This window comes from Rhamphochromis sp. 'chilingali' (assembly GCF_963969265.1).
Source record: "Rhamphochromis sp. 'chilingali' genome assembly, chromosome: 1".
NCBI classification, from domain to species: domain Eukaryota; kingdom Metazoa; phylum Chordata; class Actinopteri; order Cichliformes; family Cichlidae; genus Rhamphochromis; species Rhamphochromis sp. 'chilingali'.
In genome coordinates, this window is record NC_137929.1 from 45,550,739 (window position 1) to 45,694,917 (window position 144,179).

Below are 144,179 nucleotides of genomic sequence, written 5' to 3' on the forward strand. Positions count from 1 at the left end.
CCCCTGAACATATTTCAACTGCCATATTTGACATCAGCGACAGCGCCACCCAGTGGGAACAGGAAATGTCATGTTTTACACTTTGGGGTACAGTATTGTGATGGGTGACATCTGCAGCCTCAAATTTCTCCAGGAAAGGCGTAAGGAGTTGGTCTTGGGGTACAGTGAAAACTGTGACTTTTCACGAAAGGGTGTGACCTCAGCAGCATGGCGAACTTTGATATCTCGCCATGAAGAAACAAATTAGTATAACTCAATGAAATCCAGTCTGATCAGTACCAGACTTTACAGGCATGTTGTCAGACCCGCCCTGAACAGATTGATGTGCCCATTGTCAGGAATATGAAGAGCGCCACCTAGTGGGAACAGGAAATGTCATGTCTTACACTTTGTTGTACTGATTTTCACAGGTTCATAGTGGCCACCTCAAAAGCGGTGAATATCACCATCAGTCCTTGATGATGCTTTAGTGCAAAAATTGTGACTTTAAACTGAACGGCGCACCCTGGTGGCAACGCTTTTCACCATGAAAAATGAAGTGGCTTTTGAGGGGCTTGGAAAGTTTATAGAGGCTTTAAATTTAGCACACCCCTCCAAATGGACGAAGGCTTTGTTGTCATGTGATCATTTTCATTGAATATCCCAAAATGGCTCCACAGCGCCCCCTACAAAATTTCAAAACCACAGCCCCAGCTCTGTGTTTTATGTATGAATCTGAAACCTGGTAAGCTTATAGGAGATATCAAGATGTACAAAAAAGTCTCTTGGAGCAATATCCCAAATCCAACAGGAAGTCAGCCATTTTAAAATTAATGTGCAATTTTGGCAACATTTTCCTCTCTTTTCAGGCACCGTGCTTTGACGTACTCCTCCAAGGGATTTCATCACATTGATGCAATCTCCTGTGTGTGGAATCTTAAGACCTTTATGATGTTAAATTGCGAAGCCTTTTACATTCAGGGAAATGGGGTGGTCATGGCGGCACTTGGAGTTTCAATCACTGGCCAAAAAGCAGTAATCTGCTGTCACTCAAAATCAAAATATTCAATCTCTCCCAAAGGTCGCAGGCGTGATGAGACTCCAGCTCGGAAATATTTGTTATGCCATTTGTACATAATGGTTAGAGCGCCACCTAGTGGAACGACTAACTAATCATGAATGAATGAGTTGAAATGTTAGCTGGTGGTTAAATGCATGAATTCCATCAATGTGACATCAGATCGGAGGTGCTGGTTTTAGGTGTTGGGCGTGGCTCGACGTGCCGGGGGTGCGAGGGCCCTCATAACGCTGCTTGCAGCTTTAATTATTATTATTATTGTTGTTGTTGTTATTATTATGACAAAATAACGAAATTGAGGCAATAATTCCTCACATGGTACAAAAAACTTTAACACAAAAATACTGATATGAATATAAATATAAATTACAATATTTAGATATAATTTACTGTGTATGAGAAAGTAAAATGTTTAATACGTGTATATGCTTCATTACATTCACAAATTTACAAATACCCAGTAAGAAATAGATATAAGAAAAAAAATCATGTGCATGGACTGAACATGAGGTATTTGCAGGCCATGTGTATACATATTTTATGTATATCCTGAGGGTTTTAGTTGTTTGGAGTTGAGGAGTACAAAGTGAACTTTATTTACATATTATAAACTGTAGTAGTTACGTGGGCAAGGGATAGGATGTGGGATTGGGCAGATGACTGTTGCACATGAGGGTGGTACATAGGTGCTGCGGTGTCAGGTTCAGGGGTGCTACAGTCCTAGGGAACAAGTTGTGTTTCAGTCCGTTTGTGTGTGTTTGGCTAGTTTTTAAAAATTCACAAAAGTGGTGTAAAGATGACCCAGAGATGCCAGCTGTTAGCTGACTGTGTTTTGTCCTGTTTCCACAACACTCTGGGGGGCCTTTTTGTCACTTTTGGTGCGACTACCATACCGGACAGTCATGAAGGTTGTTAGGATGCTCTGTAAAGTTGACCTCCAGGAACCTGAAGCTGAAGTGAATGTACGAATATTGGTTTTAATTCTCATCAGCATGCAGCAGCACAGAGGACTTATTTTTAGATACATGTATTAAATCACATTCAGGATATTTTCGCCTTTTCCCTTTTTTAACAATAAAACAATAAATCAAAGAAACACAAAGAGTGATGCATTGTAGTGATGATGTGTCAGAACAGGGACTCAAACTAGCAGCCTTCAGCCTCTTCTGTAGGCTTGCTCATTCACACCTATTCACACCTAGCTGCCCATAACATCCCTGTTTACAGTCAGTCCTGCATTTTACTCCATTAGCTGCAAATGAGTTGAAGTAACACTTAAACAAGTTTCTCTTCTGATGGACTTTGCTTTGTATCACAAAGTGGCTTGTTATAGTGTCACTACTGGTGAAGTTTTCTACTCAGCTTCACTTTTAAAAGGTAGAAATTTGTTGTGTGGATCAAGTGCTGTTCATCTTCTTTCGCTGTAGGGGTCGCCACAGCTCATCATATGCTTCCTTTCACGCTATCATTGGCATCACACCTCTGCGTTGGGGTATGAGTCTCGCTACGGCTGGGTCTCAGGTTCAAATCCCGTACGAGCCCTGGCAATCTTGCGTCAGGGTTTCTTCATGTAGTCTGTTCATGTTATCAAGTTATGTCATGTTATCATGTTGTGTTTAACACAAATGTGCACGTCTGTGTGCCCCCAGTACAGGTGCAAATGTGCGGGCGAAATTCCAGTTTTATTTTGCATAAATGAAATGTGCAAAACACAATTTTAAAAATCTGAGCAAACAGAGGTCTCCTGTTTTCCAACGTTTTCCTGGCGAACAGGCAACGTGAGGTTCACACACAAGGGTACAGATGAAATTATGTCGCTGCTAATTAATTAAAAAAATATTGAGGCCAGACAGAGTTCGTCATGCGGAATATTTGTGACACTTTTATTGGATTTGTTACATTTGGTGCCCGGCTGGCAGCATGGTCTCTGTGGCGCAATCGGTTAGCGCGTTCGGCTGTTAACCGAAAGGTTGGTGGTTCGAGCCCACCCAGGGACGACAATTTTTGCTAGAAATGTTAGATAGGGGTTAAAAGCAAGCCAAACAGCTTTGCGATAACACAGATACGTCCTGTTTGGTTGGGAATTAATAGCTGGCACAAAAGTTGTCTAATGTTGTGTTTTCTCTGAGGTCATCTGATTAACTAAGTAAAACTCTTAGATCATCTAATTTAGCTTTCTGTGAGAATACCATGAGTAAGTAACAGATCACTACTAATCACTAATTCAAAGCCACTTCTTGACATAACAGGTTTATCCAGGATTTGATTCTTACAAAGTGAGAATCAAATCCTGGACATAGAGTCACAAAGGCCTACCGTAACTTTCAGCTGTCTAAAGAAACATTCTTAAACAGAAGGAAAGTCAAGCATACACAGTGGGTCAGCTGCTCCATTTTCCAATCAAAATGTAACTACATCTTTTTATGTTATACATGATTCATTATGTAAACAAATAACAATGTGGGAGAAACTCTAATTATGTCAGCCTCTCTGGAGAGAGGACCATTTATAGGACCAATATCTTCTAATTAAAGTGATTGAAGATGTTGGGTGATACACACAGTGTCGTTAACAGATTAGAAACATCCACAGCAGTACACACACGCATACACACACAAATTATTTTTGTCCCTGCTCCCTCAAGTCAGCATGTTTCCCGTAAGCTCTCTACATGCTTGCCCTAAATGTGTAGATGACTGCAGCGCAGTGGGTAAAACTATAAATAGAAGATAAACAAAATCCCCCCATGTCTGTTTGCAGCTTGACCCCATTACTGAACATATGCAGGATTTTTTTCATATAGTTGTATTATTTACTACATTATATATAAGCTTCTGCTGAAGGTTTAGTTAGTAGAAGAGAAGCAAATTCCAATAAGTCACGAGTTCAAATTCCTTTGCTGCCTTCTCTCATTTGTGAGTTGGTAAAACTTTAGTCATGCGAGGCAGAGACTGGAATGAAGCCAGTCACATGAAGAGTCTTAATGTCTAGATTGCATTGTGATTCTGTTCACTGAGTCGAATAATATTTAGTGTTTGACTCTGATAATTTATGCATGGTGTAAAGTATCACACTCATTCTTAGTCTGACTTTATTTGGAATTTAAAAGTGTATTCATCTAATCCCAATATCTTCATCACTCATTCCGAACACCTTGGTGTCCCCTTAGAAGAAGGTCTGGTCATGTTTTCTTACACTGCTACCCCCAAGACCCAGACAAGCAGAACCTAGGAAATTGATTGACTGATTTTTCTTAATTGCATTTCTGCATTAAAACGTAAGTGGAAACATAATTTTGCATGGTTATTTTCTGAAATATTCAGAAAAATTCTCTCTCTCTCTCTCTCTCTCTCTCTCTCTCTCTCTCTATATATATATATATATATATATGAACATGAATAGGATGAGGGACCTATGGATTCTTCGATACCCAACATCCACAATGACGGCAAAACAACTAGTAGCTCAGTGTTCCAACATTCGAAAGAAGGGACTGCTCTCACAGCTAGAGATTGACGAGGTACAACACAAATGCTACGGCAAGGAGGAGTCAGCACGCCAGGTCAGGGGGGAGATATCATCACCCCCACCCGAGATTGGGTACATAGCCCCAAGTGCGATAGGAGAAGGATCGTTGAGTGCGAGAGGAACTGACTTGAAAAATAGGATCATAGCCAAGCTTGAAACCTGGATCCCCCGTAGCCGGTTACCAAGATTACGTGAAGTACCCTCAGAAGGTCTGCTAGATGATGTTAATGCAGCACTACGGGCAATACTTACCGACACTAACAAGCTGATCTACAATACGGCAGCAGTGATCAGTGAGATGCTTGGCTACAAGTTGAACAGCCACAAGGGGCAGTACCCTCCATGGAGAAGGAGGCTAGAGGGCAAGATCAAAGTAGCACGGAGGGAGGTTAGCCAACTAACGGAGTTGCAGCAAGGTGCGACAAATAAGGTGCCTAAGAAATACAGCAAGCTGTCCATACCTGAGGCCTTGGAAACTGCCAAGCAAAGACTCAGCCTTGGCCAGCCACTTGAGGAGGTACACCAGAGAGATAGAAGGCAGGAGAATAAACCAGCTGTTCTCCACAGAACCAGCAAAGGTGTACTCTCAGTGGCAAGGGAACAATAAGAGAACAGCACCACCAAGGCTGGAGACGGAGCAATACTGGAAGAGCATATGGGAGAAGGATGCAACCCATAACGGCAATGCTCAGTGGCTAGAGGATCTGAGGGCAGACCACAGCGACCTCCCTGAACAGGGTCCAGTAACCATCACAGTGGCAGATATCCAAGAAAGGGTCTCCAGTATGAAGAGTTGGACAGCACCAGGGCCCGACATGGTTCACGCCTACTGGCTGAAGAAGCTGACTGCACTCCACGAGCGTCTGGCAGCACAAATGAACCAGCTGCTAGTTAACGAGAGACACCCGGAATGGCTAACTGAAGGCCGGACGGTCCTGATCCCCAAGGACCCCAAGAAGGGACCGGTCCCCTCCAACTACCGACCAATAACCTGCCTCAGTGCTACATGGAAGCTCCTGTCAGGCATCATATCGGCTAAGATGAACAGGCACATGGGTCAATACATGAGCGGGACACAGAAAGGAATTGGCAAGAATACCAGAGGCGCAAAACACCAGCTACTGGTAGACAGAACAATCAGCCGAGACTGCAAGACCAGACTGACCAACCTGTGCACTGCCTGGATTGATTACAAGAAGGCCTATGACTCAATGCCCCACAGCTGGATACTGGAATGCCTAGAATTGTACAAGATCAATGGGACCCTAAGAGCCTTCATCAGGAACTCAATGGGAATGTGGCGTACAACAGTAGAGGCCAACTCCAAGCCCATAGCACAAGTCACCATCAAGTGCGGGATCTACCAAGGAGATGCTCTGTCCCCACTGCTGTTCTGCATAGGCCTGAACCCCCTCAGTGAGATCATTAACAAGACTGGCTACGGATACCGACTACGGAACGGAGCAGTTGTCAGCCACCTCCTGTACATGGATGACATCAAGCTGTATGCCAAGAGTGAACGAGACATCGATTCACTGATCCACACTACCAGGCTATACAGCAATGACATTGGAATGTCGTTCGGACTGGAGAAGTGTAGTCGGATGGTAACAAAGAGAGGGAAGGTAGTCAGAACTGAGGGGATTGAACTACCAGAAAGCAACATTGCAGACATAAAGGACAGTTACAAGTACTTGGGGATCCCGCAGGCGAATGGGAACCATGAAGAGGCCGCTAGAAAAGCTGCAACCACCAAGTACCTGCAGAGGGTCAGGCAAGTCCTGAGGAGTCAGCTGAATGGTAAGAACAAGATCCGGGCCATCAACACGTACGCCCTGCCCGTGATCAGGTACCCTGCTGGGGTAGGCTGGCCAAAGGAGGAGACAGAAGCCACTGACATAAAGACAAGAAAGCTCCTTACCATGCATGGAGGGTTTCACCCCAAGTCCAGCACCCTGAGGCTGTACGCTAAGCGGAAGGAAGGGGGCCGGGGACTGGTGAGTGTCAGCACCACAGTCCAGGATGAGACAAGGAACATCCAAGAATACATTGGGAAGATGGCCCCAACTGACCGAGTGCTCAGTGAATACCTCAGGCAGCAGAAACCCAAGAAAGAGGAGGGAGACGAGGAACCATCATGGAAGGACAGGCCCCTGCACGGTATGTACCACCGGCAGATAGAGGAGGTGGCTGATATCCAGAAATCCTACCAGTGGCTGGACAAAGCTGGACTGAAAGACAGCACAGAGGCACTAATCATGGCAGCACAAGAACAAGCTCTGAGCACAAGATCCATAGAGGCTGGGGTCTATCACACCAGGCAAGACCCCAGGTGCAGGCTGTGTAAAGATGCCCCAGAGACAATCCAGCACATAACAGCAGGGTGCAAGATGCTAGCAGGCAAGGCATACATGGAACGCCATGTGCTGGGTGTTTTTATATATATATATATATTAGGGGTGCAACGATATTCGTATCGATATTGAACCGTTCGATAACGTGCTTTCGGTTCGGTACGCGTATGTATCGAACAATACAACATTTGTAATTTATTTTATCAACTTTCCTTCTGACGATGCTGTCTGTGTGGAGCGCTCAGTGAATCTGCGTTCGACTACTCCGCCTAGGCTGCACTGTCGAGCGCAGATCCACTGAGCGCTCCACACAGACAGCATAGACAGAAGGAAGAGCGCAGGGCACCTCCCCCACCCTCATTCAGATCTGGCGTTTGGAATTATTTTGGTTTTCATGTGACGTATGACCCTGAAGGTAAGTGAGTCATGGACTAAAGTAAAACAGTATGTTGGATGTGCCATGCAATGCTCAATTACATGGGTGGGAACTAGTGTGTTAGCGCAGTTAGCTCGTTAACGTGTTGGCCGTCTAGCCCCATGCACGGGGCGATCGGCGGTAGCTCGTTAACGGAGATTTGCCATGTTGTGGTGTTAAGGTCATTTCAACGAGATTAACCTGAAAGCACTAGTGGGAACACAACGAATATGACTGCACATTTACGCCGACATCATCCTAGTGCAAAGACAAAAACAACAAGCATGCTACTAACTTTAGCCGAGTCATTTAGACAGCTGTTAGCACATGATTCTCCTTATGCTGCTGAGAATATAACCCAGAAGAAGCGGATAGTATAGCTTTTATTTTGGAAAGAGACATTTCTCTGTAATAAACTCTCTTTTCCAAAGATGAGTGATTCCTCAATCAGATACAGGGCTTGCAATATCGCTAGCCTGACGTCCTGGGGCTAGCGATTTTTTCAGTCGGGCTACCAAAATCTATCTCTTCCCTGCCCGTCGGGCTATTGTAAGAAGGAAAAATATATGTCAATGCTTTTGCATTCTTTCAGAAATGTAGCTGGGTAATTATGTCATTGGCATCGGTGAGCCACTGTCAATATGTGACATATTGAAATCGCGTTTGAATTTGCGCTTGTTTTTTTGCTTTCACTTTGCAATCGTGCGAACTGCAGATAGAGAGCGACAGCACTGATCTGTGAGTGATGATAATTTGTGCACCAATTCCTCTGACATCGTCTTATTAATCGTTAGCTTACTATGCAAACATGACAAGTGAAATCTCCCGCAGCTTAAACATGTGAGAGGTTGATCGCGCAGAGAATCGCTGAGCTTATGTGAGTCCGTGTGTAAAAGCAGCAGGATATATATTTTAGTTCTGCTGCCAAATAAGACAGGTCAGGGTGAAGAAGTGACAGCCAAAGAAAAGCTTACCACAAAACGGAGAAGTTATGACAAATCAGACTATAAGGCAAAAAGAAAGTGCAGCTTTATGGTTTCATGGACAAAAGAATTTCTGTGGCTGCGATATGACGAGCTAAAAAACAACACGCACAAGGGTTAGGGTTAAATTTAAAAACTGTACTTTTGAGTTAAAATATATATTTATAATTTTAATAAATGACAAATTAAAAAGGCATGAACATTTTTTTTGTATCGAAAAAATATCGAACCGTGACACCAAAGTATCGAACCGAACCGAACCGTGAATTTTGTGTATCGTTGCACCCCTAATATATATATATATATATATATATATATATATATATATATATATATATATATATATATATATATATATATATATATATATATATATATATATATACACACACACACATTTGAAATTCCTGATGATATGAACCAAAGCGTTCTAATTTGGACTTATTACTCAATAAGGTCAGATGGTTTTTCGAGTTGGTTTTGAAGTTGGTTCAATTGAGTAATTTGGCACACCTCAGCCTTATTCTCAGTTTCTCTTCCTTAAAAATGACATGCCAATCTTTGGCTAACTGCATTTTAGGAATCACCTTGTTGGCACAGCGCTGTTGTTTTATGCTTGTCAAACTGTGCTATTTTTGACATTTACCTTAGATTCAACTAAAGAAACAAATTTTTTTGTTTGTTTTGTTTTTTGTAATTTATTTTGCAACACTTTGTGTTGACTCAACACTGGCTCATTCACTTTCTCTGAAAATTGTCAGGAACAAGGAATGGGCTTAAAATGAGTGAAACAGCAGTTAATCTTCTGTCCCTTGAAGTGGACAGAAGGTCTAGTTTAGGATGGTTGAGTGAGACAGAAAGGATTTTCCTCAGAACTGTGGAGGTGGAGCCATGCTTAGAGCTGTTAGGAGATGAGGTGGAGGTGGAGGAAGGTCAGACATGACATTCCAGGTTTTGAGGAGCCAGGGAAGAAGCAAATTAATGACCCTCAAACTTCATTATGGATAAGAAGTATTGTGTGAGCCAGGACTCTGAAGTTGTGGGATTTGGTTTCTCAGCTGCCATATAGAAAGGGAGCCATCGTTCCATGACAGCCTTGTTGCACTCTGTTTAAGACAGTTCTCTCTTTCCAGTAGCCTTTATTAAAGTCTATTCAATTCAACTCCTTATTTATATAGGGACAAATCTACACAGTCTCTTCAAGGCACTTTATATAAAACCAGAGCAATCAGGCCATCCCCAAGTATAAGCACTTGACGACAGTGGGAAGGAAAAACTTCCTGGGCCTTAGGACATAAATAGAAACAGTTTACTTCAAAACTACAAGTGCATATTAATTTCTTTTAGGGGTGGGGTTGGAAGAGGTTAAGCCAAGTTGTATTTAGCATTGTCCTTGTTATTCAAGGCTTTTTTGTGATATTGCTGCCTTCTGCTGGACAGTTGGGTGTCCCAATAACTTTCATTCTGAATTAACTTGACTACACAGAAGGTCTCTTTAGTGTACTTCAACTCCTGGAGCGATTGGTGGGGGGAGGGGGGGGGGGGGATAATTCATGAGAAATCCACAGATTGTGACAGTGAACCCAGCAACTATAGTTGCTCTACACCACCTTTAAAGATCATCTTTGATTGTACTACACCTTGCTCTGGTTGCATCTGCATCGACTGGCACATTTTCTAGCCGCCCATGTGTTGGTTTAAGTTGGCAGTGTTTGAATGCTGATTCTGTTGAGTTAAAAAAAAAAAACTAAAGGCCATTGTGTTTGTGTGTGTGTGTGTGCATGAGTATGTGTGTTTGTGTGCCTTACTGGCCCTTTAAGCCAGCTGTGATTGAAAGGACAGTGTGTGTGTGTGTGTGTGTGTGTGTGTGTGTGTGTGTGTATGAGTCAGCTATAGTGCACTATGGTCTGTGCTACGTTTGTCTCGCGTCTGTGGGGAGTGAGGGAGACAGCTGAGAGCTGCAGATAGACCACTCGCTCTCTCAGTTCTGACTCGTGTCTCTTATTCTCATTTCGCCCTTTCTCTTTCACTGCCATGGATCTCTTTTTATTTTAAGGATACGTTTTCTATATTGTCACCCTCATATGGATCACAGTGTGCTTCTTGCTCGGATTTGACAGCTGTGTGTGTGTGAGCCATGCTACGCGTGTTCATTCTGTGTGCAGAGCGGTTGCAAACGCCGGACGATGACATCAGTGATGCCTACTGCAGCGTCACCTATGAAGGTACGGACGGCTTGTTCATGGGGCCTGAAGGGAAAAAAAACAGCTGAGAAGTTGTTATTTGAAAGTGACCTCTGATTATCTTTCATGGGGTGGGGCAGAGAAAGAAGAGCTTACAGGAAAAAGAGACAGACCTAGAGGAAGAGGGAGAGAGAGGAGATGAGGATGTGAGCAACATGAAGAGTTAAAGCAGTCCAGAAAGTATGCCGACTGTGTTTCCAGTAAAGCACCTCTGTGTTTATAGATACCTGCAGTCTTTCAGCAGAGTTTATCTTATGAGGCACTTCCTCGCTCGGCTTCAATTGCAGCTTCAGTTTACACTTCAATTTAAAGTAACATCCAGGTTCTTATATTTAGGTGACCTGATAAAAAAAAGAAATCTTGTTAAATGAACTGAGATTTCACACAGTCATGGTCTACATAAAACAAAGAAGTTATTCTTGTACATGACAAATGTCTGACTGTCTCTTTTGTGCTCCCATGAAATTGCCATTTGTGGTTATGAGTGATCTGTCGTGATAGCCGTTGGCCTGATAGTCTTGAAATTTAATCCACTCATTCACTTCCCCCCTTAGAATGAATTATAATAGATCACTGCAACATTTCAACTGTCCAATAAATTGGTTTAATTTATTGAGCAAATTCTAGCTTACCTTCTAACAAGTTTAAAAACTTTGGTAAACATTATACCTACTAAAGACTTGTATGCTAATGTTGTTACTGTTAGCTGTTATCTTTAAGTAGAGGAACTGAACCCTGAGCCTGAAACCTGAACAGAAATCTGAAACTTCAATTTTAAGTTAAAGTAGAGTGCATTTAATTCCACAGGCCTCAGGTTTATAACCAAATACCAGCAACATTTCGTCCAAAACTAAACGTTGTTTAGTTGTGATTAGCAGATGCTAAGTAGCATGCTAAGGTTTGGAATTGGTAACCATTGCCATAATTATTATTCTGTCCTATTATTCTGAAACATTTGTATTATTTGAAAATTAATTAATGTAGATTCAAGATGTGTAGAGTTTTCCATGGATCTCTTTTGGATCACACTTTTCTATGTGCCTACAGGTCATTTCAAAGAGCTTGATGTTTAGCTGCAGAGCATTCAGATGTAACCTGACTTCAAATCTGTTAGTGCATTTCTGTACTTTGTGCCAAAATGGTGTGGAGTACAGAAGTTTCGATCTAATTTCAGGACACTGGAGGCACACTTAAAAATAATAAAACCAGTTCATGAAGGATTCATTTAAAGCCCCAAAAAGCAAATACAAAACTCAAATCCAGAAATAACCAAGGCACAACACACACTTTGCCCAAGACTGAAGGGACAGCAGGGCTATTTATACACCGAGGGCTGTTAGGCACTAAAACGATTGTAATGACTGAAGTCCGTATTCACTCCTGTTAACAGGACTGCAACACATAAAACATAGAAATACCAAGGACCACAGCATTTTGTCATTCTGCTCGAGTGTTCAGCAAAAAAAGACTTTTGGACTTTTATGGACAAAAATATTTTATGTCTCAGCCGATGTAAAGCTTGGATAACTTGTTACTCTGAGCAAATTTTAAGTATCTGGAACGTTTGTCTATGTTCAAATTAACAGTAAACACACTGGTACTAATCTTGTATCCCAGCTGAGGGAAGTATTTTATTCATTTATTTATTCATCATTTGTTTGCTTTTAACATTTGGTTTGTTTTTTGAAAAGACTGTTTTGTCTTAAATGTGTCATGAACTCTTGACACTATGACTATGCACAAATGTTTCCCTGTGTGATATAGGCCACACACACACACACACACACACACACACACACACACACACACACACACACACACACACACACACACACACACAAGCCTGTTCAGCTAACTTAGTGAGGACCTTCATTGACATAATGATTTCCCTAGCCCCCCTTACCCTAAACCTAACCATAACCTAATTGTAACCCTGACACTTCTGCAAGTCCTCTTTGCAATCTGTTTCAGGACAAACAAGTGTGTCATCCATCCATCATCTTCCAGTTATCCATAGAGGATCCCAAGGCATTCCTAGGCTTACGGGTTCTTTATTTACAATGGGATATTCCAGCTGAATGTCTGGAAACCACCCTGAACAGATGGATGAGGAACCTCAACGGTCTCCTTTTAACATGGAGGAGCACTGGTTTCATCATACAAAACTGCAGGCTTCTATGCACACTTAAAAATGGCATGATGACTTCCTGAAAGCAAAAAGATGAAATGCTTGGTTCTATGTCTTTGGCTTGAACAAATGAAAATATTCTAATATTCTAATATGGATCACAAAAAAGAGTTAAATTTTCCAGCATGCAGATAGTTTATCCTGTCTTGAGGTCGGCAACATTTGCAGGTGAAATTCATGTCTAGTTAACCCTTGGAGACGAGAGATTTTGCAGTAAGTGGTCAATCAGAAATTCATATTTTCTATAGATGTGGATCTGATGTTGTGCTGTATAAAATGTTGCCTTACATAAAAGCTGCAATATAGTTTTATTGGAGAAAAACAAGTGATGCTCTTAGGATCAAGCAGTTCTTGCACAATCTTTAATGCATCACTGAAATCACTGTCTTTAAAATGTGACCATTTGGCAGATTTAAATGCCTGAATCATAGTAATGGTGAAACAACATAATCAGACTTTGTGTAATTATCAAAATTTGCAATACGATATAGTCTCCTGCATGCAAATGAAAAAGTGGTCATTACTGTGGTGGGTTAGGACAAAAACTCTGTGGCTGCTCAGTGAAAACATTGACGAACAGCTGAACACTCAGGTTGTTGTTGAGCTTCTCCTCCTCACTGATACAGTGGAACCCCGACTTACGAAATTAATTCATTCCCGAGGCTCTTTCGTAAGTTGAAAATTTTCGTAAGTCGAAGCACCCATCGCGTCTTTTGAGTGAACGATAGGCTATAGGCTAATTGCTAACTGCAACAACAATACGTCGTTCAAGTGTAACAGCAAAGCGCAAGTATGAAAGCCAAGGGGGTTGTCACATGATTCGGAAGGCATTGTGAGCATTGTAGGCATTCTGGGCTCAGCCAATCAGAGCCAGCAGATTTTCGTTAGGTGGGCATTTTGCCGTAACACGGGAAGAAATATTGCCGTTAAGTGCCTTTGTAACTTGAATTTTCCGTTAAATGGGGTATTCGTAAGTCGGGGTTCCACTGTATCTGACACTTGTTCTGCTTTAACTCATCTGCTCCCCCTGATAGCTGAATGCTGTCTCTGCTGTGTCTGCTGCATCTGCTCCTAAAAACTGCTGCATCATTTCTTTGAATCAGTAAGGCCTCAAATGCTACTGAAGAAGAAAGGATAGTAACAGATACCCTGGTTTGGAAAGTGGAAGCTCATTAGATTATTTCGATCGTTTCTGTCCTAGCATCATCTGGTTTCTCTGCAGTGAGTCTAGGATTGTGTAAAGGCAGGAGACTGGACCTCAGAAATAAAAAAAAATGCAGAGACTTTCATCTGGGAATGAATAAGGGGAATTTTATTGCACTAAATCAGATCCTACGTTAACACAAAAATCAACTGACAAGCATACCACATTCACTGTGTTGTAAAGTCAGGATGGCTAACATGGTACGAGAGCTAATCGCACATCAGGCTGATAAAGAGCATTGTAGTTTAATGGCTCTATAGTGTAGCTGGTTTAGTTCAGCACTTAAACGTGAAACCACAACCTCTGAACCTAATGCAGCAGTGCGGGTTTGATTCCATCATGAGGTCCTTTGTCTTTGTTTTCAGCCAGTTACTTCCAGTTTTAGTTTGATTCTTTGTTGTCTCGTGTGCCTTTAGTTTCACTTCCCCTTGTCATCTTGAATAGTTTCAGCTGTCTCATAGTGGAAATGCATGAACGTGCCTGCATTCCTTTGTTGTGTCATACTGTGTTCCTCCCATGTTAGTTCAGTTAGTATTTTTTCCCTGCTGGTGTCGGCTGTATTTTTGATCTTCATTATGTTGTATTCTAGGTTATCATCTCCCTTTTCGTTCTCTTTAAGTAGTGATGTCAAAGGCAGGTCTGAAGCTATTTTGCTGGAATTTTACAAGGTTAATTTTATATACGCATAAAATAAACTGAAACTGTGTTTTTTTCAGTTAATCATATAATCAAGTGTAATTAGATCTGCTGACTGCCTCAGAAGAACAAGATGTGTGAGCACAGGGCAGATGAGAGGATGCTGCAGGAAAAGAGAGGAACAAACAGACAAGACACAGACTGACATGGCTTAGTTCATCAACACGGTTTACCTACATATGTGAACTTCCTTTAAATTTTATTTAAGATCAGAAAGTTTTCAATTACATTATACTTACGTGTTCAGCTTCCTTACAGTTTGATAATGGTAACAAAGCAGAGTTCAGACAGTTTAATCTATTACTAAATTTACTTTAGATAGTGAGATAGAGTGCATACAATTTAAAAAAGCAGACACCAAGTATGAGAATTTGATGTTACTATGAGAGGACTATTTTGAGAATATGGGTTCAGATGACTGAAAAGCTGTTTAATGTAGATGTTTAAAGGTGATAATTAGTTACACACACAAAAAAGTTTTGGGTCTGTTTTCTTTGAACAGCTGGGTACATTTGTAGGTACCAAAGTTCATATTTACTCAAGTGCTGGTCTCAAAACTCTCAGTAACATTTTATCTTTGCAGGTTGTTGCAGTTTATTTTCTGGCATGGTTCTGGGTCGCAGTGTTTATGAATCTTTTTTGGTTATTGTTGTTGATCTCAAAGAATGGGTTACATTTACTAGTTTAGTTTTCTTGTGCTTTTGAGTTTTCTGATTGTACTATCATCTGTTGTGGTTCAGATGATTTTAGGTTGTTTAGTTTCATGTCCTGTCCTTAGTGTCTCCTGTGGAAGTCAGTCTTGTCTCCATGTTTATTTACATCTCTGTTTCTTTCTCTTTCGCTCTCTCTCTTCTTCGCCTCAGTCATGTCTCTGTGTTCTGTCTCGTTACCTGTTCTCATGTTCGTCTCTTGGGTGTTTCATTCTTTTTCTCTTGAGTCGGTCGTGTGTTTCCATGTTTGTTTAACCTCATCTTAGTGTCAAGTTTGCATGTCCTTGTCTGCGTCTCGGTGTTCGTGCTACTTCCTGTTTTATTTTGACAGTTTTTGTCTCTTGTGTGTTATGTTCAGTTTTGCTTCCTCTGTCTAATTACGACCAATTTGTTCCCGCTGTGTTCAAATGTGTTCCCTGATCTTCCTGATCACTCATCAGTGTATATATTGTCTCTATTTTCCTCTGTTTCTGTCAGTGAGTCTGTTCATCTACAGCTATGATCCTGGCGGTCCAGGGGTCCCAGTGTTTTCCCAGTTCAGTGTTTCTTGATTAGTTCGTCATTCAATCTGATTTTCTTATTTTTATGCTGTTTTGCCTGTCAACCTGAATAAACGGCTCACCTTCTGTTAACTCCAGTCTCCACGCATCTGCATTTGGGTCCTCTCGCTGCTCCACTCAATCTGCTGCTGCAGATCTTGACACTTTCTTGGATGCATGCTGATAAGTATAGTCTTATTTGTTTGTTTAAATTGAATTTTTCTACTTTCCTAAGGGTTCTGACAAAAAGGCCTAGAGACCGGTTGGCAACTGGCATCAACCACACATCCTTAGGGACAAACAAATTGAATGACCGGTTGGTGTGTGGTTGCTGACAGTTGCTAGGTGGTGATGTCTGCAAAAAGGTTAGCAGATTCACACCCATAATTTTCATTTAAAAACAAAAAAAGTACATTTGTCCTGTAATAGACAGCAATGTCAAGCAAACAATCACCAGTAATTTGGGGAATAGACATTTTTCCCTATGGTTGTCAGGGGACCATTGTGTGAACTCTAGGGTCATGTGACTGAAACAAAAGGTTTCATAGCAACCTTAAGCACACGCTTGCCAACTGGTCAGGACATACATATTTTTTTTAGCCTAGTAAGAATTGGCTTAAAGGGGTTGCTGACTGGTCTCTAGGCCTTAAGTACAGATAATAAACACACTGGTGTAACTAGCTGCTCTTGAGTAGTTTGTACTTGAACTTATCAACTTTTAAGATTGCGTATAATCAGCTTCAAAGATCCAAAGTTATCTTAAAGGATCAAAGAGAAATTTACTTCACATGGGACACACTGAGTCGAGACTGAAGGCAGACAGAGATGCCCCAAAGTAAAAGAAATCACAACTGTTACTATTACAATATAAAGAAGAACTGATGTAAGATGAAAACATTTTGGACATAAAGTATAACATTGATACAGCAGCACGGATACACTCCGGCAATTTTCAACATTTAATCAGAGGGTGAAATTTTGTAGGTATCCTGAAAAATCAGATGAAACTCAGCTTTCAGTTACTGAATAAGAAGCATACTGACAGCCTACTTCTGTTAGTACTTCTCATGCAGATGACTAGTTTATTTTCTCACCACTTTTCATAAAATACCATTTTAGAAATCAATTATAAATATATTATTGTAAAGCTTGTGTTAAAAACCTTTCATTAAAAAACAATCCCATGAACTAGTTGCACGACAGCTTGTAGGACCCTTTTATTAACAAGTGACTCATAGATTAACAATATTTCTTATTGTTTTATTGCTCAACACCTCATATTTTTTTCAAAACATTTCAGTATAATGTTTACATTGTGAGGCATAACTTATTGGAAGGTGATTCAGGTTTTCCTGAACCACACTCACTTTATTCCAAATTTTAAAAATTTGGGGTATGTGTGTCCCCCACTTTACATCTGCAGGTGGTGCTATCTCCCTGTGCATCTAGCTGGCACTGGAATTTATGTGTCTTAGAGTTAAGGCTCACAACTCTTCAACTCTGCTGCAGATAGCCTACATTTTTCTGACAGAATGTTTAAATTAACCTTTTATAAATGTTCCACAACTTATCTCAGTGCAACTAAAACTTTTGGATTTTTCGACCTGATTTCGCTGCGAAGGGCACACATAGTCTAGTTGATCATTTCAACCAATTAAGATCGTGTCTTGTACAAGAAAATGCCAATTTTGAATTGATAAATCTAACTAAACAAAAGCCACTGAAACTCCTGGAATCATATACCAGTTAATTTTCTAGGATTTTGAAGGAAATCCAGAACATTGTTCCAAATTCCATAAGAACTGTTGGTTTTAGCAAAGGTGATGGTTTACTGAAAACATGAGAGAGATGGAAGCAAATAAAGGGATTAAGAGAGAGACTGAAGTGAAAGAGGTGTGCAGGAAAATATTTGGGCAAGACAAGGAAATAACCAGAAGACGAGAGGAAAAGAGCACAGGAAATGTTGAGATTTCCTTTGGTTGTTGGGTTCCTGACATATTTGCTCACTGCCCTCTTTCCCTCCGGGAGTGTTACAGTGAGAAGAAAGAGACATCTCCGACTGAGAAGAAGAGCTTTTATTTTGTAGTTACTGAAAGAGGGAGATGTTGTGAGGCAATGTGGAGAAGCTATCTGAGGATATTTTCCTTTCTGATTTTTCTGGATTTTCATTCATCTTTCTGACTATTTTTCTTTCATGTTTTTGGTCATCAGTTTTTGGCAAATAAGGAAATAAGTTACTGATTGATTTATCTCTTCTTTTTGGTCTTTACCTTGTAACTTTTTCGCCGCTACTGCTTTGGTTGTTTTCATTACAAACTCCCTGTAGTCATGTAATCAGCGGTTCATTCGGCACTGGATCCACCTTGTATTAACCCTGTGACAGTGGGATTTGATTTTTTTCATTTCTGAGCGAGTTTTTACAGCCTTTCAGCTTTCAGGATCGTGCTGCGTTCAACATGTTACGCTGTATTATTCAGCGAGCCAACAACTTGAAACACTCTGACCCTCAGGCCAGTGTCATTTTCAGAGGTAAGAGGATTATGGGACGTTCAGGGCATGCATAAAGTCAGGGAATAATAGGATCAACTTGGAAAGTTGGCTGTTAAAAATATCAAGTAACATGTTCAAAATAAAACTGTTTCAGTTCTCTTAGCTTGTTCTTTGGTTTTTGGAAATATCTGTTTCTTTGGCTGCTGAAAGCTCAAGCTGGTGTGTGTGTGTGTGTGTGTGTGTGTGTGTGTGTGTGTGTGTGTGTGTGTGTGTGTGTGTGTGTGTGTGTGTGTGTGTGTGTGTGGTGCTTTTTTAAATTTCATTTGACTTGAAAATTAAGGTGTAATATATGTAATTTGTAAAATTATGTTACTGTAGAAATAACAGACCATTGAGTTGATTGTAGTATTGCTGATGTCCAAGTTGAGTTTCGAATGAAAGACACACAATTCTTGAGTCTGTGTGTCTGGATAAATAAACTAGACATTTCACTGCAGCTATTGTACACCGTTTTTATCCAAGAATATAACTATGCACATATCTGTGAGAGATATCTAAGAAATGTGGGTTGCAAATGCTGGGAGTTGAGGTGAATGCTTTTGAATGGGAAATGTCTTAGCCATTTATGTTCTTCTTTTACATTTTTTTTTTTTTACATACATACACAGACTGCTGGTAACATAATATAACTAAATTGAATTAACTGAGTGTCTTTATTGCATGTGAAATTTCGGATCACCCGTTGTGCTAACAAGTTAGGTTTTTATTCTTAACTGATTCTAGAAAGCCAGGGTAACTAGCTATTTGGCTAATTAGCTTTGAAGCATACTGATATTATTCCCACTAAAAGTTGTTCATGTTATTTATATAATTATGGCACTTTCACTGTACTCACATGTTTACCTTAAATTAAAGAAAAAAAAAGGAGTTCAGCTAGCATAAGCTGTCTCTTTGTCATTCAAAGCCTGTCAGATATGACTTTTGCAGCTTATTTTATAATCTCAGACATTTTTTACTGTGACATTGTTTTTAAATTAGGCAATAACACAAATAAATATACTGATGACGAAAGTCAAATATGGTGGCTAAACAGATGGCTAACAGTGGCACTCAACACTGAACTTACTGGTGTTTAAATTTAATTCTATTACTAATGGTTATTAATCTGTCATTGCTGGAATCTAAAAAAGTACTGCATGAATGAAATTATTGAACTGCACCACTAATGTAGGTGGTCCTATCACTGCAGAAAATCTATGAATGGTAAATGGACTGGTACTTATATAGTGCTTTTCTACTCAGTTTGAGCACTCAAATGTAACGTCTTGATGCATTCTTAATCATCCAGGTAAGTAAATCTCCAAAAGTTGATTAGGTTTATCTGGACGTAGCTCTTTCAGTGGGAGAAACGTTTTGTCACTCATCCAAGTAACTTTTTCAATCTCAGCTGACTGCAGGTTTCCCCAATCTTATAAACAGTAATGCATGAAACTAGCACCACTGAATGAACAATGGGCTGGGAGGTTTCTAAATCATGATTATGCAAATTCTCATGACCATTGATCAACAACCACTGATCAAAGACAGCTGATCAATGGCCATTGATCAATGAATGGGACCTCCCAGCCCATTGTTCATTCAGTGGTGCTAGTTTCATGCATTACTGTTTATAAGATTGGGGAAACCTGCAGTCAGCTGAGATTGAAAAAGTTACTTGGATGAGTGACAAAACGTTTCTCCCACTGAAAGCGCTACGTCCAGATAAACAGAGTCCACTTTTGGACACTATAAGTTGCGTGAAATCACCTTTTATTATTTATTCAGGACTTAAAGCCAGAACTGCAGCCTCCAGTCTAGACTTTGGTGTCTTAAAATCAGAAAAATGCCTAGGACACAACAAAGTAAACCAACAAAGTTTTGGATTGTCATGTCATGATTCTGTTGGTTTTTGCCATGATTTCAATATTGGATAAATGCAGAAGCTCAAAGATTCCCAGTTTATAGAGAGGGAGATGTTGCAACACCTAAAAAGATGGAGAAAACAAACAAAATAAATCTTCTTCTACTCTTGTACCAGCGCTAGATTTCTTTCTGGTTGGCGACACCTATTGTTCAGTAGAATACTGCAGCATGTGGGACACGCCCTCTTCTCCATTATTCATGCTGACAGGGCTGTGGTGATGTCACAATCAGCGACAATAAATGAGCTCTTAGCTACTTTGCCTCAGCGGCATTCCTGTTTTCCGATCTGATTTTCGTGTAGGCCTACTTTCCATGACTCAGTATCTGACTCCTTTATGAAGAGCGCTCTGCTTTCTACTTCCTGCCTTTGTCCTAACAGTTTTCTCGTGCCATCACACAAATACTTGTATCGTCGTCTTACCTCAATCTATTGCTAATTTTAAATTGAGTGCACAGATCAACAGCCCACTTTTAACAAAGACTAGTGTAAGTCTCTTTCACGGTTTAATAAGCGACGTGCCAGCAGATGTTTTTCCTATTTTGTTTACTCATGCATATCTCACTCTCCTCATACACTCTTAAATTAAGTGAATTTGGTGCAGTGACTCTGCATCTTTCCTTTTCCAGCAGAGCCAGACACCTTAAGCATCAAAAATGAATGATATAATCCATTTATATACTTAAAAAAGCATGGAAAATAAATGAGTTGGTGGCTTTTTCCCCAAAAAACTGTTCCAATAACTTGAAGAATTTAGAGTTCGAAAGAAAAATGACAGAAAAATTGAAAGAGAATTTCCTCCCATCAAGAACACAGATACCATGTCCATTTTTAGAAATCAGAGATGTTAGTTGAGCAACTGTTATATGAACTGACTAATCTCAACGGATCCAGAGGGAGGGATATGCATTTTCTGCATTTAATGTATTCAAAACGGTTTGTGGAAATGTATCCCAGAGTTTCCAGAGCAATTCTGGCCTATAATAGTGACCAATACAATAGACATTTTCATGGAAACTCTTTCTGCACAAGGTTATGGTGAGTACTAATGCACAGACAGATGACTGTTTTTTTTCCTACGCTGTGTTTGTGAGCAATGAGTCTATGGGTGCTGTGATTAAATCTGGCAGCGTGTGCTGGTGTTTGTGTCCTAAAGGCAGGATTTCCGGCCAAAGTGTTGTTATTGTCAGTGAGTGTTGTTCTCAATCAAAACAGAAATAAAAGCTGGCAGCACTGTACTATTTATAATGTGGATCCCCCATGTGGGTCAGACTCAGCTGCTGGTACTGTTCTCAATTACTCCACACAGACACTCCTTAACCAAACAGGAGGCAACAATACTAAACCCTTAACACTTCAAGTCTACAAACTGTGACATAGTCTCTATTTCCAAAGTCACTTCTTGAAAATAATTAAAACATAGTAACATTTACACATAAATTGTATATTGTTCAGTTTCATATTACTGCTTTAAATTGTCAGTATCAGTCATCAAAGTATCATTGGCTAAAATACAGAACCATGAGTTACTCCTAAGGAATGAATGAGAGACACTGTAAAAGTGCTCAAGCAGAGTGCAAACGCACACAATAAGAACCTAGAAAACACATCAAATACGTAAACTGAGATATTTCATTATTTCTAATCTCTCCAAATATTATTGGTCCAAATATATCAGGCTCTGAAAACTACATGGGTGATTGGTTGTTCATGTGACCATAACTCCTTAAACTTTGAGCTGACTTTAAAAATTCATGTCCACACACACAGTGAAGGTCTAAATCTAGGTTTCCTATACGTGTCTGAAAACCCAGAGGGCTGCACTATTCTATTCTCAGTTCATAATAGAAATGTGCCAAGCTGAACCGGGAAGTTAATACTGTGCCACTTCCTCTCTGCAGGTTCCAGACTGTGGCACCAGCACTTGGGAGATTTCTAGAGTTGACACGCACAACACATACACATTCACTCATGAATCAAATGTAACCTCTCAACCTTTCTGTGGAAGGGTGGAGATGTTTTTTTGTTTTGTTTTTTTAATATCCCACAAGAACGGAGGCACTCTTACGTAGGTAATTTGTGTGTGTGTGTGTGTGTGCACTTGCTTGGGTGTGTATAGTTGAATTAATGGTTTTATTGCTCTCTGTTTGTGTTTGTGTTCTCAAACTTGGTGATCGCTGTAGGGAAAACAGGAAGGCAAACAACTTTTGTGTGTGTGTGTGTGTGTGTGTGTGTGCATACTGGGAATACATGTATTAAAAATATTAATTGTACTCCAGTTGAAGCCAAAGATATGTGACCAATGACCTTTGGTTTCCAAAAGGGTCTGGAAATTTTTAGACAACCAGACTTGCATGTTTAGAGCGCTAAAAAAAAAGTGTCCACGCAGAAAGAAATTCGCAGAAACGTGGCGACTAGAGACCAGAGAAATTCAACGACATCAGTGACTTCAATCTAATATGCTATCAGGACAATGTGAAGTGGGAAGGTTCCAAATACAGACCGTATGTATAGACGACTGACATAAGTACTGTGACATCACCCACTGGCTTCTGAAGTTCTGTTTTGAAGCCTCGAGATGACTGCTTCCACCCGAACCATGTTGGAAAAGCTAAGATGAGACAAAGAAGTGTCGATCTGACTGTAAAAGCCAACACTCATTGGCTAATGACTCGTGATTGACAAGTCATAAGCGAGCATGTGGTTTTATAACACAGATAATACTATTTTATAACATTGTATGACCAAGACTGATAAAACAGTACCTCATTTTTTATTTAATATAACCCCTAATAAATGACTGAACCCTTCAACTCAGCAGTTTGTCTATGAGATTCAATTCAATATTATTTATTTCATGAAAAATCACAACAACAAAATCACAACAAAAATCAATGCAAAGGCCCTACAATTTTAGAGAGAAACCCCAACTATCAAACCGCCTATGAGCAAGCACTTGGTGACAGTGGAAAAGAAAAACTCCCTTTTAATAGGAAGAAATTTCGGCATAACCTGGCTCAGGGAGGGGCCACCATCTGCTCAAACCATTTGGGGGTGAGGGGAAAAGATGTGATGTTATTTTCCCATGAACTGCTATAGGACAACAAGTCTTTGTTCAACTACAGTTATCACCATAGTGTGGCAGGTTTTTAGGCACAACTGCATTGACTTAATTTTTTTGACCTGGAAGTTATGTCCACGTTTGATACTCCCTGTGGTTCTAAGAAAAACTTGTGTCAACTTTGAGTTGGATGATATGGCAGGGTGATGAATCCAGAAGGTTACCAAGGCAAGCTGAGCCTAGAATGTTGTTGGTGACCAAACCTAAGCAACAAAATGATGTGCAATGAAAAAATAGCTTCCTGTGTGGACACCCTTTTACTTTCATTTTTAGTGTCTCCTATCCTCTTTTTACATTTTTCTGATTCTCTTTTTTGCACATTTTATGCACCAGTTGTTTAAGTTATTCATTCAGCGTTTTTTATTTACTCATGGTTAAAAATCTGTAATTATTCATATTTGACTTTTGTAACCCCCTGACCTTTCTTGTTTTATTTGCACTTGCCTTTAAAATACATCATAATGTAAAAAGCATGTCTGTAAAAGCTCCTCAAGAATAACTTAAGTAATTTTTAAAATAATCTAATCTAATGGGATTATCAGATAAACAACTGCAGTCAATACATGCAAAACTACCGTCATTTGTATCAGCTTCAGCTGTCCTTGGTGACATTTACCAGGAATTAGCATGTCATGGAAATGAAAAGGTAACTTCAAAGATGAAGACAATAGCCATTGACTCTGTTTCCTTTTATCTGGAAGCACCAGTTTAGTCTCTGTCTCAATCAATTCCTGTTTTACCAAAAATAATTGGAAACTGTGATAACTGCCCCCCTGTGTGATAACTCACATTTTCACATATTTGTACACATATTGTTTCATAAGTGGCCTTCAGTATTTGAGTACCTATTCTGGCAGGGTATTAACCTGTCTCACCTCTCACTTCTGGTTAAAGCTGCCCGACAGCGGGCAGGAAATCAGAGCTCCGAACTTCATGTTACAGGAAGCCATGGAAAGATAACACACATATACAAATAAACCTATTGTGTGTCAGTAGTTATTTTAGAGCAGAATATTTATACCACTGTTTATGTGCGAACTTGTTTCTATAGTGCACCTTTTGGAGGAATTACAATAAAATGTATGTCAGTAATCCTCACACAAAATGAGCTGACTAGAATTGATATACTTATATTATTTAATCTTTACAACAACTTAAAATACAGATAATAAAAATTACATAGTAAGTTCAATCTCTGCAATAGTCTTAATTTTGTTTACCAAAAATAGTATATATTTCAACTTTAAACTCTGACTTTAGCAGTTTTTTATGGAGAAGGGTAATTTATTCCAAAGTTTTAAGGTGCAATGTGTAAAGTTTTTTTTTTTGTTCTTATGTTTTAATATTCAGAATAACTTCATGTCTTTGATTAGCATAACCATGAACGAGGGTAACAAAAGTTTCATGTGATGGAGCAGTTCTTCTTATCATTATACAGGTACATGAGTGGTAAAGATAAACAATCCACCCTTACTGGAACATTTAACGATTTTATTCTACACATTTCATTAAAATGTTTGTCAGTGTGGATGGTGTAGGATAGATAGGGGTGACTGCATAGACTTTTCTGAAGGCCTTTACTGAGTTATTATTATGCTTATTCAAAGTTGGAGTAGATCAGGACACATTTTCTTTTCTATTGTTAAAAATATTTTTTTCCACTAATCTGATTTTTAAAATTTGTTTTTTAAGATGGCTATGCTCATAAATGTTGGTCAAAACTTTACTTTGTAAGTAAAGTTTGCACTATTAGTTGAGCTAATAGCAGAGCAAATATATGTGACACACAGGTTTCTAACTTAAGTTGTTGGTTACTGCAAAAAGGAGACTTTCAGGTTTTCCGAGATGGCGTTAAAAATTATTTTTCTCATTTCTGACACAACTTAAGGTCAATATCTGTATTGACAAACAAACATTACATTTTCCATTTTCTATATCTGTTTCAGGGTCCAAGAAGAAGACAAAGGTCATCAAAAACAATCCTAACCCTGTGTGGAATGAGGTAAGTCCTCCATTAAGCCACAAATTCATCAACCCATCATCCGTTAAAGTTCCTAAGTGTGTGATAATGCAATGTCAAATATTAAGTATATTTTAATTATTAATGTGAGAACAAGTTATAACCTAATTTAAAAGTAAGACATTGCTTGGTAAAGAACTCAAAGTGGAAAATGCAGGATGAGTCCTCCTCTTGCATACAGTCCTGGAGTCCTCATCAAAGTGAAGCATCCATAGATTCATATAGAAACTCAAAATACAGACAAAAATAACTGAAAACAAAAAAAGATCTAGTAAAGATATAAAGATAATGTTTTATTTGTTAGAATGGCAGCAGCCTTGCAATTTAGGTAAGTCTGTTGTTATGGTACATTAATCTACCATTGGGTCCTAACAATGCTAGTTTTGACTGCTTCTTTATTCATATCTGGTTGCAACATCAGGCCGCTCAAAGTGAGTAAAATAATTTGCTACCTGAAAGTTAGATCTGACTTGGAAATTTATAATAATTAACATAACTGCTTAAGATAGAAATTTGCTGTATGTAGTCAGCAATTTGCAATTAACGTGAAAGTTAGCATTAGCTAACGTTAGTCAGAAAAAAACCCTGTTTGATTTTACTTACACAAGCCTGTATGAATGATGTTTTGGGAATTGAAATCAACCCTGAATTGGCTTTCCTCTGGGTTAGCTTACCACCTATCTAGCATACCCTAAAAACACATTCAGTGCATTTAGTAAGTTTGCAACATTACGAGCTGGTGAAATTGTGACAACATCTCTGTATGAGCAAAATAACCAGACAAAAAAATTATTTGCAATTTGCAAGTACTTCACAAATATAATGCAATAAAGGTGCAGTAAGGATATTACAAAATATCATAATTAAAATGTTCTGCCTATAAGATCCCATTTTCACTCTTTTTTTAAAACAAAAATTTCTTTCCTTTGTGTCCGTCAGGGTTTTGAGTGGGATCTGAAGGGGATTCCTCTGGACTCTGGAGCTGAGATTCACTGTGTTGTTAAAGATCATGAGAAAATGGGGAGAAACAGGTACTCTGTGCTATGCTAATTATATGCATTCAGATGTGGCATCAAAACACTGAAGAAATATACAAAATGACCCTGAAAAAACTTCTTTAAGTAGTTTTCCTTTTATAGGCAGGCAAGTGTCTCAGATGGTGACAGATCCTATCATTAGAGATTTCCAAAAAAAAAGAGGCATAATTGTTTTAAACAAGAAAAATAGATCAAACCCATAAATACAACTGAAGAGTAAAAGGGAAAGGTCTGTTTTAAACTCCAAACGGGCTATATTTACTTTTAATCTCTCATCACTGGCAGCTGTTTGTAAATCATTTTAAACCTTGTGCTGGCCAACAGACAGATAAAGAGACGATATGTACAAATCACCCCTGGGATAATACATTTAGGATTGTCATACTATGTTTGACTAGATGGAGCTGCACATTGTCACAGTAGAGATGTGGCCAGAGGACCCCTCAGTGGGTTATTTTTGGATTACTTCACTCGATCAAGATGTCACACCAGTCAGTTCTTTCGGAAGGGAAGGGGCAGGAACCAAAGAATCAGGTCTTCCCCTCATTGTGGTATTTATTCTGCCAAATTCCCACCCATTCACTCTCTGTTGTGCTGAAAGATGAATGGATCCATAAATCAGCCACTCAAATTACAGTGGAACTTGACTGTGTCTCAGCTCTCAGCATAAATCCATTATCGTTGGACTAAGTATTTGTTTTCTAAGGAGCTTCAAGAAAAGCGATTGGTCGTCTTTAAGTTTCCTGAAGACGTTTCACCTGTCATCTGAGAAGCTTCTTCAGTTACCCACTACTGATCATGTGCCTCACCACATGAGCCAAAGTGTGAAAAAAGGCATGGGTCATGAGTTTTCCAATGAAACCATTGTGAGACCTTGGTACACCCTATCATGTGACTTATTGAGATCACCTAAAGCAAGATGGGATTGGGGGTTGAGGCACCTGTGGAAGGGATCTCAAAACCGCGTTGTAGGTGGCAGACCACCTCCTCTAATCAAAGATGGTCATTCACAGTGTGGATAGATAGCCTCTTGAGGGACAACTCCCACTAGAGTTTAAATGCCATTTGATTTTAGAACTGAAGGAGTTTCTCAGATGAGACATGAAACATCTTCAAGAAACTTAAAGAAGTTTTTTGTTTCATAACTGGATAGAGTACCATGACCTGGATGACTGAGAACTTACACAGCATTTTTTGTTGTCGGTGATTTTCTGTTCACCTGGACTTAATGTGTGAAGTACAAATTTGTCATTTTGGGGTGTATTTGCTTTTCCATGTTCCTTTGATCTCTCTAGGCATTACAACTTTGCTTGACAATGTTGTACAGTAACAAAAATAACCACCAAGGTTGGGGAATAAATGTTGTAAGATGTCAGAAAATGACTGTGAATGGGGAAACAGGGAAACTAAGAGTTTATCAGAGACTAGGCACAGGTGCAACACCGTTAGGGTCATGTGGTAAGAGCTGTAATTCAGTCCTTGAAGTCTATAACAGATGGATATCACCAAATACTGGGTTTCCTTCTTTGAGAGGCTTTGCCAGATAATGCATCTCATTATTGGAGACTTTGGCAATGGCATGCATGCCTCCTCAAGAGTGTTCGTGCTTTGGCCAGATGTTGGGAAGAGGTTTTTTTGTTTTGTTTTTTTAACAAAGGAATGAATTTTGGGATCATCAGCTTTTCTTGGTTGTTGCTGGGCTGGTTAGTGCATTCCTAATTTTTAAGAATTTACCAGTCCTAAAGTTTTCTCTCTCTTTCTGATATGTTTATTTGATTTTTTCAGCCCAATGGTGGCTGACATATTAGGATGATCTGATATCGTCGTGTTGGTGTTGTTCCTGGAACAACATTTACAACATTGCAAGTGACCAATCACATTGTTGTGACGTTATTCTTTGGCGCGCCAAGCCATTCGTGCATTTATGAAATTCCAATGTTGCAAGGACAATATCAGTTCTGCTTAGCGTTTATTAAAGGGTTAGGGTTAGGGCCCGGGTCCGTTGATCGGCGGACAGAGGCGGTTTCTCGCAGCTTAAGTACAGTTTTTTGTTTTACCGGTTTTTCCCGAAGTCGCAAAAGTATGATGTCACAACATTCTGATTGGTCACTTGCAATGTTGATCCTGGAACAACATTTACTATGTTGATCTGGGAACAACACCAACACGACTATATCAGATCATGCGACATATTAATGTTGTCATTTCTTTGATTCTCATACTGGGACTTCCAGGGAAAATGTACTTGGGATCAACTCCAGCTGTGTCTTTAAAGATGTTATTTTGTAAATAACACAGTTGTTTTTAAGATCCATCTCTGTGTTTCTGGTGTGTGTCTCTTTCAGGTTTCTGGGGGAGTGTCGGCTAGGTCTTAGAGATGTGCTCAACTCTCCCAATTTCGCCGCCACCTTCACCGTCTCCTTGCTGGACACTAAGAGGAACAACACAGGGGTGAGCACACGGAACTGCACTGACTGATTAATCTGCAGCCTAACTGCGTCACAAGTCGATTATAAATGACTCAAAGTTTCCTCTTTTGAGCTTAAAATAAAGTGAGCAACATTTCTGAATCATAGTTGATTTGTTATTTCCTTCTTTGGGATCCTTAATAAAAAAAGAAGAATCAGAAACACAAAAATGTCTCTCCACAACAAATAAAATGAACTATAAATAACTGCAATTGATTTTATTAGATGGGTTTTTTGCTAATCTGCTGACTAAGGCTGATCAGGGCTGTAATGTCAAGAAAAATGGTCGACAGGTGGTTAGTGGGTGGGTCTTGGACTTGATGAGGCACTGATGTGTTCATGTGCTGCTGGGGAAATCCAACATGGATTTTCCGTTTATATTTCTTGTACTTTTTTGTTGGAAAATATGAACTCATGAGTTCAAAATTAGGCAAAGGTCTTGCTGGAAGCAAGAGATGTTCTTTATGTTTTTCATCTTTTTCCGTTTGTTCCAAGTGTGTGAGCACTACTATTTATCTTATATCAGCAAGGTTATGTCAAATTTAATTAACTCTAGTAAGCACTGGTACCACACTGCAAGAAAGTCCTAGCTTGCATGTTCTCTCCGTTCTGCATGTATTCTCTGAGGGTCCTTATGGCAGCCGGGATATTGTATTCTAGGTGTTTTTTTTTTTTTGTTTTTTTTTTATTGTCATTGAAAAGACACCTAGAATACAGTATCTATTACTGACTAGTATTACTGGAGCCTTTTTCTTTTTTAAAATAAAAAAAAATTACTTCTAATGATGAGAAACCTTCAGCAGCTGATGGTTATTCAGTGATGAAATGCTTGATTTTCTTTTTCCTCTAATTATACAACATTGCTCTATGGAGACCCACATTGACATAATACAGGTGTAGCCTAGAAAACCAGTCATCACAGCTACTGGTCTAACCCAACACCAACTAAAATAAAATTGTTCAGTAGTTTTAGTTTCCAAAAAAGCTCAAACTCAAATTGGTCTTTAAGAAGAAGATGCAGAAGTATAAGATCTGGGCACGCACACACATGCACGCACACACCTTGGCAGCCAAACCTATAGCAGCAAATGAAACACTGTTCTCTTCCCCATCCTTGCTTCCTGAAGCCAAAACAAAGTCTTCCTGTCACTGTCAGACTGGACCTGATTGATGCCACATACATGTGCGCACACCCACACACACACTGTATGCTATGTACAATGTGTGATTTATCAGGTTTTTTCTTCATTAGTCATAGAAAGCAAACTCTGTTACAAACAAAAATAAAACTAATATTGTTTCTTCAAAGATTTCTTGATGCATCTGCCCTTACAACTGTTTGCTTCCACAAACAAAATCTTACACAGATTCAGTGAGATAGAGCCAAGAAATCAAGAAAAACATGTCAAGATATTCACATTCTTAACATCTACTCCATAGAAACTGTAGTCTGACCAGAGTTGGACACGCCGAGTCTGATGAGTTTGTTTACAGAAACATAACAGCTTATCACTTAAGCTGCTTTTTCCTGTTGAAGGAAACAGTAGAAGCCACCCCTGCTACCACAGGGTAACTCATCTTGATTACAGTGTGCAGGAAACAGGTCTTTTCTGGTGGTGGTGAGGTTAAATGCCACTTTGAGTTTGGGTAGAGAACCATAAGTGAAGAATGGTGGGCTCGTCCAGGATTTAAACCAGGGACAAATTGCACTTTAAACTTGAACCAGACCAGTGAAACGGTTCTTTCTGCCAGTGTGCAGAAGTTTAACTACATATTTAATCCCTGAGATATCTTATATACAAAAGTGAAGTACTATTTCAACTGAAGGAAAGTCAGCACAACTCTTTGAGCTTAAACTAAACTACAGAAATCTATAATTGAATTACTTTGGTGAAATACAAATGGCTACAGGGGAGGTCTTCATCAGTAGGAAAAGTTGTAGCTTATACAAATAAACTATACAATTACACAATTAAAAGTCCAAATATTATGTTCTCCTTTGCATTTTCCGAAAGCGATCCAGTGTCCCAGACTGGAATCTTTGCCAGGCCAAGTCATGTTTGACACCCCTGCCCTAGACCAATGAGCCACATGTTTTATGCATAATTTGTGCTGAGGTGTATGATGAAGTGAAATTCTCTAAGTTTAATTATCCCAACTTGTAGGGCACAAAAAACCCCAAAACAAATAAAACTGCTAAAAAGTGCTAAAAAAATAATTGCAGTTCCTCAAAAGGCCTGTAGAGGCACTAAATAGAAGTCACGACTTCCTGTCTTAAAAGCTTAAACTTAACAGCATTAATCACAGCCTGGTTTAAATAACTGTTTTGGCCTCGTTGGATAGTTTCCACCACCAAAACAACTGAACACAGAGTGAAATGGTTTTATAACTCAGTCTTGCATCAGTTTTAGTAAATCTGAAGGTGGGGTGGCAAACTCTGTCTCTAAGCCTAACCCGGATGATACAGATGAATAGCATGGGTAGCATAAAGGCCACTGCAGTTAAGTTACTTATTAAGTGCCATCCGCTGACCTGCTCTTCCATCATCTTTTACTGTACTTCTCCAGAGACGTATACAAGTGTCCTATGCATTCACTTCCTCTTTGCCTTCTTATGTATGATTAGTTCCAGCTGAGTGTGCACCTGTTCGCCATCCTCTCGTTATCCTGCCTGTGTATTTAAGTCCTCAGTCCTCAGGCCACAACAACAAATGGTCCTCTGTTTGTTGTTGTGGCTCCCCACATTTGCTGTGTGTTCTTGCATAAGCACCATGTTCTCTAGCCATGTCATGAAATGTTGAGTGCAAGATTTTTAGTTCTAGTTTATCTTTTCTTTGTTTTCTTTCAGCATTCATATACCTAGTTTTAGTTTGTGTACTCCAGCAATAAAGCTGCCACCTTTAGTTAAGCATTTTGTCTCCAAGCCCTGTGTTTGGGTCCTACATTCTGCCTGCCACACAGCCAAACATGACAGATCTTCTACAAGTTGTGTTTTCTGCCTCCCATAGGCCACGCTGACCCTGCAAGTTTCCTACCTTCCTCCTCCGGGATCGGCTCCGATGTTTCAGTCTCCTCCCCAGCTGGACCCTCAGCCTCATAACAATCCCAGTGTGGAGCTGGACACGGTCACAAGTAACCTCAGCGTGTCATATAGTGAAACAATAATTGCAGTGGTGTGAAAAAGTGTTTACCCCTTTCGAGATGCTGTGTTACTTTTACAGCAGATGTAATGACACACATACACACATTGTGGTCAGCTGACCACTCCTGGGGGGGTCACCACTGTTTCAAGTTTTCTCCATTTGTGGGTAATGTCTCTCACTGTGGTTCACTTGAGTCCCAAAGCTATAGAAATGCTTTGTAACCTTTTCCAGACTGAGCGATCTCAATTACTTTGTTTCCCATTTGTTCCTGAATTACCTTGTGTTGTGGCTCCATGTCTGGCTTTTCGTCTACACCACTTTGTCAGGCAGGTCCTATTTAAGTGATATCATCAATCACATTTTCACACAGGTTTTTTCCTCCTTTAATAATAAACACCTTCATTTAGAAACTGAACTGCATTTTGTATTTACTTATTATCTTTATCAAATATTTAAACTTATCTGATGATCTGACACATTTATGTGTAAAACAAAAACATACAAAGACACTGGAAGAGTGCAAACACTTTTTCACACCACTGTATGTTTTTTTCCCCTTCTTCTGTTTCCATTTGCCCAACCCAGTGTCTCCATTTTGTTAGTTTACCCCAAGATTTATTTCCTGGGACTACTTTCTGTGCAGTGATCTCTCTGGATACTTTGGGCGAGGAGGATACAGAGAGTATGATGATGCTTGAGCCCACAGAGGACCAGGGAGCAGACGATGGACGCTCCATGGTGATAATTGGTCCTCAGGGGCCCCCGGGCCAGGAATCCCCCACCGCCCAGACGCCCAAGCGTTCACCGCCATCCTACCACACCCAAGGAGGGCTGAGGAAGAGGAGGAGAGGAGCCAGCAGTCAGCCCAAACAGCTACCCAACAAACCACAGGATCTACAGGTTAGTTACAATACTTAAAAAAGACACATTAAAGGAATACTTACACTCCATACATGTTGCTGTCCACACGTGTCCTCTTCCAGATTCGTGTGCGGGTCATTGAGGGACGACAGTTGCCGGGCATCAACATTAAACCTGTTGTTAAGATAGCAGTTGCCGGGCAGTCCAAGAGGACCCGAATCAGAAAGGGGAACAACCCAGTCTTTGATGAGGTGAGTAAATGTTTTTGCTGCTTTTTATTATAACTTTACATGTTACTTTTTACTCAAACTTCAACTTGCATTTATTTCCCTCCACAGACTTTCTTCCTGAACTTCTTCGAGACACCCTCAGACTTGTTTGACGAACCCATTTTCATCACTGTGAGTGTGACGTTTTTCTCTCTTTTTTTAAAAAATTTGTTTACCTTGAATAAATCCAGCATGTGGGAGAAATTCAACACTATCAGCGTTTCTTATTTTTATCAGAGTTATAATCGTTCTCTTTTTCAGGTATGTGACTCTCGTTCGCTTAGAACTGACGCCGTGATAGGTGAATTCAAGGTAAGAGCTTTAACTTGAGTCTATGATTTCTATGAATATTGGACTGCGGTGTACTGTGATAAATTAGGAGGGGGGGCACGTGTGCTTTGGAAATTAGAAGAACTCAAACATCTGTCTCTGTGTTCTGTTTTCCACAGATGGATGTGGGCACCATCTACAATGAGCACAGTGAGTATATGGTTGTTTGATTTAAACATTTTTAGGTGTATTTGCTTGAAAAAGTTTAAACAAAGATCTAAATGCTAAACTGTAAATTATGTCAGATTGATCAGTCTGATGACATTTTTCATTTACTTAGCTTTTAGCCATTTAGTCAGGCAGCTAGCATTCTCACCTCACCTCACAGCAAAAGGGTTCCTGGGCTTATTCCCTGACTTTTTCCCTTGTGTTAGCTGGGAAAGGCTCCAGCATCCCTATGACCCTGATTTGGATACGTGGTTATGAAAAAGGATGAGTGAAGAGCTGTTCTCACACATTGGCACTGCTGCTGTTCTACACAGCAACCTGGCAAATGAAAACTTGACAAATGTTAAAACGGTCTTTAACCTGCCAGGTCCAAAGACTTTGTGATGTCAGATTGAGTCAGGGTGCAAATGCAGTTAACTGTCCAGTGTATTCAACACTAGCAAGTCAGAGTCTTGTGTGCTGCCTACTACCTGTGTCCATTTAGCTAAACCACATTAGTATTTCCAGGTATGAAAATGTTTCTGAACCATTAGATGATGCCACCCACCGGTTTTCTGAACCACTTTTTGAACCCTCTGTGGTAATTGTTTTTGCTGCTGCCACTTTGTTTTTTGGACCAGAAATAATGATATCTGGATAAGAAGTTGGAGTGCGAAGTTATCAGCTAAAGCTAGCAAGCTTGGATGGACAGCTGTATTCATAGACCTCACAAGCTGTAACATCTCACTTTAAAGGGTCCAGCAAACATTTATACAAGTGTTAAGAGAACAAAAAGCAAAACAAAACATATTTGAATGTATTATCATTGACTGTCAGGGCAGTCAAAATTAAAATATTTGAAGATATATTCATATCAGTGATACTGATGTGTTAAAATCCATTAAGTCTGTCAAACAATGATGCTTACAGCTAAATAGGAATCCAGGGTGATGATTGTATATAATATTTAGAAAATCAAGATCACTTTTTGGTCCATGCCAATCAGAAAGCTAAGGTTTTTTGTCACATGCTCCATGGGTTGCAGCTTGGTGTCATTATGTCTGGCTTTGTGTGAGAAAGGATAACTGTGAAAAGTTTCTCCTGACGTGTGTCAAAGCTGCTTTTGTTTATCCTGAATTTACAAGCTTCTGGCTTTAAACCTCTCTCTTCCTCCCCTCTTTTCAGGGCACTGCTTCTTGAGGAAGTGGCTTCTGCTTTGTGACCCTGACGACCTCTCTGCTGGGGTCAAAGGCTACCTGAAGGTCAGCTTGTTTGTCTTAGCAGCTGGAGATGAGCCACCGGTGAGTTTCATACTCTTTTACAAAATAGTCCTAGAAGGCTATGAGGTCAATCAAGTAACATGAGTTGTTCTATTTTTACATGGTTGTGCTTTTTCTGTGCAACTCATTATCACAAGTGAGTATTTGTACTTTAATGTGATTGCAGGCTGATAAACGTGAGTGTGTGGAGGATAAAGAGGATATAGAATCAAACCTGTTGAGGCCTGCAGGTCTGTCTTTGAGAGGAGCCTCGTTCAACCTGAGGATCTTCAGAGCTGAAGACCTGCCACAGAGTGAGTCTCTGTTGTTATTCTATGCACATTTGATAAGCTTGAAAAAAAAATGTATAAAGATTCCTAATATGCTTCTCTGTCTGAAGTGGACGATGCCTTCATGGATGGGATGAGGCAGATTCTTGGCTTTGATAGCAACAGGAAGAATCTGGTGGATCCTCTGGTGGAGATTCACTTTGCTGGCAAAACGGTGCATATGACTCTATAGAAGTTAATTACATTGATAAAATGATTGTTAGTCAACAACCAAATAAAATAAAACTGGAAAGCAAATACGTTTTTAGTTAATAAAAACAAATGTGGATTGTCTTGTTTTTCGTTGTCAGATTTGCACTAAGACTTTGGAAAAGAATGCCAATCCACAGTGGAACCAGCGCCTGGCCATGCCAGTCAGAGTAAGAAATAAAGACAGACTATTCTTGTGCCAAGAAGTTGTATTTTCATTGTCACTAGAAAGTACATGTTTTTTTTCTTTCTTCTTCCCAGTTTCCTTCCATGTGTGAGAAGATGAGGATCAGAATTCTGGACTGGTGATTTTCAGCTAAAATCTCCCTTTCTCACATTTGTTCATCAAACTTTGCATCATTATCAATATTATTTTGACCTCTTTAAAAGATGGGACTGTTGTGGAGACCCACACCAAAAAATAGGGGTGGGCAGTTAATTTCCCACATGAGGAATTGGGACTGTTGTGCAGTGCCACACCAATAAGCTGAACTCAGTTGTGCTCAGTACTAACTTTATCTCTTTATAAGTCCTAGTATTTCATGTAGAAATAGAAACATTAATTATCCCACCACGCCCTAGTGTATAAGATACATTTTGACCTATGTCATTTTGACCTATGCGCTTTGCATCCTTCTATGGCTTTCTCATTTTAGGGATAGAGCCAGTCACAACGACGTTATCGGCACCACCCACCTCTGTATGTCCAAGATCTCCGCCCCCGGAGGAGAGATAGATGGTGAGTAACAAGTTGCAACCAGTCTGAACTAGACTCTACCAGATCAGATTAGGCTGGTTCAGGCTGGATTTAAACTGCACCAAAGTGTTGAAACTTGCCTGGTTTGATTACTGACATCCAGTGATAATCACACTGTTTGAAGCGTTTAACATCACATTCAGCTCTGCCTGAAAGCAGTTAGCATTAGCTTAGGGAAAATGCCCAACCTGTTTTAGAGATATTTTCAGCGAGGTTTCAGCTGATCATACAGGTCAAAATAAGGTTTTTGTCAACTTTAACTTCAACTTTATTCTTGAGCCACAAAACTATAAAAACCTTAGTTCTGTCTTCTATTTATATAAATATGTGTAATTTGACCGGTTTAAACATGAGTGAAACAGCACTGTCTACACTGACAGCCTGCAGCCTGCTTCATTTTGTTTCATGGATTATCTTTGTGCTAGTTATTACCAAACAGACCTGCAGTGGTTGCTGCGGTAAAGTTTCTGGGCAGGTGTATGACAGACTACAGTGAAGTTCTACACCCTACAGGGTAAAAGTGAACACAGTACTATAGATCAAACACTGAGCTTTATTCGGTTTATTTTTTTTAACACGTCAGCTCAGGAAATGACCCAGTTTGATCGGTGTGGTTGATACTCCCTGCAAACACTTAAGTTATTAACTTAGTACCCTCAGGAGCTGCAGCCTGAATCAGTAGATGCATCTGTTAGACTTTAAACAACTTCTGCCACGGTGTGTGTGTTGTTACACCATTTGCTCACACGTTTACTTGAACAATTAGACGTGATAACTGTTTGTCTCAGGTGCTGCTGTCTGTGTTCACAACAGACTTTTCCACTCTCTCTGATGAAATTTTTGCTAACCTTGTTGACTGTGTGCTTCGACAGCAGTTCTACTGGATAAGTTGTTTTTGAATAAGCAAAACCATCCTTACAAGTGGTGCATATTATAGGATTTCCCTTCCCACTTTGTTGTGCACACAACACAATCAGTATTACTGACACTTTTAAAACTGAGATTTTGACTGTGTTGAAGGAATGCCTTCAAGTGTGTGCAGCTTTGAAATACACCACTTTAACTGAATGCATCACTTTATAGTTTATGGCTTTGCTAGTGTGTTAGTTTTCACCAGGATCTCATAAACATGTCTTTACTGTTGTGGTGACTTCCAAATGTGCACATCTCAGTTAATGTCTTTGTTTTAGCGTTTGAAAACTTGAAGTGTAAAGTTTTGAAACACAGAATGAACCCGTGGTTTGTGCATAAAATGCATGGATGTTTCTTCAGTGGCATGCATGAAGACTAACTCGGTAATGTTTGTGTGGGAAACACTGACACTGCTTGAGTTTTCAGTCTTTGATGCCCCCAGCTGCAAAAAAAGAGAAGGGTGCATGAGCTTTGGTCACTGTCAAAAGTCAAAGTCAACTTTATTGTCAGTTCTGCCACATGTACAGGACATACAGAGAATAGAAACTACGTTACTCTCAATCCCTAGATAAAATAGCAAATGAAATACCACTGCTTGTGGTAAATGTAATTTCTTCTTTGTCTGGAATACGTGAATAATAATGAGCCATTTTAACCAGACCATGATAAGGAAACACCAGAAAAGTAATAGAACATTCCTCACCAACCGGCCTCAATCAGTCCGACTCCCACCTCTCCCCTCCACTGTCACTCAGCATCGGATCACCCCAGGGCTGCTTTCTCAGCCCCCTACTATACGCCTTGTACACATGTGACTGTACACCAACCCACCCAACAAACGTCATCGTCAAGTATGATGATTACACCACTGTTGGTTGGGCTCATCTCTAAAGGAGATGAGACAGTGTACAGAGCAGAGGTAGAGAACTTGTCCTGCTGGGACTGTATGCTTCTCTGAGCCATGGTCTGAGTAACCTTCATCACTCAGGCCACTCACATACAGACTTTATACTCAGATCAAGTATTTTTGCACTACTTCCAAGCACTTTGCAACATGTTCTCTAAAGTGTTTTATATACATTTCTTTTGTCTTGTGTATATATCCCCATATATATTTCTCATCTTTGCTATTAATTCCTGCAGTCTACCATTTATATTTATTATTTAATGTGGCGCACCCACAATTTCATTGTACATGTACATTGACAATAAAGGGCTATTATGTTCTATTCTATTTTATTCTATTGTATCAGTGCAGTAAGCTGTGTCACTGTGCCAGAAGTATTGCAGTACTCAAGAAAACTCTGTTGTATTCTATGGTGCTGCAAAAAAGACCCTTTTTCATCCACTACATCCCTCATTACACCTGGTTTGAAAAAACAAAACAAGTTGGCAAGAGTAAAAATGTTTAACTTTAGGCTTCGAAAGAGGACTTAACGATCCATGGTGGCTGTGTACATCTCTAATAACCACCCATGGTTAAAAGTGATTCACTCACCTTCATGTTTTTCATCAGCTCTTTTCCTCCTTTCTTTAACTTTTGTTGCCAATAACTGTGAGTGATTTCCTGTTTCATGTTGTAAGGCCATCAACCAGATTTCCCTCCAAATCTGACTCACACATAGTGTTGATGCTGCTTCTGGCAGCAAGGGTCTAACTTTATCAGCATTGTTTATGTGGTAAAAATAACAATAATCAGGGACAAAAATATTTAATCTTTCATAGACTTTCTAAAGTTTTTCTAAAAGTATTTTATATTAAGTACCTTTTTCTGCCATTACTCGGTTGCCCACCTTGTTTAAAGTCATGTACTTCAAACAAGCTAAGCTGAAGTGTTTTGCATGTCGTGTTTGGGCTTTGAGTTTGAGTGGCGTTCAAAACACATCTGTTTCCTCTTGTTCTGTGATTCTGAACCATCCTTCCTTTCTACGCATTCAGATGACTTGACTCCACGGAGCGTCCACTCTGGCAGTACGTCCACCATCCTCTCTGTACTGTAACGCTTTTGTGTGCAAGAGTTGGGCAGTCATTTGCACTGTCTCACTTCACTGTTGTGATGTTCTCTTCTCTAAACTCAAATCTCCTTCAATCATGGTTAAATTTTGGAGAAATCTAGAAAATATCTAATCACTGCAATTGTATTTAATCATACCTGCTTGATTCTAATCATAGTTCTGCATCTTAACCCCTCCATAATAAAACATTATGTCCTTTTTGTCCCCACAGTGGATGACAGTCTTGGTTTCCTGCCAACATTTGGTCCATGTTTTGTAAACCTATACGGCAGCCCCAGAGAGTTCACCGCCTTCAATGACCCCCATGAGGCTCTTAACTTGGGAAAAGTAACCTATTTATCTTTGTTAATGCGTTCATGATCTCCATGGCTAGTTTCAAGTCCTTTTGAATTCAATATCATGTTCATTTTGTAAACTATGGACCCATTTGGAGCACAAAAAGGAGAATTAGGCAGAGAATTAGCCTGCTTTTGTGCAGGCCCAGTCTGTATCAGATGAGCACACAGTGTCCTTTGGTTTTAAAATATCAAGATGTTGTTGGATCAGAACATTCAGCTCAAGGCTTCATTAGGAATGGTATCACATGTTTTACAGTACAGTACAGGCTGTGGAGGTGTATTTGTTTAAAGGTTATCCATGGTTATCTACACAGACTGGGTTTGTAATGACAAACTGTGACAGTGCCAGCGTCTGTCCCTTTTTTCTGTCCGTCAGGGGGAGGGCGTGGCATACCGAGGCCGGGTTTTACTGGAACTTACCACGAAACTGGTGGACAAGCCGGAGCAAAAAACTGAAGACATACCCTCAGATGATCTTTTGGTGGTGGAGGTGAGAGATTAGGACCTGATTCCAGATAGAAAGATAGATGGATAATTAGACAGATACACTGATCCCTCTTTTCCCCGCCCCTCGCCATCATGCAGAAGTTTCTCAGGAAGAGGAAGTTCTCGCTCTTCGTTGCATTTTACTCGGCCACGCTCCTCCAGGACGTCGACGACGCCATCCAGTTTGAAGTCAGCATCGGCAACTACGGCAACAAGTTCGACTACACCTGCCTTCCTCTGGCCTCCACTACTCAGTTTAGCAGGGCAGTGTTTGACGGTGAGTCAGAGGTCAAAGGTCAGGCTGGAACCGGTGTGACATTCAGAAGGATAATATTCAAAATATAACTTTATGTACTAATATAAGAAAATTTAAACATTTTCAAGATCCCGACGTGTCAAAAAATGGTTGCCACTACAGACACGTACTAAAGCCTGTGGTGATGCACTTGGCACCCCAGTGTAGTTGGCGTACGTTAACAGTTTTTGCCATCCAGACGAGTGTAGTCAACTTCTCATTTGAAACTTTGTTTTCCTCAGTTTTCACTTGCTGGCTAGGTATAGCCATGAAAAACATCAATGCTAAACATATTACACTTACCCCGTGTGTATAAATATGACGCCTTTGCAATCTCCCATATGAGACAGATTAAGATGCCAATACACACCTTATGTTTATCTGTGAGATACCAACAACTCAGAGTATTTGACACTCAGGGAACTAAAAAGGACTGAAATCTTGAGCTGTTGGGTAGTTTATGTCTGCTGTACACCTAAATGTGTGTGCAGAAAAGCAAGAGAAATGTTCAAATGTAACAAAGTGGTACACTTGAGCAGTAAATGAGTGAAAATAATAATAACAATTACGCATAAATAAATGATATACAGCATATGTAGTGAACAAAGAACTATGTTTCAGGTAGTATGTATTAGTTCTCAAATCATAAAGTCAAATATAGTTTACAGAGGATGATTGGTGTTCAATGATCAGAATCAGATTTCGATGGATCTGCAGTTCAGATGATTAAAAATGTGTATTTTTATAACGCAGATAAATTTCATGCAGATTGTGATTTAAAAACTATGATTTAATTGTTTTTACAGCACTGTCTCTATTCTTGCTGCCTATGTAAATGTGTGTGTGTGCATATGTTTCAGGTTGCCACTATTACTACCTCCCATGGGGAAATGTTAAGCCGGTGGTTGTTCTCTCTTCTGAGTGGGAGGACATCAAGCCAAGGATCGAGGCTCTCAACATGTTGCTGGCCATCACAGACAGGCTGGTGTGTGCCCGAATGTGTCTTCATCTGTACTTGTTACAACTAAATCGAGTTGAAGATTTAAATACTTTATTTTTTATGCAAATATTTAAACATGAAAATAATAGTTGTTTTATGTTATTTTTATCTAAAATTACATTAAAAAAAATCAGTGTTAATAATTTAACTCAAAGCTCCCTGGAGTCGGTTGTTAAATTTGTATGCTGAGCTTTAACTGAGTGAACGGGTTTGTCTGTCCAGGAGGCGAACCTGCAGAGGGTGCAGCTGGCAGTAAAGGCTGGCGGTGATCTGGAGGAGGTGGAGCTCAGAGTGGTGGAGTTGTTGGACCAGCTTATCAGTGACTGCAGGTAAACTCAGTGTTATTTAAACTTATTGTGATCCACTTATTCCCGAGTGTTCATATGTGCTTCATTGCAGGGAGGGAAATCCAGGGAAGTTTTTATTTGTTAATGTGTCATTAAGACTTTGCTGGAAAAAATAGTTAAATTCCTTTAACGACAGATTTTTGCTGGTTAAATTATAGAGTAATTAAAATGATCTCTATCCAGGGAACTGACTCAGTTTAAGTGAGTTCATGTAGCTGCATCAGCCTCAATACATAATATTGAGCTAAGCAGCAATCATCTCTGGAGCATTAAAAGTACATTAATTGTTTTTAGTGACAATAATCTTTGTTCTTTGTTTTAAAAAAAGATATTTATCAACCAGCACGTGCTGCACACATCATTAGCCCCGTGACTTCTCACTGGTGAACTCTTCATTTTCTGCCATGTTTGCTTCCCGTCTTTTTTGCTCTCTTTTCCCAGTGATGAGCTGCCCTCACTCGATCAGTGGCAGTGTGCAACGCCTCTGGATCGCTCGCTGAGGCACGTTCGTACCCTCCACCTGCAGCAGATCGCCGCGGCGGCGCTGGCTCTCAAACACGGCCCGGAGACTGAGCTCTCCACGATGCTGGAGCAGGCTGAGGACTGGGCCAACAGGCTGAGGACCATGACTGAAGAGGTGCGTTTAAATAAACTGCTACAGTTTGAGTCAGAAGCTCTTGATATCTGGTGGGTGAAAGTGAGCACAGGAAATAAAAATAAATAAATTGAGTCATTTTTAAGCAAACGTCATATAAGTTTTCCCTTTTCTTGGTCTTCCTATAATGAATTCAAGTATTAACCCTCTGATGCATAGTGGTCACTGGAGTGGACAGCTACTAAAACGTACATATCTCTTTAATGCATTGGTTTCTATGGTGGAACTGCATATTAGCCTCTAGAGTGCTCTCTGCTGCCATGCTCCATTGAGGTCAATTCAGTGTTCAGTTAGTGCAACTGCAAGTAAATTTCCTCTGAATCAAAGATGGCAGACAAACTGTCACCCCTGCCGACCACTGCTGGCATATCCTGTCAATCCTTCTATGCTAAAAGAGCCCAACAGGTAAAAAAAATATGATGATATGCAGTAACATCTAGGGAAGGATATTATCTGTTTGGAATAAGAAATTGTTATGTCTAATATGTAGAAAACTACAATTAACCATGTGTCCACTGTAGTGGATATCATGCATTACCCACTATATTTTTTTAACATAAGTCATAAATTGTCTCACTGTTTTTTGGGACTGTTTTGGTTATAATTAAGCATATAATTGTTACATTTATAAGCTACTCATTTAAAATATATATTTCTGTGCAGATCAGCTGTAGTTTGAGTTACTATAATAATTATTTTATCATATTTTGTAGACTTCAAATGCAGCAAAGAATAAGGCAGCGTACAGAATAGTCCAGGAAATTCCATCCAGCTCCAGTGATGATGATTTCATTGATGAGTGCAGTGATGAGGAGTTCAGTGATAAGTGCAGTGATGATGAGAGTGGCTGCCAGAGCAGAACAGAGACATAGGAACTACGGATGATGAAGACACAGACAGTCAGGATGCAGAAAGTGAGAACGATGAGGGGCAGGATGAAGAGGAAGGTCAGCATGATCAGGGAGCTGTGGGAGATGGGTACATGGCACCTGACCATACTCAAGCCCGCAAAAATATTTGGAAAGTCCAAGACAATGACTTGGTTGGAGACTTGCCTCCTTTTCTAGGAGAGTGGAAATTGAATGTGGAGGGGAAGGATCCCATAGATTTCTTCAGACATCTGTTTCCAGCAGATCTAATTGATAATATAACATACAACTGGTGGTGGTCAGAGGGCCCGGTGGCGCCAGTGTCCGGCAGCCTCGCCTCTGTCAGTGCGCCCCAGGGTGGCTGTGGCTACATTGTAGCTTGCCATCACCAGTGTGTGAATGTGTGTGTGAATGGGTGGATGACAGGTTGTGTAAAGCGCTTTGGGGTCCTTAGGGACTAGAAAAGCGCTATACAAATACCGGCCATTTACCATTTACAACACCAACTTGTATGGGAAAGAACTGTCAGTAACAAGAGAAGAGATTCTCCCTCCAGCAATGCAAAAGAGGAAGACCCAGTGGGACCCCACAACCCGTGAAGTGGAGAGCAGTCACCAAAGTAGCCTGTGAGGTCAGGTTTGCCACAAGATATCACTGGCCCCAACTGACCGAGGTGAAAAATGCAAACAGGTGCCATGATGTTGTGTGCACACGGAAGACCAAATACATCTGCATGCAATGCTGTGTGCCATTGTGCCCTGGATGCGTTGCAAACTTTCGCACAGCCTAGGTGTGATGAACATAGAACTGTTTGGAGATGCAGAGACTAAGATGTCAGTTTGTGTTTTCTTCCAGCATGCTACTAAGGGCTTGGTAATACTGTCCTGCATCGTTATAGAACTGTGTAGACTCAAAAATGTTTCTCTTGTTGGAGATAGTTTGCCATATTCAGGTGTAGGATTCATAGCTAGGACTGTTGATTGGTTTTGTTATTTACGTCTAAACATTGGGGCCTTATGAGTTGAAAGTTCCAAAAAAATTGCTGAGATGTTTTTCAAAGGATACAAGCAAACAAGTGTTTGTATATTTACAATAGAACACAAGGTAATTAATTTTTACAGTAAATTCACAGTATTTCATGCTAAGTGCTCAGGCGCATGTAGTCCACTGGAGTGGACAAGTTTATAACTTTATAAAAAAAACATATTTTTGAAAAAAAAAAAGAGTTAAACATTTTTTTTCATGTCCTCAGAAGAATAAAAGCACTTAAGAAAAAAATCTTGACCAAGGCTTTCATAATTCATGCATCAGAGGGTTAATTTTAAATGTTATTCAAGGTGATGAGCTTTGAAAAAAAACAAGCTGACCAACCATTTCCTCTCTGAAAGTTTATCTGGCCTAGAGATGGATGCATAGACACATTCCATAAACTATTATTCATTTAAATTATCCTTTAATGAGAAAACTCGTTACCACTAATTTCTCTCTCTCTTCCTTTACGTCAATCTTCCAGCCCCAGAACAGCCTTCCAGACATCGTGATATGGATGTTGCAGGGTGACCGCAGGGTAGCGTACCACCGCATCCCAGCACACACCGTCATCTTCTCCCAGCAGCACTGTGGGAAACACTGCGGTCAGCTGCAGACTGTCTTTCTTAAGGTGCACACTCACAGTCGAGTAACATCAGAGGACATTACACCTCTTACGTTAATCAGCTTCTTGACACAAAGTGTGACTCACCGTTTGTATGTGTTTGCTGTGCAGTGTCCACAGGGCAGTGGAGGAGAAGCCAAACTTCCCGGTCAGTTGAGGGTTAAAGTTTGGTTTGGATTGGCTGCTGATGTCAAACACTTCAATGAATATGCTGAAGGAAAACTGTCTGTCTTTGCCGAGGCGGTAAGAAGTCGACAGAACTAGAATGAAGTCTCAAAAAGAAGTCTTTAAATATTAGCAATGATCCCAGCCTGCCTCTTTCTCTCTGTCTGTAGTATGAGAACCAGACACGGCTCGCCCTGGTGGGCAGCTGGGGAACTACAGGTTTAACCTACCCCAAGTATAGCGACATCACCGGGAGAGTTAAATTGCCCAAAGAGAGTTTCAAACCCTCGCCCGGCTGGTCCTGGGCTGGAGACTGGTACATCAGCCCCGAGAGGACGTGAGTCTGTTCCTTTAACCTTTCGCACTCTCATTATTCTGTGATTAACAGTTTCAAACTCTGGGCTTTGTTGTGTGCTGAAGCTGTTGGAAAGAACATGGGAATTTTGTGGCTTTAACTGATTTTTTTTAGAGGCACATTTTTAGGTTTAATTTATCCACTAAGATTAACATATTTGCTCCAGATATCAACAAATGGACAGGCTGGAACCCATCAGTCAGTTTTATACATTAAGATGGAGACACTTATACATGTTAGGAAATATATATATTTACAACACTTATGGATTTAGTCTGTGGATTTACTTATTTTCACAGGTGCAGCCCTGAACTTTTCTAGACATTATAATATATAAACGGACTGAACCAGACTATTTCCTGGTGTATGCTACACGTGTGAAAGGAAAGCTATGGCAAATATCTTGATGTGATTCTTTCCAAAATTTTCAGAGGCTCTCTTGTGAAATTTATATAATTATCTTGAATCGAAGCAGGGTCAAAAGTGTTCATACGGACTCAAATATACGTACAGTTGCCTAAATCTTTGATTAAGTGGCGCTAAAGGTTCTGGCTGAAGGTCTTAACCTGACAACTTCAAGGTCTATTAAATCACGGTTGGTGATTGAGTGGCAACTGGTAGTTTCTCTTGTCAGCATAGAAAGGATTTGTTTGACAGCACTTACTGGATTGACTGATACTTGAAACGATAAGAAAGTCCAAGCAACTCGGATCAAATAAGGAGAACTCTAGATTCCACAAGTTTGGAAGGTCTGTTTCCATTTCTTAACAGCTACAGATTAATAGACTGTCATTTCAAACAATTCAACACAAGTTAATCAGATGTATAATGACTTTGCTAAGGTCTGGAAGAAGACCCTAACTGTCACAATCAGATGAAAGGAAATTTGTTAGGATGTTTGGGAACAACCCAGAAACGACCAAGGCTCAAGCCTGCCATGAACTGAAAACTTCTGAAACACCAGCATCTCTGTCCACAGTGAAGTGAACTTTAAAATCAACACTTTCAAGCTCAACCTGAAATTTGCAGCTGCCCACATGGACAAGCTTAAATACCTCAAGGAGAAAGGTTTTATGATGAGACGAGACAAAAATTGAGCTATTTGGCCACAATGATAAGAGGGATATTGGAGGATTAGAACATTGCATCAGTTGTCAAGCATGGTGGTGGTGCATCATGCTCTGTGGCTGTTTTGCTTCCAGCGGTACTGCTACATTGCACAAAGTGGGTGGAATAATGAAGGGAGAGGACTACCTCCAAATTCTTCAACTTCACCTCAAATCAACAGTTTGTTGGTTGAAACGTGAACACAGTTGGGTGTTCCAACAAACCAGTGATCACAAACATGCTTCAAAGCTGCGTCTGGAATGGATGAAGCAATCTCATGTTAAGCTTCTGGAATTGCCGTCCCCATAGCCTGACCTCAACCCTATTGAATATTTTTGGAGTTAGCTTAAAAGTTGGGTCCATGTCAGGAAAGCAACCAGTTTAAATGAACTCTACAGTTACTGCCAAGAAAAGTATCCAAATATTCAACCAGAATTGTGCCAGAAGCTTGTTGACGGCTAACAAAAACATCTGGTTGTGCTAATGAACATTTAACTAAATATTAGAGTGTGTGGGGGGTAAATCTGTATACTTTTGACCATGTGTAGATTAGAGAAATCCAAAATTAGAAGTCCAAAATTACCCCAACATTCATGCCTCCGATGATGGATGTAAGCTTCTGACCACAACTGTAGTTGTTTAGCAGTGAGTTAAATGTGGCAAATGAAAATATTTAAACATGAAGGTCATTTGTAAATGAATGTGTATGTATCTGTTGCTTTGTGCTGTTAATACTTCAGACTCCTGTTTGATGTGGATGCCGGTCACATGACCTTCACAGAGGAAGTGTTTGAAAACCAGATGAGGCTACCAGGTGGCCAGTGGATCGGCATGCAGGAAGGATACACGGATGTGGTATGTATAAGTGCTTATGTAACATATTTTGGCTTCAGTCATCGCAGTAAATCTAAGCAAGTGTGTCTTTGTCAGAACGGGGAGAAAGCGGTGCCAAAGGACGAGATTGAGTGTCCACCAGGTTGGGTATGGGAGGAGGTGGAGTGGAGTGAGGATCTCAACAGGGCTGTGGATGATCAAGGTACACACAGGCACACAATAATACCACTTTCAACAATAGAGAGTAAATTAAAACTAATAAGTCCTTTTCTGTGTGTTCAGGCTGGGAGTACGGCATCACCATTCCCCCAGACCGGCGTCCCAAGTCGTGGGTGCCGGCAGAGAAGATGTACCACACCAACCGACGAAGACGATGGATACGGATGAGGCGACGAGACCAGCAGAAGATGGATGCTCTGAGAAAGGTAGCAGAAGAGAAGGAAATGAGTTTGAACAAAATATACTTCATTCACTGTTTTTTCTGACATATTAAATATCGGCGCTTCAACAAAGCCAAAAGCAGGACAAATGAGTCTGCAATGAACAAAGCGGTGACACTTTATAACAAGGGCATGATAAATACAGTTTCAATGTGTGTATTTGCATAACTTCGGGTGTTTTCAGGAAAAGAGATGCAAAATATACTGTAAGCAGTTTTAAGTTCAGCGTAATTTTATGGTAACTTTGCAACAAACCCAACACAATTTCTCCGTCTGACATCAGAAATAAACTGCCCATCGGAGCGTGGGCTGTATTATGTTGATGTACATGATGATGTTCTATTATTCACTCTGAGTCGTGGGCCATATTCTGAAGCATTACCAGCTAATTTTGAGGTGTTGCATGAATGATTGTCAAATAATCCCATAAATAATACATATTGGTCTCTGGAATTCTTATTTCCTATTTCTTCATGCTGCATATTGTAAATTCCTCAAGTGTTTTTTTTTCTTGTTTTCTAGGAAGAAATTAAGAAGAAATTATGTTCTTTACTTTTCTCACTCTGGGATTATGATACATTCTGTAACACAGAAGATATCCTACTTTACATCCCATTCTTTTTAGGTCACGGATCCGTGTATCCCCATCATGTCTGCCCATCCTAAGAAATCCGGTGATGTGAAGAAGGCAACCATGATAATAGTCAGAGGAACATTAAAGTCTTAAAGTTTCCATCAGTTTGATGGCTTATTTTATTCCACACACTGTATGTTTTATTTTATTTTATTTTTTTTGTTTATCTTTTGAGAAGATATATTTGACCAAAATATCATGTCAGTAAGGATTTGCTGGCCTGATTTGATGTATAAAGAAAGGAGCTGATGAAGACAAGTGAAAAAATGATGTTAGTCAAAAATGTGGATTAATAGTTTTTCCTAAATTGAATTTTAAAATAAAAATGTAATTACAAAATTAAGTCATGAACAGCTGAAGTTCCCCATAGTAACCACTAGATGGTGGCCAAGCTCCACAAATGAATTTAGGAAAGTTTGCTTTGAGCGTCTCTTCTGCCCTCATGTTTTTATTTTTGGGGAAAAGCTGATTTAAGTTTATGTTCGTGTTCACAGCAGCGTCCAGACGAGGCGGAGAGGGAGGGCTGGGAGTACGCCTCGCTTTTTGGCTGGAGGTTCCACCTCAAGCCCAGGAAGACGGACAGCTTCAGGAGGCGCAGGTGGAGGCGCCGCATGGAGCCGCTGGAGAAGACAGGACCGGCAGCCATCTTTGCCCTTGAGTGTTCTCTGGTGAGGAAGTGCCCCAAATTATGTAGACACCTAAACAATATATAACCCAGGTGTTTTGATTTCACATGTTCAAAACTGCTAATCCTCCTCTGAAAAGTCCTACCCTGAATTTTTGATGGCTGCCTGCAGGCATGTGTTGTTTACCACCACAGGAACTATCAGCTGATTTTTGGATGGTCTCACCTGTAGGAATTCTTTCAGGATTTTTCTCATAGGAAAAATGAAGTGTCTGGACTAAGTTCTCCTGAAAACATTTGATTGGTTAAACTCTTTAAGGTCAACCACATAGTGCCATTTTTAAGAAACAAAGACAACGTCACACAGACCAAATGAAGAACAGTAGAAACAGACTGATGAGGCGCAGGCTGAGACCTGAAGTGAGCTAGAAAGAAAAAACAAAGTGGCTATCACCCAGACCTGGAGAGCCAATACAGAATGAGAACTCAACAGGGTCAGAAACAGAAAAAAAAGGTAAATACTCGCATAAGACTGGAAATCCAGGGGTCAAACCTCCAGTCTCCTGATTAGCACATGACCTGCTCCACCTCCTGCTGCAAAATCAAATTCATCCAGTCCAAATTCTGGGTAATTTATCCCTTAATTGGCCTGGCTTTGTGCTTTATCACTGGTATTTGGCGACATACTTGAAGATGGGCTTAAGTGGACAAAATCATCAAAAATGGTACAGATAAAATAAAATAAAGTGATTTGACCTGTCATTATTTGTGCAGTAAAAGTAACACAGTCTTTTATTTTGAAGGCCACACAGAAAGAAAGTGCTTGTAAAAGGTTTTGTTTCTGTTCTGCTCCTCTCCTCCGACCCTTCCTCCACAGAGCAGTATAGAGGACAAGAATGAAGACAAGTCAGTTACGACCACGTTTGGAGTCAACAGGCCTACCATTTCCTGTTTCTTTGAGCGTAAGGCAGCTTCCTTTTTCCTCCCTTTCTTTCCCGTCCCTGTTTTTGTGTGTATAATGATGTGTGTACATATCTGTGTCTGTGTGTGCATTTGTATATATGCAGGTGGCACTCGATACCATCTGCGGTGCTATCTGTATCAAGCCAGAGACCTGCTGCCCATGGACAAAGACAGCTTCTCAGGTACTGAAGACAATGTTGGAACTGCTGCATCATCTGGCAGCCAAAGTTGACCCCAAATCATTTTTTCCAGCAGTTTTGATGATTTTATTTTGTTAGACACCTTTAATGTTGTTTTCCCCCTTTATTCCAATCCAGACGCCAAATTACCGTATATTCAGTGTTTATTACATAAGATGGATTTTCTTCCGTCCCTCCAGAAAGAAATTAGGGTTGTGGTGATTATCGGAGTGTTATGTTTACATATACAGGACAAAAGTTAAAGGCAGTAAAAGTGATGGTGCTTTTAAAAACATACAAAGTGCAAAATTATCCCAAACTGCATTATCTGTAGGATGCCTTCATCTTTCTGTGTCTTAGAAATAGATTTTTCCTGACTCTGGGTGCATAAACACACAAGACAGAACATGGCCTGCAGCTGCAAATATAACTACAACATGAAGCAAAACCTGGAACAATGAAACTCCATCTGTGAATAGGATCGAAAGATCAAAACACAAGGATAGTTACAACAATGCACAACTAAAGAAAAAAAAAAACTTAATTGTGTCCAAGGCCATGACAGGCTCATTGTTGAGGGAGGGTGGATTGTTTCCACTCACTTGCTACTTCATATCAAGTAGCAGCCTGTTTCTGCCACTAAAAAAGACAAAACAACAAGTATCCATAACTCGAAATTTCGAGTTATTTTCTCGAAATTTTTAGTTAATAAGTCGAAATTTCGAGAAAATAAGTCGAAATTTCGAGATCCTTTTTTTCTTTTTTCTTTTTTTTTTGTGGCGGAAACGAGCTTCCATACTAAGAGAGAGAATAATAAACTTGCATTTAACATGTCTCTGCTGCCCCCATGTGGCCGAAAACATATGTTCATAAGTTAAAACATCACTATTGACAAGTGTCTTTTCACGCTTTGTCATTGCTAACAATCCTTTGACTTTTCAAATAAATAAATAAAGTCTTTAAATGCACCGCAGCAGGCGAACCTTACGGGACATGAAGAAAAAGAAGCTTTGATATGAAGCACCGAGTTGTGTATGTGCAGCTGGTGTTACTGCACTGCAGAGGGAAGCAGCGCAGAAAACAGGCGCACAGAATGAGAGAGCAAAGCACACGCACAAAACAACATGTTTTTCTTCCATTCAGAGAGGTCACGGTAACTGCGACTGCTGCGAGCCTGTGTTAATCAGAAACCCACCGCAGACTCACATATAAAAACAGAGCTCTCAGAGAACAGACGAATGGATGGACGGACAGATGGAGGGGGAGAGCGATGATAGATGGGAGGTTGGTTAAAGACAGGGTTAGAGAGAAAGAAGCTCAGAGAGCATCCTGGCCACAGACTGACATGATGAATCGCTATCACTCTCATTCACTCGGTCTCCTTAGCACGCACGCACACACACACACAATGTAATGGATGAGAAGAGTTGATGGATGGGCTTCACTTGTGCGTTAATCTGGTGTAACATGGCGTCTGGGCATCCATGATTAAAGACGCTGAGGTCTTTCTTGTTTTCTTTTTCCTTCTGTCTGTTGTCTTTTTCTCTGATTGCCTTTCATCTTTTGTCTGTGTTTCTTTCTGCTTTTCCTGCACATCTGTCTTTTTAAGCTTCTCTTTATAGTTCCCCGTTTGCCCTTTGCCGTCTGCCTCTGTTTGTTTGCTTCTTTCAACCTGCTGAAGCAATGATCTTACCAGAGCAAGAAACTGCTTGCTGACGAAGCAACTAGTGGAGCAATCAGCTGATGAAGTGTTTCTTCTCTTTACATGTTTGGTTTACTTCCTGCTTTGATTTAAGCTTTGTGCTCACAAAAGCCACAAAGAGGCGAGACTATTTTCTCCTAATAGTTTAACTTCTTGAGGTTAAAAAAAGCCCCGACGATCCCTTAAACTGCAGTTCCTCAAATGACCACTTGAAGCTGTATTCAAACTAGAGTCCATTCCCATGTTCTCATGTTAAAATGACGTAACTCTTTCCCCCGTAGAGACAATATTTGATGACTTTGGAATTTAAGAACTTGTTTGATTAGATTCTTGGTAGCCCAAGTAGGCTGTACAGGCCTCACTAACGTCTAATACACCCAGGTACTTTATAGAAAGTGCTATGCACTGTGCTCACCACTATTTCTATCAAGCTGGCTGTACTTTGTTATTTTTTGCGGTCATTCATGGGCATACTGTACGCAGAAGATTGAGACAAAAGTTAAACATTGCAGGTTTAACTGCCGCGAAGCTCTTTAGTATTTTATTCTGACAGAGTGTCTTTTGTAAGGATCTATGTTCCCTCAAAAAGCAGAAATAAAGTCATGAAGAATGCTTGTGTGGCTTGATTCCACTGATTCCCCTTCTTGGATTTTTTTCATCATTCTTCCTTTAAACTGTATCTAATCTTGGATCAAAATCTCCACATTTAGAGATAATGCTCTTTTCCTCCTGTCCTCTCCTCCCTCCTTTTCTCTTTCTTTCCATCCTCCCTCCTCTCCTCTTTCTCTTTTCCCAGTCTTCGTTTGCTTATGTCCCTCTGTGGCTCCCACCAGGGTCCTGACTACTGCCGCTTCCCCTCTACACAAACATACACACACACACTCTCACTAAAAACACACAAGCACAGACTTACATAACCCCCCGGGGCTGTTTGTATTGTGGTTTTTATGAGCTAATGGGATGTTGGAAATGGACGGTAATTGAATGGGTCACCATGGGTGGTGTGTCTGTACACTGTGTGCGAGTGTGTGTGTGTGTCTTAGATATAGGGTTAATTGAGGGCTGGTGGGAAAATGCATCTTAACTTCTGTTTACTCCAATGCTAACGGCTCCACAGAGACTCTTTACCCGGCCTGAAACAACAAACTACTCAGTCTGTGTAACTGTACGTAGGCTACATGTGTTTAATTCAGTGTGTGTGTGTGTGTGTGTGTGTGTGTGTGTGTGTGTGTGTGTGTGTGTGTTTAACATGGAGGAGAGCCGTTTTAACCTGGAATAACAAACTTCCCAGAGCGGCGTTCCCAGCCCTCTGTCTCCAGCTTGGCATTCCCAAGCTGCTGATGTCACTGTGCAGGACGCCAGGACAGTTTGGACATAATCGTGCATAAGTTTGTACTGCTATACTTGCGAGGACCGTCTTTAAAAACTCACTCAGCATCTTCAATAATAACCTTGCTCTCTGCTTTGCAAATTAGGGCGGCAAAAGCTCGTAAGCAGCTTCCAAAACCTTCGCCCAGAAGATGTTGCAACCATTTAATTTTCCTTTTGTTTTCTTTTTTTTTGGGAGTGACCAAAATGAGACCCAGTGTGAAAAACAGAAACTACCGTTTCTGCTTATACATGTTTGGTCTCTCTGAGAAGTTGCATTATATTTCATTCTTTCTAATCTTCTCATTAATGCATCACTAAGGGCCAGCTTCTTGAAACTCTTCAGTATCCATCAAGCTAGATGTAATAGTTCACCCATCTCCTAAACCCCACTAGTACGACCTCTGTAGACGATGCAGGGTCTGGAGATGACTCTGTTTCACTGGGCCTGTGGGTTGGATACAATTCACTGGGACTCCTTTAAGGCTCTGGATGTTGAGGGGCTGCCCTGGTTGACACTCCTCTGCAGCATTGGTGAAGTTCTGGGTAGGCCTGTCTGGATTAGCAGATTATAGTGGTGGTGGTGGTAACTTTTTAAAGGAAAAGGACCTGAGCTTATGTTCCAACTCCAGGAGGATAATACTCCTTATCCTCCCTGTGAAGGTCCACAGTGGGAGGAAATGGCTGGAAGAGGGCGCTATGGGCTTCCCTTCTAAAATGGGTATTCTCTTGGACCCAGATAAGTGGATGGATGGAACTGTCATGCAAAAAATCCTTTTAATAATCCAGTCTAATACATCAATAACATTATATCTTCCATAGGTAAAGGAAACCCTATAGGTTGAGTAAACAAATATTGAGCCATTAAAAAATAAATGACCTCACTCTGCCAAACGTCCAGACCTTGAGTCATATGTACTCTCACCAAGTTTAAACTAGCGAAAAGAAAGGCTCACAGTGTTTTTCTCTCCAGACCCCTACGCGATCGTATCCTTCCTCCACCAATCCCAGAAGACGGTGACGGTGCGAAACACTCTCAATCCCACCTGGGACCAGACGCTCATCTTCTATGAAGTGGAGATTTTTGGCGACTCCGAGGTCACGATGGCCAGCCCCCCCAATATTATAGTGGAACTCTACGATCAGGACACATACGTGAGTGTTTAAATCTCATGAAAGCTATTTAGAGGTCTTTGAACATCTGTTTGTCTTCCTATATTGCTAAAACATGGATGTAACATGTATGTCTATGTTGTGTTTTCATTCTTCAGGGAGCTGATGAGTTCATGGGTCGCTGCGTGTGCCAGCCCTCACTGACTCGGTCGCCACGCCTGGCCTGGTTCCCAATTCGCAGAGGGGACAAGAACGCTGGCGAGCTGCTGGCTGCCTTTGAGCTTATACGCAGAGAAAAGGTCAGAGGTCAACTTGACACTTTCACCTACTGGTCTTTTTCCTTCTTGTCATATTCAAAGTTTTTAAAAAGGCATGTGGTTCTGATATGGATGCTTTAGTCTTTGAGGACGAGTCTTGATTTCACTGTTATTCCAACAGCCGTCACTTCACCATATTCCAGGTCAAGAGGTACGTTTATCTCCATTTTTTCCCATTCCTTCTTGAATTTTTGTCTTTTCCATTTAACTTTGAAATATAACTCATGTCGTATCACCTACAGGGAGATTTCCTGACTTCCACCCACATCTTAGATGAGGTAAAACCACACCAAGTATTGTACCGTTTTCCTCTAAATTTAAATGTTTGACAGTAAACATGACTGATATGAGACTATCACACAGTCTAGGAGAGTCAAAGAGTAAATATTCATAAAAAAATTTAAATAACTTTTTTTTCCCCCCCATTTTTGATTTTTGTTAGGAAAAGTCTCAAAGTAAGCAAACTGGCTAAATCAGAATAATTTATTATGAAGTCCTTTCTTCAGTTTTTCTTTCTGCTGCTTTCTTCATAAACTGTATGTAAAAGATAGAAGGGGACACAGTGATGTTCTATTTTGAAGCCACAACTTTAACATTTTTTGTAATTCCCTGATCGAGGATCGGATCAAACGTAACTTGTCAGTCACAAAGTTACTACACCATGAACAATACGGTGCTTTATGACCTATTTTACTGTAATTGGGAGCCATAATTGACAAAAGCATCTTGAAACTGGAGATCATAAAATAAGCAAGTGACATCAAAGGCAAATAAAAATTAACGCTAATTTCTGCAGTTCCTCCAGTAGCCAGATTCATGGCACTTCTGCATTTGTCTTCACTTCAGCTTTATGCGTCTTGTATGCAGTATACAGCCTGTCTTCCAGTCGTATCAAAAACACCCCACATGTTGCAGTATATTTGTGCAGTTACAGCTCTTTTCATTTATCTTTTGTGCTGAATTATTTTCTTTTTTCTTCATTCTGGCTTCTTCAGCTGATGTTTCCAGGATTCCTCTCTGAAAACCTGCAGCAATGGGTACAATATAGAAACACAAAGTCAAATCCATCCATGGTCATCCCATTTGATGTCTCTGTCCATTTACTGCATACGCTAATAATTTTATCTCACGTGCATGTTAAAAGCCATCCCCTTTTTCTAAAACTTGAAATGTTTATTTACTTATTTTTGATCAGCAGTAATCTAACACTGTGTGGTTTTTACACGTGGTTTGTTGTATGTTGTATGCAGATGCGTATGGAAGTCCAAAGACAGCATGCATGCAGACTTTAAATCATTTTTACCTTTTTTATAGGAGCTTAAGAAAGTTTCACTTTCAGAAGATTCCAGATTAAATTTTATCATTAGTGAGTACAGTTAATAATTTTGTGTCACAGAAAGAAAGAGAACATTATATCATAATCAGATAATGTTTCTGTTACTATAATTACACCTTTTTAGGAAAACATACTGAAGCTCAGAAGGAGAAATGCTTACCGATGTTGTCTTTGGTCTTCTACAGATTCTTGTAGGTGCAAAAATATTTTTGCCTCTTATGCATTTTAATCGCATCTTAATTTTACATATATTTGGATTATGTGGTTTATAAATTTACAATGTAGGAAATTTAATGTGATGCATATTTTTATATTTTTCAGTCAAACTTAAAATTGACAAACACAATGAGTTTCAAATACATTCAACGTGTTTTATATGATTTTAGGATTAACATGCTTGTTGGGTCTTCTACATTACTTTTGTATTCAAAATATTTAATCCAAATAAATGTTAAATTTGCATGCTTTAAAATACATAACAGGCTGCTTGTTGTAAAGTACTATTTTATGCTTTTTAAAGTGTTTTTTTTAATGTTAAATGTTATTACATTTGTGTGGTATTAACACTCTAAAACAAAATTGATATACTCATCCTAAACATTGTCATTTAACATTTCTTCATGTTTGTTTCCATAGAACAGTTCACCTGGCAGTAAATAGCACGGCAAGCTGTTTAAATCGTTGTTGTGCATTCATGTGCTGCTTGGATGGTCCCGACCTGGGAAATTCCTCTTCAGAATTTGATGTGTTCTTAAATTTGAATTTGGAAACAGCAAAAACACTACAGAGATTAAAGACTTGTTATCCAGCTAATAAATGTGTTTTCTGCCTAATCTACGTTATTGCTCATGGACTGCTTTAAACAGTGACAATGTCATATCACCTTCTTGATTAAACGTTAGCCATATAAGTCAATTGATTTAAAGTTTCTTACCTTAAACCAAACCTTTACCAGATTTTTGTGTAATTTCAAGTCACTAAAGTCACCCAGAAAAGGGGATTTTCCTAGTCGGGGAGTCATTTCTCAGATGATTCCAATACTCCATGACTGCACAAATTCTCATTGGTCACTTGTTGATGACCTGCTACTTTCCTGCATCCATATTCACAGCCGGAGGAGTCAGACCTTCCCTACCCACCGCCTCAGAGAGAGCCAAATGTCTTCATGATTCCTCAGGGAATCAAACCTGTTCTGCAGAGAACCGCCATCGAGGTATCACTAATTATCTGCTTTAACTTTTCTGTTTCATTATCACCACCTTCCTGGGTGCTGAGAAACGGTGAAAATGATCATAGTCTTTTGATCCCTGGTACTGATTCTCTATTGTGTTATGTGTGTCTTAATTATAGATGACTTTAGCTTTATTAGTTCCCTTTAGCCTTCCCTTGCTGTTCCCTCAGGCTTGTCTTTGTGTTGGTCTTGTCTGTCATGGTCCTTAGTTTAGTTGTGTTACGTTGATCTAATATTGCTGTTCTGCTGTGTCTCTCTTCCTGTTTTATTTTGGTACATGTTGAACTCTGTGTCCTGTGTTGGGTTTGTCGTCCTGTGTCTTGTTATCCATGATTTGTTTCCACTGTGTCTCCCACCTGTTTACCCCTCGCCTCATTACCATGTGTATAAATTGTCTTGTCTCGTCCTTTGTTGGATCATCGTGTTTCCTATTTCTTGCCGTCCCTGTTTGTAGCGTCACTGTAGTTATTTCTTTAAAGCTCCCAGTGTTTCCCACAAGTTCCTGCTTTTCCTGCTGGATTTTTGGTTTGCCTTAAAGCTTGGTTTCATTTAATGCTTCTCTATGAGTCTGGATCTGGTGTCCTCTTCAGTCATTATATATGATAAAAATCTGTTCAACTGAGAGTTTCTGTTGTTTTTCAGTATTAATATTTTTATAATTTAAACTCAAAGAAACTTAAAGGATCTTCATTTTGTTTTTGTTTTTTTAATTTTGAATATCTATGAGCAGTTTGATAGATTTAATTATTACAAGTCTAAAAATGACAACACCAACACTACTCTTTCTGTGTCATCCTGACAGATTTTAGCATGGGGCGTCCGGAACCTGAAGAGCTTCCAGCTGGCCAGCGTTACCTCCCCCAGCCTGCAGGTGGAGTGTGGAGGCAGCATGGTCCAGAGCTGCGTCATCCGCAGTGTGAAGAAGAAGCCTAACTTTGACATTAATACGCTTCTCCTTGATGTGGTGAGCTATGCTGTACTAGACTTAAACACACAGAGTAATCAGTGCCCACAGCTTCCATGTTAAGGACAGCTCTGCTGTGGTTTGTGTTACTCATTTATCTTCATCAGTGAAACCACAATAATGGCAGAATAGAGAAATTCCTTCTCTTTTTCCAAGAAAATTATAGGTTTCCTTGTGTGCTGCAGCAGATTTTTAAAAATTTATTTTTAGAAAAGTGAATGTTTCTTCAGATAAGAGTTAATTATCTTCCATGGCTATTAGCATAGGCATTAATGTACCATAAATGCAGGGTGGATATGTTTGCCATGGGTATGGTGGAGGGTACAGATGCTTACTGGATGTTCTTAAAGTGGATGTCACTGTAGTACAAGGTCAATAGTAAGCTGAGTTTGATGTTTAGTAAATCAGGGATAATACCTTTAACATCGATGTAGTTTTCTTTGGATAAACCAATTCATCTTATTTTCCACCACTGAAGAGGCAGACATTTCCACCTTGTTCAGGGATCCTAGGAATAAATAAAATATGTAGAAGTTTTATATTTGTTAAGACTTTGTGATTGTGTAATGAAGTTATGGTCACATTTGCACATGAATCTGCAAGTAAGTACATAAAAGGGCACAAATTGCTAACCAGCTGACACTGGTAATATCAGGGGTGTCTCACACACAGTGCATTATCTGACATGTAGTTCAGTTATGGGTTATCAGGTTTTACTAATAGGGTCATCCCATCTCAAGTGTTAGCTAGCTAGTGGTTATTTGGGTGGTGTTAATTAGCCTCTGCACGGCCTTCTTGTTCTCAGTCTTGGCCCCTGTGTACCAAACGGCCAGCACGCTCTCCACTGAGGAGCAGTAGAAAGCCGGCAGGGAGAAAGTGCAGCCGCTGCTGCTCTTTCTTTACCAGGGCGTTGGTGTTGTGGGTCCAAGTGAGATCAGCGAAGATGTCGGTGCCCAGATACCTGAAGGTGGAGACAGATTCCACCCATTCTCCATTTATAATGAGAGGGGAGTGGACCTGTCTGTGCCTCCCAAGTCCATTATGAGTTATTTTGTTTTAAGGAGGTTCAACATCAGGTTATTTTCTGAGCACCCGCAGGGCAAGTTCTCTACCTCTGCCCTATATGCTGTCTATCTATATGCATTTTTTTTTTTAAATAAAACTTTATTTGGGCAGTTGTTGTAGTTTGAAGGTTATGTTTGGGGTCTTGTATCAGGCTACCAATGTGAAGACTACAAGACTACTCACATGAAATTGGCTTCTGACATCTTTTCATCTCTCTTGTTTCACTAAATTTATTTCCATGTATAAGTGGGAGCCAAAAGTGAGCTAAAATGCCTTGTAAGGCTGAGAGGAATTGCAGAGTTGAATATAGTGGGCTATTATGAAAGAACACAAGTTATAGCAGGTTAAAAAAAAGGGTTGTATGGTCGCTAAAAAAACCCAACTGCATGCACGTCGACGCCTGCGCTCCCCTCGCTGTCACTCTGCAAAGAGCGTTTTTTAATTCACTCATTTATTTTAATCAGACCAGCCGCAATCTTCAGAGCAGGGAATCGTACCAGTCGTTACTTATCCTTCGAATGTAACACTGTCCTCTGAGAATATGTTTCCACTGAGTTTACATTGGTGCCATTGAATTCCACCTAAGTGTTTTCTTATGAAAACCTAAACTGAAATATGGAAATATTAAACACATTTTCCTAACAGCGGCTCCAAACAGGCTAGAGAGTTTAACAATATTAAGGTCTGAAGTTGATCACCTCCGTGTTTTATTATGACAGCTATAACTGGCGTATGGAAATATTCACTTTTTTCCCCTTAAATGCAGATCCTTGCTTTGACTCCTGCAGTTTAATGTTAACAAGATTAAGGTCCTGTTTTGACCACCGCACGAGTGTGACAGCCTCAATCGGACTGTGGAAATGTGCACATTTCTTTTCCCCTTAAATTTAGCCGCTGAACCAATTCCAAGCATTTAATGTTAACAATATTAAGGCCTTAAGATGACTGCGTTAGTGTTTTCTTATGCCACGGGAGCAAAAGAAAATGTCATGGGCATAGTTTCCTTAAATATTTCTCTTTGAAGTGTCTAACCACCTAATGTTAGCTCTCTCAGTTTATTGTGTGAGTTTAGCATCATCAGCCTCACTTAAGCCTTTCTTAAAGCCAGAGAGGTCAAACAGATTACAGTTGCCAGCCCATTGTTTATTTACCTTTGAGTGAGTTTGGATAAATGAGGTTGTGTTGCCATATTGTCTTCAGATGTAGCTGCTGTAAATGTTTTGAGGGTTTCATTATGCAGCTGGTTCTTTGAGATTCTTCTTCTGCAGCTCTCTGTAAAAGTAAGAGGGATTGAGGGAACTCGAGCCAGTTGAATTTTATTTAAGTATATAGCTGTTGCAGAAGCTCTGCCAGCTGCAGCACCTACAGTATCAGCATCAAGCGGGAGAACATGCCTGGCAGGTCAAGTGATGGTCTGCTTGTCTTCTAAAGCCTGCAGACGTACAACCCAATGAAGGTTGCAAACTTAAAGGGGGCAGATGTTCTGGACCAAAAGTCAGATCTTATACAGGAAATCGCAAGAGAGGATTGTATAGATTTCACTAAATATGTTGCTACATGTCATTTAAATCTAAATTGAATCCTCTTTAATAGAAGATCATGATGACTGTATGAAAACAGGACGATAAAATGCTCAGTGTTGATCAGATTTGTGGTTGTTTAGTAACTTTCTAATTGTTTTATTGGGCTGTGGCAGATATAAGTTGTTCTTTCTGCTCTAGTTAAGTCAGCTGTGAGTAATTCTGGAAAGGTTTGATTAGATTTTTTCCATAAACTCACATGAATAAGGTCCATTCTTGGTTTTTGTTTTTTCTTTGCGGTTATTTGTTTGTTTGTTTAAAGAGAATGGGCTTCATACGCTGATATGTGCATAGAACAAAATAAAAGCACATGGAATGTGATGTTCCTACCACTGTGCAGCCATAAAAGACGACAACAGTAAAATAACAGGAGAAACACTACTGAGGAGGAAGTCTGAAAAAAAGCACAGCTTCCCAAAGTGTTTGCACAGGAGTACCTTTAGTTTAAAATAAATACATAATTATAATAATAAATAAGAAAGGCTTAGGATGAAATATCATTTCATTGTTTTATTTTACAGAGCAAACTGTAGTCCTACAACGCAGTAACAGCCTTCATTTTGGACCTTCAGGGTCATCATTCCCAGAAGTTCACAACAGTCTGTTTTTGCAAAACACTGGTGTGAAAATCTCTAGTGTGCGATTAAGATTAATGGAGCCATATATAATGCAAGGAAGTGACACTTACATGACAGAACAAAATGGCATATACTGAAAAGGACAGAGTTTACCGCAACTTGTGTGTGTGTTTTTTATTTTTTTTTGTTTTATCTTTTTTTTTGTGTCACTTTACTTGCAAACCTTATATTAAAATCCTCAACTTATATGTTAACTCAAAGTCCCAAAAAGTTGATTCTTTTCATCTGGATGTCATATTTTTAGTGGGAGAAATGTTTCATTACTGTCAGTGACAACTGATCAATGGCCATCAGTACCATTCACAGAGTTGGGGAATGGCTGCAATCACAGAATTGTAAGATTGTCAATGATCAGTGGTCATGACAATTTGCATATTAATCCAATGATCAAGAAACTGACCTCCCATCCTACTGTTCAATCAGTGGGCTAATTTCAGCGTTGTGCAAAGGTACTGTTGAAAGGTTTTGGGGGAACCTGTAGTCAGCTGAGACTAAAGAAGTCACTTGATTATGAGTGACGAAATGTTTCTCCAACTGAAAACGCTACGTCCAGATGAACAGAATCAACTTTTGGGGGATTTCCTTACCTGGATGATTGAGCATGCGTCAAGACACTTTAACTCAAAGTGTTGTATGTACCCTGATTTCCATCACAAAGATGGTATCTGCACCTCTGCAGATTCAGCTATTTCTTCCTTTACATCTGAAAAGGTCCATTTAAGCCTTGATTGGTCATGCTTTGGTGACCAATCAGTTTTAGGCAATCAGCAGCCACAGCCAGTCAACATCACGCAGGCAGGTGGCATAACCAATTAGAAATAGACGTTAAGCAGCCAGACGCTTAAGTCCCTGTGTTTTCATTTTCCTCCATCTCACCACAGAGACTTCCCCAAGAGGAGCTCTACATGCCGCCAATTGTCATCAAAGTCATTGACAATCGTCAGTTTGGGAGGAAGCCGGTGGTTGGGCAGTGCACCATCCGCTCGCTGGAGGAGTACCGCTACAACCAAGAAGATGAGCAAGCTGTGGAGTTGGAGGGAGAGGAGGAAGGATGGAGACGTAAGGCACACAGCAGTGGAAAAAAATAGAGCAAAAATGATTAACACTGATGATAAATGTTAAGTGTCTTCTTTTCCTGTGTGTGTTGGCACGTGTAGGTGAGACGCCCCATTTAATTTCTGGGGAGGTTTTTATTGACATCGATGATGAGCAGCCGCTTGTGTCTGACCAGGTAAAAGAGCTTTTTGTATCAGCTAGTTGCCTAAACCTGCTCTGTGTACACAACACTGTACATTTATTGGCTAATTACTCTGTAGGTAATTACTGGTAATTAGTACTTTAAATAATTGCCACAAAACTGCCTTTAAAGCATCAAAAACACTTTTCTGTTCATCTCTAAATTTCCTCTCACTAACATAAGGATTCTCTGGCTGGGCTGTGACTTTCACCTTCCTGTTGAAATCCAAAATCTTTGACAAAAGAAAAGGAAAAAAAGAGCCTATCCAACAATATCACTCGAATGCAGATAAAATTGTTTATTTAGTAAAGGCTATTTTTCACATTGAGTTAAAACTGCCAAGGATAGTGGTGAGGAGGGAACCTATATACAGGACACAGCCCTATTAGGCTCATAGCAACAGGTCCCACTGTCTTACCCTTTCATTTTTTTTCTCTTTCTTCTTTCACCAGATAACTGGTCAAAGATTTTTGACATCCCAGTTTGAAGAACACACAAAGTCAATTACTAACAAAATGTAGTCTTTTTAAAGCATTTTTTTTAATATCCCCTCTTACCCCCCTCCTGGTCCACAGTCGTAAGTGGTTTCATTGTGTGTATTAGTGAATAGAAGATTGTATAGAATTAGACCGTGACATAATTTGGCTTTATTGGTTTGGCAGACCGCACGAGGTTCCGTTGAAGGGAGCAAACATAAATAATGCAGCGCTATAAATGCTAAACACACACTCGCAGACCGCAGCTATCGTTGTGTAATCATGTTTGAGGACTGAAGGGAGCTGGAAAGTTTCAGGAGGAATGCATTGTCATCAAACTGTGGTCCCCCCAAAAACTGCAAAAACGCAAAGTCATTATTATGTTTAAGATGTTTTTGTTGTTGTTGTTGTTACATTTTCTAAAAATAGTGTTAGGAGGAGAAGAGTTACCAGTAGGCCCAACAATAAGTAAATACATGTAATAAGTGCTTTGCTGGGCTATTGATTATTAAGGTTATTATTAATATTAATAATAATAATAATAATAATAATAATAATAATAATAATAATAATAATAATAATAATAACAACAACAACTACTAATGGTACAAGAACATGTCTGGAAATGCTTCTGAACCAAACTGTAGTTTGTCAAAGGTGTTTTTTATATTTGCAGCATGCATAACCACACACAGCCAATATAAACTTTCCATTTTCAAGGTTCACCAGTAGAGTTTTGGTCTCTGATGTGATGGGTTTTTTATTCAGAGTCAGAACCAATTTGATTTGAATGACAAAATCAAAATCTAACCTGGGAGTTACTCAGATCCCAAGTTACTCGGAGAGGAACTTTGTATTAGTATCTTGCCCAATGTTATTTGGCATGACGGGGACAGAACCACCAACCTTCCAGTTAGTAGATGACCTGCTCTACCACCAGAGCTACAGCTACCCCACATGTAAACAAAAAATGAATTCAGTTGAATTTAATGACTTGAAGCAATGGATGAGGTCTAGCAGACACTGATTGGCTCCAGCTGCCTGCATTGGCACATTTGTCACTCACACAGGGAGCGATTCACTTGTCATGTATCTCTTCGAAGTTGACCATTGATCGCCAGTAGGGCTGAACGATTATGGAAAATAATCTAATTGCGATTTTTTGCCCCAATATTGCGATTGCGATGCGATATGCGATTATTTTTTAAGGTCTTTGTCTTCTGTATTATTAAACAAAGACAAGCAATACATCATATAGTATGGCCAATACTATATTACATTAATTTTAAACTGTTCTTTCCTGGAAGACAGACCTCTGTTATGATGACATGAGGTGATGCATGAATTGATGACTGACATTTTTATTTAACTTCTTCAATCACAACAGTATATTTGAACATACACAATAGTTTATTTTTAGCTTACAAACATCTGAGCATAAAGTGCTGACAAGGAACCCTGGTGTAAACATTAAAATGAAAGTCAGTACAATGTGCAGATTGCAGAAATATACATAAACAAAATCAGTGGCTTTACCACACTCAGTTTTTCGACATCTGTGAACTACTAGACAGTCATTCAATTAAAAAATAATATTAAATAAATAAAACTAATAAATAAAAAATACACACATCTTACTGATCTCTGCAGTCAGTAACATTACACATAAAGTGCAAACATAATAGCAATTGTATAAACACACACACAAACACGCCTTTAAATTTTAAAGGCGTGTTTGTGTGAAATTGGACGGTCTAGTTCTGATTAGCGTCACCGCTGTCTCGGTGGAGTTTAATAAACTCGGCCGTCTGCTTCTTGCTATCTAAAATATAACCAGACACTGGTGTAAATTCTCGACTGTCTCATATTTCTGTTTAATAAGTTTTCTGTTTGACGTTTAGTCAGCTGTGTGAAAACCAAGGAGGAACCCACCCGGGGGATTAATAAAGTTTTATTTTATCTAATCTAATAACTTTAATCTCAGCCAAACCGATTTACTCACGAACAAACAAAACACTGAAAAAAGCCCAACAATAACATTTTTAGGTTGTCTAAGTGACTTATATATTACGTTTAACCCGAGCAGCGAAACTCCGCGGTGATCTGAAAATGATGTGCCGGGAGTTGTGCCGTTCTCGGCCGCATCAGTAACCCTCGAGCTCCCGGCTAGCTGTCGAGCTGGTGGGTAGCAGACGCCTCTGAAAACGTCGAAGCACTTTTGCAAATATGGGATATCTTGATAAACCGAGCAGATATTTGATGTTTACACAACTACTTTCTCGCCTGAAAATATGTCAAAAGTTTATTTTGTGACCCTGAAAGATTAGTATGAGTAATTTTAAAACTCAGTAGCGGCCGCCATTGCTGGAAACTGGAGTTTGGCTGGGCCGCGCTATGAATTCTGGGATATGGTAGTAATTTGGACAGCCTTCGGCGCGTCGCTGTGACGTAATCGGTCTACAAATGCGGCCTCAGGAGGATGCAGCCCATGAATTTGGACATGTCCAGAGTATAATCGCAGCCTTTGCGGTTAGAAAATTGCACTTGATCATGTCGCGATATTATCGCAAATGCGATATATCGTTCAGCCCTAATCGCCAGTGGACATTTCGGACTCCAGTTTCCTAGGTAATCCGCTAATGTATTCACTACCAGGTCATAGGTTTATCTGTGGTATCTGGCACTCTTATTGACAATCACTTCAGTTGGTTGCCTCCAAGTTGAGGAAAGTGTATTTCAGGACCCGCTTACTTTGTGTCACCTGTAGCTTGAAGTCAACAAGTGTCATTTCTGCGGTGTCTGGTCACCATGGCACTGTACTGGTTTCTGTGAAGACATAGCTTTATAGTCTATTGAAGCAAACACTATTTTCTTGCCTCTCAAATATGTTTTTTATTTTAACAGTTTAACATAAGACCCTGTTGGGGACTGACAAACTTGTGAAGTCAGCCCTATGTGTCCATTAGAAGAACTGCACTTTTTGGCACTCGTGTTTTGGCTTCATTTTAAAGCCCTGGGTTGTTGTCACTTGGACCACCACACTGGTTGAGCATGTTTGTGGGCACTTTTTAGTGGCATTAAAGGAGTTCTAAAAAGTCTCAACATTTAACTCTGTTTAAACTTAACCATACTTTTACGATAGCATTGTGTCATCAAAAATGGCCAGTCTATTTTTCAGCACTTTTAACAGTTTATGGCATATTTCTGCCTCTATGATCATTGTATGTTAGGTCAGAGGGTAGGAACAAACAGCCTACATGATCATTAAGGTTAGAAGTCTTGCTCTTACCTTTGGAGATGGTAAAGGTACTGGCACCCTTGTCTACAATCTTTATGCTAAAATACCCATCTGGCAGCCATGATAAGAAAGTAAACACTCATCAAAATATGAAAATATTCCTTTAACATAACTAAAAGAATAGATGAGTTGTCTCTGCTGGTTGGTATTTGCTCTGAACTGTAATTATGCAAAACCAATGGTTGCCTGTTCAGAAATCACTAAAGACAGTGTGGCAGGCCTTGGAAAATGTTCTGCAGTAATGTTTAAGTGTGCAGGATTTGAAGTTAATGGGCTACAACATGGAAAACCACTGGATTGGCCCCTTTGAGAATACTGAAGTAACTTTTGAAGACAGTGAATCTGCAGAGGACTTGTGAGTTTTCTGGAAAGAATTCCAAGCTCGTGATTTCTGTCAGCCTCCTCTGTGAGAGTAAAACAATTCAAGACTTCTGTTTTGGAGCCCTGCACCTTCTTGCTGATGTCTATTACTTCTTCTTTTCTTCTCCTCAGTTTCCCCTCTCTGCTGTCATCAGCTTGGTCTTCCTCCTTTGCTTCTGTCTATTGTTCTCCCTCTTCTCTCTCCTCTGCACAATAAAACGATTATTTGGTTTTCATTCTTTACATTCAGCTTTTCCCCACACTACTTTTATATCACTTCCTGCCACTTTCCTTCTTTGCAAAATATCCAGTGGTGTAAAATGGATGCTTAATTGCCAAAAACTGCAGTTCCTCAAGTAGCCACTTTGGACTTCCTCGAGAAGTGAACTACCCCTCATGGACTCCCAGGGTAAAATGACCAACTTAATAGGAGAAATGCCCAGTCATATGAAAAAGAATGATTTTATAGGACTCTATGAAGTCCATAAAGTCTGTACTACCTACACCCTTACTGCTTCCATAGGATTTAAAAGGACAAATTACAGACAGATGCTGCTTCTCAAATGCAATTGGTTGATTTGCAAGGGTTGCCAAGACAAAGCCTCTTCCCTCTAAAAAACAAACAAACAAAAAACAACTATTGGCATATGGCCTTGCTTTGCCAATTTGCTTCTTGGAACATTGTGTAAAGACATGGCAAAAGTGGTGTCCATAATCCACGGCACCACATTTCAAGAAAACTAAATTTCAGGCACAGCAGTGGAGGCCTGAGCATTGTGGCTTGTTTTGTAGGCACAGGACCTGGGCACCATGTATTGACTGTGTCGACCATGAACTTATCTATATACCAAAGTATTCTAGACTCGAATGTGGGGCCATCTGTCCGACAGATAAAACTTGTGCCAAACTGGGGCTTAAAGTTAGGAACACCGCCAGTTTGACTGGTAGATGTGCCAACACAGCTGACTAATAACACTCACTGAACTTGATAACTTAATTGCGTTTGTGCTGCTGCTGCCTTTTAGCATAATGACCATTGGCCCACAAGGTAGTAGCTGATGTCTCAGTGGCCTTTTACCTTGTTTTAGATGCACTCTCTAAATCTGTTTTTTGTTGCCGTCTAACTAACTTCTTCCTTTTATTTATCAGTTGTTGTTACTTCTTTTCTGCTCAGTTTCCTGGCTCTTTTTAGCTTTTACCAAATTATGTTTTTCTTCTGCCTTCCTTCCTTGCTTCTTTTCCTTGTTACATAAAATTTACTTAACTCTATTCCCTTTTCCCAGTAAAACCTCCTTTGCTCCATCTCTTCTTCTGTCCTTATTTTCACTCATTATGTATCCTTCCATTCCTTACATCCCTCTGCCCTTTCCCTTCTAAATTCCTTCCTACTTTACTATCTCTATTTATCGCCATTCTTGTTATCTTCACTTTAGCCATACTTTCTTTTGCGCAGTTTTCATCTATTCATTAATCCTTTCATCTCTCCATTTTACTGTTCTCCATCTTTCTGTTTTTCAAGCTTGCTTCACCTCTGTTTTTTATTTTCCCTCTCCAGTCAACCCAGTTTTTCTCACACTCTCTCTCTCCATCCGTCTTTTGCCTTCCCCTCTTTACCCTTTTAATTCATTTTCTCATTCCTTCTTCCCTTCTCTATCGATCAAGCTGGCAGCTGTTTTAATGTGGCAGCTCATTAGGGGGAATCCTCATGTTATCCTCCTCCGTTTCCTCTCTCTCGCTTCATTGTTGTGGTTCATCAGCCAATCATCCCCTCACTGATCCTTTCATCATCTTGAAATGCCTGCTGGAATTTTTCCCTTTTTTAATTTCTCTGTGCGGCCCTCCTTGGTATCCCTTAACCCACAGGCGCCACAAAAGCTGCGCGCGCGCACACACACACACACACACACACACACACACACACACACACACACACACACATTTGTGTTTCTGTCACTTAGAGAACATTACATTGACTTTAATTTATCTAAATGATAATTAAACCCTTGACTAAACCTACCAAAACTTCATGTTAAAACTGAATGATCAACATTATGGAGACGTGTTTATGCATTTACATCATAAGGAAAACACATACACACAAATACGTGCACTATTTAACATAAGGAGACATCATGGGACTGTCTCTAATATATTGCTGTTACCTCATTCTTACGACACTGACCATTTTTCCATTCTCTTGCACTGATGCAAAACCTCAATTGCCTTGTTGTGTTTGACGGGGGAGGGCAGCGGTAAATAAGATAAGATAAGATAACCTTTATTAGTCCCACACGTGGGAAATTTGTTTTGTCACAGTGACATGGGAGTTCAAAAAAATATGTACAACATGAGCTAAATAAGCGAGGTTAATTAGTGCGTCTGCGGGTGTTGAAATCAGTGTACACTCCCTGACATTAACACCCTTATCCAATTAAAATGTGCAGTTCATCATCAGAACAGCTTTGTGTGGGTACAATAACAGTCACGCAACTGGATGATAAATTTGCAGTGACAGCTTAAAAAGAAAAAAGAAAATCTGCACTCTTGTCAACCCAATTTGCAGATTCAGACCGGGCGATGAGTTAGAAGTTGTAAATTAATGGAGCAAAGTGTGACATTTGATCAGCAACAAGCAGCTTTGTTTCAGCGGATTCTTTGTACTGCTGAAATTCTTCGTTGCACTTTAAAAAAAAAATGCAAAAAACCCAAACTTGGCGCACAGCTAACTTGTTTAATTAAATTGGTCTTTGATAATCAATCTTTGTGGAGCTTCATCTGTTTCTTCTTAACTTGAAGATTGCAAACTTTTAAAGAATAAAAGTGGGATGGTGATCAGTTCACAGCTTGTGCAAAATAAAATGATTAAACGCTGAGGTTTCTTCATGAAAGTCAAAGTCAGCAGAGACATGTGGCAACCAGTTGTAGTCAAATCGAATCAAGTGTCCAATTGGATACTTGAATATTGGAACTATAGATAACTAATTTATTTATAGTACTACAAGGACATCGCTGTCCACAGTTTAGTGGACAGTGATGTCCACAGCAATTCATAATGACTCCACTCCCTTATGTGAGAATTTTGTGTAATTCAAGCTACCATCACACTCACACCCACCTCTGGATGAGTCGTCAGCTTTTGCGGCAACATCATTGCCAGGGAATTTGTCCACCCACCACAACCAAACTCTTTATTGACTTTCCATTGGCATTGTTTTCCTGGTGCCTTGTGTGCCATCACCACATAATGCATTTTGAGGAGGCTGTGGTCACTTCACATTATTCACTGAGATCAGGTTGCATGTAACCTTGGTTAAACATGGGTTGAAAACCACTTAACTTTGTTCTGATTTTTAAAGAAGTTTAGCATTTAAGAGCTGCATTTTTTTTTTGTGAATTATTGCTATTAGTTCAGATTGCTCCAACCAAACAAATACTGATACTCTGTTTTCCAATTTGAAATCATTACACATGTTTGAAAATTCACTAGGGTTTACTACTATTACTAGGGCTGGACGATTTTCTCCAAAGTCTGGGACACTATCCACTTCCATAATACATACCGTTTCACCAGCAGCAGTAATCCCGGAGACACAAAGAGAGACAGACATAGTCTTCATTTTCCATTTCCATATTTAGTAAAATCTTTTTCTCTTTCGGCCTATAGTTCATCTAAGTTTTTCAGTCTCTCTCTCTACGCTGCTCTTCCCTGTACTCCGCAGTCAAAAGCTCAGCAGTAAAATGACAAACATAAAACCTGGTTAAACAAAAAGTTGGATCTGCACGTGCACAAGCATCCTTTTTACAAGAGATCGCACAGAGTAGTGAGATAGATTCTCTTTAATAGGAATCTTACAATAATCAGTTGGGAAACAAGCCAAATATCACTATTTAACACGATTTGTTAACTTTTGGCAGTCATTCTGACCATCGTCGGTTACCTGCATCATCTTCCGTGAGCACAAACCTACTTTCCACCCGTTTTGCTACTCAGGCTTTTGGTTATAAAGGCATCAGTATTTACCCCTTAGACCTGGCAGAGGTGCTCCAAGGACTGTCGAGGAACTGTCAGGACGTGGGGATCTGACTGTGAAAACAAGGTCACTGCATGCTTATTGAGTACTGACATGTAAATAACAAGGTTGGCCCAACCTAACATAAACGATGCTTTCATCCTGATTTATAACTATTATTGGACTATAAAGTAAATTAAATTATAGTAAGAGTTCAGACTAATGTAAGAGGTCATAAAGTCATTAGGAGTTTTTTCTGAAGGTTCTATTGTTACAAATATCTACAAGTTATGTCCATACATTTTTTTAATATAAAGTCTACCACTGCAAGGTGATGACGGCACAAAAATACAATAACTGCATTCAGATTTTCCCATCCTATCTTTGTTCTATCCTTCTCTGTTCTCAGCTGATCTCTAACTTTGTCTAAACACTTGAGGCCAGATTTACTGATGAGTGGTGCGAATGCAAACTGGCCTTTAAATTCATGTGAGTTGTGTTTATATAGCACTGTACAATTATACAGTGGTATAAAAGCAAAAATACTGTTTGTTTTTATAAAGACTCTCAAACTGATTTACTAGCATCTGCGACACATAATTTACTGCTAATTATGCATGATATGATGCATGGTATGATATTTAATACAGGAAAAAAAGGTGTGTTTTTTATGTTTGATTTTGAAATTAACTAACTGTGCGATGAAATAAAAACAGCTCAGCTGTTGTAAATCACTCATGTTTAGTAAATCTGGCTCTTTGTCCTCCTAATCTAGGTTCTGTCACAGTCCATCAGAGTAAATTCTCTGAAGTATAAGGCCGTTACTAACCCTAACCCCAATCCTTCTCTAATGTGTATTTTGGTGGAAGATAAAACAGATTTATTGCTTCTGTATTTTACCAATATCATGGAGAAAAAAAGGCATATTCTGATTGCCTTGGGTTAGAGTTGGGGTTAGGGCTGTGGTCATCTACAGTGATGACTTAGACCTGGGTATCTGCATTTCTTCCATAGTGGTGACAGTGATGTTTCTGTGTTTGAGTCGCTGATGTCCCTTCAAATGTTAGTAGATAATGTCTAACAGTGTCTAATGTTGTAATTTTCATGTATATTTCTAATATCATGTTCCTTCTTTTTGAGTGATTAACACTTTCAAATTGTCTTTTATGATTCATCATTGAGATGTGTTGCAAATATTGAAGCTAACTCTAACAAACTAACCTGAAAGTGTGTGTTTCTGTGTGTGTATATATGTGTTGTAGCTTGCGGATGGAACCAGTTCTGCTATCATTAACCTTTCAACCTCTAGTTCCAGCCTTCATGTAGGTAACAAACTCATCTTGTCATTCATTTCATTCATTGAACAAGAATGTCAGTCATGCTTTGCATTTACTTTTCATTGCACTTGTTTTTTTTCATCATCCATCCATACATCATGCCTCCCAGCCTCCCACTTAATTGTCTTTTTTTCACATACTAAAGAAAAGTGGATACTTACTGCAAATCTGCTCATATTGGCAACTGACTGTCTAGATTTTTTAAAAAGGTCTACACCAGAGCCAGGAAATTTTTGCAGTGGTCGCCAGGCAGAGGATAGTAGTGGAAACTGATGTCGCTCTTATATTGAACACAGCATTGAGCCAAATGTTCGGTCTCCCTTCTTATCATTTGGCTCATTTGTGCACCACATGCACCATGAGACAAGTCTGTTACAACTCAAGATGTTAGCGAGGTTGCAACTGTTGATAAAATTCATACAGTGGATGTTGTTAGGAGTCCACAAGGAAAAAGCTGCTATAAAATGAAAATGGCTTTCAAAAAAAAAAAACTCCCAAAGTTTACATTTAAATTCAAGTTACTGTATGTAACTCTATTTTATTCATTTGTTTCTCTAATGGATATCATCATTTGGCTGTTTTCCACTGCAAAACAGCAAAGTGTTTTATCTTTTCTTGAAGAAGGTCTTTGCCACTCATCAAAAACTTGTTGAAAAGATGTTTAATATGCTCTCAAAATACAATGCTGGAATTTGGGTAAAAAAAACAAACATCTAATGTGAAATGCTGCTCTTTCAGGTCAGTGAAAATATGTCTGGAAAAAGGTTTCTCTTTATGTCTGACACCTCGGATTCAAAACCTGAGGGTTTTTTTTTTGTTTTTTGCAGTGACATTCATTACTTATTACTGCACCAACAACTTATAGTAGCATGTGCCTGCAATAATGAGGCCTTTTCATGTGGAGTTTGCATGTTCCTCCATTGCCTGCATATTTCTCTGGGTACTCCAGGTTAGGTTCCTACTCACACAGGCTCAGTAACAGCCAGCAAGCACTCACCAACCAGTCAGAGACTAGTTGCCAGGGGATTGCTGACAAGTCCTTATGCCTGTGGCCCAGTGGTTCTTATCTGGCAATAGGTGTGAATGTGAGCCCTCACTTCCAACCAGCTGTTTTTCAGCACTACTTAGAAGCACCTACCTGCCTATTATACCCCAAAAACAGGGCTGAAAAGACCCTATAAATGGATGGGGTCCAAAACAGTCTGTGGGAATTTTTTTCCATCTCTAAGTAAAAAAAAAACAAAAAACACACATTAATTAGTAAAAAGGCAGTCAAAATCTAAAACTAATAAACAATGTTTCAGGTGATGCCAGGTCACAGTGTGTAGACAGTAGCACAGTTTTAGTTTTGCTATCTATCGATGAAGTTTATTTAAAGTAAGACACTGTTGAATAACACTGAGTGCAGACAGATGAGGGCCGATCTGGAATGAGATAAAAGTGGGGCTTTTTTCCTGCTGCCAGGATGAAACGGGAGACTTGCTGCTTTGCTGGTCTTGTGTCAAAAAAATGCATCCTACTTGAGAAAGCCAGATTTTACAGAGCGACACACCGAGCTGTGCGGTTACACAGGAAATCTAATCCCACATTTGAACTTGGGGTGGGGGGGCTCCGCTGCTTGTTACATTCTTCTATTTTATTTATCTAAGCCAGGTCAGTTTGAAGACTAAGCATGACCCGGACCAGCCTGAGCACACAAACATACACATCCAGTAGTGCTCTTTCCTTTCTTGCTCGAATTTGGGGGGGGGGGGGGGGATTTCTTCCTCTCCAAACAAAGATATTTGTTTTATTAAGGGTCAGATATTTAAAGCAGTCAAATTAAAAGCTCAGTTTTCTGTCTGGCCATGGCCAAAGTCAACAGAGCTGCTTATAGATCCTCTATACCACAACTCTCTGTGAGCTCTTACTAAAAGACAGAGGAGGGATGGATGAATGAGAGAGGGAGAAAGTGACTAAAAGAGAAGCAGAGAGAATGAAAAGAATCAGAAAAGTTTCAACTAAAGGAGCAAAAAGAGGCGGCTAATATCTCACGGCACCAGAGAAAGAAAGCATGCTCTCTCATGTGCCGTAAATCCTGGCATCCTTAATCTCTGGGTCGCAACCAAAAGAACAGGTCATGCGCGTATGTCTGATGATTACCAGATTACTGCAGCAGAGTGTGCGCTCAGCAGAGCCGCTTCCAAAGCAGATCAGTCAGATTTAGTTTCAGAGTTGGAAAAGTTTAAGAAGATCGGCTGTCAGGAGCGTCATGGCTCCTCAAAGCTCGGAGGCTCCAGCCCCCCTTTCGTGATATCTGAGATCTAACGTCGCTCAGATGGAAAATGAACATTATATGTCACGTCTCATCGGCAGAATGCGTGCACGATGACAGTATATATCGTGGTTCAAACCAACCTCTGTGTTTTCTCATTTCCATAAGGAAACTGGATTTCAAAAATCTGTCAGGTCACTATAATCTGGTTTTTGTGTCTGCTTTTTCTATCGTTGTACCTCTGCCATTAATTCTTATTAGAATTATTCCACTTCTTCTCCAAAAAGCAGTCAGTTTTGGTTAAAAATCCTGCTCTGAAAATGTTGCAGTTTACCTCAACTTCCATAAATCCTTCCTGGCTGCTTTGGATCCAGAGAAACTAACTGACATGGCTTTGTGCCAGGCGACTTTGTGGCATTTTTGGGGGTTTGTGAAACACACATTTATGGCCCTATAATGACACTGTAACCAGAAACAAGATGTCAAAATAGCTTAGTAAATCATTATTGTTTTTCTTGTTCTGCTAATTTCAGCCACAGGCTGATGTAAGCTGCTGTTCAACTCCAGAATCTGAGCGCTGCACATATTTGTTGCCCAGACCATCATCCAGATGTGTCTGTGCTTTTAAAGATGGCACTGGTGTACTTTTAAGTCTATCATTAGTCGCAAGTTAGTGTTTGAACTTTCAGATATCAGACAGACTTTCAAAAAGCTCCTGTGAAAAGCCTTATTCACTCAACATCTCCCTGACAGTAGAAGGACATTGTTTACTGTAGCTGGTGACCATAGCGGACCATTTAGCAGCTAAAGATGCAGACACAGATGCTTCCCACATTATAGAGAGCCTATCCGACTTGGCATCTGAGGCCAACAGTCAACATTTAGGTAGTTAGGGCATCAGGGTTAAGGCTATCTGTTCTTTTTTTTTATACTTGTTAACCTTTATTTAACAGGACAGTGGAGAGATACCAGGAAAGCCAGGATGAGGGGTAAGACGCACAGTTACTGGCCTCAGGGCAGATTCGAACCCAGGCCTATATGGGTTACCTTCTCAACCCAGTGGGCTGAATCAGTGTCCATGACTTCCTATTCTGTCAGTTAATGTTTGCTAGTCCTCCATATATGATTCCCAATTGTCTTTGGTGTTACATATAGCATGGACTGTTTACTAGCAGCCACAGCTTGCTCAAACAGTCAGTAGCAAATGCAAGAAAGTTTGTTATTTTCAAAACCTGTGTCGCTTTTTGAGGCTTCTGAGGTTCTTTTAAATTGGGGAGAATGTGAGAACAAATTGTTTTCTGCATAGCAGATTGGCTTTTCAGATAAATGGGCTAGTCGGCGGTATGAGTTTAGAACAGCATATGAAAAAAGCTTTCAGAAACTGGACATGCTGTAGATTGAGTCAGCCCTGTGTAATATCAATCAATGATAGCAAAGAAGACATTCATTTATGTGCAAATGCCACAGATTTTTACTTGAGGTTTGCTGTTCTGCCTTGAAACCGCAGTGGAGCAAATGACAAATACATGCAAACAGTTGTGCCTAAGAAGCCAACATAGTTTTTCCACTTTCTTCACACTGACCAGTTTATTTTAGAGGTATGGAATGAGGTCAAAGAAAATTTGAGTTTTTGGCAGAATGGCTTGCTGCTTCAGAAAATTCTCCAGTAGACAACTGATCTTTGAGTAGGAAAAGTTTTTGATTCGGGTGCTTTGAAGTCAACGTTGCCGGATTGGTTGAAATGGACCATACAGTACGTTTTTGGCATAAAATTAGAGGACACTGCACGGTTTCCCGGGTATGCTGCACACCACCAAAGTGAGCCAACATATCCAACCAAGCAGCATCTATAGCTGAAAACTAAGCTTAATTAGTGTGAAAGTTCTCAGTCATCCAGGTCATCATCTGGACCGCTAAGTTATCAGCTACTCCAAACAAACTGCTTTCATGGACTGTGCTGGTTCATCAAACGCACACAGCCACACACAAATAATTACTACAAAGTAGGAACGCACAACATGTTTTACAGATCAAAACTGAAGCACAAACTTCTTTTTTTAATGCAGTTATCTGACAAAAGATGTACTAGCTGTACAGTTAGTCTAGGAAATGTGCATTACAGTTTTGATAAGTAAAGGTTTAGTTACTTTTGTGTTTCTCAGGAATAATTAGCATGTATTTGGTGTAATAAGTGCTTGCCAACCGAGCTTGTTAGTGTTAGCAGATCCTTTTAGACCTCCACCCTTGTGTCCAAATATGCTCACTTCTGGCTCTAAAAGTAGCAGGTGGTGGTAGTGGCCAAAATGCTAACATTTAGGCAAACCAAGCAATGATGTCATGGTGGCAAAGTCCATCTTTTATTCACAGTCTACGGTTCCACAGAGTAACCTCCACAGATGATTCACCGGGTAAATTGCAGCTTTTTGGGAGGCTCCTGATGTCGTCGATTATGTAAGGTCACAATTCATGCTGTTGGAACTTTGGCATGCTGGAACTTATCACAGATTATAATTCATCTAAAAACACTTTTCTTTTCTTGTTAGAGAGCAGCTCCCTTGTGATAAATGTGTATGTTTTTGACATTACAAGGCAACAAAAAGCTCCTAAACGCTCTGTCAGATTTGGCTCTTTATGTGTGTGAACTTTAAAGGAAGCCTCTTCCAGCCCCACCTTTGACCTCTGACTCTGTTGTGGATGGGGTTTCCCCACAAAAAAGCTTTTATGAAGCAGCTCGGTGCTCTTATGAACTCTTATGTAAATGCACTCGCTCTGCTCATAGAGTTCTTGGCAGTGCCAGTCTGGTTTGGTTAGGCTGGCTTTCCCCACAGGGCATAATGATAGGCTGCAAACCACACCGACACCCTGACCAGACCACTACAGGCTCTGTGTGTGTGTGTGTTCGATCTCCAGAGTGTATACTTAGTACAGAGTTTGGAACACTCCACCGGCGGCCTTAATCTGTCTGAATCAGGAGTCGTGGACACACACACTCACTTTCTGGCGCCCTGGTCATCAATGCTTGGCACCAGCAGCACACAGAGGGCACATAAACACACAGCAGACACTTCACGCCTCAGACACAGGGCACTGTGCATGTGTGTGTGTGTGTGTCATGTCCTAGTTAAACGCCACGTGCTGACCTTTTCCATGCCATGCTGCCACTTTGGAAAAATTAGGAATTCCATAGTCCCCCTACTTCTCCTGTGTGCATGTGTGTGTTTCTGTCTCAGAGTTTGTGGGAAGTAGGAGAAAGGGGATTCCACACAAACCCAGTGCCATAAGAGCACTTTTGTTCAACATTTATGCCTTTACTTACACACACACACACACACACACACACACACACACACACACACACACACACACACACACACACACACACACACACAGGAAAAAGTGGCGCATGCGTCACAACTGTGTTTCTGGAGTGTTCCTCAGAGGGTTGAAGGTTGCAGGGCGGGGATGAAATGTGTGTTTTTGTATGTGTGTGAAGATACACACTGTAGGTTGATCTGTCCCCACTGTATTCTCAATTTTTGTGGTCGATGTTTCCTTGTTGTGAGCAGCCAGCAGCTTGCCAACACACACACACACACACACACACACACACACACACACACACACACACACACACACACACACACACACACACGCACACACACACACAGTGAGATGGACAGACTTTTCGCTTCTGTGAGAAAATAATCAAAAATGAGCTTTTAAGTAGCTCTGCGGTCGGCGTTGCCAATGTGAGCAGACTTTTAGTAAATTTGATGGATGAGGCAGCTTCACGCTTGAGAAAATGGAAGTCTTGATAAAACACATGAAACAGGGTTTCTTTCCGAGATGTCACATATTTCCCCAAAAATCACATCGTATAAATCAAAATGAATCCAAACCTCAAAAGGCCATCAGTCAAGATTTCAAAAACAAAGATATATATTTTACCCTCCAAAACAGAACGACATTGTGAGCGCAGGATGACTCATAGCTGTAATAGTAAGGCTTTAACAGCCTTTGATTTAATGCCAGCAGTCATTTTGTAATAGCGGGATTTATTTCTTCTTCTACTTTTTTTTTTTTTATATGGTGTATGTTTCATTTTGGATTGAAACCCCTAATGTGCTATGAGAATAAGTATTAAGAAATGTGTTGAAAAGCTCCTTAAAATGTGTTTAATCCCTCTACTTTAATGCGTGGTTACAATTCTGTCAGCATTTGTGCGTCTGCACTAAGTGATCGTGCAGTCTACGGTGAAATTAAATTTCTCTCTGACCTGTCTTTTGTTGTTAACGCTGACACTAGATGTTACAGTGGGTAAGTTTTGGAGCGCACCGACTTATAAAAAATGCCATTCCAAGCGTGTGAGATGGTGTGGTTTTGCCAAAACCACTGAAATCTTTCACACATTATGCACTACCAGTGCATTATAATCCCCCAGCATCAGATGCTGCTGTTCTTTTGGCATCTGTGCCATGATGCAACGGGTTATTGATGATTGTAAGGGCCTTTGGTGTCACATTTAAATTGGTAGGCTTTTTTTTTTTTTTTTTTTTTTTTTTTTTTAGCTGCAGGGTTAATTTTGTCAAACCAAAACACAATCTTTTCCCAAACCCAACCGAGTAGCTTTTGTAAGCCAAACTAACAGCAGAAATTAAAATTAGGTGAAACAAAGCACGAAATGCAACACTGTGATTTATTACACCAGTGATTTATTGCACTTAAAAAACATTTAATGTGGACCTTTTAAAAGGGAAACTATATGCCCAACTGCACCCAAAACCCTTGTGCATCATGATGGAGCTCCAGTATCTGACACCCATCTGGTGTGAAATTATGTTGGCAGTGCAATATGTGTAAATGCATCTCATTCTGGTAACTTTTGCACTTGCATGCATTTGCCCCATCTGTTAACTCAGGGTGGAAAATTAATTTTCCCAGCAGGCTACATGAGAAACTGGGACTGTTGTGGAGGGCCACACCAATAAGCTTAAAAATTTATATTAAGCAAAGGTGAGATCAGCTTAATTTAGTTCAACAACTCCATTCTGCTTAGTATTAACTTTCTATCTTTATAAAGTGGGACTATTGTGGCGGCCGCATCAATAGGATGAGCTCAATATTACTCCGTATTAATTTTATTTCTTTATAAGCTTACTGTTGCGGTTCTTCACAACCATCCCAGTTTCTCACCTCGTAAGAGCCAAGGACTGTTGTGGAGGACCACACCAATAAACTGAACTCAGTTTTGCTTAATATTCATTTGACCTCTGTGTTATTGGTGCAGCCCTACACAACAGTCCCAGTTTCAGGTGGAGATTGGCTCCAAAAAAGAAAGAAATACTTAGGAAACAATAAAATCAAAGCAATCAATGTTTTCCAGAGACTGAGAAGTAATGCGTTTGGAGAAAACAAATTAAGAGACATTTTGCTTCTAACACTAAAAAACCTTTTTTAGATTATGGGTTTTTTTGTCAGAACTTTAAATGGTATTAAATTTAAGCAGGGGTATGTTAAATTTAGGGTTGCGCACAAATTACAAACTTGGATTCCACTTAGTCTGACCTCTTTCATACTCCCTTAATCACATGAACTACACCAGCCAATCTCTCGGTAGATAACTTCAGTCCAGCCTCAGTGAGTTTGTGTTTTCGGGAAGGTAGTTAACATTTTCACATTTTCACTACATCTGGCCTCGTCTGATCAGCATAAAACACCCAAAAAAGACAATGAAAGCACCAAGTATTTTTTGTTCCTGAAGAATATTACTAGGTTATAGAGAGACGTGGTGAAAAACAGCTTGGAGCAAGGTAGCAGAATAATTAATTTCTTCATGAATAAATATACATTTTTGGACTCTTTTGGCATAACTCGGTTCTTCTTATGTCCATGTTGATTTTCGTCCACCTTGTGCCAGTTCCCATCCCAGTGTTTCCCGTTTCCATTGCCTCAGAACGCCCATATACCATGACCTTAATGCCATGGAGTCACCAGAGACAATTTTTACTTGTGTTGACATAACTTGGCTAACTCGATGTTGCCATGCGATCATTGGAAAAATCATGAAAAGCGCTGCAGTGCTCTACAAAGTCAAATAGCACTCACTGCAGGACTTTGAACAGGTTTGAAAGGTCAAAGGTTCTTCAGAAGAAGTTCAGATATCAAACAAACACAGCCCATAAACGACACAAAAATCACTTTCAGTAGCCACAGACAATTTGGTGGGATTGGAAATGACCTTTCAAGTATTTATTTATTTATTTTTAGTTTGACTCGTCAGGTAAATGAAGCAGCAAGAAAGTAACGCAAACATGAAGTCTAACCAACACAAATATTTTTTTAAATAATATTACGCAAGCCATAAGACTGCATGCAGAGCAAACCTGAATGATTCAAAAGTATCATTTGGGTTTTACCAAACAACACAGCCTTATTTATATTCAGCACCTCCTATTCAACCTTCCAAACTCTGACATCTGATTGTGTGACCAACAGGGAGAAGAGATTATGGACTGGTGGAGTAAGTTCTACGCATCAACTGGAGAGAAAAACAAGTGTGCGACTTATCTGGAGGAAGGCTTTGACACTCTCAAGGTAAGGATGTGTGTTAAGTGCTTGTAGGAAACAAATGTTGTTGTTTTTTTGTTTTTTCCTTAACTAAATGTATATATCTTTCAAATGAAGCTTGCAAATAATACATATGTTACAACTAGATACAAGATTCTTATTAAGTTTGTCTAGTATAATGTGGGAATTCATATATTCGAACATGCAATTGGCTATATTCTTTAGGCAGCTGTGGCTCAAGTGGTAAGTTAATTCAAAGCATTAATTGTATCCATCTTTTACTGGTCCAGCCCTTTGCAGCAGCCCTACTTTTTCCATTTGATCCATGAGAAAATTAACCACCTAACCCTTTATTAACCTCTTAGCATCCAGGGGTGGACAATTCGTTTTCCCAAGAGAAAATGGGACAGTTGTGGAGGGCTGCTTAATCAGTTAATAAATCTGAAATAACATTCGATTATTCTGACTCACATTTGACAAAATGTAAAGCTTCAAAGTTCCAGCTGTCTGAAGCATGAACCAACACCAATAATGTAACAGCTTGTAAGATAGCATTGGTTTAGTACTAAATTTAGTTTAAATGGGGAGGCTGATGGTGAGAGAAGTGTCTTCTTTATTCCTACAAGGCATATCTGAAGTTATTTTGAAGCAGATGTATGTAAATGAATTCGTTGAGGCATTGGTCAGCAGAACTCTGCCAAATCTGATAAAACCTTTGCACAAGGTTATGGTTTCACTTATGACTCAGTGTGCCAGCATGTTCAGTGTCTTTGGCTCATCACACCAGAGCACTAAGCAAATCATGTTATGGATACTGCTAAATTAGTACAATTATAAGTGCACTTACCTGAATAATTTTTGTATACACCTGCTGTCACAGAGTTTAAACTTTTTTCTAACCTCTGCTTTGTCAATGCATCAGTGCAATAACACTCCTGTAGCTTTTGGGCAGCTGTGGCTCAGGTGGTAGGTTAATGTAACGGGTTAATGTGAAGTGCAGGCCATTTATCATCTATGAAGGACTATGGAATACAACATTTTTCCATATGGGTAAGAGAGATGATCCAAATGCCGGACACTGCAGACTGAATATTAAGCAATAGGCAAGCCTTTAATGCAAACTATCAAAGAAAACTATGCTTCAAAGTTAAAACGTAAAACAATAAATAAGTAAATAACAGGAGATAATCAAAAGTCGAATACAAAATAGCCAAAAACAGTCAAAGGAAAAAAGAACCCAAGGAACATGACAAATTAAAAAATGTAATTGTTTCATTGTTTAATTGTCTTTGCGCTCTTTGGGGCTGCTTTCATGAGTAAATAATTTTATGTGACATGTGCATCTTGTAAAACTGCACTACATACTATTACTATTTGAGGAAATATGTAAGTTCTTGTGATATCTTTGTATTTCTATAATAGTATGAAATTTATGCACACATTCCCCATTTTTCCCTGTTAAGGCACACATTCCACAAAGTTTACTTATTGTATATGGTGTGGTTTCCTGGCCTTCATAAATAAAAGATTAATAGACGCTAAAAGGTAATTGTCAGCTTTGAGCTGAAAGGTTTGCAGCTATTATTTTTATGATTTGTGTAGTTTCAGACCAAAAATAAAGATCATGTTCAATTACAAGAGTTTACCTATTTAATTTACATAGTATTTATTGTGTTTTTATTCTTTTTCATTAGTATTGTAAGTCACATAATAATTGGAAAAGTGTTGTACATTGTTTTGGGGTTTTGTATTTCTTCTGTTGACGCTTTTGTCATAAAAATAACCCTGACGTGCATTGTGGGGGGGGGGAGACAGTTTTATTCAGTGGTAATCTGACACTATCTTCCAAAATGCTTATTTAACATCTCCATCAATGTGCATGTACACTGTCACTAAATAAACAGACACTTTTTTTCTTTTGTTTTATTTCTAGGGGAACAGTTTTTTTGGGACTGGGAAAGTACCCCTTAATGAACCACCATTATACTTTAGACCCTTGATATTTACTTTGCAGTTTGTGTCTTGCAGACATAAACTGCGAAACTTAATGTAAATGCACAAAGTGGACCTTTCATCTTACAAAGCAACAAATGTATTAGATTGCCTTATTAGATCTTTTTAGAAACAATAAAACATAATTTAGTTGAAATCTGCCAAAACCTGATATTATCTACTATGCAACTAACAAATCATGATTTTATATCCAAATGTGAGCTGGTACACTAGACTTCTCTGAGAAGCTTAACATTCAAGATGCAAGTAAATAACTGCACATGGGTATTTTAATCAAAGAACATTGATGTGCATTATTAACAATATAATTTTGATGAAAGAGTATGTGTATATTGGTGGATTATTTACTATAGAAACTTTGTAAAAATGACTTTATTTTAATTATTAGTACTGTTTAGGGCAGCTCTGGCATAAACCTTATACTGGGTGGTGGTTTAATAAATTTGTTAGCTCAACACAGTGGAAGCAAAGGAATATGCATTGAAGAAAAGAACATGTTGGAATTACGTAATTCAATATAGATGTTGGTTGCACACAGATGTTTTGTTTTGGGAGCAACTTGAACAATTGAGTTAAATTAACACTTAACTTTAAACCATAAAGCAATTCCGTTAAATACACCTAAGATGCTTACATAAATCCAAGAGATGGCCCGTGTCCTTTTTTCAGTGTATGCGTATATGCTTTTAATTTACCCAAAATAAACAGCAATAAAATATTGCATCTTGAGATGTAAAAGTGAGAGACTACACCATTTCTATCTGGGGACACTGGCTTTCGGAAATGTGCTCATAGTTACTTAGCTTGGAGTCAAGGCTGGACTGGGACAAAAAATCGGCCCGGGCATTTTGACTAGAGACCGGCCCACCAGGATAAAGATTGAAAATGTGACATCATTCAGGGGTAAAACCGCAAAGGATTCTGGGAACTTGTGGCAAGAGGTACTAGCGCACGCAGGCTTTCAATTGAACTCAGTTACACAGCGATAAGAAGAAACCCAAAAAATGTCAAGAAGCTGTTGTATTAACTGCAATAGCCGGTCGCATGACAGCCACGGAAAGCCGACGGGTAAAGAGATCGTTTTTTTTATCAGATTACGTCGTTGAAGAGAAATTTTTTAAGCAATGTTTCTGAAGTAAGAGCCGACGGATGGTCTGGATATACCAAATACAATGTCTCAGAACACTCCAGCTCACATGTTGGTCTCCTCCAAGCATTCCCACAAAGGTCAGTCTTCTGTTGTAGTTAATACATCATTTTTCTTAACATAATTGGTGATATAGGTTACAAGCAAGTCTGGCGCTGAACAGAAATTGTTGCGCTATGCTCCTTTATTTATTGTGCATAAATAGTGAATTGTCCTGACACAATATTGCGTTTCACTTCTGTTATTACCATGGTACATTGACAAAAACATATACTTTTATTCACAGGATAAAACAGTTGTTTTGTATCACTAATTGTCCAGTGCGATTACGACATACAATATTATTGTCACTGCTACATTTCTGTGATGGGTACCAGAAATTATTTCCACTACTAATTAATTACCGTTGAGCTCAAAGGTCCTATTAATAAACGGTTAACGAATGTGTATTTATGAAGACGATTTGTGAGACTGGTAAACTTACCTTTGTTCCTACGATGGTCTTTCGTTCTACACGGTGCATTTCAAGGTCCTGCACCCATCCGTCGGTAAACTGTACCTGGGCTTGTTGCAGTGACCTGAAGTTACTAAACTTCACGAGTGTATGCACTCACTCCAAGAACCGTATAATTATAAATCTGAGCGTGGTGAAAGTTGGGCAGCACGCTAACGTCTTTTGTCCACTCTGTGTGCTCGTAAGGGTCTGACCCTTTCACTCCTTTGATTTTTTCCTCGTATCTTTTCTTTGTCTTTTCGTCGAGTCTGTCTTTGTATGGACCGGCATTGTTCTCCTTTTGTTTTGTACATTCCTTTGTTGTGCGGCAAAGAAAAAACAAGAAGGTATTGGAACCGGAGAATGAACGTTTTGCGGTGCTGCAAATGCTTGCATTTGATGCGGTACTTGGATTGTTTTGCCACGAGTTCCCGGCATGCAATGCGCGAAAATCACGTGATTGCTAAACAAGGGGGAGGGTGCATCCGGCCTCCTCGGCTGTAATTGGTCCAGCCCAGAGTCGATCATGACCAATTGGCCAATCCAACACCTTTCATTATATATACCCTTCCTAAAAAATTTTTTTTAAAAAATCCATCGGCCCATAAAAACAAAAAATCGCCAGCATATCGGGCATACCGAGCAAATGCCCGGTATGCCCGATGGCCAGTCCAGCTATGCTTGGAGTCCCAACAATTAATTGATGTGTAATTCATGCACCTTGGACTTGTATGGACAGAAATTGACTTTTACCATACCCTAATTTCTGAGAGTATAATAGCGTAAAGGTAACAGTAGCAGAAAGAATAAAAACTGAGAAAGTAATAAGAAAACATGAAAAAGATGGAGACGCCTTTAGCCTTTGTTCCTTTTTCTTAAAACCCGTTCATTGCTCTAAACCTCACCATTTAAATCATTTATCTGCCCTAATGCCAGTTCACTCTGTCAGTCTGTCATTCCCCTCCTCCCCCTCTCTTCTCATGCTCCATCATCACAAGTCTCGGCATCGTGACATTCTGTCCGTTTCCCTAACTTCTTCATCCATGACTCATCCATGTTGAATTTGCTTTGGGAACACCACAGTGGGAGAGATTCAGGGAAAAGGCTGTGCTCTGATGTTGGCGACTCCGAAATGAGCCGTCGTCAATGTTTGTCTATAGTCTGGTCCTTTAAGAGTCTGCCGCCATCCCAGGAGCAACCCTTGATCGCCCACGCTCTGTTCAACCCTTATCCCGTTTCTCTTGGCCCAAACGGCGACCTTTCCTTCCACCGGGATTCAAAGCACACGTCAGTCTCTTGTCTGATTCCCAAACAAATGACTAATCATGTCAGAATGTTGCCTTTTTTATTACTCTTTAATTAGAGCTCTAACCTCTGCCTTGAAAGCCCTTTCACATCATCACAGCAATAACAACAGCTTTTCTGCATGTACCCTGACATACATGTTGTACAAAGTCAAAATCAAGGGCTTAAAAATTAAATATTAGTAATTGATAGGCTTTAAGTGTATTTATTAATATTATTAAATCACATAGCAACACAGTTTGTCATGAATCTAATGAAAAACGTTTAAAAATAGGTTTTAACATCCAGAGATTTTCCATAAAAGCCATGCTATATATGCTGTAATGTCAAATAATATTTCTTTGCCTCTTTCTTTATATGAAACCATTAAAGTAGAGCTCAAACTAAATGGCACAGTAGAGAACAATTACATCTTGCCCAATAGTCATTGACCCTTGAAAGACTCTTTCCATTTTTCGAGTGGTTGTATTTTTTTCAGTCAGGAGCCTATTAAATGGTTTCACCCTGGCCGATGGAAACACATCTAAGTCACCTCTGAGTTTTTGCGACATTTCAAAACTTTGCTCAAAATTCAGTTGACGGTTGGATGGAAACTAGTGAAATGACCAGTGAGCCACTGATTCCATCGTCACATTGCCTCACTTTCACCCTTTCACCGACCAACTCAGTGCCAACACCTCCTTTTGATTTACTCCCCCCCACCCCCGCCCCTCTCCACTTTTCTCCCACTCTGTTTCCTTTATGTCTTTGACAAGTCCTTAACTCAGATCTGCTACTGTCACAGGGAAATTAGCTGCTGTTTCCAACCTTTTTCAACCTCTTTTTCTGATTTCCTCTGACCTTTCACTGTCTTTGGGTAGCAACTGTCAGCAGACACAGTTTCCAGCCCTTGCTCTGACCTGAGGAAAATTTGCTTACTTTTCTTCTCAGCCTTGGCTTTGTGCTCCCCTCATTTTGTCACCTTTCTGGTTCTGTTTCCATCTCCTCCCGCTGCTGCAAAAACTTTTTCAGTTACATCACCAATTTAGCACACTGGTGTGCCACTCATATGAAGGTGGACAAGAAAATGACATTCGAAAAGGGCTAAATATTTGAGAACAAGTGAAAATAGAGACTTTGCTAAAAAAATAAATAAACTGGCATAAATGGGAGAATAAAATTAATTGTCTGGAAGAGTAATGCAATCCACTAGAGAATAAGTAAATACCACAAAGATTTTCTTCATCAGAATGAATGAAAATGTTCACTGCATGTATTATTGTAGGGTAATTACCTTACAATATGAAGCGTCTTGAGCTGTTGTTGTGATTTGGTACTATATAAATAACATGGAATTGAATTGAACTTCAGTGTGGCCAGTTCCCTGCTATCACTATAAAAAAAGTCAAAATTAAGAAAGACCTTTTTTTTTTAAACATATGTTTTTATCATCATATTGTACGAGACTCCTCAGACCAGACAATGTCCTTCCAATCTTCTAGTGTCCAGTTTTGACAATAGAAGCTTGTGTGAATTGTAGCTTCCGTTTCCTGTTCTTGGCTGACATAAGTGACACTCGGTATGGTCTTCTGCTACTGTAGCCAATCTTCTTGTGAATTAAGAGATACCATTTTGCAAATCTTCATTTGGAAAATAGAAAAAACCCTGGTGATTATTTGTGTTACAGCTCAAAGCAGTCCAGCTGTTCTCCTCTGACCTCTGGTATCAGTGAGGCATTTTTACTCCTAGAAGTGCTGCTCACTGCATATTTTCTCTTTTTCCTGACCACTCTCCATTTGGTCATCCTAGTAGATCGGCAGTTTCTGAAATACTCAGACCAGCCTGTCTGTCACCAATTACCATGTGACATTCAAAATCATTTAAATCAGCTTCATTTTGATGATAAGTTTGAAGTACAGCTAAATGCATGGGTTTGCTGTCAGACAAAGCCTTGGGTTTTGCCACTATGATGCTTCAGCTACAACAGTGTTTGAATAAAATAAGTTTGAAAGCACCAAAAAGTTCACATAAAACTTTATATTATCGGGCTAAATACATGGTTTAAACATGATGAAGACAAAGGCTGTGTTAGATAGACATGATAGCAATATGCTCTGTCAACACGCAATGATTAGCACAAAGATAATGCTATGCTTTGCTAGCAATGCTAATATCAAAGCTAATATTTCTCCATATACTATTTTACAACTGTAATAATCTGTGTGGAGTTGCATGTATTTTGTGTTTCCTACCGTTTTGTAAGATTTATTAGCTCCAGTTTCAGCAACGCAGACATCTTTGAACTTAAACTTAAAAAAGCAGGAGGCATGGCACAGTCAAGACCGTGTTAATGCTCTGGTTTGAAACATGCAAACAAATGACACTAAGGCTACGTGCACACTAATGCGTTTTTGTTTAAAAACGCATAGTTTTCTCTCCGTCTTGGCCTCTCGTCCACACTGAGACGGCATTTTCGCTCATGGAAAACGCAGCGTTTTCAAAACGCTCTCGAAAACGGATACATTTGAAAATGGTGCTTTCGCGTCGCAGTGTGGACAGTGAAAACGCAGACTTTGTAAAACGATGATGCATGTTAGTCATATGCTGCAGTCATGTGACCAATTAAACTAAGATAGCGGAGGGCATTATACAGCAGTTGTTTTGTTTTTCTACTTTATACTTTTGTGTTACTCGCAGCAACAACTCCACCTCATTGTTAGTCCATTTAAAAAACTCGGTGCCTTTCCTCGACATTTTGCCGCGACGTTTCAAAGAGTAAATAAGCGGCAGACAGAAATGAGGTAGGTCGAATCTTCTTGCATTTCATGCATGCGCAGTACTGGAACGTAAGCGTTTTCGTCCATTTCAATGTGGACACACAACTCTGTGAAAACGACTGAAAACGCTAGTGTGGACGCGAAGCGTTTTCGGATGAAAACGCTGTTTTCAAATCTATCCAGGCTAGTGTGGACGTAGCCTAAAGGGTTATCATTGCATTTAAATGTGACACCAAGTCCTAATCAAGCATCCAAACATGAGCAAGAGTCAGTTGAAGTTTTTTATGTGGTATTTCACTAAGTTCATGTTTGTCACATCTGATTTTTATGCAGGGCACATGATACATGGTTTATCTCATTGTGTACAATGACCTTAAAGTTAATACAGGCTAGAAGAAAGAGTATAATGCTAATGCTAGGGCATAGCTTGTAACACTCTAAAAGTTAGCTAGCACTAAAGTGATTTATAGCAATTTAAAAAAAACTATTCATCATTTAAACAATTTGGTAAACCAAGTCATAAAACAGCTTTGACTGGTGACATTCAGGAACAAGAGCTGTGATTGCCACTGTGGTTTCTAGTGGGTGCGCTGCATTTTTTTTTTTTTTTTTTTTTACTTTCTTGCTGTCTTACATCAGCCTTTACCTCATCTCCTAATTTTTCCATTTTACCTTCTTTGTACTGTCCTTTTCAATCCACACAGTGATGTTCTCTCAAACCTTGGGCTTACTCCACTGCTTCCACACTCTGACCACTCATTTCACATCTTTGCTTCTGCCCTGCAACAGACAGCAGAACTGGTTAGTTTTGCTTCTGTCACAAAGACACCGCTGTTACCACCCTTGTTATGACTTCGCCTGTCTCTTGGCGTCTCCTTTCCCACCGCCTTCCATCTCCATTGGTATTGGGTGCATTTCCAAACTTGTCTTGCTCTGTTGAGAACAAGCCAGCTATTTCTTAGTCAGAACCAATGGCTTTTTTGAGTCTCTGCTTCATGGTAGATGTCAGTACAAGTTCAAAGTGTTATTTTGAGCTTTTTTTTAAAAGAAAGAAAAATAAAATGCAAACTGTTAACTGGTGAATTTGAGAAGGTGACCTTTAACGTTTTGATCGAGAAAGGTTTGCTATTTTCTGTCTTTTTTTTCATGTAAGGTTAATTTAGCTAAACTTTATATCAAAAACGTAATTTCTAAGTACATTTTCTATAAGTGATATGATTTAATCATATCGTGGTTTAATCAGCAAGGTATCTGTTTATTACCTGTGTGTATCCTATACATTATTAACTGTATATGCTTTGCCAGAGCCTTTTTCTCCACGCTCTGCCTTGCCCTTTTGGGTTTGGTGTTGAAGTACTGAAATGAATCGCTGTTTCCAGACCTTTCATTCATTTACATCACCCCCGTCGTCGGTATGTTTCCACAGTTCCTGCCCCCATTCCTGCTTTTCCAACTCTTTCACCTCTCTCCTTTCACAGCATTAACCGTACACCCTTCATTTCATCCAACACAACCCCCTTGTTTCTCCTCATTTCCTAACAATCCTCTTTCCTCCCCTTCCCAGTTTAATAACAAAGTAAATGGAAAGCATCTCATTGCTTTCACAACCTTTCTCCTCCCTCTTTCAATTCATTTTGAAAAAGTGCTTGCAAGACCACTGTCTTAGTTTCTGCATAACTTGAAAAAAAATATGTGCAAGAAAGAAACAACAGCCTTTTGTTTAACAACAATCTTCCAATAATGAGATTTGGGAGTGCACATGTTCCCCCAGCAACAGGTTGTTATCACAGGGTCACTGGCTGGTTTGTTGGACTGCGTAAGTGGAGACTTTAGCAAGCATTTCACCAGCAAATCCCATTAACATCCAACAGCCACTCGCTGAAGAAAGTCAATGAATTTGACTGAGTTAGTGAAGTAGAAAATCATCACTAATGAAAACAAATTAATCTAGTCATGCTTTGGACCCATTGAATTCTCACACATGTGTATCTAATTTGAAAAAAAACTTGATAAACTTGATAATGTCTTAAAAACTGAACATGAATTAGATGTAAACACCACTGTTATTCTTATATATTGATGAGCTCTTTAGCTTTGCATGATTCACAGCTTAAAATAAGCCTTGTGTATCTTTTACTGGACCTCAATTCATCCATGTTTGGCTTCTCCCTATTTTGACCAACTTTATTGTGATTGGCTGTCCCTCATAAAAGGCTTGAACATCAGGTGGTCTCCTCTGTGGACACTTTGCGTTGCATGCATCTGCATGCATCCGAGGCAGTGGACTTCAGTGAAGTATAACAGGAATGATTACTCAGCCGTGGTGCCTCCAGCTGCCTGTGTCCTTGTCTGCAACAGAGTATAATTGAGGCCTTGGGGATATCCCCTCTCTATGACATCATGCAGATCCAAGACTTGGAAAACCTCAGTCTGAAGGCTGAGCTTTTGGCTCACAGGGATTACTTTTACATACTCTGAATTCATTATTTGAAATTTTAAACATGTTGATTGCGACAGATCCAAAAAGCATTTTCTTTCTCATTCTCTGCGTTTACATTCACAGCCCCTCTTCTTCTTTCTCTTTGTCTGCTCACCAATTTTCATTGGCTCTGATGTTTTCATGTTCACTACTCTAAATAGTAAGCATATGATGTGTCCTCCTTCCATACCCCAAGCGTCTCTTCCTTTTATTCCTTTCTGAGTCTTCTGTAATTTAAAATATGTCTTTCATTCTGTCATCTCCACATCTTGTTGCGCTGTGGACTTTCATCCATCTCTGCCCCTCTTTTACACTCTCTTAAATGTCTTTTTTTTTCTTTTTTTTCTTTTTTTTCTCCTACCTCCTTATTCTGCTTTTCCTCTTTCTCTTTTTTTTTTTTTTTTTTTTTTTGCCCCAAACGTATCTATTACTTTGTAATGTGTGAGTCAGCTATTAAAATAGACCTGTTTTAGGGCTAAATAAACTCCTATCCCGCTCTGCTCTTCCTCCTCAGGTGTATGACCGGGAGCTGGAGAAGATCGAGGATTTTAAAGGACTTTCTGATTTCTGCCAAACATTCAAACTGTACAGAGGAAAGACTCAAGATGAAGGAGAAGATCCCTCAGTGGTGGGAGAGTTCAAGGTAAATGCAAAGTTTAAAAGTTGTTCGGTCGAGTCTCACTATTTGCCATTTTCTTCTAGTCGCCACATTGCAAGTTGTTGCAGCCTGATGTGAAGTTACGTATCACATATCACATGCTAAATTGTGCCTAGAGCTTATCTCGATTCATTCATCTTTGTCGGTACTTATTAATTTAAAAGCTTCCTTTACACCACTTCACATCTACTTCTTTAATTCACAATCCCTCCACCCCTCTCCCTTATGAACCAGGGCATGTTTAAGATCTACCCCCTGCCAGATGACCCCGGTGCCCCTGTTCCCCCAAGGCAGTTCAGAAAGCTGCCTCCCAATGGCATCGAGGAGTGCTTGGTCCGAGTCTACATCATCCAGGCTCATGGACTCCAGCCCAAAGACCCCAATGGGAAGGTATAAGGGGAGAAAGGGAGAGAAATGTAGAAGAGGATGGCTAGAAAATGTAACCAGAATTAGGTACTCATGGTTAGGATACTCATTAAGGTCAAGGAAAAGATTTGTACCAAGGAGGGTATAAGTGATACCAAGGAAATAGAAGATGACATGAGTTAACAGAAAGCTTGTTGTTCTCAGTGTGACCCGTATGTGAAGATCACGCTGGGGAAGAAGTCAGTCAACGACCATGAAAACTACATCCCCTGTACACTGGACCCAGTCTTTGGAAAGTACGTACACTAATGCCTCTTTGGTCTGTCCCTCTTTCCCCCCTTTCTGTCTATCTGTGCCTAAAACCAAAAGTCTGGACTTCCCCGATCTTGCTGACTCGGAGGCGATCCACAGACTTTCAGAGTCTCTGGTCTAGAGGCAGGCTTCCTTAAACTTCACTCCTCTATCCTCTGTTATTCCATGCAAACCAGCACACCCTGGCACATATTTCATACCACTTGACATTTTCAGTGCCATAAACCGCAATGGTTCACAGGGAACTGAATACCTACCCATGGGTTCCTGTTAATTGATGAATTGTTTTATATTGAATGTCTTAATATCAATAAAATGTTAAAAAACAAAATACAGAACAGGAAAATATACCATGAGAAACTATTTATTACACAATTTACACAGGGGTAGGATGAAGTGTACACATGTTGCACTGTTGTCACGTATCATGTATAAAGGTCCCAATCTGTCCCCAAGTTAAAAGGATGTGGATTCAGTCTGTATCTAACTGTGCCACAAATCTTTGTGTATGTGTAGAGGGATGAAGGTTGTATGTCCCGGCTGATTCCTAGTTTGGACAAAAATAATAATAATTGAGGATGCAGTACAAAAACTAACTTTTAAATGTTATTCTTTAACTAAACTGAAGTTTAAATTTTGCATTTGTTTATATTCAGCACTCTGGGACTGATTATGCTCATTTCCACATCCTCATGTTTATTCTTGAGCTCTACTAGAGTCGCTTTGCAAACTTCAAATATTTGTTAATCTTATATTAGGACTTGTTCCTCTGTCTGTTTACCTCTAGCTGTTTTACTGCCCTTCCTTTTAAGGCCACCTCCTTGTTAAGCTAACTTCCCTGTGATTGGATGTCCTTTACAAACAGAAGGTTTGGGTGGGGCTATTGTGCTCACAGACAGAGCAGTTTCCCTCTAATGACTACATCCACTCTGACACCATACAGAGCCTAAGAGCAGACAAAAACTGCCTGAAACCTGAGCATTGTGCTCACAGGGATTACTTATACATATACAGAATGTATTATTTGAACCTTTGCTCATTTGCCATGTTTAATATCAACTTCAACCATCATATACATAAGCATAATTAAAAGTTATTTGAAAAAAAGTAATCAATTGGTGGTCGATAAAGCAAATAGACTTTTTTGGAGACTAATAAAACCAGCTGAGTATGAGACGTCATCAGCAGGTGGCCTCTTTGCTTAGTTGGTAATCCAGCTCTGGTGATTGCTGCATAAATTTAGCATGAAGCAGTGTTATAGAGAACTTTTGTATAATTTTATTAAAGCTTCTCTCTATCTTTTTTAGAGCTAATAAAATATAATGACTTTAAAAGAAGCTGACAAAATGAAACTAAAGAGGGTACAATAATAAAACATGGATTCTTAAAATAATTAAAAGACAATCCATTGTAAAATGTTCATAAAACAAAAAAATCTTGATTAAAAAAACCCAACTAACTATCCTCTAACTATTCTATTCCACTTATCCTTATTCAGCTTCACAGTGGGCAGGAGCCTATCCCACCTACAATAGGGCGAGAGGCGGGGTACACACTGGTCAGGTCGCCAGTCTGACCCAGTTCTAACACAGACCCACAACCATTCAAACCTATGGGAAATGTAGAATAACCATTTAACCTAACCCCACTAAGTGCATGTCTTTGGACTGTGAGAGTACCCAGAGAAACCAGACAGACACAGGGACAGCTCTGCAAACTCATGTCTTACATGATGATGATGAGGATGATGAGGATCCAGTCTAAATACATGACTCAGAATTATTTCCATAAGCACACATACTGAATTCACTCTGTCACTCTTTCGTATGCTTGTTACTCTATTTTGTGTCCTTCGCCCTTATGTGTGTTTTCTTGCCAGTAGGGGTCACTACACACAAACCAATCAGAGCACCAGACCACAGTAGAGCAGAAACTTGGTGCACATCAGAGCTCCGACTGCTGGCTGTAAACTGCTCTCAGTCAGTGTGACAAGTCAGTGCACACCAGCGTTCTGCTAAAATGTCTTTCCATAGACTCATGAAGACGGCAACAGGGGGATAGGCTTGACAAATGTCCTAGCAGACCAGCACACATTACTCATCACAGGAGTGAAACTTAAGAAGTTCCTTCAAGTGGACGTGCAGATTTATGCTCCTTTTCCAGGAGGTTTTATCTGACATTGCATGTTAGGACATAATTTTGGCCTTAAAAACCACAAAAATTGTATCTGCATTTCAATCACTTCTACATGCATTTAAAATGTGATCACAATTCCTGTCATTGATGTGGTCACACAAACGCGTGAGAGGCCACTGGAAAGCTCCTAATGCCTGAACCAAAGCTGAAAATCCTTTTCTGCTTTCCTTTTCTACAGGATGTTTGAGCTCACATGTTCTCTCCCACTGGAAAAGGACCTTCGCGTGATGCTGTACGACCACGACATGCTCACCAAAGACGAGAAGATCGGCGAGACGGTGATTGACCTGGAGAACCGCTTCCTGTCCAAATATGGAGCCATGTGTGGCCTGCCACAGTCATATCATGTGTGAGGAGACATTTTTTTCTGTTTATTAAGCTTAAACTGAATTTCAATTAAACTGATAAAATTAGACCCTGAACTGTTCCAGATGTCACCCAACAGAAATGGATGTGAGAACAAAACCTTTTTTTTGTGACAATGATTATAGACAGACGAGATCGCGGATACAAGCGGCGGAAATGAGCTTCCTCCGAAGGGTGGCTGGCCTTCCTTAGAGATAGGGTGAGAAGTTCGGCCATCCGGGAGGGGCTCAGAGTAGAGCAGCTGCTGCTCCACATCGAAAGGAGCCAGCTGAGGTGGTTCGGGCATCTGACCAGGATGCCCCCCGGGCGCCTCCTGGGTGAGGTGTTCCAGGCATGTCCCACCGGGAGGAGGCCCCGGGGCAGACCCAGGACACGCTGGAGAGATTATATCTCTCGGCTGGCCTGGGAACGCCTTGGTATTCCCCCGGACAAGCTGGAGGAGGTGGCTGGGGAGAGGGAGGTCTGGGCCTCTTTGCTTAGGCTGCTGCCCCCGCGACCCGGCCCCGGACAAAGCGGATGAAGATGGATGGATGGATGGATGGATGGATTATAGACAGATATAACAAAATAAATAAGACTTTATTTATATTATTTTTTTGTCTCTCACCTGTTAGATCTGGAGTAAACCAGTGGCGAGACCAGCTGACACCCACGCAGCTGCTATACAGATTCTGTGAGAGAAGAAATCTGCGGAAGCCAGTCTATGAAGACGAAGCAGTCCGCTTCAAAGGAGAACGATACATCGCTGCCGACCTCGGTGAGTGACCATTCCTCACAATTCAACTGAAGTATATAAACACGTGCAATAATAAATCTATACCGTTCGTTATATTGATACATTTACTGTATATAGATATGAAATACTTGAGCTGTACATTGATCAGGCATACAGTTTAGAGCACTGTCACTGAATCAGAGCATCTCCAAACCTCCCGCTATTATGGGATGTTGCCGGTCTGCAGTGGTCGGTTTCTATTAGAAGTGGTCCAAGGAAGGAACGGTGGTGGACCAGCAAAAGGGTCATGGTGGCCAAAGCTCACTGATGCACATGGCAGCAAAGACCGGCCCGTGTGGTCTGATCCAACAGACGAGCTGCTGTAGCTCGAACTGCTAAAAATGTCGATGCTTGTTCTGATAGAAAGGTGTCAGAATACAGAGAGAGTCACAGTTTGCTGGGTTTGTGGCTACATAGCTGCAGGCCAGTGAGAGTGCTCATGCTGACTACTGTCCACCACCGAAAGCACCTACAGTGACCACAGAACAATGGAAGATGGTGGCCTAGTCTGATGAATCATGTTTTCCGGGTTTGCGCGTTGCTCACTTGGGGAACACCTGGCACCAGGATGCACACAAGCCCACCGAGATAATGTGATGCTCTGGGGAATGTTCTGCTGGCAAACCCTGGGTCCTACCATCCATGTGGATGGTGCTTTGGCACATAACACCTACTTAAGCCTTTTTGCAGATCCTATATTCACCTTGCACAGGGACTCTATTACCACCTCCAAACCCCTTTTCGCCATAGTCCATATTGTTGTTTTTGAGATCTTTTAGCTGACTTCACTTTGTCTAATATAAAAATTTGGTTGATGAAGTATTTAAGCTAAGCAATGAGGACTGGGGCAAATACTGCATAACACAAAGAAGAGCAGTAGTTTACAACCTTACAGCAGTCAGTGGGAGCAGAGGCAGAGCAGAAGACGTGAAGGTCTCACTTTCAGTTTCACTGTCAAATGATGGCTAAATGCCTAAATAAATAAACAAATCAGGGATGCCATCATGAAAAACGTAAGAAATCTGATTTGAGAACAGTAAAACATTTTTAAATTGAGTAAAAGGACTCCACAGATCAGATATTAAATGGCGTTCTACCAGCTTTGGTGGACATGTCTCGGTCTTAGCAGCTGTTATGCTGTTTGTGTTTTGATTAGAGCGTCGCTCCGCCAAACACAAACACACTTTTCACACAGCTGATTAAGTTGCTTACCAAAAATACAAACCGCAGATTTGTACCGTCCACATATTCACGTATGCTCAGTGCCCCTTAAGTACATTTACAGCAAGTAAATCAGTCTGCACTGTATTCCCACTGCACCCATATCCCCCTCACTCTCTTCTTTTTCTTCCTTTATTTGTGCTTTTCTTCCTCCTTTCTATTCTCTGCTTTTCTTTCTTCATCTTTTCTGTTCTTCTTTCAGTTTGACCCCATGATTCTGCTCTTCACAGCATCCATCACGCCGTCTACATCACCCTCATTTTCCCTCTTGTTGTTTCTTGTTTTTCTCTTTCCTTTTACCTCCTTGTCACCGTCCTCTCCTCTTTTCTTTTCACTCACTCTCATCATTATCTCGAACTTTCTGGCACCTTAATTTCTTTCTCTGTCTCTGATGTTTTCCTTCTTACGTGTTCTTTTCCACCATCCCCTCTCCATATTTGTTGGGATTTACATTATTCTTGGGTTGATATTGTTCATTTTCGCTTTTGATTTCAAGCTCTATTCTAGTCTAGTTTGAAAGCACATGTTTCCACATGTGCAGAACAGTTTATAAAAATAAAATTAATCATCCATACAAGCTCTTTTTTTCTGCACGTAAGTGCTTTTTATCTGACATTCACACTTCAATGAATACAACCCAGGGTTCAGTATCTTTCCCAAGGCATGCAAACTGGAGCAGCCAAGAATCGAACCACCATCTTTCCAATTAGTAGATAACCTGAGGTACAGTCACCCCCAACAGGCACCAGCAGGTCAGGAGTGAAACCAGGAGCACGTTTGTAAGTAAGTAAAGTAAAATTTTATTTATATAGCACCTTTCTAGATAAAAAGATCACAAAGTGCTTCACACAGGGATGACGAAGTATAAAACAAAAACAGGCAAAAGTTAACAAAATGTAATTCTAAAAAGATGTGTTTTTAGTTGTTTTTTAAAAAAAGAACGACTGAGTCCACAGATCTTAAGCTCAGTGGGAGAGAGTTCCACAGTCTCGGGGCCACAGTGGCAAAAGCTCTGTCTCCCTTAGTAGTTTGTAGCTTTATCAGACATCCACAGGGTCAATCACAGCACGCTGTGATTAAGTCTCCCCCTCAGGGCTAACAGGGAAGTGTTCAGTAACATCCTGAGGTGTCTAAGGAAGAACTTACCTTAACAGTTACCTGAACTAACACTGTGAGTCAATGTGATCTCAACATTTGGTTTCTTGGAAAAAAAAAAAACTTTCTCAAATGAATCGCACCTTACATTTAATATCATCATCTTTCTTCTCGGTTTTGCCTTTCATCCTCCTCCCCTTCATTTGCTCCCCTTCTATCCTTTCGTACTTTCTCCTTGCTCTTCTACTTCTTTGCTTCCCCCGTTCAATTTTTCCAACATTTCACTCCTTCTACTCACTTTCTTTTGATGCTTTCTCACCCTCATCACCCCCTCCTTCCCTGCCCAATGCCTCAGTTTTACCCTCCTCCTCTGCCACTAAAGAAATGGAGGTGTAGAGAAGAAAAAGGAGGTGGGGGAGTGAAACTGCAGGACCACCTGAAGAGTGGAGTGATGAGATAAATATTCAAGATTCATTATCATCCCTGTGTGCACACAAAGCCGACCCACACATATGTTCCATGCAGGCTGCTACGGTGCGGGGGTCACGCTTGTCGTTTTTTTTTTTTTTTTTTTTTTTTTGGGGGGGGGGTGATTTATGGTACGTGTGTGTGTGCGTTCTTGTGTGGACGAGCCAACGTCAACATCATGGTCGTCTCTCGGTTGGTGAGGAGCGCTGCTGCAGCGTTTTCTTTCCACAGTTGCCGCGGTTACTGTGCGTCAGCTTGCTGTCCATCAAACGGGGCTGCTAATTGGCCAAAAGGCCACGATCCTCATCCTCCCCTCATGAGTTTGGCTTTTCTTCACTCTCTCCACCTCTTCGTCACATTCGTTTGTTTTTTCTTTCTTCTGTCTTGAGTTTCTGCTCTTCTTCCATCCTTTGTGCCTCTCTACTTTTTGCTCTCCATCCTCTTTTTTTCGGTTGTATTTTTCTTCCTTTTAGTTTTAATATGAATTGCTTCTCTTGTTCTCTTTTCTGTGGGTTTGTTGTCTCAGAAGTCAAATTAAATATCTCTTTTGGCTTTCCACTTCGTCTCATCCCTCCTCTGTGCTTTTGCCTAGTCTCGTCCTTCTGCTTTGCTCCTCTTTCATTTTCCTCTGCTCTCATCTTCACATCTCCCCTCCTCTCCTCTGCCTCCTCAGTCTTTCCTTCCTCTCCTCTTACAGCCGAGGTGACTCCAAGTTTACAGTCATAAACTTTTGACGTTAGCTTGATATTTTCATTTTGCTTGGAAGCCGTGAAGATTTTCCTCATTTGGTTGTGATGCAGAGAGAACAACCAATGCTTTAGAGTGTGTTAGTGTCTCACTAAGGGTGTATGTGCGTATGAATAATGAATTATTCCTAAGTGACCTGCTTGCTTCCCAGTTTGCCCAGTATTCTGGATTTCCATTCTCCACTCTTGAGTGGCCCGGCCCTGTACTTAAACCCTAATCTCTGCATGTGTGTGTGTGTGTGTGTGTCTCTGTGTGTGTGTCATGTTTTCAGAGGACAAAAATGTGTCCAAACGTCATCTTGGCCCAATTAAGGAGCGACTGTCCCTTCACATCTTGAGGAAACTGGGATTGGTACCCGAACATGTGGAAAGCAGACCACTCTACAGCCCGCTCCAACCTGACATAGAGCAGGTAGCACGCACACACACACTGCACTTGTGTGTGTGCTTAAGTTCTTCTCAGTTTTATCCTTTCCCGCTTTTTTTTTCCTGAGCATTTTCTTACCTTTTGTTTGCTTGTCGGTGCTCTCTGTCAGGGGCGTCTGATGATGTGGGTTGACCTCTTCCCCAAGTCTCTGGGACCACCTGGACCGCCGTTCAACATCACGCCACGAAAGGCCAAAAAGTAGGAACACAAACACACAAATATGTCAAGAAAGGCAAATCCATTTCCCGTTCTGATAACCAAAACAAGTCAGTCAGTATCTGAGGTAATTGAATCTTTTTTTTTCAGGTTCTTCCTGCGTTGCATCATCTGGAACACCAGTGATGTCATCCTGGATGATGTCAGCATCAGTGGGGAGAAGATGAGCGACATTTATGTCAAAGGGTAAGAGGAACAAATCATTTAACTTCAAAATAAAGCTAAATAAACTGGGTGAGGGTCACAATAACTGATTCTGTCTTTCAGCTGGCTCGACGGACATGAACACAACAAGCAGAAGACAGACGTCCACTACCGCTCTCTGGGAGGAGAGGGGAACTTCAACTACAGATTCCTGTTTCCCTTCAACTACTTACCAGCAGAGCAACTGTGCGTCGTCGACAAAAAGGTAACAACGAGCCCAAATACAGCGAAGGACCCTGTGTTTGGTTTAAATAAATTAGACCCACTGGGACATAAAATCCACTGTGGTGAGGCTGTGATTTCATGCCATCGTCATGATCTTTAAGACTAAATTTAGCAATCACTTGACAATAATTTATTATGCTGCATATGCTGTTTAGAAACCAACGAAGAGACGAGTGTTGAAAAGTTTGAAAGAAAGATGTTCTGGGAATACTTATACTGGGCTTTGAAAGTTGTGTTTGGACACTGATACAATTAGGCTACCAATCTACATTTTCCCATTCAGTAATTGGTGAGTAACTAATGCACTTTCTGTGAACTAACCTTTCAAGTAAATGTGAGGATTCCCATTTGGAAATGCCATCCATCCAGCTTGTTGTAACTTCGCCAGGGTATGATTTTAGCATCTGACCACCAAAGTAGAGGGAATGCAGGGACGAGCTACCCCTCAGTAGTTAAAGCACATGTACGTCATCACCTCTGTCACAGCGCACCACACAAGTAGATTAAAAACCACAGAGAAGTCAGAATACTAGGATACTTTAACTTAAAACCGAGAAAGTTCTGAGTGACCTGATGACATTTTTAAGAGTAGTGTTGTTGCTACTATGCTAACTAATCTATGCTTCAATAGCATTTGAAATTAATACTATTCCTGAAAATCATCCTGGAGCACAGATATTCCTGACATACTTGACGTTTTGAACATAAAAACACAGGGATAATGAGGTTTTTATAGTTTGTTACAATAATGAAATATTCACAGGCATCAAGGGTTAGGGTTAAGGTGGGATGTACAGAAATGCAGAAATAATGTGCAAATTATTATAGAAAATGTATTCTATAGAGCAGCGGTCCTAAACCCCCGGCCACAGAGCGGTACCGGTCAATGAGTCGCTTGGTACAGTGCCGCACGATTTGAGACTTGAAATTTATGGTTTTCAGGGTTTTTATCGTTAACTCGGTTTCCCTGGGTCTTTTCCCGTGTTGTAGTTGTGAGTCTTATTTTGAAAGAACTATTTACATGTTACCATAGTGACCAGAGAGCATTAAGGGGCAGAGGATGTTACTCTCAATGTTGTTGGCACATTTCAGGAGGACGCTGCATTTTTTTGTGTTGGTCATATCATTTTATTTTGTTGTATTTATCCGCGACACCTTAAAGGCCGGTCGGTGAAAATATTGTCTGACATTAAACAGGTCCGTGGCACAAAAAAGGTTGTGGCTGCTATAGAACAACACATATTTGGAAGGAATGCCTGAGATGTATTGTAATCAGAGATGGGCAGTAACGTGTTACAAGTAATACATTACTGTAATCCGATTACTTTTTTCAAGTAACGAGTAAATTAAGGGATTACTATTGCAAAAAAGGTAATTCGATTATTGTTACTTTCCCGTAAGCACTCTGCGTTACTGCGTTACTAAAACCATGATTTTTTTTTTTTTTGCAAGAATGTCTCATGACAATGACGTAAGCGAGTGCGACGTTCGTGACAACAGCATGGAAGTACTAACCTTACTTTGAGTTTGATTCCATAAAAAGTGACAAAAACATTCGTGTCCGTTGTGCGTGGGAAGAAAACTTTACAGCGAAAAAAACCCCTAAACTTCTACGACGTAATGGGAAATTCACAGAGAAACTCGCAGATTCTTCCACTGACTGCTGCGGCACACCTGCACCAGGGTAAACCTCCGCCTACCCCACTCCTGCTTTACAGGTGAAAATAGAGCAACAGGACCGCTAGTCTTTGACTTTATTTATTTTCTGCTGTGTTTTACTTGCATTTATTTGAAAGAGTGAGTGTAAACACAAAAAAACATATTTTATTTTATTTTATGTGCTGGAATGTGCAGAAAATTAATAAATGTTAAACAAATTTCTTCCAGTCAGAGAATGGTGCATATAATTTAATTTTTGCTTGATGTATAAAGTTAAAAGATTAAAACTGATAAAACAAGTTTTAAAAAGAGACTTTTGCATTTTATTACATTTTGTATGGATTATGCAGAAAAAGTAGAATTGGGCTGAAAGATCTATCACTTTTTCACCTATTCAGGTTGTAAATCATGTTTTTAAAAAGTAACTAAGTAACTAAGTAATTAATTACTTTTGAAAATAAGTAATCAGTAAAGTAATGGGATTACTTTTTTGGTGAAGTAATCAGTAATTAGTTACTGATTACTTTTTTGAAGTAACTTGACCAACACTGGTTGTAATATACCTTACTTTGTCATAAAGTGATGCAGAAAATTTACAAAATGATTCATAAAAGTTTGCAAATATGCAGAAAATTTGTCTGACCTGAAAATATCCTGATGAAGAAACCCCCACCTCCTTACCCCCATACTCCAGCCTATGTATTGATAACATTCAGTTCCTGCAAACAGACGCACACTGTAAACTTGTTCAGTTATAATGAAAAAAAACCTCGCTACAAGCCCCTTGCTCAGTCCAAGAAACAGCCTCAAATTTAGTTTAATCTTATCACCAGTTAGTTTCTATGAGCTGGAGACATGTGGCAAAACCATCACACCCAAACATGAGCCAGTGCACAAAGTTCGGTCAGGGGGAATTTCCGAGGCGAGGTCGTCCCTCCAGAGTCCGCTAACGAATCTACTGTGGCCTTCAGTTAACAAAAATAATGATGTGACAATTTAACAAGAAAGAGTTGTGAGTAAAATGTTGTTGAATCTTTGAGACTCAACAATAACACTGAGTGAAGAGCTAAAATAACATCACTCCCGAAAACTGGAATAACAACCCGGCTGTCATTTGCTTTTCTTGGCATGAGCCAGAGGCTCTTTAGCCGCTCGCGGCCGACATGTTTTACGACGGCATTCTCTCACTTGCAGCAGCATCTTCAATCAGCGAGCGGCTGAACAGACGAGAGGGAGTTTTAAATGAAAAACTCCGCTGGGCGGAGAGAGCCTCAGCTCGAAAACAGAGCTGCGGCCAGAAACGGAGTTTATGAAGCCAGAAACCTCAGCGGTTGGTGATATAATCACTGAGTCACAGGAACAAATCAGCGGCGCTATCAACACTCTGCAGTCTTGCTGTGTGATGGTCGGATGGGGTGTGTGGAAGGAAAAGTCACACTTGTTGTCTTTTCCAGCTTGATTAGTTCAACCATGTCACCATGACGTCTGTTTTTCTGACTTCAGCCTTAAAATTCAGCCTTCAATTGTAATGTCGATCTATCATTCAGTTTAATGATTAAAATATTTAAATATACCTTTCGTGTTCCCTCACAGCGCAGTGTGATATCTGAAGTGTTCTCATTGTGTCTGACCAGAACTCCAACCCACTCAGATTGACTTGCACATAAACCAAAGGACTGAAAGTCAAGTAGCGATGGAGTTGTCAATGTACAATTCAGTGTGGTAACTGGGAATGTGATTTTTTAGGCAAATTAATTAAAAAAACAAAAACAGATTAGTCATTTTGGGGAGATTTCCCTGAATTTTAACACTTTGGATCGCCGAAACCTTTGGTGCCTCACCGATCATTTGCATAATGGGAGGACAGCGGATGAAATGTAGCCTCTTGATGCTCAATAATCCAGGTAAAGAAATCTGAAAGATTTGATTCAGTTTGTCTGAACACCACACTTTCAGCAGGAGAAACATTTCCTCACTCATCCATTTGGATGTTCCAATAATATAATTTTGCTGAGTTGATATCTGTTAATAAAATAATGAACAACTAGAGAAACTAGAGACACAGGCATTATTAAGCACCACAGGCCCATTAACATCACTAACAGAGGTCATTAAAATATTTTCCTAGCAGCAGATCAAGTATATTAGTAAGACAGCATTGCTCGCCAGTGAAAGCAAACAAATTTATCCAAACTGGAATATTCTCCATTTTTCTTCACAATCAGTGGCGTTACCTTGGCCTCCAGTAAGGCTGTGAAGGATGTTGGGATTGTTAACCAGGATATGTCTTTCAATGTCGGCAACAAATATGTGCATTTGTGCAACATCTCTAAAATTAGAAACTTATTGACTCAGAGTGATGCTGAAAAACTAGTTCATTCAGGTTAAAATACTGAAAAACCATCAGCTGATCCAAAATCCTGAAGTGAGAGTACTGACAGGGAGCAGAAAGAGAAAGCACATTGACTCTTTTTGATTGGCTCCACTGGAGACTCTTGAGCTACACCCTGTAGGCACACCAGCAGTTTGAGAATATTACCGCCCTTTGAAGCACGACTGACCAATAACATTGCTCCAGTGCTTTTGTTACAGGTGTTTCAAATTCTTTAATTAACTATGATTTTGAAATTGATTTCCCGTGCGTGCCTTGTTTGCACAGATTTTCCATATCAAACTCTTTGACAGTGTTTAAGACATTTACACACCTGTCAAATTTTGCCACTGTAAGTATACTTGTTTTGTTACTGAAACGTGACAATGCCCAAAGAACAAAGGCACACTAGCTGAATTTATTTATGCTGTATGTAGTTCAGCTCCATCATCAACTCAGGACGATGAGTCAAGGAAGTTGGAAAGAAGACAAAACGAATTTCTGCACTTAGCACTCTGGCAACAAAATGACAAGCTGATGGCTGCTGATTGCTGCTGCTAGATACTGCAGCAGTTTGACACACACACCCACACCCACACACACACATATAGAAGTCCCACCCTGACTTGTGACATCTGTGAAGTGATAACTTGGATGTATGTAGTTTGTGGATGAAGTGAGCCAAGGAGCTTACAAAGCTTTAGGAGCGACACACGCACACACAGAGGGTGTAGTGTGTTTACTGTAACAGGATGGCGACTACCTAACCCTGGCACATGTATGTACAGACAGAGTAGAGCTGTGGAGACCTGGCTTCTGTGGTCTTGTTCCGCTAACAGTAAATAAAGGTCTGTTGTTCTATTCAACTAACTGGCCTCCAAGTTGTCCCTCCAGATGCTAAGAAAAATTACAGTGGAACCCCGACTTACAAATACCCCATTTAACGAAAAATTCAAGTTACGAAGGCACTGAATGGCAGTATTTCTGCCCGTGTTACGGCAAAATGCTCGCGTAACGAAATCCGCTGGCTCTGATTGGCTAAGCCTACAATGCCCACAATGCCTTCCGAATCATGTGACAACCCCTTGGCTTTCGTAATTGCGCTTCGCTGTTCCACTTGAACGACGTATTGTTGTTCTAGTTAGCAATTAGCCTATAGCCTATCGTTCAGCATCACCTCACTCAAAAGGCGCGATCGGTGCTTCAACTTGTGGGGCGATCGTGGCTCAAGAGTTCGGAGTTCAGCTTGTAATCGGAAGGTTGCTGGTTCGAGTCCCGACTTGGACAGTCTTGGTCGTTTTGTCCTTGGGCAAGAGACTTAACCCGTTGCCTACTGGTGGTGGTTAGAGGGCCCGGTGGCGCCAGTGTCCGGCAGCCTCGCCTCTGTCAGTGCGTCCCAGGGTGGCTGTGGCTACAATGTAGCTTGCCATCACCAGTGTGTGAATGTGTGGATGACTGGATATGTAAAGCGCTTTGGGGTCCTTTGGGACTAGTAAAGCGCTATATAAATACAGACCATTTACCATTTGCGAAAATTTTCGACTTACGAAAGACCCTCGGGAACATTTCGTAAGTCGGGGTTCCGCTGTATGTATCACACAACCACTTGGTGAATGGTTGTTGGAGGTTTCCTCTCTGTCGCTAGGAGAATATGCCAGCTAGCGACAGCTACATCCAAAAAGAGGCGAGGAAGTATACAGTGTCGCACACAGAAAACATATGTGTAATTTCTTCTTCTTTCCTACGGGTGACAAAAACTAAATTCAAATGTCTGCTCTCAGTTATAAAAATGTTCACCTAACATAACATGAAGGAGCAAACTATCCAAATGTATTTGAGTTTTTTCTGTAGCACACTGCAAATATGTTTTGTTTTTGTTTTGTTTTTAATGCCTTTTAGTTCAATATTTTAAAACAACAGTTTCTGGATATGTACTCACTTTGGGAGCCAGCCTCTAGTGTCCACATGAGGAACTACCAGTCCACAAATGTCATCAACTCTGTTATCCAGTCAGTGGGTCAGCATTTAATGGCTTCAGGTCATTTAAAACAATATTCAGCCCCTGAAAGAGGGTCTCAGACTAAAACCTGCTACCCCCTCGACCTGATCGTACTGAGTGGGGGTATGTCCTGCCTCCATGATGCCACCATGATGGCACCGCAACACCAGCATGAAAAGGAATGAACAGATCCTGGGATTATTGCTCCACAGTAACAGACACGAAAGAGTCAGAGGGAGAAAATTAATATTTACATTCAAAGGTTGCCAAGTGCAACTTTTTGTTTGTGGAAAATCTCTTTGCTATATTAAGTAACAGCAACATGCTGTCGTATTCTGCAAATCACAGAGGGGGGTAATTTTAATTCAGGTGTGAAAAGCCCTACTTTATGTCAGCATAACAAAGTCTCACACGCAGATAAAAAGGACGACTGAGCGAATGGAAAGAGAAAGAGAGGAACTTGATGTGCAGCAGCTGCACAGTGAAGCCCATTAGCACAAAGGTGAGACGGGATCAGTTTCTGTCTGCCAGTGTGGCGTGAATTTACCAGAGGCTATAATAGCTATACTGTAACACACACCACGCACACACACAGACTTCCAGTATGGAAGTGGAGATGCAGTGAGACCTGTGTTGATGGAGTGGCTGCAACATCTTTCAGCACAATTTGAGAACATTTAGAGAAGAATGAAGCAGACTTTTAAAGGTAAATCACCTTCTATTATTATTATCCTTATGAAATCTAATTTCCAAAAGAGACCTGGTCAATAGGCAGCAAACGTAACAACAAATTGCATAACAAGTAGAAACCCAAATATTCAGTACAAACCAGTGAGCACGTGTGAATCATATGCAATAGCAGGTCATTAAGAGCGACATTAAAAACAGTAACACTGACCAAAAGATTTATTCTATCGCTCCTTTAAAATAGATATAAAGCTGCTGAGTAGCTGGATAGTGGTGGTAGTGGTAAGACTACACAGATCCCAGGACACACTGATGAGAGTTGGCCTACGGGAACAAGAAGACGCAAGTGGGCAAGTTATGAGAACACCTCGCTGTGGGAATGTTAGTACACTTGTAACCCCAAATTCAAATTTTATTTGTCACATACACAGTCATACACAGTACGATATGCAGTGAAATGCTTAGACAACTGCTCGTGACCTAAAGAAAAAAAAAAGACTATGAATAGGATAGGAAATAAATATGAAAATTAAAATGAAGGGTAAATTTAGCAAAAAGGAATAAAATAAAATATAAAAATTAAAGTTAAAAATAAAATAACTGTACAACAAAATACACAATACACAAATACACAATATAGAAATATATATATAAGAAATTATGAAGAAATGTTGAACAATAACAGCAGCTGTACAAGTACTAAATGGTATGAAGAAATATAAAGTCCAGGGTTGTGCAAACGGAAGGGGTTACATGAATAGGATGAAGGACCTATGAAATCTTCAATACCAAACACAAATTCTACAGCAAGGGGAGCCAGGATGACGGGTGAAAGGGGAGATATCATCACCTCCACCCGAGATTAAGTACCAAGCCCCAAGTTCGATGGAAGAAGAAGGGTTGAGTGTGAGAGGAACGGAAAGAGAGTTCATCGGGATAGATAGATATTTTAGTGCTGTCAGCGTTACTCTCGTTAAAATGACGTTAACACCATAACTGCATTAACGCGGCAAATCTCCGTTAACGAGCTTACCCCGCGCGTGGGGCTACACGGCGTCAATGCGTTTGCACGGTTAGCTCATGCTAGAAAACAAATATTATATTAAAGGTGCATGGTTTTCTTATTGTGCCCTCAATGCTAAATCTTAAAATTGCATTATGTAAGCTACAAAATGTCAGGTATACAAAACAATGGTGTTGCACATAACTTGCTGGAAATGTGTGGATGCTACACCGATAGCTACGGTAAAAACTTTTGATAGCTATTGTGAAAAAAGCGCAGATTTGGATTAGATCTTCCCTACACGCATAAAAATCAGTCACACTCACTGATTCCTTTCACCTCTAGTGGACTGGATTCACACAGCAATTACAAAGTGGAGCTCTGTTACTGTTACAGACACTTCACGTTAAAAATGGTTCCTTAAGGTTGGAGTCTTTGACTTTAATGAAATCCCCACCAGTGATGTAGTCAGTGCAGCCATGAGTGGTGACAACCCTCCAAACTCCATGTGATAAACCTGCTGGTACCTCCAGCATTATGTATATTTTTCTCAGCCTGAAATGGACACAGCTGAGGAGAAATAGGTTTATGATATTTAGGTAAACAAATTTATTCTTAATGTTTTTCATAATTTCCATTTCATATCACAATGTATTTGCTCCATATCTCCATATAACCCATTTATAGATGAATTTTTTAAAATATATTTTTTTATCTGTAATTTTTCCATGTATTGTTTGAGTTCCTTTCTTTCTTTCAACATTTCTTTCTTTCGCTGACAGCCTTGTCAGCTGGCATGTTTTCCAAGCACCAAGCGGTTGTTTCAGTCTTTAATGGACATAAATAAAAAGGCAGATCTTCTTTCAGGGCTTCTATAACCCAAGTGTTGACCCTGTACCTCTGTACAAGAATAAACAAAATGAATCAGAATTCATGTTTTGAGGATCTATCATTGAAAGAAGGAACCTGGTGTTATGAAATTGCAGCTGTTTCCCATTTTCTGCCTTCTGTTTGTCTGCAGGAACATTTCTGGAGTCTGGATAAAGCCGAGACTAAACTGGCTCCTAAACTGACCATTCAGATCTGGGACAACGACAAGTTCTCCTTTGACGACTACCTAGGTAAAAACCATCACTTTGACTGTCTGTGTTTGTTTTTTCTGGCGTGCCACATTGTGTTTACTGTGAAAATGAGGTGAGGTCTTTAAAAAAAAATCATGATTTATCTCATCCTGTCACATGTCACAGCTGGTTGGTCCCAGAGATTTTAGACCCATGATGTGTGGTAAAAACATAATTGGATTTCCTTCACGAAACTTCAGTGAAATCAAAGTCGGACTAAAAGCCATTTCTTCTGTTCGTTGATTTACTGTAAAACGTGTAAATGGATCCGTATTCTCCAGGTCAGAAACACATGTGCTCGACTTTGGATGGTTGAAATGCACTTAACTCATTTGTGTATGACATTTAGACAGATTTCCCCTCATTTCTGGCTCAAGGTTTAGAGGTAAATATATCCAGGGAACCATATGTGCGATGTACGAACAGCTACTGTGATAACATTTATCTTTAGAATTAGCACTCGCCCGTTTCCACTGTGTCTGCACATTTTACAGCAAGGGAGGGGCTGCTTTTTCTGCTTTTTTTTTTTTCTCGAGTCTCAAGCTGTCCAAATTCTGCCTTTCCTTCACCCCTAACGCTGCCCCAGCCCATTCCCTTAAAATAACTTACCACCGAGATTCTCCCCTTTCGCTCCCCCTGCATGGGTTCAGCTTCTTTTCTTTATTTTTGCCAAAGAAGGGAGGATGACAGTCTGTGGACGGAGCGTCCCTCTGCGGTGAGAGACAAGGAGGAAGATGAGGAATCCAGATTCTGACCTGTTCCTGCCTGTCACCGTCTCGCTCTGCTGCAGCGTTTTCTCCCGCTCGACTTTATTCACCTCATAGAGTCTGCGGGTGTGTGGCCACCTCAAAGCATTTTTTCCATGCCTGCCTGTCTTCAGCTCGTCGGCTCGGACCGCCGACTGTTAATCTTCCTGCACGGTGTGCGGGTCAGACACGAGCCATTTTCCTGCGGTTGTACTGTCAAACTGAAGCTAACTCTGGAAAAACACTTCCAGTGGATCTCTGGTCTCTCTTCAGCCCACAACTTAATGTCAACAAAGATCAAACCTTTTACTAGCTACCCTTCACCACAGGGTCGCCAATAATTCACTCAGCGCACGCTCGATAATTATTCATTCAGAAAAACTGGCTAAACAGACAGCTGAATCTGCTGAGTTTTAGAGATCTAAGCCTTGCTTGCCCCAAAATATCCATCTCCTCCAACCCTGCTTTAACAAATACAGAGTTCAGGCTGTAAAATATTTCACTGCACGAAAAGTGCAGTTTATCGGCTAACAGAAAACTCCCGGGAATTGTCGTGGTTGACATAGTTTGACTTCCTGGCAGATTTATGGATGTTCACCTGGCAGAAAGTTGTTTTTTTTTTCCTCCATTATTTGTGTGATTAGGTCTTTACATCGTCTCATGAGATGTTAAACCTTGAGCCAATCATAGCTTGACATTTTCATATCTAGTACAATGTCATTAGGAAAGAGCTGCAAGGGAAACAACATGAAGAGAAACAAGAGGATATCATTGGTTAATGTTGTTGCACGAAAAGGTGCCCTATCGAGAGTTTACACTGCATGTTTCCCCAGCTTTTATTATTCTGATCCATCAAGGTGGGACAATGAAGTCATTTTTTATATTCACAAGTGTAAAGCTAATGCTAACTGTCTGTGCACCATCGTCTTAAACTGAGTAGCTAAGTAAACCTTTTTGGGCCCGAGTAACTATATCTGCCATTGTGACCTTTTAATTCATAAAAACGTTTCCTAGTGTGAATTTTTGAATTGACCCGTTCTCAAAGAGTATGAAATTAAGCAATGTGTGAGAGCAGGAGAAATACTTACAAATCAAACACTTTTCATCTCTTTGTGAGGTGGATTGTGGGTAATGAGTTTTCTTCCTGCTAAGGTGGCTGTTGTGTCATTGTTGTTTAGTTTAATCTGCTTGGTGGCTTTATTTTTTCACATTCTAACAAAGCCCCTTTTCCATTATGTGTGTGGCTGTCGTCATAGCAACACGTCTGTGCGTCCCGCAACATAATCAATATGCGACGTGAATGCTACAAAATCAATTGATAATCCTGGGGCTGGATCGTTTAGACGTTTTAATGTAGGAAAAAAAAGGAAAATATCAGACATCAGTATATTCAGCAGGTGTTGTTATCATCATTAATTTATTATGTATATGAGTCTCTGTCTAACTGTAGTGTGCTTGTTTCTTTAGGTCACCTGGTGATGGACCTGAACCACATGTTGCGTCCAGCAAAGTCTCCAGAGAAGTGTACTCTTCTGGTGCTCGACCAGCCACCGGACAAACTGGTGTCTCTGTTTGAACAGAAGACTGTCAAAGGCTGGTGGCCCTGCACCTGCGAGAACAATGGAGAGAAGATCATCGCTGTGAGAGCACAAACACACACACACAACCATTTTCAACAGGGTGCGAAAACATATAAGCCCACTGCCCTTTTTGTTTTTTGCATTTTTGTCACACTTAGCACGCTTCAGGCTCATGAAACAAATTTTAATGATAGATCAAAGTAAACCAAGTCCATGCCAAATGCAAGAAAATCTTGAAATATTTGTAATTCATATGCCATACAGTTATTTATCAAACACTGGCACTGAGTATTTTACTTTGTATTGACATGAAGTTTAAAATCCCTTAATTCCCATAAAGACAAAGTAAAGTAAACATCATTCAGCCGCTGAGCAATATCCGTTTTACCCACCTGCCAGTCGTGCCTACTTTGTTCTCTGAAGAAAGGATGAGACAAACTGTGTGTTTGCTGCCTCCATTTCAGGGGAAGGTGGAGATGTCTCTGGAGATAGTGACAGAGCAGGAGCAAGAGGAGAGACCAGCCGGCCTCGGCAGAGATGAACCCAACATGAACCCTCACCTGGAGGAGCCTCAGTGAGTCTACACACACACACACTAAAAACCACACACACAAATATAGTTTCTCATTCTCGTCTTTTCTTCTCTCAGGCGTCCAGAGACATCCTTCCTGTGGTTCTCCTCCCCTTACAAGACCCTCAAATACATCCTGTGGAGACGGTTCAAGTGGTTCATCATTCTCTTCATTTTCCTCTTCTTCATTATCCTCTTCCTTGGAGTCTTCCTCTACTCCTTCCCGGCAAGTTTTAGTGTGTGTGTGTGTGTGTGTGTGTGTGTGTGTGTGTGTAAGAAAGAAACTGTGACTAAGCAGATTCAGGGAGCTTCACTGCAGCAGAGACAGAGAGGACAGTCACACAGGTTTAGAAACAGGTTGCCAACCATCTGGCAACCTCTAGATGCTATTGAAAAACGAGTAAGCAATCAGCACCAGCCTCCAGCAATCACAGTAACTGACCGGTTGCTGTGATTGCTGGAGGCTGGTGGCAGTTTCAGTGAAATTGATTGCTAAAACCTCAGTAATGCAGGCCTAGAGATCGGTCATTGATAAGCGGTGGTAACCACCGAGGAAGATGGTGGTAATCACCGCTTGCTAGGGAAAAATGCATAATCCCCAACTGGTTGGCAAGTGGTTGCTGGAGATGCTTAACAAGCTGCACCATAACCTTCCTTGCAATTACTTCTAAGATTGCCGCGGCCCCCGGTTTGCATGGAAGACACGGACTTGTCTCCAAAAGCTGTTTGCCAAATGTTTACTGAGCAGGAGTGAAATTGAAATTCGCTTTCATAGGAAAGGTTGTGACTTACCACTGAAGTCAAAAAGACACAACTTATTTTGGTTTGTATCTCACTTTCTTAAATTTCATGGTTAGTTGTCAAGGGATTGCAGACCGAATGCAAACATCCAGCAACCGCTTGCCAGTCAGTCAGTAAATAACAGTTTTTCCTGAGGGACTAGAAGTTGCCGGGGTGCCACCAACCAGTCTCTAGGTCTGTGTGACTGAAGCCGTACACGGAATAACACTGGGAAAATGAGACACGGAGGCAAAGACAAGGCAAAAGAAGTGTGCTGAAAACTAAAAGAACATTAAGAAATTACAAAATCAATGTAAAAAATAAGAAATTGTAAAAAAACAAATTTTGACTCTTTAAATGACAGTTGAGGGGGAGAAAATGAAGAAGAGAAAGCATTAGCAACAAAAAGAAAGGAACTTCCTGCATTATTTTGTGTTTTTCCTCTCACAGAACTATGCTGCCATGAAGATGGTGGGACCATTTGGACCAGCCAAGGAAACAACTTAAGATGAGGAGCATTTGAAGGAAAAGACAAACAGACGTGAACAAATGGAGACAATGAGAAACCACACCACTGTTCTGAGAGTGAAACAAGCACGGATTTTATTAGCCCTTTCTTCTTCTTTTTGAGACTTTTTCTGTTGTCTTCCTGGAGTCATGAGTGATGAAGTCAGCCAAATTGTCAGATCCAGATGTCCTTTGATATAGTCACACCTGATTAGCAGTGGCTGTATGTGCGCTTATGTTTGATATGTGTGCATTTTGTGCCTTTACAGTTAGATTCACTTCTGTACTTCTGTGCTGAAAGCGTTTCCAAAGTTACTATCAGAACTCAGCGTGTGCCGTCTGCATCGCCGTCATCCCTCAGTCACCGCTTTCATCTCTCTTCCCGCCTCGCGCTCTCTCTGCTGCCCTCATGCAGGGGAGGACAAGAAGAAAAGCTCGCCGCTGAGTGAGGCTGCGCTCCGAAACAGCAGAAACAGAATTAAAGATCGTGATTTTGATGGTGTTTGATCTTTTTACCGCCCGCTGCTTCCCTGCGAGAGGCATAGTCAGGTCAGGCAGTCAGTTTACCGACTCATGTCAAACTTTATCACTCCAAAAAATTCAATCTGAGGTTAAAGCGTGGTGGGAGTTTTCAGCTATCATTCTCTTTGAATCACCTTTTAATGTTGTTGCCCTGCTGCTTTCAAGTGCAATCAGACTTTTATTTTTAAAATGTTCAGATCAGAGTTAAGTTGTTAGAAGTGAAACATAATATCCAGGCTGGGTGTTTTTTTTTCTTTGATTATATTTTTATTACAGCAGGTCACATACGATGCCTTCAGGTTGTGTGGGATTTCCCAGCACTTACTGAATACTGTTAAAACAAATTTTCGAGCTCCTCTCCTTAACTATCAGTTCTTCTCCTTCTTTTCCCTCGTCTTCCTCCGTTTTCCCCCTCCTCCTTCTCTATCCAACCTAATCCCTCTCCTCCTCAGGGTTCAGCAGGTTAAGTCAGGGATTTGCTTTTGAGCCGTATTATTACACAGCATGTTTTAGATAGATGATGTGGGCTGATACGGACACACAAGGACACATTGTGTTGTTGATCCTTAAACCGCTCAAGCTTTAGTGAGCAAAGCCGAGCATCGGTGAACGATAAAGAAGAACAGAGTCATGATTTGAAAAATTTTATGTCAAGTCTCATTTTTGCTTATATTTATTATCTTCTTTTCTTTGGGTGCAACCACATCCTGGCTTAGTTTGGTTTGCTCCACAGTGGAAAAGTTTTTTTTTTTTTTTCCATTTCAGCCTGATATTTTTATTAAAGCTTTTGCATCGACTTTTACAAAAGACAAATTGAACAATATGCCGTTTTCTTTTTAAAGAACATAAAGCAATATAAGACATACACTCCCACCTCATAATTATAGCAGTACCAGTGGGTGTACAAACAGAAAAAGGAAAAAATCCAATCTAATAATACTAGTAACAAACCCTAGGGTACAAGACAACAGTTCCTGAGTGTACAAGGGAGATGTGGAGAGTATCCAAAACCCCCACCTCCACACAGACACATAAAAACCAAAACACACAAAAAAAAAACAAAAACAAAAAAAAAAAAAACCCACACATGATAAATGGTCAACTTAGTTATAGGGATAAATCAATTCTGTTAGAGAAAAGAAATATGTATAAAGTAGTTAAATAAATACCATCATAGAACGCAGGCACAATAGAATCCATATACTTAAACTTAGGCCTCTTACTTGAACATAAGATAAGAAAAAATAAAATATGATAGAGTCTGAGCTGGCTAATTGGGAGCATTGCGAGACCGCAAAGTCTGAACATGATCAAAAAAGGGTTGCCAGGTCTTAAAAAATTTGGCCGTAGACCCGCGCAGGGTGAATTTAATCTTTTCGAGTTTGCTAAAATGCAGAACGTCTCTGATCCAGATTTCCCAGGATGGGGCAGAAGGGGACTTCCAACATAGCAATATTCTGCGTCTTGCCAATAAGGTGAGAAATGCGACCAGATCCGCTTGAGGCGTCGGCAAGGCAACTGAATCAGGAAGAACCCCAAACAAAGCAGTTAAGGGCACAGGTTGGAGGGTTAGCTGGATGATCTTAGATAAAATCAAGAAAATATTAATCCAGTATTGTTTGAGGGATGAACATGACCAAAACATATGCATTAAAGAGGCAGGTGTTTGATGACAACGGTCGCAGTCAGGGCTAAGATTGGGGTATATTTGAGCTAGTCTGGCCTTAGTCCAATGTACACGGTGCAGAATCTTACATTGAATCAGCCCATGTTTGGCACAGAATGAGGAGCCATGGACCCGGTAAAGAATTTTATCCCAAGAGTCATCCTGAATCACACACCCCAGATCCTGCTCCCATGCCAATTTAATAGCCGAGATTGAAGAGTTGCCAAAGGAACATATTCTCCCATACAAACAGGAGATCAGGCCCTGTAATGAGGGCGGAGGCAATAGAAGGTTATCAAAGTCATGATAAGAAGGTCTAGATGGGAACTGAGAGGATTTCTCCTTAACAAAACTCCGGATTTGTAAATAGCGAAAAAAGTGACTTTTTGGAAGGCCAAATTTCAATGAGAGCTGTTCAAAGGAGGCAAATGTATTCTGAATGTACAGATCAGAAAAAGACCTGATACCCAAAGAGGCCCACAAATAAAAAGCACCATCAGCTAACGAAGGCTGAAAAGAGGGATTTTTCAAGATGGGTGATTGAAGGGGAAAAAAGGTCAACTTAAAATAACGACGAAATTGATACCATATTTTCAAGGTAACTTTGACAATAGAGTTATTATAAGAGCCTGTACTCGAAGGCTGCTTTTGGGCATAAATCAGGGCTGGTAAAGAGGCTGAGACACAGGAAGAAGTCTCCAAACTGAGCCAGGCCGGGGCATTATTCGTGTCTTCCCCCTGTAGCCAATACCTGAGAATACGAATATTACATGCCCAATAATAGAACATAAAGTTTGGTAAAGCCATCCCCCCCATCTTTTTCGGTCTTTGAAGATATGTCTTGCGTATTCTGGGTGTTTTTTTGTTCCAGATAAACCCAGACAGAATCTTGTCTAATTTAGAGAGTAGGTGTTTTTTTTGTGTGTATTCTGTTTGTTTGTTTGTTTTTTACGTTAGCGTATTTCAATGTTCACCTTTAAATGCTGCATTTTTCTCTTTTTTTGTATTTTTTTTTTAATCAGAGATTTGATTCAACTAAAAAGGCAAAAAGTCTCACGAAAACCAAATTCAAAAACCTCTGAGGGTAAGGCTTACTAAAGTGCATTTGATTTATGCTGCAGATACATATGAAATGAAATCAAGTGCTTTATGATTATTTTCCAAGTACTCACAGTATGTTGAGTTTCTGCATAGCATTTAATCTCCCTTTTTGAATGTAGGGAATTAAGTTTTGAAGTATGAATTCCATAGTTTCTGTCTTAATTAGCCAAAGTGTGGAGGACCAAAGCTGCCAGAGAAAGACAAAAGTTAACATCAGAAAATGAATGAATATGGCATTAAATGTAGAAAATTAAAATTATAAATATATAAGCATTATTTTATTTTAAAAGCTTGTGGATGAAATGCATAATAAATATATTTTGAATATTACAAAATTTTCAATTGTTATACATTTTTTATGTACTTATGCACCTTTTGTGTAACTTTCACTTTATTATTTACCATTTATTTTGCTTTTTTAAATCAGTTTACTCATTTTTAAATGTATTTATTTATAAATTAAATGGCAGTGCTATTTTCACAATGATTAATTAACTTTTTGGACACAAAGCATCCTGGTGTTGATCAACCACGAGGATGATCTTAAAGAAAGTTTCCCAGCATTGAACAAATACTAAAAGCCACACCTTGGTGGCCACACTGTTTTTTTTTTTTTTTCATCATGAAACTGAAATGTAAAATCAAAAGGTTTGAGGGAAAAAAAATTTAATGGAAAAAATAAAGTAAATAGACTGGTTGTACAGGTAATTAACAAGCATTAAATGAAACCAAAAAAAAAAAAGAAAAAAAATCCTACATGGAGTGTATTAGTTGCAATGCGTGTAATGCCATATTTATTTATTAGGTCTTTTTTAAAATGATAATTTGTTTAAATTTTGACAGTTTTAGTCCTCCACTGTTGACTTCCTAACTTTAATGCACTAAAAAAACCAACTTTATTATAATTTTAGTTTGTGAGAGAAAAGAAGGATCAGACTAATAAATTTCAAATTTATTAAAAAAACAAACAAACCCACACACACTTTACATTTTTATTCTAAAACATTTCCAGCAGACACAGCTGGAACACCAAATACCCCAAATCTGCCTGACTGTGGGATGTTTAAAGTGTCTGATGGTTTCAAGTTAGTTATGGGGAAGTATTTCAGGTTACTTCTCACTGGCCTGAGGGTCTTCCAGATGTTTATATTGCAGATATTCTTGGTTCATATACAAGTTTATTATAATAATAATAATAATAATAATGATAATGATAATTATTATTATTGTTGTTGTTATTATAGCTAATAAAAATGATGCAAACAGTATAGTTTAGAATTGTTTGAATTAAAAGCTTAAAAACTTTAGTAGTTCTGCAGGTCCTACAGTAATAATGGATGGATGAATGTCATCTGCAGGTGAACATTTGTGCGTTTAAAAAAGACCATAATGCTAAACAACATGCAAAGTTCCTGTGCTTTGTGTCGTAATGCATCAGATCTCTGTTTAGAGGTGGGCCTTATTGTCAATTAAGCAGAAAAAGCAGAATATTTCTTCAGCTTTTTTAAGTTTGTAACTTTTGTTTTAGAGTTTTGAAATACCTTTATATATTGAAGTTCTGCTAATGTTAACAAGTCTTGAAAGGGTGAAATTTTACTGAGACAATCCTGCTTACAGTGCCATATACACTGGTTATTTGAAGTCTCGAGAAGTCAAACATTGACTCAGCGCTGTTTTGACCTGACATTATTCTTCTCAGTGAATGCAACGTGCCTTCAAGTCTTTAGCCTTTAGCTTTGCTGCCTTGTCGTATAGCAACACTAGCTAACACCTTCCTCAACAGGAAACGAAAACAAAATCACATGCTTCTGTGACAGTTTAATGCTGCTTATCTCTTCACTGTTATCTGCAGAAACCAGGGGTTGATCTTGTTCTTTGAACCTATTGTTTTACTCTTCTTGTAAACTGCACTGTGCTTCAGTTTTAGACACAAGCAGGGCTCTGCTGCTGGCTGTGATAAACTCCTGCTGCCAAAAAACTGCACTGAAAAATAACACGCGGGGACTTTGTCATGTGAAAGGACAAAGCCCTTTGCTGTTACTGTTTAATGTTTTGTGGGAGATGTGCACTGAATGTTTTCTACACAAGATATGAATTAGACTTCATAGCTGCAGAGAGAAATACTGTGTGCACTGCATTATGTCTGTATTATCAATAAAACTGCACTCTTGCCCTTCGACTAGTGAATTTAATTAGCGAGAAGAAACATAAGCCATGTGTACGTCACATGAAAAAACGTGACCTGAAGTGGAGACTCATACACAATAGAGATGTTTTTAGATTCAGCTTGACTGACACGGTAAGTAGATGTGAGTATATAATTGTTATATCATCGGCTTAGAAATACTAAAACTTACCAGAGTGAGTACTCTTCTCTATAAACAGCTGTCTGTACATTAACGCGAGTAACAGAGTATGACAAAGGCACCAGAGGTCGTCAGAAATTACAGTGCAACCAAAGTATGCAGAAGAGCATCTCAAGCCCTGAAGCAGATTGGCTATAAATGCAGAAGACCACACCAGGTGAATCGGAAGCTGAGGCTATAATTTTCAGAGGTTCACCAAAACTGGGCAATAGAAAATTGGAAAAATGTTGCTGCTCTTGATTTCTGCTTCAATATTCAGATGGTAGGGTCAGAAGTAGATATAAACAACATGGAAGCATGGATCCATCCTGCATTTTTATTATCAGTGCAGGCGGGTGTGGGGATAAGTTTCATGGCACACTTTGGCCCCCTTAGTAGCATTCAAGCATGGTTTGAATGCCACAGCCTACCTGAGAGATAGTATATTAATCTTACTATCATAATATATTTATATGCTTAGACCTCAATACTTGAAATGTGCAATTCACTTGTATTTTTATTTTTTATTCCTATTTATTCTATTTATCCCCTTCGTATATTTTATTTATATTGTCTCTGTATTTATATATGTGTGTGTGTGTGTGTGTGTGTGTGTGTGTGTGTGTGTGTGTGTGTGTGTGTGTATATATATATATATATATATATATATATATATATATATATATATATATATATATATATATATATATATATATATATATATAAAATATTCTGTAACTCTGTAACTTCGGTCGTTGCTGTGCTTTTTTGGAAATCGAATTTCCCAGAGGAACCCACCCGAGGGATTAATAAAGTTCTATCTTATCTTATCTTATCTTATCTTATCTTATTTTAAACAATCAGTGACTGGATATGTTAACAGCAAAAAAACATTATTGATGATCCTGTACTCTGTGTCTCACCTTACTACACAAGAAGATTACTTCTAACTGGATCACATTCAAGCTCACCTGGCCAGTCTACACACACAAAAAAGTTCTGATCGGATCTAATTTCTCCACAATATTTTATTGACCTGAAGTGTCAATACTTTTTATCATATTTTTTTGTTCTCGTGCTTCGTTGGGGAACAAAATTGATGAAAACCATTGGACAATGAAATTAACACTGCCTGGAAACCCTCTTAAAGGTGCCATCCACGAAGGACGACAAGAAATATTGATCTGATTATTGCAATAAGGAAATTAAACCAGTGTTTACTCCAGCAACATCTGATTTCCACTGACAACTTTTTGGACACAAAACATCCGCCCAGTGTGCACAGACTGGTATTGCATACCAGAGCCTGTCTGCTCCACTGTAATTAAAACAAAAAGATAAATATACCTTTTTTTTCTGACTCTTTGCATTATTTTGAAATCTGGAATCCACTCATGTTCAAATAAACAAGTTCACTCTCATGTAGAAGAAAGTAAATGAGTGTGCTTTGTGGAGGTAAAGACTCACATTTTCCTGAATTAAATGAGTGGAACAAAGTAGATCAGAGAGGCTTTGGTGTCGACTAAGGGATTATTAACCTGCTGGCTCACACTCACAAATGCATATACACACACAGTGGGGCCCGTTAGGCTGGAAAAACAGATGAGGGTTTAAATATTAAAGTACATGCTCACACAGAGTACATACACCAGTCTTGTATGTGGGTATGTCTTGCATTGTGTCCTGTAATAAAATTCCTGTAGTGTTCTTGACTTTTTTATCTTTTTTTAATGTTGGATTGAACAAATTTCATTAATTAATCCTGTTTTGTGCTGTGAAAGTGCCAATTTACTCAATCAGTGCTGAGTGTTCTGCTTATCCAGTCAAGGCAGTGTTTTAAATGCTCATAAAAGCAGCATTTAATTTGACACTGTGAGGATTTTCCAGAGATAATGAGCCAGTGATGCAGAATACATTATTTAACAGACCAGAGAAAAGGATATGTCTGTGAAGGTTCTCAGTCATCCAGGTCATTATAGTCTAAGGAAAAAAAAGCTTTTGGACTTATTTAAGGTGTTTGAAGACCCACCCACCACCACTTCCCCTGCCAGTGGCGGACTCCCTCAGACATCGGTGCGTTGGTGGTTCTTTGTGTCTGGGGGTGGGCGTCCGGGTACACACCGGCTCACTCCTTGGCGGCCGCTTATCGGGGCCTGGAGCCTGGGGCTCGCTCGGGCCACTTCGGAGGCTCGGTCACTCAGGCACAGCTGGCTGCCGGCGGAGCTCACGGGCGCGTCACTGCAACTCCCCCTGGCTTCTGCTCCGCGGCTGCTGAGTGAGCCCTCATCTGGGACTCTCCTCAGCTCTTTCTGGGACAGTGGCGCGGCTGCCCCTCTGTTGGTCTTCCTTGGTCTCTTGTGTTCTGGGGGCCTCTGGATGTCTGGAGTTTTGATCTCCTCCATACCTGCTTCATACCCTGGAGGACGGGGCTGTGGCTCCCCACACTCCCTAGCAGATCGTTACATGGAGAAACCTTTGGAATACAAGCATGCTGATCCACACAGGTATGCACACAGGTGTACACACGGGTATTCACAGACGCGGACTGCAGCTTTCTTGGCTGCTGCCTCAAAGCACATTGTGCGCTGTCTATCTTGCGTGCTGCACAATATCGTTTATTATTTAGTGTCTACTGATATCTACTGCTAGCTAGTTTATTGTGATGGTGCCGTTTTTTTTTTATTATGTTGCTCTTTGTTGTTTGCTTTCTCTTCTGTTTTTTTTCTCCATACAAGTGACCCAGGTGTTTTGTTTTTTTTTGTTTGTTTTTCTTTCTTTCTTCCCCCCTTCTCACCGTCTCTTCTCCCCTTTGGTTTTCTTTCTCTCCCTCTCTTTCTTTCATTCTTTCTCCCTGTCCTATCCCCCAGTCATGTCTGTCCCGTTTGTAGCAACTGAAAATAAAATAAATTCATAATTATAATAAAGGTCAATCAAATGGACCAATATGGCAAGGCCATGATGATCCACTTGGTAAAATAAATCCGCTTAGCGTCTTTCTTGGCCTTAAGACAACAATTCTGATGGCTAAAGATCCAAACGGGACAAAAAAAAAAAAAGGTGTTTGAAGACGTTTCACCTCTCATCCGAGAAGCTTCTTCAGTTCTAGGGTCAAATGGTAGAGGCCCAGAGGTATGACCAGACCTCTATATTGGAGAGACCAAACAGCCTCTTCATAAACGCATGGCACAACATAGAAGAGCCACCTCCACAGGACAAGACTCGGCAAGACTGGGCCTTAACGCCCACTCACATCCTGGGCCATCTGACCTCAGGAAATCACATGATAATGTGGGGCCAGGTTTCACAATGAGCTTACCCAAAGCCTTGGCTGATTGTGACCTACACCAATTTTCACACCTTGGCTCGTGTGATTCGGTAGAGGATCATTAGGGAGTCCATTGTCCCTCTTGGGGGGACACTCCTAAAAGGCTTAAGTCTGGGACGCTCCACTATTTGACTCTAGAACTGACAAAGCTTCTCGGATGAGAGGTGAAATGTCTTCAAGCAACTTAACCTCCTAAGACCCGAACTCTTTCATGGCATGCATTTTTAATTTCTCTAATTTCTTTAATTTCTATTTGTGCTGATTGGGACCTGATGAATGTAAAAACAAAGAATTACGTGATTTTTTTTTTTTTTACCTGATTTTTGTTTCTGACAGAAATGAGATCCACAAATTAGGACATTCGCTTTAAATTTTGATAGAACAGTGGCAGTATAATTTCCTCGTAAGTGGCTATCAGGCCCTTGTAGAGCAAAATTTAGTATTTTGGTCTAGACAACCCAAAATGTGACATCCACATATGTGGACGCCGGGTCCTAGGAGGTTAAAGAAGTCCAGGCACTTTTCTTTCCTAGCTCCTTAGACCAGAGGAAAGAATCTTATGCTCTACAAACTTCAGTGGTCTCAGAAACTCTTCTTTGGTTCTATAGCAAATTCAGTTGATTTAGGGGCAATTACATGATTAGACAACTAGCAATGAGTTAGAAGAACTTTGGACCACTCTTATTTGTGAGAATAGGGGCGATTGTGGCTCAAGAGTTGGGATATCGCCTTGTAATCGGAAGGTTGCTGGTTCAAGCCCCGGCTTGGACAGTCTCGGTCGTTGTGTCCTTGGGCAAGACACTTCACCCATTGCCTACTGGTGGTGGTCAGAGGGCCTGGTGGCGCCAGTGTCCGGCAGCCTCGCTTCTGTCAGTGCGCCCCAGGGTGGCTGTGGCTACAATGTAGCTTGCCATCACCAATGGGTGGATGACTGGATGTGTAAAGCGCTTTGGGGTCCTTAGGGGCTAGTAAAGCACTATACAAATACAGACCATTTAATTGTTTACATTCAGCCACACTGTTGAGTTTTCAAGCACGAATACCCTGTGTAAGATCATGTGAAACCATCTCAATTGGATGGCAGGATGAATTATGGACAACTCAGAGGAGGCCTTGCTCGGTTTTGGACATTTTCCTGCTGCTGAACCTAGGTGTGTCTGACATTCAGAGCATGAACTTAAGGCAGATCTCCTTCAGGATGGTTCCATCATTAACAGGAAGTCGTCCTGAAGCAGCCTCAAACTATCACACTACCACCACCATGTTTGACTGTTGGTATGATGTTCTGTTTATGAAATTATGTTTTAAACCAGATGCAATGGGATTCAAACCTTCTAAAAAGTTCAGCTTTTGTCTCATCAGTCAGTCAGTTCAGAATATTTTCCCAAAAGTCATCAATTTAAGTTTTTGGCTTATGTAGTAGTCGAGCCTTTGTGTTCTTCTTGATGAGCGGTGGTTCTCTCCTTAAACTCTCCTATCGATGCCATTTTTTGCACAGTCTCTTTCTTATTGTTCAATCACGACCTCCGACCTTAACTGAGACAAGTGAGGCCTGCAGCTCTTTAGATGTTGTCCTGGGTTCTCCTGTGCCCTCCTGTATGAGTCATCGATGTGTTGTTGGTAGGCTGCCCACTCCTGGGAAGCTTCACCTCTGTTCCATGTTCTCGCCATTTGTGGATAATGTCTCTCATAGTGGTTCACTGGATTCCCAAAGCCTAAAAAATAGCTTTTAATAATTTCCAGGCTGCTAGATGTTGATGACTTTGTGTCTCAGCTGTTTCTTTAGATCATGGAGTGATCTAAAGAAAGTGATCTAAGATACGCTACTTCAGGTTCTATTTAAGTAATTTCTTGACAAAGCAAGTCTGGCAGTAATCACATCTGGGTGGTGCTACTGACACTGAACTTATATTTCCAAACAACTTTCCAAAAAAATAAATTACTTGATTGAAAATTAACTACAGTTGATACATGATTTAGCAAGCTGGCAGTTATTTTTCCACACAATGCCATGTAGGTTCGGATTGCTTCTTTTCCCTAGATAAATCAAGTCCAATATTGAAATTTGTTTGATGATCTGAAATATGTTAGCATGCCAAATATGCAAAAAGAAAAATATATGAATACTTTTTCACAGCGCTGCAAATACCAACAAGAAACTGTCTTGCATTGAGAAGACGGTTTCTTCTCAAGGGAGTATTACTCATTAAACACTAACCTGTGGAAATATAAAACAGTGTAGTACAACTAACACTCAGTTTTCTACATTTTCCTTACACTATTTTAAAATATGACCTTTAATGGGAAAAAAAGCACTACAATTTTAAAAACTGGCCAGTGTGTGGAAAAGTTTTAGCCTGAAGGGACGGGGGCAATGATACTCATACACAATGATAAATGATTGTATTTACAGTCAAATTAATTTATTTAAGGCTGAATCATTAAATCAATGAGTTGGCGCTGTGACTAGTAACTCTGATTGCAGTAAATTGTATTTCAAGATCTAAAGATCTAAAAGCACACCAGAGACCACAGATTGATTTACTGTACTTTAACAGTTTTCTTGAAAACAATTTTCTTTTCCCCCAAAAAAAGTAAAAAAAAAAAGAGGTTTTGGGCAGCTTGAAGATACATCTTTGTGTATGTAATAAGAAAGAGATTGGATGCACATATATGCTGAGGGGGTTTAGTTTGCTGACCTCCGATTGAACCTGCAGCGTCGGCAGAAGTTGAACTGAACTTCTTTTTTTTGACCGATTCTTCTCCTGAGCTCCCTCAGCCCTAAATTATTACTTTGCTTTCCCTCCTCTCCCTCGTTTCCTCCCTCCATCCCTCCTCGTCCCGTAACCTCTTTCTTTTTTCCTCTCCTTGTCCGTCTCGTGTTCTGGCTTTTGCGATCTTTCTCAGGGGTGTTGTTATGGTCAGCGTGAACTGCAGGTGAACCTCTGACTGCAGCGTGTGTGTGTGTGTGCAGTGTGGGTGGGCTGTCTTCACTCTTCTTTCTCTTTCATTTTCTTTGACTTTTACATCTTCCTCCGTCTCCTCCTCATTACCCTTCCTTGACCTCCCTCGTCGTCCTCCTTCTTCCATTTGAACTCCTTCACAGTTTTTGCTCCTTATCAGTTCCTCTGTCGTGCACATCAGTCCTTCTGTGTTTTTTGGCTGCGTTCGCGCTGCAGCTGAAAACGTCCCACGTGTGATGGCTTTCTCTCGAAGAATGGGTGGTTTCTAATCTGAAAAGCTGCACTGAAAATCTAAATAAAGCCTCAACAGAAGAAAGAAAGTAGTTACAGAATCCATCCATCACAGTCAAAGACTATTTCTGTGAAGTCTGCTGAAAAAATATCTTCTTACCCGTGCAACCTACACAGAATCTAAATGTACTGGTGTTTGATGGGTCAAGAAAATCAGTATACATCTTAATATTATTCTGCTTTACTTCCTTTTTTGAGATTACTAATCTGAAATAATATTGATTTGAGATAAAACTGTGTTTTTTAGGCCATTCAGAGCCATTATTAAGACATAAAAAGGTCTCACTAAAATTGCTCTTCTATCATAACAAACATGTTAAATTATGGATTCAAGCTGGTCTTATGGTGTGTTTTAGCCTTATTCACTCAGCTGCAATCTCAGCACTGATAAACAGTGTTGCTCAAGTCACTTGAAAAAAGTAATCAGTAACTAATTACTGATTACTTCCCCAAAAAAGTAATCCCGTTACTTTACTGATTACTTATTTTCAAAAGTAATTAATTACTTAGTTACTTAGTTACTTTTAAAAACACGATTTACAACCTGAAGAGATGATAAAGCGATAGATCTTTCAGCCCAATTCTACTTTTTCTACATAATCCATCATACAAAATGTAACCAAATGGAAAAGTATCTTTTTTTTAACATGTTTTATTAGTTTTAATCTTTTAAATTATGCATCAAGCAAAAATAAAATGCACCATTCTCTGACTTGAATAAATTAGTTTTTAACATTTAAACCTATTTTCTACACATTCCAGCACATAAAATAAAATATTTTTTGTGTTTACACTCACTCTTTCAAATAGATTCAAGTAAAACACAGCAGAAAATAAATAAAGTCACAGACTAGTGGTCCTGTTGCTCTATTTTCACCTGTAAAGCAGGACTGGAGCAGGCGGAGGTTTACCCTGGTGCAGGTGAGCCGCAGCGGTCAGTGGAAGAATCCGTGAGTTTCTCTGTGAATTTCCCATTACATCGTAGCTACTCGGTGCTTGCTTGGAAGTTTAGGGGGGTTTTTCGCTGTAAAAAGAAGTTTTCTTCCCACGCACAACGGACACTAATGTTTTTGTCGCTTTTTACAGAATCAAACTCAAAGTAAGGTCAGTACTTCCACGCTTTAAACACTGCACACTCATACTCTCTCCCGCACTCGACATGTGATCCACTGTTGATCTGCACACAGCTGTTGTCACGAACGTCGCACTCGCTTACGTCACTGTCGTGAGACATTCTCGCAAAAAAATCACGGTTTTAGTAACGCAATAACGCCGCGTTCCTACGGGAAAGTAACGGTTATCTAATTACCGTTTTTGCAATAGTAATCCCTTACTTTACTAGTTACTTGAAAAAAGTAATCAGATTACATCTCTGCTGATAAACATGTAAAGCATGAATATGCAAAAAGTTAATATTCGATCCCCAAGCCGCAAAGCTTAATTCCTTCATTTATACTCTTTTTTTTTTCAGTCATATACAGCAATATAATTACTTTAAACATAATTATAGCCAGCAGGGTCCCTAAAAATCAGTATTTTCCATTTTTGCTTATCAAATACAAAGACTTTTGTAGACTCTTTTAAGAGCAGTGATGCTATCTTCCAGATAACCTGTCATACACAACTCCATAGCAGGTGAGCTGTGCATGATGACGTATCTCAGGAAGAACTTTGTAACCCTAAAAACCTGGGGTAAAACCTGAAGTTACTGCTTGCTAATACATGCCACCTCGGTTCCTGATAAAAATCGACTGCTCTCATCTATTTGCTGCACTACTTGGACAAAAAGTACTGGGCAACGTGCATGTTACACCTGCAGGAGCTGCTCAGATTTGGTGAAGCTCCTGGTGTAGTTTGTGTGCTGATGTTAATACCAGAGGAAGTTTGGAGCCCTGCAGTCACTCAATCAGCAGAGCATTGACAACTTTTACACACTGAACATGAAAATTAAGCTTTGCCCAAATATTTTATACTTTTATAGTGTAGCTACTGTATGTCCAGCATCACTGTTGGTAATGATGTAGGCTTCTCCCACTGGTTGAAAACTGGTTGAGGAACCCTCCTCTATTGCTACTCAAGATACCAACCATATAGCAACAGCTATGTGTGCGCCAGCAATAATAACATGCCATCATCCATCGGCTTATCAACCCTGGTGTTTTGAGAATGTGATCTTCAGTGAAAATAAAGATGCTTTTAAATACACTTAGTCATTGAGGGTTAGCAGGAGGGACTATGCGCTTACCTGCTGCTCCTTGGCAGGTAGCTCCATGCCCTCCTGGGTTTTAATTGCACCTTAGAACACATATGCATCAACACTACAATGAGCGGGTGGAGGGAGGTTTGGAGTCTTCTCCCACCCCCATTCTCTGCGGCCTGCTGGAGCGGGAGGGCTAGTAGGAGGAGTTGGCCGTCCGACTGCGATCTGGGGTGTGGGGCCTCCCTGCTGCTGCGGAGTCGGGGTGGTCTGCCTCTCCCCACCGCAGGGAAAAGGGTAACACCACCTGGGTCTGGGTGCAATTCCCCCCTCCAGGGGCAAGGGTACCTAGACCCGGTTTGTAGAGTACGCTTGGGGAGTGTGATTGTGTGTACAGCGTCTCTTTATGTCTGTCTCCACGTTGGTTGAGTGTGGAGTGAGTGCATATGAGAGCATGAGGGTGGGAATGGATGTTTGTGTCTGTGTGTGCCTGTATGTCTGTGTCTATATGTCAGGTTGGGTATCAGATGCCACCTCTCTGGGGACACCTTAGGCCCTCCAAGGTTTGGAGGCCTATCTCCACCCACCACCACTTCCCCTGCCGGTGGCGGACTCCCTCAGGTGTCGGTGTGTTGGTGGTTCTTTGTGTCTGGGGGTGGGCGTCTGGGTACACACCGGCTCACTCCTTGGCGGCCGCTTGTCGGGGCCTGGGGCCTGGGGCTCGCTCGGGCCCCTTTGGAGGTGGGGTGCCCCCGGCCTCTCGGCCTAGGGCTCGGTCACTCAGGCGCAGCTGGGGGCCGGCGGAGCTCACGGGCGCGTCACTGCAACTCCCCCTGACTTCTGCTCCGCGGCTGCTGGGCGAGCCCTCATCTGGGACTCTCCTCAGCTCTTACTGGGACAGTGGCGCGGCTGCCCCTCTGTTGGTCTTCCTTGGTCTCTTGTGTTCTGGGGGCCTCTGGATGTCTGGAGTTTTGATCTCCTCCATACCCGCTTCACACCCTGGAGGACGGGGCTGTGGCCCCCCCACACTCCCTAGCAGATCATTACATGGAGAAACCTTTGGAATGCAAGCATGCTGATCCACACAGGTATGCACACATGGGTATTCACAGACGCGGACTAAAGCTTTCTTGGCTGCTGCCTCAAAGCACACTGTGCGCTGTCTATCTTGCGTGCTGCACAATATCGTTTATTACTTAGTAAATACTGATATCTATGACTAGCTAGTTTATTGTGATGGTGCTTTGTTTTCTCTATTATTATGTTGCTCTTTGTTGTTTGCTGTCTCCTCTGTTTGTTTTTGTTTGTTTGTTTGTTTGTTTTTTTTTTCTCCATACAGGTGACCCAGGAGTTTTTTTTTTTTTTTTTTCTCTCTCTTCCCCCCCCTTCTCACCGTCTCTTCTCCCCTTTGGTTTTCTTTCTTTCTCTCCCCCTCTCTCTCTCATTCATTCCCCCTGTCCTATTTATTAAAAAAAAAAAAAAAAAAAAAAAAATGACAAAGGATGAACTGAAGCTCTGCCATCACGTAATGTCGCATACTGCTGTTTCTGATGTCATTTAGAAAAAAAAAATAAATAAATAAAAAAAAAAAATAAAGATGCTGGACGCTCATATGGGTGGTGTTTTATGAGTCACAAGGTAGACCCACCACAAAATATAAATTTAGTGATTTTAATGTCATAATTCACAAAATGAATGCCATGCTGTATTAAATAAGACATGGACCTAGCAGTCAAGAAAAGAAACTGCTCAGAAAAGTCTCGGTATAGTATGAATGTCCATAAGGAGAGGAAAAGCTCACCAGGAAAAGCTCTAAAACCTATGAAAATTCAGCTAAAAGTAAAGTTGCTTGCAATTTAATTCAGTTGATTCAGTTCCTTTCAGTTTTATTTACATAGCACCAAATCACAACAGCAGTTTTACCTCAAGTCACTTAAAATAACAGAAGAACAATCTTCAGCTTCTTGGTACTTCTTGGCGTATTAATGTTTCTGCTTGTATTTGCACGTTTTCCTCACAATAAATGCTTTTTTTTGTTCTCAAACAAATATGAAATCTCTATGAACCATGAATGAACTATGAACATTAGCTAATGCCTAAGTGTGCTTTATGTCCGATTCAGTTAATAACCCAAAAATCTGAAACAAAAGGTAAAAAGATAAACAGATGCATGATAAAAACCGTGGCAACTGTCATGTTTATTTTACAACACATTAAAATATAAGAAGTTTAGAATTATCTTCACTTGCTCCAACACAAGTATCCCCCTCCTTTTTTTGTCCTTTTTATTATCCTACACTCAGTCCTTCTCATCTACCTCTCCATCGTCCGCCCTTCCCTGCGACCTCCCGACTTGCTCTCTCTCCTCGCCCTGTTGCCTCATCTCGCCACTATGTTAATTAAACTCGCTGAGGAAATAAACGTGATTTCTCCAAAGCAATCTTCTGTTTACAGCCAGGCACAGGGGAGCGCTCGCAGACTATCTCCTGTGTTCTTAGGGCAGCTTTGAACATGGGGTCAAAGTGCACTTCGTTCACCAGACGTGATGGAAAATGACTGGAGGGGAGGCTCGCAAACAGAATTCCAGTTGTTTCATTATCACCTAAAACTCACACACACACACACAGACACACACACGTCAGGGCAAGAAGGCCTATAACATCAAGCACTTGCAGCTAGTAAAACTGTAGTAGCTCCATCTGTACTTGTGAGTCTATCCTTCTCACTGCCAAAGTTCAGAGCAGTGATATCAGCTTACAAACTCTCTCACACATGCAGACATATGATATCAGCTTGCAAACACTCACATGTGTACAGATGTGCGTTAACAGCTTGCGCTGACACCTCCGAGGCCATCCAGAGTGCAAATCCCGGCCTCGATGAAGCTGTCTGTCAGTGAGCGCTGATGTTGTAGTCAATGCTGTAGTCAAGGCGAGCTGCACTATGTGGAAGATAAAAGTTCTGGAAGTCAGCAGATAAGGGGGATGAACACTGTAATGGCTTAACATCAGCAGCCATAGACTGACATAATAAACCTTGTAACTCAGCGGCCCCCAACCCCCGGGCCTCGGACCGGTACCAGTCCGTGAGTCGTTTGGTACCGGGCCGCGAGAGTTGAGGCTCAGGTGTGAAATGTATGGTTTTCAGGGTTTTTATCGGCTTTCAGCGTTATTTTGTTATCATTTTTATTGTTAACTCGGTTTTCCTTGGTCTTTTCACGTGTGTTATGAATAAATCTTCTTTTTTTCGATACCGGTACTAGTTTTATTTTGTTGTATTTATCCGCGACACCTTAAAGGCAAGTCCGTGAAAATATTGTCGGGCATAAACCGGTCCGTGGCGCAAAAAAGGTTGGGGACCGCTGTTGTAACTCTCATATTTCTGGGCTGACCACATGTTACATGCATTTCTGTGCGCAGCCTTTGTGCTTGGGCTTGCCTTGCTGTGACTGCCAGTCTCAGTGTGTCTTCCCTATTGTTTTTTTTCTGTTGTCCGTGTATCAGCGGTGCACGGCTGTAAACTCATTTTACATGCCATGCTCCTCTCATTAGTGCTTGTGTTAACTACTGGTGAGGAATGCAGTTGAACAGCTCAGTGGAAAAAGCAATATAATTTAACAGGATGCTAATCACCAAATTGTTGCGGGGTTTAGTCACCGTGTAGCTGCACGCGGTGACGTCTTTGGGAGCTCAGGTAAGGAGAGGGTGGGCTCGCTATTTACTTCATCCTCTGGTTTGTCTCAGGCTTCCGGCTTTAACAGTTGGGTGGATGTGAAGAGTAGACAATGTCTTTTAAATGGAAAAAGAAATCACAGATTTTTTTCTATCGGGACACTGCACTGACTGGTTGCTGAATTTGGTACACCTGCTCAACTGCTGGTTTTTACAAAGGTGAAGAAGGGTGATTCAATTACTTTAATTGGAGCATGGTTGTTAGTGCCAGACAGGCCGGTGTGACTATTTGATCTGCTGGGATTTTCCCGCATAAGCATCTATAGGGTTTACAGAGAATGGTCTGAAAAAGAGAAAATATCCAGTGATCAGATTTCTTATAGAAAAGGCAGCACAAACTCAAAGTGTCATTTGTTACAACTCAGGTATGCAGAAGAGCATCTCTGAATATGCAAGAAGTGGGGTTACAACAGCAGAAGACCACAACAGGTGTGTGGAAAGGACCACAATTCGACACACTGTTTATTTGTCAGTTTTATTTGGTGGCAAAACTGTTTGCTGTTCTTCAGGTTCAGCACCATGTTCCTCAGCTTTTGGGCTTCGCTATATATAAGGGAGAAACCTCATTAGTTAATTCAGTGCACTTGTCTCTCCAACCTCCTTGGCACTTTCCCTTGAGCTCACTGCACCACCCCTCCCCTGCAGCTGAGCAAGGGACCATACCTCCCCCACAAGGTGCCACTCCTGTCAGCTAAGAACAAGAAGAATTTGTGTTAGAATTTGTGTACTAACATGAAAGCATGACTCCATCCTACATTGTATCAACGGCTCAGGCTGCTGCTGGGGGTGGTGGTGCGAGGCAGTGGGTATGTTTCGTTTTCACTTCTTTTATATTTGTTTTATTGTTGATTTCTATGGTCAAAGCCATTTTTAAAAATATTACCTTTTTTGAGGATCTGAGCATTTTGGATGTCGTCACCGTGGGCTTTCGAAACCAGATGTTGTGAGCTTGACTTTGACACTGAGAAACACCGCTGGCTACTACCATAATTTACAGAATGAATGTCATGTCGTTTGCAATAAGACACGAAGTTGAGGCTTGAGATTGTGAAACTCATCCTGTAAGCATTTACTGGATCACTCATCAAGAAGCCGAGGAGTCATTTTCTCATAGACTCTCATAGATATAAATAATGTGTTTGTTTTGCAACATTTCCTCAGTGGCTTCGCTTTCAGACATGTTACATCTTTTACATGCAGCTGATTGTCAATAGTGATATTTTTCACTATTCCACATGAACATTTTTAATACATTCATGCTTTGCCTGTGAGATCTTGGACATGGTTTATCTAAGTAATGGTGATTAGTTTTTGACTGAGCGTTACACACTGTTCTTAACCTTTACATGTGCTTTTAACCTTTTGCAAAATGAAGTCAGTCTGGATGTGCTTTAACTCAGAGATCACTGCAAATATGTTTTCAGTAAGACACTGCAACATCTGCAGTGGTACCTTTATTTTAACAAGTGCTCAGAAGGGCATGTGCTTATCCTTTTCCTCAGTTAATCCTTCTGCTTTCATGTCTGAAGCTGAATCCCAGTCATGTGACTCCAAACCAGGAAGTTGTTGCTTGTGCCGGTGTGATGAAGATCCAGATCCAGAGGTGCAGGTATCCTCTGCTTATTTGCTTAAATGGATTTGTGAATTCTTTTTGTGACAAGCACCTGTTCAGGATTCATTTCAGAGATGATTCATAACTAAAACAGTCTTGATTCATTTCCATTATTTCCCTCAGGAAACAAATAATGAGTTACTTTTTTAAGGGGATTTTAAGTTTTATATTTAATTCCTTATGATTAGAACAACCTTGAGGTGAATGTGGGTGTTTCACATTCATAGTATATTGCATTATTTATATTATAGGTACTTTACCTGTTTGTTACCATTCTTACTGTTATGGAGCAACCGGGAACACATAATTTCCTCTGCCATTTTTTGTGGTAATTCTGCATTTTAATCGACTACCTTACCAACAGACCACAGTATGAGAGGCTCCATGACTGTGTGTCCAAGGTTCTCTCACCTTTCCTGTTCAGCCTTTATACTTCAGACTTCTGTTATAATTCGGACGATTACCGTCTACAGAAGTTCTCAGATGATACAGCCATCACTGCAAGTGTATCAGACGGGAATGATCAGGAATACAGGGGGGTCATCAGTGACTTTGCTGGCTGGTGTGAGACCAACGCACTCCAAATCAACGCCGGCAAGACAAAGGAGATGATCATAGACTTCAGGAGGAAGTCACCCCCTGCAACACCGGTGAACATCCAAGGTAAAGACATTGAGATGGTGGACTCTTACAAGTACCTGGGTGTTCACCTCAACAATAAACTGGACTACAAATACAGACATCCTGTATAAGAAGGGCCAGTCAGGGACCTGGATCTGAGCAACCCAGGGTCCCTGAGCAGTTATGGACTTGTATTATATTATATGTGTTTTTGGTGTTCTTGTCCTCCCTGCTTGCAGGTATGTGTGTGTGTGTGTGTGTGTGTGTGTGTATGGGTGTGTCTGGGAGCACCTGTTTCCAGGTGCACTTCAGGCCTGGTTGGTGGGGCCCTGCCAGGTGGTTGGCCACACCTGAAGAGCATCACACAGCTGATCAAGCCTCGTCGGAGGAGCTACTTAAGAGTGTGGTGGTGCTCTCTCTGATGCTCATCATTGCGTGACTTCACGTTGGTCTCTCGGCCAGTGAGTACGATTAGTCAGCCTCATTGAGGTGTGTCTAACGGCTGCCTCTTACCCCAGGAGAAGTGCGGAGACGAGAGGGCAACGAGCACGGGGTGCTCAGACACGGAGAAGCGGGGACAACAAACACTAACAGTGGGAAGAGGACATGTCACGGGAGTTGGGAACGCACATATCTATATTTAGTGTATACGTGTGTGTGTGTGTGTAATAGTAGTACAATAATTATGTAAAGCTGTATAGTTTATGTCTTGCATATTTCCACAACCATATCCACCATCACATACTACTACCGTTGTATATAGTGTATTATTTTATTTTTTATTTGTTTGTACTTGCATTTTTCCTTCTGATATCTGTACCTGAGCTGAGGTAACACAACAATTTCCCCATCGTGGGATCAATAGAGTCTTAGATTATCTTAAGTCAAATAACTACATTTCCTTTCACTGTCACTTCAATCATTCCCCATAGACTTCCATGTTAAAGTATACAACGTTCCCAACAAGTGTCTTTAAAACCTGGTAGCTGGGGCCACTATGGGTACTTTACCTCTTCAGGTCAGCTCTTAGGGGATGGATTTTTTGTAATCTTTTTTAAAATCTTCTTTAATCTTTTTTTTTTTTTTTTTTATCTCGTCTTAATAAGAAAAAAATTCAGTTTGAGGCATAGATGAGATTGACTGGTGCCCCAACATTGACTGAGCTGAGGAGTTGAGAGATTTCTCCCAGGCCTCGCCTCCTTATGATGGACATCTTAACTCTGTGATTACTGTTGGTGCCTTCTGGACCGTTTTTAAAGGATTATTACCTAAATTATGACTTGCTGTGTAAAACAGACATCCCAAAAGCTTTTTTTTTTTAAAGGTTTGGTGAGTCTCTTTCACAAATTGGAGATAAAGTATCTGCATTTTAAGAGCGGGACCATGCCTCCAAACACGCTCCTTCCGGTTCTTATCTATATATGTTCCCCCAGTTCTACAAGCTGTTTTTTCTCATTTACGTGCCCCACCCTCCCTGCCCTTTTCAATTCTTTAACTTCTTCACTTCTCTTTAGTACATGGCGATCTGCCAGGCTCGGGAGCTGTCGCCAGTCCCCTTCGAGGCCTTCCCCAAACCGCAGCACAGTTCACGTCCAAGCCTTTCATCTTTATCTACTAAAATGCTGTCAAACCTAAAATGTGGACGTGGGCCCAGCTAGCGAATTAGCAGATATGTGTGTGCAGGAGCTGATAACTTCACACTCCTCTCTCCAAATATGGTGACAGGGTGCACATCATTTTTCTACATTGTCTGTGAATTCTAAGCATTTTACATGTTTAATTTTGCATTATTGTGAAATTTAAATATAAACCATTCAGAAATGACCAGTATTGTCTTTGCAACTGAGATAGTTGAGCTGAAATTGTTAGAAAAATTGGCTCGTTTGTGACGGATTGACCCATACAAACTGTATGGGCCGCAGAGGTATGTCCCAGTGCTTCCTAAAGAGGCTCTGCTACTGATCTGACCCTCAATATAATGCCCGCTGTCCCCAGTGCCTATTGTGATTTTTGAAAAGTTCTTTTTCCCATGAAAACTGGCGTCATCCACTCAACGTGTCTGCCTGAAGACTCAGGGAAGGGTCACAATGTTTTCCTGTAATTTTCCCAAGATATTCCCAAGTCCTCTGCTTCCACGTCTGGGACGTCCGAGGCGTTTAAACCACAGAGCTGAAGTTACGAGTGAGCAGAGCAGGAGGAAGAGGAGCCAAAGGGCGGACGTCCCGACTTATCCTGAAGGGACTTTTTAAGGAAACGACACAGACATCATGACGAACGTTAAACGAAGGTGACTCGACCTCAGGCACCTTCAAGGTCATCGTTGACGGGTGTCACTCACACGGTCGCAGAGAGGCTCCTGTAGAATGCCTGTCCATTTCCTGTGCTGGACAGGAAGCTGACAAAAGAAACCCAAAATGCCCTGTTTTTTAGTGTGGGGATGAAAAAAAAAATCAGGCCTCACCTTTATTCCACTGTGGGAACTGTAACTTTGTCCTGTCTCACACACACACAACAAAGAACCCCCCCAACAAACAACAATGCCCATCTTTGTTTGGCCTCCTATCGTTGCGTGCCTGTAAAGCGTGTGGCCTTTTATTGAACGTAGTTTTTAGCTCAGCGGCGGGATGTTATGATTACAAATTAGCATCAGTACTAATAAGATTTCAGGCTTTAAAAAAGAGTGAATTTAAAACAGAAACAAACATTTAATTTATTTATTTATTTGCTCGTTAAGCGCTGCTCTTAACAAGCTCAGAGGCTGACAGTAAAAACAGCAATGAAGTGAAATGAAGTGTGCGTTACTGCCTGAATGGCTTTTACCATAGACGTTCCCGGCCTCGGCTGTTGTCCTCTCATGTTTGTTTGTTTGTCTGTTTGTCTTCTGCATTCATGCTTTCAAAGAGTGTGTGTGGGTTTCCAAGCATGCATGTCAGCGTTTATGTGCCTTATTGCACATGTTGGTGTATTACGTTTTAGCCCACACTTCTCTTTTTTTTTGCATTGCGAAGTATATTTGTGTACCCATTGTTTGTGTGTGTGTTTGCAGCAGTTTCTGGTGGTCACAGTTGCACAATATCCCTCTGTGTTGTTGCGAGCAACAATAGATAGTAAAGTTAGTTTCGTACTGTGATGATTGCTCTATAAATCTAAGTGCACACTGAGTGTGTTTTAGTGCAGCTCATTGTTCTTTGTCTCGTGCGAGAGCTATGCTGGTTGGTCACCGGGCTCTTCATCACCATCTTCATCATCTCTTAGCCCCTCAGCTGCGGTTTTTAAAAAAGTACGCACATACACACCAAGCTGTGCTGTTTGGCAAAGCAGAGTTAATGCTGGTGACACTTCTGAGGAAATGTCGATTTGTCATAAAGAGCTCGCAGCCAGAGTCTGGACCTCCTCCTGGTCCAGTTCAGAAGAGAGTCCAGGTCAAGACCAACATTTTAATAATGTTGTTAAATCCAACACAATAAATTACGAAATAAAACAACCTTTCTGCCCTTTCCAGCATTTTTTGAAAACCAATCTTGTTAATAAACTACTGGTAGATCCATAGTTTTGGATGTCTTCAAAAAGGCCACAGTGTGTGTTCATTAGGAACAAAGGCTTTGATCTCAGATGTTACCGTGCATTCCTCTTTAACAAAAGCGTGAACCCCACAAAGCAAACTGTGGTTGAACACAGAGCTTTATAGATTTTTTTTTCTAATTAGATTTTATTTTATAGTTTTTTTGTAGTTGAGTTTATTTTTCAGTTCGTTTCCACAGCAGAGCTGCTCGTTTCAGTTTTTTTTATTGTCTGAAAAATGTTTACGTTCACTTCAGTTTTTATTTGTTTCGCTATTAAATTTAAAAAGTTTAAAAAGTTTTTTTTCGAGGCGCCAACCATCAACCAAGACTCCTACCATGTTGCGTGTTTTGAATACAGATGAAATGAAAGGGTGGATAGATCAAAAGAAACTTCTGCTTTTATACACAAAACGATTCTATTCTATCTTCATCATTTATTTGGTTTATCATTTCAATATATATTTTTGTCAAAAACGGATCATTTGAGCATAAAACTGATTTTTTTCTCCTCTTTTGCTTAATGTAAGTTTGATTGTTTAGCAAAATGAACAAATTAAGTCAAATGTAAGCAAAGAGAAGACCTCTAACTTTCAGGTACAACTATAAAATAACTGTTTAACACTTCAGTTCAACAATAGTTAAAGTGATGTAACCTTGAGGCTCCTCAGGAGCTGCTCAATATTGTCACACAGTAACATGAAAAATATATATTTTTTAACCTGGTTTGCTATATAAGCATTTTAACCTGCCTCTAAGAGTGCACATAAAGCGCAACTAGCCATGCTCAGTGGACTCATTTGTTTACATTTAGGTCGCGCATCACCATCTGCTAGCATCTCTTCTGTTCTTCATGGTGTTTCCTTGTCAAGTCGTGAAACAAGTTTGATGTTTCCACCTACAAAAAGTCTTTTTGCATGCTTTGCAAAGGTTCTGTATTGGTTTCATAAGCTTTATGCTTTGGCTTCTAAAAGTGCGAACAAGCTTATAACTGCATCCAACAATGCATGCGCCTCTTTAGGAGTTTTCTCACACTTGAGGATGGAGTGGTCTGATGGTGGTGTAAGAACTCCTTATTGAGGGTTTCTTTTGATTGTATGTCATAGTAGTCACATTTTTTTGCATAACAGATACTGTATGTCACATGTAGTTAACTGGGTGAGTAGATTTCACATCTAATCTAACCAATAGGACACATTGTATTTTTCGTCTTCCCTTCTGTTAGTTACTCGTTTTTTCATTTCCTTGTTCTTTTTCCTTTTTGCTCTTCCAGGCACAGATTTTTCTGACTCATGCAATGAAAATATCCACGACGTTTAGATGTTTTATTTTTTTGACCTATGTAAGATGTGGTTCTGATTGGATTTTACTGGTCGTAGTTAAGTGACCTATCACAGGTGATGTACTGTAAGTGTCATGATCCACTAACATTCTTAGTTTTTGTGTTTTTGTATTTTGTTCTTTTATTCCATGGTCCCTTGGCTGTTCTGTTAAGATGTCGCTTATTTGATTTCCCCTCGTGACTTACCCCCTGTGTATCTGTGAGTCCTCGTTTCCCCTCCTTGTGTTTTATTCCATGTTTTCCCCAGGTCAGATAAGCCAATAAGTATGTCATATTCAGTTAGCAAATTTTCTTCACGCTCAGACTTGAAACTGTGAAGCATTAGCAGAAGGCTAGACTCAAGTGAGTCAACTGGATTGAGTTCAAAAGCTTCATCTACAACAAGAGTTATAAATGGCAAACAGTCACTAGAGTACTTTCTTTCTGACATCACACACTTCCCTGTACCGACCCGGCACCCAATATTTAACCCCTTCCAGACCTTCCAGTGTCACGACATTTCTCAGTAGCGCTGCATGCCAGCCACCATGAACCACCGAGACGAGTTCACCCTGCGTGTGCAGATGTTTTAGAATGAATATCCAGCAGGCCTGCTCAGTATATTCTGTGCTATTTATCTATTTATTCTTGGATCTCTAACTCTCTGAGAGGTTTCAGTCTCGGGGAGTAGACGATCCCCAGCTTAATACTTTTATCCCATTATAATATTGCGAGCTTCTCCCAGTGGATGTGAGTGTGTGCCATCTTCTTACCTTATCCTGAAACATTAGAAGGCTGAAGAATGTCGACTGACTGTGTAAAGAAACTGGAAGCTGGAAAAGCCATTTGCAGTCATTTTTTTTTAACCCAGGTCTTTAAAAAAAATATATATTCACTTCAATCTTTCACATTATTCTTTTATTTTCCTTTTAAAGCAATATAACTCATGTTTTCCTTGTATTCTGCTGTTTTTTTTTTACTTTCCTGTCTGCTTGCTGTGCTTCTCATTAATTTTATTGCCAATTCTTCCCCCTTTTTCACCGTTGCCTCCATTCGTCTTGCTGTATTTCTTTAAATGAAATGGCCCATTTATGTGTAATTTCTAAAGCCGAGGCTTATAGCGCTATAGTAAAAGTTAAAGCGGTGCAGACTAAACATTTGGACTCAGAATGATGAAAAATGACCAATCAGACAGCTGGGATGCCGGCCAGCTCCATGATGTAACATCCCGTTGGGCTAAATCCTTTTATTTTAGGGTAACTTGGAGCCTTTCATTCTTCCCCTTTGCATCCTCGAGAAGGCGCACATGCAGTCTCATATCCTTTCGCTCACCTCTGTGAATGGGAGCGGGAATAATGGGCTTCAGACGTCAGAGAGGAAACGACCCAAACATTATTCCAATAGGTTTTTATTGCTGCGATTATTAGATTTCATAAAATAAATCCATTTTAACAGAGGTTACCGCTTGTTTTCCCAGCCTGTTTCAGGGTTGTCGTGTGTGCATGTGCACAAACCCAAACTTTTAATGTTTTACGCATGTGTGAGCAAGTGTGTGTGTGTGTTTCTGACATTTAATGACACTGGTGTGTGCTCATATGTGTGTTTGCATGTTCGGAGCTACAATAGAGCTATACATTAGTGTACGTTTTGTTCCTCAGCTCTGCTCAGTTTCCACTTAACATAAAACTATTTCCCTTATTAGTCTGCTCTAATCGGCTGACCTACTATATGATTGTGTGTAACAGGAGTGTATTAACAGATATTTTCCACATGCAAGTGGGTCAGAGTGCACTTTCCATCATGCTGTCAGTGCTTAATTATGTCTCTAAATGTTTGTGGGTATGTTGCATTGCCTTGAATATCCCTAATGTAGTGTATGTTAGTGCTGCGTGATACTGCAAAATTTGTTACCAATCTGATACCTTGTACAAAAAACTTTTTTTAAAAAATTCTGTGCGCTATATATACTAAACTTTGAGTATGATACCGATACCAGCATTGGTGTCTATGTCGGCATCGATAAATATTTGGCTTGATCAGCCGACGTCTTCATCTTGTTTGCACAAAAATAGATATTAAAACCCCAGATAATCGTTGATTTACAAATCCACTGAATTTTTTTCACCCAGTAAAAGTTTTTACAGAGGTCATGTCAGACAGTCTTTTTCTTATAGACTTCTATAGGTCTGGAAGTCTTTTTGCAACCATAGTTAGCGCCATCATCATTCAGATAGAATGCAGGTTTCAGGCACATCCGTATTGTTTACACTGCATTATATTGGCTCTGTTGTTTATAAATGCATGTGATTGGAGGACGTTGCTCAGTGCTGAAGTGCGGTCATTATTGTGCTTTTACCAGTTTTGGGACGGTGGGGCTTCAGATGCACAGACAGTACTTGGAAGTCCCTTTATGAAGCTTTCAGTTTTTGTGTTTTTTTCCACCTCCACTTTGCTCTTTTTGGAATTCATGCTTCAAAATTGTGTGATTTACAGAGAACACGACAAACAACATTATGACATTGGCTTCCATTCATTAATATGTGGTTGGAAACAATCGTACCCAGCACAAAAAGAAAGAGGAGTCATTATTGAATCAGACTCATTCTAAATTCCCTCGCTCACTTGCATCTGTAATCTGCATAAATCTGCATACGGCAGAAAATATGGAGATCCATCTTATTTTCTTATAAACACATGAAGCAAGATAATTTCTATTTATTTGGCCTTCCAAGCATGCTAAATGTTATCTTTATATAACTATATGAGCTATACTTTATATGAATATTAGTCACACCCTTTATATGACCTAATATGTATATACACTCAACAAAAATATAAACGCAACACCTTTGTTACTGCTCCCATTCCCCATGGGATGGACGTAGAGACCTAAAATTCATTCCAGATACACAATATAACCATCCCTCCCAAACAGTGGTCACAAATCAGTCCAAATGTGTGGTAGTGGGCACATCTGCTATATTGAGATAATCCATCCCACCTCACAGGTGTGCCACATCAGGATGCTGATCTGACATCATGAGTAGTGCACAGGTGTACCTCAGACTGCCCACAACAAAAGGCCACCCTGGAATGTGCAGTTTTTTGCGCTATTGGGGGTCTGGGGACCCAGAACCGGTCAGTATCTGGTGTGACCACCATTTGCCTCATGCAGTGCAACACATCGTCGCATGGAGTCTATCAGATTGTCAATTGTGGCCTGTGGAATGTTGGTCCACTCCACTTCAATGGCTGTGCGAGGTCGTTGGATATTCGTGGGAACTGGTACACGCTGTCGTATACGCCGGTCAAGCACATCCCGAACATGCTCAATGGGTGACATGTCCGGTGAGTATGCTGGCCATGCAAGAACTGGGACATTCTCAGCTGCCATCTGCCCTGAACAATGTGAACCATGATTCATCCGTGAAGCGCACACCTCTCCAACGTGCCAGACGCCATCGGATGTGAGCATTTGCCCACACAAGTCTGTTACGACGACGAGCTGGAGTCAGGTCAAGACCCCGATGAGGACGACGGGCATGCAGTTGAGCGTCCCTGAGACGGTTTCTGACAGTTTGTGCAGAAATTGTTTGGTTGTGCAAACCAATTGTTCCAGCAGCTGTCTGGGTGGCTGGTCTCAGGCGATCTTGGAGGTGAACCTGCTGGATGTGGAGGTCCTGGGCTGGTGTGGTTACATGAGGTCTGCGGTTGTGAGGCCGGTTGGATGTGCTGCCATATTCTCTGAAACGCCTGTGGAGACGGCTTATGGTTGAGAAATGAACATTCAATGCACGGGCGACAGATCTGGTTGACATTCCTGCTGTCAGCATGCCAATTGCACGCTCCCTCATTGCTTGTGGCATCTGTGGCATTTTGCTGTGAGACAAAACTGCACATTCCAGGGTGGCCTTTTGTTGTGGGCAGTCTGAGGTACACCTGTGCACTACTCATGATGTCAGATCAGCATCCTGATGTGGCACACCTGTGAGGTGGGATGGATTATCTCAATATAGCAGATGTGCCCACTACCACACATTTGGACTGATTTGTGACCACTGTTTGGGAGGGATGGTTATATTGTGTATCTGGAATGAATTTTAGGTCTCTACGTCCATCCCATGGGGAATGGGAGCAAAAACAAAAGTGTTGCGTTTATATTTTTGTTGAGTGTATAAATAACTTATTAAAATATGATCATCTTAACATCTTCTATATACATGAAAGAAAGAAAATGATGAAGAGATGGTGGTACTGATGATAATGATGATGATGAGATGATCATGACAGTGGGAAGAAGATAATAATGATGATTGTTATTATAATAACTATTATTTATATATTTTATATTGGATGTTGTTATTGTTATTGATTCTTTTAAAATAATTCTTCTCTAGTCTGTATCTCTCCTGTAAAATAGTCAGATGTCTATTCTCATTAATGTACAGAATTCACCTGCTTGCTGCTACTACTGCACATTCACCCAATGTATATACTACATATATATATATATATATATATATATATATATATATATATATATATATATATATATATATATATATATATATATATATATATATATATATATATATATATATATATATATATATATATATATATATATATATATATATATATACACACACACGCTGGATAGCGTAGTGGTTAAACTACACGCCTTTGGAACAGAGGATCGCAAGTTCGATTCCTGCCTGGGGCGTCTGTATCCAGTAAGGGTCCTAAGGCTAGACCCCCTATGCTAAGCAAGCCTACCGCAGACATGAGCGAGACAGATAAATATGAAGGCATGCCGGCTCGGACGTCGCCCGGATCAACAAGGTCCGCGTCAGGTGTTGAGGAACCAGGGCACCCTGACGAAAAGTGGGCTACTGGAACAAGAAGGCATCGGTGGGCAAGGGACGAAAACAGGGCGTTGTTGGAATGCTACTACGCAAGTAACCCCGGCGGAAGGGGCTACATGAATAGGATGAGGGACCTATGGATTCTTCGATACCCAACATCCACAATGACGGCGAAACAACTAGTAGCTCAGTGTTCCAACATTCGAAAGAAGGGACTCCTCTCACAGCTAGAGATTGACGAGGTACAACACAAATGCTACGGCAAGGAGGAGTCAGGACGCCAGGTCAGGGGGGAGATATCATCACCCCCGCCCGAGATTGGGTACATAGCCCCAAGTGCGATAGGAGAAGGATCATTGAGTGCGAGAGGAACTGACCTGAAAAATAGGATCATGGCCAAGCTTGAAACCTGGATCCCCCGTAGCCGGTTACCAAGATTACGTGAAGTACCCTCAGAAGGTCTGCTAGATGATGTTAATGCAGCACTACGGGCAATACCTACAACCACGATTACCGACACTAAC

At 40.3% G+C, this 144,179-nt stretch overlaps 1 protein-coding gene across 7 annotated transcripts; it reads left to right on the forward strand.

The window, feature by feature from the left end:
• Positions 1 to 10,285: 10,285 nt before the first annotated feature.
• On the forward strand, positions 10,286 to 117,575 carry dysf (dysferlin, limb girdle muscular dystrophy 2B (autosomal recessive)). 7 transcript variants are annotated; one of them, XM_080903386.1, is made up of 57 exons: positions 10,286 to 10,562; positions 25,435 to 25,490; positions 26,448 to 26,539; positions 28,891 to 28,996; positions 32,021 to 32,144; positions 32,799 to 33,055; positions 33,139 to 33,267; positions 33,355 to 33,417; positions 33,547 to 33,597; positions 33,735 to 33,765; positions 34,948 to 35,063; positions 35,209 to 35,335; positions 35,422 to 35,525; positions 35,662 to 35,730; positions 35,822 to 35,865; positions 36,217 to 36,299; positions 39,168 to 39,200; positions 39,456 to 39,571; positions 39,959 to 40,072; positions 40,168 to 40,345; positions 41,224 to 41,348; positions 41,586 to 41,692; positions 42,152 to 42,347; positions 44,748 to 44,894; positions 45,000 to 45,131; positions 45,224 to 45,390; positions 47,256 to 47,370; positions 47,446 to 47,551; positions 47,632 to 47,774; positions 48,918 to 49,091; positions 49,926 to 50,010; positions 50,116 to 50,193; positions 54,234 to 54,415; positions 54,532 to 54,672; positions 54,812 to 54,841; positions 54,933 to 54,968; positions 55,686 to 55,727; positions 57,138 to 57,239; positions 58,060 to 58,221; positions 62,386 to 62,563; positions 62,662 to 62,735; positions 72,148 to 72,207; positions 80,972 to 81,070; positions 91,751 to 91,879; positions 92,129 to 92,284; positions 92,465 to 92,556; positions 94,947 to 95,117; positions 95,749 to 95,891; positions 99,712 to 99,851; positions 99,976 to 100,064; positions 100,173 to 100,268; positions 100,350 to 100,491; positions 109,252 to 109,351; positions 111,565 to 111,737; positions 112,142 to 112,251; positions 112,327 to 112,474; positions 113,479 to 117,575. In XM_080903386.1, the coding sequence occupies exons 1-57, from the start codon at positions 10,475 to 10,477 to the stop codon at positions 113,533 to 113,535; spliced, it is 6,408 nt and encodes a 2,135-aa protein (XP_080759512.1). In that variant the 5' UTR covers positions 10,286 to 10,474; the 3' UTR covers positions 113,536 to 117,575. The 7 variants fall into 7 exon arrangements, with proteins under 7 accessions (XP_080759512.1, XP_080759516.1, XP_080759515.1 ...); XM_080903387.1 differs by lacking the exon at positions 10,286 to 10,562 and adding an exon at positions 17,874 to 18,446; XM_080903390.1 differs by lacking the exon at positions 72,148 to 72,207.
• Positions 117,576 to 144,179: the final 26,604 nt, after the last annotated feature.

Bases quoted from the DNA above. Each gene is read 5' to 3' on its own strand.
- dysf (XM_080903386.1), top strand. From the start codon at position 10,475: ATGCTACGCGTGTTCATTCTGTGTGCAGAGCGGTTGCAAACGCCGGAC. The intron at 54,416-54,531 runs GTGAGTGTTTAA...TTCATTCTTCAG, and splicing joins TCTACGATCAGGACACATAC to GGAGCTGATGAGTTCATGGG. The intron at 55,728-57,137 runs GTACAATATAGA...CCATATTCACAG, and splicing joins CTGAAAACCTGCAGCAATGG to CCGGAGGAGTCAGACCTTCC.